At 54.1% G+C, this 139,067-nt stretch overlaps 4 protein-coding genes across 8 annotated transcripts in view; 2 read left to right on the top strand and 2 right to left on the bottom strand.

Moving 5' to 3' along the window:
• The first annotated feature begins 8,885 nt into the window (after positions 1-8,885).
• Positions 8,886-98,409, top strand: HDAC7 (histone deacetylase 7). Of its 5 annotated transcripts, none has more exons than XM_072847384.1 (25): positions 8,886-9,150; positions 82,059-82,255; positions 83,958-84,048; positions 86,090-86,201; positions 86,694-86,809; positions 86,977-87,099; positions 87,611-87,720; positions 88,147-88,263; positions 88,471-88,669; positions 89,557-89,765; positions 90,073-90,282; positions 91,053-91,278; positions 91,765-91,898; positions 92,556-92,676; positions 92,935-92,984; positions 94,087-94,194; positions 94,426-94,481; positions 94,739-94,826; positions 95,143-95,262; positions 95,693-95,790; positions 95,885-96,003; positions 96,201-96,334; positions 96,444-96,528; positions 96,766-96,904; positions 97,526-98,409. In XM_072847384.1, the coding sequence occupies exons 1-25, from the start codon at positions 9,132-9,134 to the stop codon at positions 97,569-97,571; spliced, it is 3,027 nt and encodes a 1,008-aa protein (XP_072703485.1). In that variant the 5' UTR covers positions 8,886-9,131; the 3' UTR covers positions 97,572-98,409. The 5 variants fall into 5 exon arrangements, with proteins under 5 accessions (XP_072703485.1, XP_072703487.1, XP_072703484.1 ...); XM_072847386.1 differs by lacking the exon at positions 8,886-9,150 and adding an exon at positions 42,328-42,516; XM_072847383.1 differs by lacking the exon at positions 8,886-9,150 and adding an exon at positions 50,885-51,291.
• On the top strand, positions 65,504-73,542 carry LOC140644504 (uncharacterized). The gene is made up of 5 exons (XM_072847393.1): positions 65,504-65,777; positions 66,806-66,942; positions 67,688-67,897; positions 68,263-70,703; positions 72,848-73,542. Exons 1-4 carry the CDS (start codon positions 65,504-65,506, stop codon positions 68,551-68,553), a joined length of 912 nt encoding a protein of 303 aa, XP_072703494.1. The 3' UTR covers positions 68,554-70,703; positions 72,848-73,542.
• Positions 98,410-102,012: 3,603 nt separating the features above from the next.
• On the bottom strand, positions 102,013-111,308 carry LOC140644503 (twist-related protein 2-like). Its single transcript, XM_072847392.1, has 3 exons — positions 111,166-111,308; positions 109,466-110,196; positions 102,013-102,993 (listed from the first exon to the last, which is right to left on the bottom strand). The coding sequence occupies exon 2, from the start codon at positions 109,955-109,957 to the stop codon at positions 109,472-109,474; it is 486 nt and encodes a 161-aa protein (XP_072703493.1). The 5' UTR covers positions 109,958-110,196; positions 111,166-111,308; the 3' UTR covers positions 102,013-102,993; positions 109,466-109,471.
• An 18,776-nt stretch (positions 111,309-130,084) lies between these two features.
• SLC48A1 (solute carrier family 48 member 1) overlaps positions 130,085-139,067 on the bottom strand; it is a 16,059-nt gene continuing 7,076 nt past the window's right edge. Inside the window, exons 2-3 of the mRNA XM_072847194.1 lie at positions 135,064-135,231; positions 130,085-133,125 (exon numbers count right to left, since the gene is read on the bottom strand). Of these exons, the coding sequence (XP_072703295.1) occupies positions 132,989-133,125; positions 135,064-135,231 (305 nt within the window). The 3' untranslated portion in view covers positions 130,085-132,988. The remainder of the gene's footprint in view (positions 133,126-135,063; positions 135,232-139,067) is intronic.

Here is a 139,067-nt window from a genome sequence, read left to right on the forward strand (position 1 = left end):
TCTACCTGGACTGCAGCACCCTTTCCCTAGGGCCCATGGGAGAGAGACTGACAGTTCCTCTCATCCTGGAAGAGTGAAAAATGTGGTAAGCCTGAGTTCTAAAGAGAGATACGGGTCTCCCATTTTCATCCCAGACCTTTGCCTGGGTTTTGCTGAAAAGAAGATGAGACCTCTGCATTCGGGTGAGCAGTTCAGTGGCAGCAGGTGCAGAATAAGAGCATCAGGTCGAGTTTGAAGCTCTCCGAACCTCGTCAGGGAGGGGTGAGCTAGCTAGCCACAAGCCTACCACACAGGCAGCACTTCGGTTGGAAGCTCCTTTCTTTGCAGATGAACACCTTGATCTCAGCTCCCCCCTCTTCTCCTTCTCACCAAATCAGCCCTGTGCGGTCGCTCGAGAGCAGCGCACCTGACTGCCGGGTGCCTGGTGCCAGCAGCTGCTGAAACCACAGCTTGAATGAAGCCAGCCTTCCTCCCCCTTGCTCAAGAGAAGGCTGTGCTGCACGAAAACAAAACTGAATCAGGCTGTTCTCACCCTAAACTCTCCTGGCAAACAGGAAGCTACGAGCAAGGGTGGAAGAGCAAGTTTACGGGCTCTTGGGTAACACCAGGAACATACCCCAGGCACCACCTGCAGTGAAGTGAAGGAAATGCTTTCCAGGTAAATACATGCATCTGGGTTTACCTGGCCAGCTGATACACTGACACCTGTATCCAAACCAGGGGATGAGTTGAGCACTTGCATTCCCCTCCCTGAGCTTTGTCTTCAGACGAAACGTTAAACTGATGCACCATCTGCCAGAGCAGCAGTTCAGGTGCAAGCGGCTGTTGCCAGAGCTGCCGTTATAGCCAGGGAGAAAAACTGATGAAGAGCCAAGAGATTAGTGGCCAGCAATGAGCCTCCTCCGTGCCAGTACCACACTAGCTGGTACCAGGTCTTCAGAGTAAGTCGTCCCTCCCTTGGAGAGGGAAGGTCTTTCCTGCCCCACAATGCTCTTTCCACCTCTGAACTGCTCCAGGAACGTGGAATAAGTCCATCTAGGAGGGATGGCCACCTTGTCACCCCTAAGGGGGTTCAGGCTCAAGTCTGCGAAGCTCTTTTATTGCAATTTGTTGTCACAGGAGACAGGGATTGTCTATCTGTACGTCGATGGAAAGAGGACAGGCGCAAGCATGTGCTCAGGGAAATGTGACTGAGTCAGATTAAAGCTGTTTTTTGCAGTGAGATACACTTGACTGTGGAAATATCTGCCCAGGGAAAGTCTAGAGAGGAAAACGATCAGTTTAAATAAATGGATATTAAATAGTACAAATGCCTAAGGAAACACGCACCCAGCAAAAGCCAGGTAGGTTATACTTCCGTAAAAATGTCGGCACTGATTTAAGAGCAGGATCTATCCAAACTAAATGCATCTACAGCTCCAGCAGGTTTCTGCTGCATGTGCATGCTGAGAAGCAACTTTCCTATGCCTGACACCAAAAGTTCAGAGCCCTGCATGCTATTATAAGCATTTCTTTTTAATCATTAGGTGTTTTCCAGGCTGATGCAGAGGCCAAAGGGAAGCTTTTGTGTGCAGACTGCTAATGCAGCATCACCTTGCCTGGTATATACCTCTTTGGCAGCTCCAAAATGAATCACAACGAGGAACAGCAGCACCTTCTGCTGATCTATGCCAAGAGGCCACTGGCTCGCGAGAGTGCAGGAAGAGGACAGTGGCCTCAGCAAGGCACCCCCCCGTTTGCCCACCTCTACTTTTTCATCCCGGTCCTCTCCTTCACTCCCTTAGCACCTAGGTTACATATTGGGCTTGTGTACGTCCCGAGTTTGTCACCACTATTGTTCTAAGCTTTTCGTTACCAGGTATGCACAGAATCAATATTGGAGCTCCCTTGATTCAGCACCTGCCTGTTTTTGATGTATAATCTGTCTGTGGTGATTAGGATCTGTCAGGAAGGCACAGCAAGAGATTGTTGATGGCAATATGAGAGCAAACAGCCATTTTTGTAGGTCTTCCTGCTGAGTCCACCCTGGAGATGCTCCTACCTCTGGCACGCACAGTCTGCCACCGGGGCCAAGGGCCACCATGGGACACGGGTGGGATGATGGATTCGAAAAATGGCTGTGAAATTTCTCATACATTTCCTGCAAGTTTTGAAGTCAGGCCTCCCTGTATGACATCTCATCCCTCCTCTTCACAGCTGCTTCTCATTTCCCAGCCATAGTCTTCCTGTTTTGCTGGAATTTTTTTTTTTTTTTTAATTTTTTTGGAAAGGGGGGGGGCTGTGCTTAACAGCTGCACACAATTCTCCCCTAGCTATGCCTGCTCCCATCACTATATATAGCCTCAGACAGGCCAAACAAATGGAGCAGGGCTGGGGTTAATAATCACAAAATGGAGTTCAGCTGTCTCTGAACTGTGATTTACTGGGACCGAGGCCAGGCAAGTTCCTCCTCACGCCCTTGCTGTGGAGTTGTCCGCAAGGGACCAGCCTTTTCAAAAGGGGAAAAATTATTTGAAATGCCTTTTCACTAGCTGAAACTTGAGAAGATGTGAAATGATTCAAGTAGGTCTGCTGTTGGATGAGGTCTCCAGGGAGATGCTGGTGTGATGTGGAGGGGCATCATGCATGCTGATGTACCACTGTCTCCATCCTTAGAAGCTCGGAGCCAGGAGAATGGGTGAGTTTAACCTGGCCCTTGTTCTTCACTGGGGCTTGTGGTGGCTGAACAGTTGCTTGTGGAAATACCTCTTGAAGAATACAGTTGTTAGAGTTGCTCTCAGCCTATAAGTGCACCCCAGTGGGAAGGTCTGCTCTGGGGTTAGAGGTGTTGAGGGTCTGTCAGTCTGTCCCCTCTACCCTTTTCATGTCAGGTGTCCAAAATGCTCTTGGTGTTGGCTATCTTGCCTGTTTGTCACATGGACAGAGACAGGGTACAGCTGTCCCCTTTCCTGAGGGGTTTTAGCCTCCTTGGTGTCCCCTGTGTTGGGTGCTTCTCTGCTGTGCAGGGGCACCGAGTTCCCCTGGGGTGACCTGCCTGGGGGGCTCCTATCTCCGTTCCCTGCGCAATCACAACATCGATGTGAAGAACCTGCAGAGCGTAGCTGGGGCTCAAATTACTTGGTGTACTAATTATTAACAAAGAAGCTGAGCCAGGCTGCTGTGTTCACTTCAGAGCCTAAAACAAGGGCCAAAGTACGTGGGCAGGATTCAGAGAGCATCCAGTTTTGTGGGTCTCGGACACCCCAATCCTGCCCCTTGGGTAGGCTGAACATCACCCCAGGGACTCCCCTGCAGAGGCTGTAAGGAAGGCTACAGTGCCACACGTGTGGCATTGCCACCTTTCCTCCAGACACGGGGCACCCAGCACCCTGCGGCGTGCTCTCCCACGCAACCTCTCTCGTACACCCTGGTCCTCAACAGCTCGGAGTATTTTTAGCCGGCGTGCCTTGCAGACATAACTCTTCTCCTCCTGAAGAAACAAACCTGCTCACTTCCTGCCTTCTATGGAGAGATGTGGCTCCAGGCAGCTCTCCTCCCCCTGCCTTGCACATCCACTGCCTGCACCCACGCTGCTGCTCCTCCAGCTTTTAAGCCGCTGATGGCCTGCTTAGTGTCTAAGGGTGGTTCTGGCAGTCCCCTTCTCCACTCACCTTTCAGGCAGGGAGGTGGGTCTCGGGTGATGTGAGAGCAGGCTTTTGTGGCTGCTGGAAGCAAAGACCAAGCTCTTGTAAGCATGCTAGGGCAGGTGGGATGCATCTGACTTTGCTCAGGACCCTGGGACCCAGCAGCACAGCTTAGGTCTTTGCGCTTTGACTGGAAGCGACGAGGTCCTGAAGGCATGTTCAACACAGAGATACAGGCATCTAGTAGGACTGTCAGCAAAGCTCATGCTGCTTGTTATCCAAAGGTTTTCCAAAATCCATCTGCCTCTTTATACTCCTAAACACAATTTCAGACCTGCTCCAGCCTCATTAGTTACAGAAATAGCAGCCTGTAGTTTTCCAGCATATGAAGGGAATACTAGTCATCCTTGGAGCAGTTTCTAGCTGACAAGGCTGCTGAAATACCTGGCTATATCTATGCCATTTAAAAAACCCTTCCTCTTCTCCCTACGCTGCCTTAGCTTTCCCAACCCTAAATGAACTGACTGTCCACACTGATGTGACCATGCCACACTTGAGAGGACACAGGGGAGAAGCCAGTGCCGGCAGATATCATGGCATCTGCCAACAAACACTGCCCCTGGAGCTGCTCAGGTCTTCTGCCACGCAACCCCAGAAGGCAACGTGGCGTGGCCGTGCCACCATGCCTATCTGCTGTGCCCCCAAATCTCCCACTGATGGGGACATTGGGACTTCTTTACTGGGCTGCTGTACGAGCATCAGGGGGATGGCAGCGAGGGGAAATCTTGCGCTGAAGGAGAACTGCACAGGTTAGTCCAAGCTGAGCCACTGCATCTGGTGTGCTGGGCCACACAGGGCTCGGGAAGGGGACTGTGGGTGTCAGGTACAGTCTGAGAGGAGGTATTCCAGGCTTAACTGGGACCATCATCTGCAGAAAAGAGGGATAGCACAGAACAAGGCCAAAGTAGCTTCTCCAGAGCTATTTTGTTCCTGGTCCCAAAGCAATCTGCTGTGCAGATTATAAGTTTGCAGAAAGCTTGCAGGCTGCCTGTGCATATGCACAGCATCTTCTGGGAGTGTCCCAGAACATCTTTCCCACATGGTGTGAGCGTTCTTCACGTACGTCTTTACGTTCCTCTATGCTATTCTACAGTTACCCTGAAATTTTGAAATTCCTCCTCTCCATGTGCATCCCTCCATGCAGCAGGGTGTACCCACAAGGCAGCTGTATGAATGGCAAACAAGCGCTTGTGGACTACGTGAAGATTTCTCTTTGAGAGAGCTGTGTACGTAGCTAGGGATTTCAGGAGCCCACTGGAATGCGTAGAGTTTGTTTTTTTCATGATAAAGCCTTGAAGAAGTGCTCTTGGAAAATGCCAGCACAGATTAGAGCTCTGGGGCTTAGCATTTGCACAACTGTGGAAGTTCAAAGGAGCTAGGCACATGCTTTCCTTCAGAAGATGGGTCATGGCACGGTTTCTGAAAGCCCTGCTCCGTGCCTGCTCCATCTCTGGGTCTCTGTGTTCCCACCTTGAAGTCCACTGGGTGCCACTTCCCAACTCCTTCTACAGCATGAACCCACCACCCACATTTGCAGTAAGGGGGTGTCTGTATGTGCTCACAGCCCCCATGCACGCACGCATACCACAGCTAGTCTATCCCAGAAGCTCTCTGGGACCTCTGTTTCCTCCTGCTCTCCTTGACCGGCCCATGCCCTTCTTTCAGGGCAGAACTTCCAGGAGACTCCAACTGCTCCTGTGCCAAAGCAGCCATGTGCACCTCAGGTCCTCAGACAAGGGTCCTTCCAACCAGCAACTGTGGGAAATGCTCCCTCCGACTGCTGGGGTGCAGATGTGCACAAAATCCTTCTTTCTCTTCTCCAGCTGACGTTTGTCTGTCCTGCAGGGTAGGGTTCAGAGTTTGCCTTTGGCTTCAGGTGCCTCCAATAGAGACAGAACTTCTTTGGGGCGGAACTTATTTTGGGTGGCCACCCCGAACCCTTCGGACACACCTCCCATCATGAACACCTTCAGGAAGCTCCTTAGATCTACCATCATACCCGCTTCCAGTGCTGAAGCTGCGCATCTTTTGGGTTCTCCAGTTCTGGTAGAACGTGAGCTTTCCTGGCTGGTGTCCTCCACCTTTGAAACACAAAGATTTTAATCTTTCACCCTCTTTCTTCCTCCTGGGAGACTTTGGTCAGTCTTCTTAATTAGACAGAATTGCCTCACTTCCTTAGATATGGAAATGTCTCTTTGTTAAACAAGGCAGTATCCCTTATCTCTGCCTGGCCTTTAAACAACTCTGCTTTTGGCAATTCATTCTGTGTCCTTACACCTAACATGCAAATGATGCAAATATCCAACTAGGTAAAAGTTTGTAACTCATTATAAAAACTTTGCTCAGACCCGGAGCAGGAGTGACCCTGTTTGGGGGCACTCAATTCTGTGTGGCTGATTGCCAAACTCTCTCCTAAGTACATCTGTGCCGTGGCAATTTCCTTTCCCCTCAGATCTTTCCCTGTGATCTTTATTTTTATTTTTCTGTTTTTCCTCTTTTAGGTTATCAGGTTCTTTTATCTGAGAACAGAAAAAAATCCCAAGAACAGTTTTTTTTACCTGTGGGACTTCTCCAGGACAGGACTGCCTGGGACACCCCAGGATGTGACTTCTCATTTGGGGGAGAAAGCAGCCCTCAATCACAGCTTTCTGCAGGCTGATGGATCCCTCCCAGCCCCCTTCCAGGACTTGCCCTGCTGTTGCCATGCATGTGAATTTTGCTGCTGCCAATTGTGAGGACAAATAAGCAATTTTCTCCCTCATCCTTGTGACAGCAAAACTAAACTTTTGTTTTTGAGAAGACTTCAGCTGTTTTGAGGCTCAGGAATTCACATCTACCTGCTAGAGCAGGACTGGCATAACTTGGTTTTTAGAGGTGAGAGAAGGACCAGCATGCTCCCTCTTTTCTACTGACACTGTTCCAGTTGGCATTAAAGGGTAATTGGAGCTTGGGCTGGAAATAGCCAGGACAGGTTGACTATGATCCTCCAATCCAGGAGCAGGGCAGGGAGCCCAGACTCCGCTCTTGGGAGAAGTTGTGTGCTTTGTGTCCTCTCTGCACAAAGCAGGGCAACTTCAGCGGAAGAGGTGGAGTCCATCCCTTTGCAAGGCTCCTGGGAGGATTCTCCTGGCTGATGCAGATTTTCCTTCCCTCAGAGAGAGGCAAAACCTGAAGCCAGGCCTCCTACGTTAGGCCAACTGCTATTATTGAACGGGACGCTTGGGGTGGCAATGGGTGAGGCAGGAAGAGCGTTACTATCTTCCTCCTGGAGCTGAACCCTGAAGACAGGGTCCTTCAGAAGGGTGAAGGCTACAGGCCTTGGAAATGGTTTGGGGCTGGGAATCCCAGGTGGAAGGAGCCACCTCCTGGAAAGACTAAGGCTTGCAAGCACTGAAGAAGGACAGTCCCTCAGCTTCTCCCCCACTCTCCTGCTTTCCTTCTTGCACTTGTCGTGGTCATGAACTCTTCTTGGATGAGGCTGTGCTCCCACCATGAGCGAGATGTTCAAAAGCTCAGAGCTGCAAAACTATTGTGCTGTGGCCCCAGTTCCCCTACAGATCTATTGGAAGATGCTACATCTGCATCCCTCAGCATGTAGGAGGTCCCACTGGCCTTTTGCACAAATGCCAGTGGCTTCTCCTCAAAGAGGAGGAATGAGGAGTGAAGGGAGGTAACGATGTGGTCAAGATCCTTGAGGATTTGGGGGGACAGCAGTGGGAATGGAGCTAAGAGCAGGCATACAATGGAATCTCACCCTGGAGAGCTTCTCTTGAGTGACCAGAGAGGAAGCCCTCTCTTCAGCTCCCATAACTTTTCTTTGTAAGTGCTGAAAACTTTTTAGTGAAAATCAGATATAGGCATCCAAATGAATTCTGTGCTTTTGAAACTTTTACCCAGCATTATAACAGGGTTTAGCACCTTAGAGAGCAGCTGGCTTAACTTTTCTGAACAAATTCAAAATAAAATCTTCAGATTGGACCTTTTTTCCTGATTGCAGCTGACTTCATGTTTGAAATCTGTATGTTTTTCCCTAGACAAATCCTTGAAAGGAAGGATGGCTTCAGACAGGGCAGAGATCAGCTCGTGGCACAGGAGTGGGAAGGGGAGAGTGTGACTTGCAGTAAGCTGTTGAAGGAACTTAATCTGTTCAGTACATCAAAACCCAACAGCCTCTCAATCCCTTATTCCACTGTGTGTTTAGTGACACTGGAGAATACTGGATTTGACTAGATTTGAAGGTGACAAAATGCATAACAATAATCAATTTCCAGGAGTTAAAGCCAGGCGCAGTCAACAAGAAAAAGACACTGGTTTTGGTGGTGACTTAACATCATTAAAAAAGTGTTCCTTGTTAGGCTGTTAAATTATTGGGGAAAAAATAGAGAAGCTTGATGCGTGCAAATCCAGAGCAGATGCTTCTGGAAAACACTATAGACGTTGGGCCCGGTAACTGTTTGTCTCGGATGAAAGTTCCTATCTTGGACAAAGCTGAGGACTGTCAGATGAGGAAATAGTGCTTTTCTGACCCCCAAATTGCAAAGCCCGTGCCTGGGAAGTCGTGCTTCAGTAGCTGAGGTCTCTCCCTAGCTGTGCCCTAGGATGTCTGTACAGTTTAATTTCTCTCTGGCGCTCCGTTTCCCACCTGCTCTATCAGATTGCCCGTTTCCCTCGGTCTCTCGCTCAACTGTGATTTCCCTTTCCATCTCGGACAGGGAGCGCTGGGTTAATGCCACCCTCGTAGGGTGTCGGCGTTGCACAACCAGTTAACCCTCTCCGGATAAGACACAGATGGGAAAAACAAAAGGAAGAAGAAGAACAGAATTCTCTGCCGGTGACACTTTCTCCCAGCCAACAAACAAAAGTTTTATTAGCTAAACCCTCTCAGATGCTGCATTCCAGCTTGGTAACATTTCGGTAACACATTGCAAACGTTTGACTCATAGAAACTTGGAAGGCTGGAGCTGGGGGAGGGGGAAGAGCGTCACATTCCCATTCCCGGGCAGGGTTTGGTTGTTGGATTCTTTTTTTTTTTTTTAAAAGAACTGAAACTTCTCTCTGTTTAATGAAAAAAAAAAAGTGTTTGAGCCTGACGGCTTTCACCGGCTTGCATTGTGTTTGGGGGAGAGGGGCTGGGGGAGGAGGGCTTGAGCTGCCAAGGGAGGAACCCAGGGCAGCTGAACTCGCTTTTCTTCTGCAAGTTTTTTTTTTTCTCCCTCTGTGTTCCCAGGACAGGGTTGGCTTTCTAGGTTTGATAAAGCATTTCCTTCCATTGTCATTCTATACGGCCTCTGGGCCCTTCTCTCAGTCCCTCCCCTTTTGCCGTCCCCTCTCTTTCTCTCTCTCTCTTCCTGAACTTTAGTGAATCTTGAGATATAAAGAAAGCAGCTGCCTCCCTTAAGCACATCTCGAACAATGAGACCTCATCTCCAAGGGCTTTAATTCCTCTGGATGCAAGGACAAAGCCAGGGTGAGTAGCCTGCTAGTGACTCTGCCGGTCACCGCATCTGCAAACGCGGCCGTTCCCGGTGGGTGCTCGCGTCCGTCCCCGCAGCGCCGGGGTCCTCTTGCCGCTCTCGGGCTGCGGAGGTATCATATAGCACAAGAGCAGATGCTGTAAATGTTAAAACTCTCGAAACCCAACTAGCGCTGCCCAAGAAAGCGTTAACGCTGTCCCCGTCAGGCGCTGTCCCCATCGGACGTGTGCGCTGGAGAAGGCTTTGCCACCCAGCTGTGTGCCTGGATTTGGGGCACCTGCTGGTCCCCCTCCTTGTGAGACTGGGCAAAACCTGGCTCTCAGCAAGGTGGGAGGAATCCTGATCTCAAAGGCAAAGAAAAACAAATATGATGCAATCAAGTGTGACACTGAGCTGGGCTGCCGGAGGGAGATCTTCCCCGCAGGTTTGGGGCTGTGCAATCCAGGGGCAACACTAAAAGAGGAGCTTGGAAAGGCACCGGGTGGGAGACACCTCCGCGATGGAGGGGTGCTTGGTTTCGGAGATGAGGACTGTGTCACGCGGATGCTGCAGACCTTCCTGCCGGTGTCCGTGGCATTTCTGCTCTCTTGCCTTCAACAGCCTCGTAGGAATTTTCCAGTCTGTTTTAAATGGCGAAGTGAGAGATGAGCTGGAGCACAGGGGAATTTCTGCTCAGCGCAGGGGATCCGTGACTTGCAACCACTGCATCCCGGGCAGAGTGTGGCTGGCGGAGCTCACTGCGGTCCGTGCTGGGGACTGCAGAAAGCAGGCGGAGGCACAGCGTGTATTGTTGTTGTAAAGAGTGTTATCTGGAGTCTAGTTTTGCCTGAGTGATCTGTTTAGATTGTTTCACGCACAAAAAGCAGGAGGCAAAATACAGGACATCTCAGCAGCAGTGTGGTGTATGTTAATTAAGGGAATTCAGGACAAGTGATGAAGCTGCTGCCTAACTTGCAACTTCCAATATGGGGTGCCAGTCTTACCCTCCCGGGAAACTGTAACCGATTCACATGGGAGATGGTGACAGACACCAAGGCCTATCCCAGATAAAGCTTTAAGATCTTCCCAAGGGATCATCTTGGGATGTGCAAAAAAGCACAATGTGCAAAAAAGCACATTGTAAACCTGCCAGCTCCTCCTCCGGAGCAGCTTCCCAGGACACTTGCTCTGTTTGATGTGCACCAAAACAGCTCTGTGTTCCTGGCACTTCTCCGCTGCTCTTTCTGGCAGGCCTTTGCGAACAGCTAAAATACGCTCATCTCGTGAAATCTTCCTTTCAAGGTGTTTGCGTTCTCTGAGCTCTAGCATGCACTGATGTACTCCCTGGTGTAGCAGTCCCTTTCTCTGCCTCCACCGTCACGCAAACTTATTTTGCTTGCAGTGGCTAGCTGACAATGGGAACAAAGGAGCAGGGACTGTGACTCTGAATGGTTTCTGAGGTCAAAAAGTCCCCTCTCTCACTTGTATCAGCTCCTCTATTTGCTGAATAACTTGCAACGCATTCCCTACCTCCATGTTACTTAGGGTAATTGAGGGAAAACTGACGTGCAGAATAAATATAGGTGATGCACGTGGGCCGTACAGTGGTGCGGGAACCTGCGGTACAGTATGGGCTAAGGAGAGTGGTGCTAGATGTACTTTGGCAAATGGGAAATAACTGCGTGCTTAAGAGAAATGTTGCTGTGTTATGGCATGTTCCTTAGACTGGTAACCACCGGAGCTTGAAAAAGCAGAGGAGGAAAAATCAGCGAGATGCAGCAGTAGCTGCTTCTGGGAGGGAAAGGTGCTCCAGCAGTTCTGCCACTTTTCCCATCTCTCAGCTGCCCCTTCGCTTCTGCCGTTGAACTTGTGTGATTAAACTGGGCCTTAAGGCTTTATTTGTAACCTCAGTTGCTCGACGTTAGCTCAGTGATCTGGTTAACAATACAACGCCACAAGCGATAGTAGTGCTGCCGCTGAGAGGGGCCGTGAACTGCAACGTGCTGGTGGGATCAAATGGCCTTGGTGGGAAGTCCTTAAGGCTTCACTGCCAAAGACACCGTGAAGTGGAATGACGCCCAGGTTGAGGAGTCGATTGCGTGCAACTAAATACAGCCCAGATGCTGTTATCTAATGACCCCATGTCTCAGTACCCCCGCTTTGAGCTTCTCCTCTTCGTCCCCATCTGTCTCCAGTATCTGCTGTCTGGGCTGAAATATGATTCATAGGAAATAGTATCTTAGTCTAGGAAATGCCACGGGGTATCTGAGGTCCTTGGGATGGGGCATGGAAAAGATTGGTCCCTGAAAGTCCATAGCAAGCCTCCATGCCATAATAACTGATCCTCGGATAAATTATCCTAAAAGCTTTATTACAGGTGAGCTTCCCAAATTTCTGTCCTAGAAGAGGAAAGAAGGTCTGGGATAACCACAATTAGGGAGCTTTCCAATGGCTTTATTGGTCTCCTTCACCCCATGTATAGGCTTGTCAGGTGGAACTCACCCAAGTTAAGGTGGATGAGCCCAGCTGAGCTGCTCAGCCTTGGCTCCCTTTGCAGGCAGAGGGGAGGAGGCGGCGGCTCTTTTGGGGACTGTTCATCTCGGCTAAAAGTAGATATTTGATGTGCACTTCTAATCTGGATAAGTTGAACCCTTCTGGTAGGGGCTTTAGGAGAAGCAGCCAATGACTTACACATGGAAAAGACAGGAAAAACAGGCAGAGGAAAGACAGCTGATAAAGGGCAATTCTGATTAACAGGGTAAACCTGGGCCCATGCAAACATTGTGATTTTGTGTTAGAAAACACTGGAAGACTACAGCTGAGAACAGAGAAAGTAGGTCAGATGCTGACTGCTGGATCTATTCTAGGAAATGGACTCTGGACGGGATTTGGCCACCACCTGGGTAATCGAGAGGACGTGCCCCACTTCTCCCATAAGGCCCAACGTGATGCCTAGGCAGATAAAATGAACAGCTGCGTCCTTACCATGTTTTAACCTGACTGGAGTTGATTCTTTTGGAAAATAGGAATGTTGATGCTGCCCGCTGTAGATGTAGGGCGTATTTGCAATGGGGAGCTGTATTTTAGGAAGCAATGCCTTGAAGAGGCTATAGGAGGCTTTGAAAGAAGAAACCTACTGGTAGTGTTTCTGGTATAATATGGCAGTTGAAAAAACAAGTGTGATCTTGGGCCTTATAAACAGGGAATGATCAAAGAAGGTATAAAAGAACACATTACTCATGAAAGCATTACTGAGACCGTCTGGGGCTCTGCGTTGGCTCAGGTAGCTGTTGGAGCATGGCGTGTTCTTACGCTATAAGCAACCTAAAAGTTGTCCTGTATTCTGCAACACATAAACTGTTCAGAACATGACGGGAAGTTTTCTAGGAGACCTGCAGAACTTGTGGCTTGTGCAAAAATCATCTAGAGAGCCTGTGTAGTCCGTTATGTGGAAAGTCAGAGTAGGCTAGATCTATTTTTGAGCTTTGCTCTCCTTAAAATCACACTTCTAGTCCAACACAACATCAGGTGTTTTCCCTTCATCCCAGTGCAGCTGTGTTTGTGCCATTTGCTTGTAGCCAGAGACCTCTACTAAATCCAGCAACTTTGGGCAGCACTCTGGTATCTCTGAAAATGGACTAGGAGTTGTAGTTAGAGATGGCTCAGGAATGGACACGAGGCTAGATGGACACGAACAGGATTACTCCAGGGAGGATCAGAGCCTATCAACGTGAGGGAAGCAGTCACATTCACCTTAAATCCCATTGACTAAGTTGAAGGAGTTGGATAAGACTGGGCTTTAAAGTAGCAGAATGAGGGAGGTGAAATGAGCATCTCCAGACTTGATATTGAACAGAGCTCAGATCTGCAGCAGGAGGAAACCTCCAAAGCTGTTGTGCTACTGCCTGGGACAGGCACTTTTCCAGCAGGAGCTGACATGTGTTAATATAAATGTAGATGAAACCTTCAGATTTAATGGAGCTTTTCAGAGGCATAACTGTGTTCCCTTGATTTTTTTTCAGGAGGAGATGAGAACTTTACTGCCACTTCTGCCACTGAAAGTCCTCCCCACCTCTGTGCCCATAGTCCCCTCCATAGCAGCCTCCAGGAGCTCGTCTGTGTTCTTGGCACTTACACAATGAGGAAATTGGCCAGCATTTCCATATTAGCAATCAACTTTCCAGGGATGTTGCATGTATTTTCCAGCAAGGGATGGAACAGCATCAGCAACCCTTTTATCCGCCAGGCCAGGACTGCAATTCTGCAGTAGGAAGGACGAGACATTGTTTAAAAAGACTCAGACGAGAGCTTTCAGAGTGCAAATGTCCAGAGAGGCCGTTCCTTCAGCACAGGAGCTCTGTATTCGGAGCGTGTCCTGGCGCTTGGCCCTCGCATATTGTCCCTGCTGGGATTTCTGGCAAGGCACGGTGATTGCCGCCATCACCGGCGCTGCACCCTGCCCCAGCCGTTCCCTCCGACGGCCCCGGTGTCCCGGCAGCAGGCAAGCGGGCAGCCTGGGCAAAGGCAGGAGGGACCAGTGGGATGGCAGTGCTGCTCTGTAGACACTTGTCCCACTTGATGTAGCTTCTTGGCATCTTGATGGACTATCAGAGATTTCGGCATTCATCATCCTGGCTTTATGGCCCCGTTCCCTTGGTGAAGCTGACCTTGGGGGGGGACTGTCACACAGGGAAGGGAAACTGGGACAGAGAGCTTAGAAATGACCACCTGGAACAGTTGGTGAATTGGGATTGAGGTGATACAACGTGTTTGACCACGCTCATGGCACACAGGGATAGGAAGTGACAGGTACCCAGCTGTGACCTTATTTCCAGTGACAATATTTCCTTATTTCCCCTTGGTATCTCTCCTGGACAGACACAGCCATGCATTGTTTGCATCTTCAGGAAGATGCACTTTAAATATGTATTAATTGGGCTTGGTTAATTCATCAGGAAGTTTACTTTAAAAGCAAATAAAACCAGTGAGCAGCTATAATGCCAGGAAACAGGTAAACTTTTTTTTTCCTGAACAAACCAGGCAGGTGAGGCAAAAAAAATCTTGCCTGAGCTGCAAGCATTTAGCAAATTTGTGATGGCTGCACCTGATGGTTATAATATCACCAGACAAACTGCTAAATAATGGGGTTTTGTGTGGTGGCCACACAGGAAGACCCTTGTGGCCACACGCATTCCCCCATCCTTGAAATTTGTTGTCCAAGACCATTGTGGGGCTATTGGTGACTCTGGAATAGTTGTTCCGTCAGCCCATAGCCAGACCTAGTTTGCTGGTGCCTTGGTATCCTTCAAATGCAAAATGTACCAAAGGGGGGGGGGGGAGAAATCATTGTGCTCTGCTTTGTGCTGTGTCTGGCGGACGCGTGTGGGTCTGTAAAACCCATCCTGAGCTTTGCAGCACTGGTGCAAACCTACAGCAGAGCGAGTGTATCGGGACTCAAGGTGCTGCAGCTTGCACCCCTGGAACGGAGGGTGGAATAGGAGGAGATGGAACCTCTCTCTAAGGTCACCGGGTCCCTCTGGCACTGCTGCAACCCTGGGCTGCAGTCCGTGGCTTCTGCTAGTCCCCAGCAGGCTGGGAGACAGGTAACATCGTGGTTCAGCCTGCTTTAGCCTTTTTTTTTTTTTCATGCCAGCCTGCTCCTCCCTGGTAACTGCTCGCCATCCTTTGTTCTTGAACCATATTTCTCACCACGTCGTCAAGCGCGCTCAGCGAGACGGAGAAAAGCGCTCCCTTTCAAACACAAAGTCCCAGGACAACCCCGGCCTTTTTGTTTCTTTTTTTCTGTGCTCGCTTTCATGCTGGGAGAGCAGTTTTTCCAGCCAGTCTGGCTTTGGAAAAGCCCGGAGCGCTGGACACGTGCAGAATGAGCAATGCTGGAGCTTTGGGGCTCAGCCTGGAAGACCCTGGGCCAGATGGACAGACAGCGGGCTGGATGGACGGACACCAGGCTGGAGGACCTGTAAGCAGGCAGATAGTCTCACAGGGGAGGAGAGGGCTCGTTCTGGGTTTTGGGGACAGGGCATGGCTTTGAAGGGGCATATAGGCTTTCCAGAGCTGGATTTTGAGTTGGAGACATGCTGAGGCTTTGGGTCTGAAGCAAAACTATTTCCTCCATCTCTTTGTGCCTGTGCTTTAAACCTGGTAAACGGCACGCGTGCGGTGTTGGTGATTCATTCAGTGAGACCCAGACTCTTTAACTCACTCGATAAATACTGCAGCAGACTCTGCTTCTCCCAGGCACAGCGGCTGATCCGAGTGCTGACAGTACACACCGGGACGGGGAGGACCTGGCCGTTGAATCCTGCTGTCTTTTCAGATCAATCGCTTCGCTGTGATTTGTCGAGACAAAAGGTCTTCAGCAAGCTGGAAAAACACAGCGAGATTCCTGGGTATTGCACAGCCCTCAGCATCCTCTGGGCCCTTTATGGAGGTGAAACCCTGAAATTATGAGAGGCTCAAGATCATATTGCTGTGCGACTCCTAGGAATGATTTATAGTCCAGGGACTATAAATCCTGCTCTGCTCAGATGTAATAAGAAAAGATTACTCTTCCCTTTCCGTGAATTCATGATATTTAAGACAAGTGAATCTGCATTAGAACAACAACAACAAAAATCTCTGTAGCAGATCAGAAAGGAAACATTTCTATACGTGAAACTAAATCTCAAACCAAAACTGAGACAAGCAAAGTAGAGACCAGGCACAAGGACCTGGCTTAAAGCCATACAAAGTCACAGGCAGCTGAGATGGGTCTTGGGCAGGAACAAGGTGCTACCTGCCAGTGTAGTGATTTTTAAACAGCCCCTAAGGCTGCGGGAGATGCGAGGTTGGTTCCCATCTCCTGCGGAGGGTCAGAAGGCACCGAGCTACCGCTGCTGTCCTCGTGCAAATGCTTCTCAAACTTTTCTTCAGAGCCGTAAGGCCTGGAGCAGAAGGTTTTTTTAATGAAGTTGGGATTCCTGCCTCACCTGCAGCGTGGGGCGCTGGGGATGTGTGGGGCTGAGCCCGGGCGCAGCTCTGGCTGTCGGCAGTGGTGCGGCACCAAACCCAAGAGTTGGGGACAGCGCTGGAGGCCGCCGCTCCCTCTTCCCCGGGGTGGCATGGCTGGTTCCTGGGATGGCAGCACCCTCCCGGGGACGCGGCCAGGACGTTGCCCAATCCCTTCTGCTTTCCGCGCATGCAGCGCAAGCAATGTCACCGCAAGGGGAAGAGGATGAGGGCCTTTTTCAAGGTTACAAGCCTCTTATTTTTGGACGCGTTTCCCTACCGCTGGAGCTGACCCAGGCTGCGAGCTGTTGAAGTTTTAGGTCCTTTGTTTGTTTAATTGAAGTGCTGTTTGTTTTTGATCACAGGCATTAGATAGGCACTTCCTCTGCAGGCAGGAAGCAGTGATTTCCTGTTCGTTCGCTGGCCAACTCTCACTGCGCAGGAAACCTCGCTCTGCTGAGTGTTCACTTTTCGTGCAACATTTTTGGAAGGTCTTTCGTGGTGGTGTTTTGTTTTCTCTTCCCCCACCTCCCCACCCCCTGCAAGTGGTGCTGGTGGTGTTGGGTCTCCGTAGGAAGGATGTGTAGAGACAGCCCTGAGTCAACACGTGCCGGGCTGAGCACGCTGGATGATGCTATTTGCTGAAAATGGTTCCGTTTAGGCTGAAATCTTTCGGTGAGGTCCAAAATGCAGGGAAGACAGTCACTGCACTGTCTTTACACCACTGCCAAGCCTCCTGCTACCGAACACCTTTGGTTTTGACGGTTAATCGACAATAGCTATGTGTTACCACAGGCAGCGCGAGGGTATCTTCCTCGTGCTTTTGTGGACCCCACTCAGTGCAGATCTGCATCCACAAGCGCCCAATTTCTTTGCAAGTCTCGCCGGTCTCTGCTGTTTTGTTGATGTGTGCCTCGTAGTGAAACGTTTGGGTCCTTTGTTTTTTACAGAACACTTTCATTTACTGTTGAGGAAGGTGTGTTTGTAACTGGTGATTTAAATGACTTGCCCAGTATCACATAAAGACTCGGCACATGAGCGAGGAGTTAAAACTGAGACCTGGATCAAATCTGCCAGGTTTGCCTGCTTATTTGCTTGCTGTGCTAGAAGGACCTTTAGGCAGATGAATACTCTGAGGATGCAGCAGGTGAAAATTTTATTGCCAATTAAATCTGTGATAGATCGCTGTTCTCAGTCTCTGCCCACCGTGGCTGAAATGGATGGTGTTTCCCAGCTGCTCTGTAAGCGCAGGCAGCTCATTTCTCATCTCGGCGATAACCCGCCGGCCTTGTTCCCTCCTTGGCTACAACTGCATGTCCAGGTCAGTCCCATGAAGCATCAGAGAGGAGGCAGGGACGGGGTTAGACCCGATGCTTCGCACCTGCGTAGGTGTTTCTGGGGTGGCAAAGAGAGGCTTGGGCTTTTCTGTCATATCACAAACAGGCGGAACGGCGGTTCCTTGGCAGCTCCATGCACACGGGGATGTTTTTACTCAGTGTGTTTATCCTGACAGCATCTAGGAGCTAACCCAGATAGGGCTTCACTCCAGCACAATGCCCAGAGGTGAAGCACTGTGGTATCAGATGGCTCCAGCCACAGGAAGCCCGGACAGACAGACGGACACCACTGCATGAGAGCTTTCAAGCTGCCCCACGGCGACAGATGCCAACCGTCAGGGCTGCGCATACTTGTCTGGCCAAGTTTTTAATTATTTTGTTGTCATAAAGGGGCTCCCCTGCAGGGAGGGAATTTGTGATGGGAAGAAGAGCGGCTGTAGGAACAAAGCGGGGAGGGAAATGACAGGGGAAGGGGGAGCAGGGCAGCTCAGAGCCCTGGAGGCGAAGGGCAGGGGGGGATTAATCCTGCAAATGCCTGTGCACGGGAGAGAAGATGGTTGGATGTTTTAGCCGGTGTTGTGCAAGAGCAGCTGGCTGGGGCCGTTCGGCCGCAGGGGGGTGAAACACTGGGGGGGGGGGTGGGATGCACGGAGGGATGGGAGCTGGAGGAGGAAGGAGAGGGCAGGATCGTCTCTGCTACAGCCACTGTGCCGGGCTCCAGCCTCCGGGCACTTCGGCCGTCCAAGGAAAACATTGCCTAAGGCTGCTCTCGCACAGCCCCGGCCCTCGGCGAGCGTGTCCCCTGCCATCTCAGCCTCCTCTTCCGCCTCGTTCCTGGAGAGCTCTCCGTTCCCCAGGCCCCTTCCGATCATTGCATGTCGGTGACATCATTGCCGGTTGCCATGGAAAAGCCAGGTTGTCCAAAACACGACCCCTTGGCCTCATCCCATGTGTGTCAGGAAATGAAGGTTTTATAGTACATCTCTGCAACGGAGCAGAAAGAGCCGGAGCAGGAACCGCAGCCCGGGGACGGGCACACAACCCACCCTCATCGCGGGCTGCCCTGCGTGCGACTCCACGGTGGCCTCTCCCATGGGGAAATGGGGATCTATTTCTTGGGGTTGCAAGGCTGATTTATGTCCCCTGAGTTATTTCTGGGCTGCCGAGCTTTCTGCTTTGGTCTGAAATGCTCCGGAGGAGAGGTGACCTGAAGCATTTAAGCTGGTGCCCGGGGAGAAGGCAGAAAGTCTGCATGAGGCTCCGAGTAGAGGCAGAAAATGAGAGAATAGGGTCCGCAGGGGCTCCTGGCTGGGTGGAGCAGTCGGAGGCCATCAAACGCATCTGCCACCTGAGCTGCGGGCTCCCGCTGCCTTCGGAGGGGCTGTGATGCGCAGGGAGAAGAGCAAAGGCGTTTGGGAGTCTTGGCCACAGAAATTTTCCTAAAACCAGAAAAAACTGTCTCAGAATCGATGATTACCAAAGACCTTGCAGACGGTGGGGGGGCTTTGGAAAGGAAACGTCAGGTGTCGTCCCGTGGCAGGGACAGGACGCTGCTGTTAAAGGCAGCCTTTGTTTAGGTGGGAAAGACAAACGGACACTCTTCTCTCTCGCAATGTTTGGGAGTGAGGTGTTTCCCTGAGGGAGAGCTGGAAGCCTTACCCCTGGGTTCTCCGAAACCAAGCCAGAGAAAGCACGAGGTGTCCTGCCCTGACCACAGAGCCAGGCTGGATCCGCTCCCTCCGTGCAGAAGGAGCATAAAAATCTCCTGTGAACACCTGAAGCAGCCGGTGGCTTTGCCAACCCCGGCTTCGACTTCCCTTCCAAATTCGCGGCAGAGCCAGCCTTCAGTTCGTCACCCGGGCTCGGACGTGCGTCACCTCGGATGCAACAGCTCTGCAGCAGCTTAGGCTTTGACATGGTTTGTCTTGCCCCTGCCCTTCCTGCTCTCATTTTGGCTGGGAAACGAAAATTCTGCTTCTCTTGCTGTTTCCAGACAGAGTGGCTGAGCGTCTCCAGACGGACGAGCTGTAACGTGAGACCCAAAGAGCCTCGAGGTCTCGCCATTTCACGTTGCTGCATCCCGCCGATGCGCCGGGTGGTGCGCGCAGGCATGCGGGCGTCTGCACACACGTGCACCGCTGTGCGTGCTTGCGTTAGTCCTGGTTGCTGTGTGCCCACATACACCACAGCCCTGAGCACGAGGGAAGTAAATATTAAGAAGAAAATGACCCTCAAACAGCGGTGTGGCCTGAATCTGGTTTCCACTCCCTAGTACAAGCTCATCTCGAACCTGGAGGCTTTTTCCCAGCTTGCTTGCCCCTCTGCCACGCCGTCCCCTTGAACCAGTCCCCCAGAAAACAGCGGTGATGAGCTGGTTAAACAGTTAAATATGCTGGAAAATAAAAAGTTGGAGCCTTTTGGTTTTGCATACCCCATCCGGGGGCACGGTGCCGGCACCGAGCATGGAAAGTGCCTGCGTGACTTGTTTTGGTCTCACTTTGCTTGATAACTTGCCAATGCCACAGTCAAATTACCCCAGTAAACAACAGCACGAGCCAGCTCAGACTCAGAAACAGGGCCGGCAGTGACACGGTCCCAACCTGGCGGAGCCGGCCAGCCGCCGCACCGCGCTGCAGGCTCCCCCCGCTTGCAGTGGGTGTTTCGGGGTTAAAAATAGGCTCCAGATTTCGGTTAGTAAATGCGGAGGCAGGGAGCAGAGAGCTGTTTATCAATGCCAGGGTTTCCCCTGAGACACTGAAATGAGTCAGATAAGAGATGGGCACAACTGTGCACATGCCCTACTTCACTGGTGCCGGCAACGCTGCTCCGTGCACGGGCCATTCCAGGGAACTTTTTCTACGTGCCGAGGTGCCTTGGAAGCCACAGTCCCTATGGATGCTCCGTATGACTCATGTTCCTACCAGATTTAGATACTTTACGGCATCCTACCCTCGGCCCCTTTTGAAAACATTGCTCTCTGCCATTAATCCATCGTGCCTCGGCCACGAAGGAGTTGTTTTCTAACCTGGCTCAATTCCTACTCGTATTTTGAGCTCACGCAAAGGGGTAGCAGAGGAGGAGTGAGCGGTGGGGATGGCAGGGGAGCACGGGTGTCCTGAATGGACCCGCATGGCTGCAAGGCACCAGCCTCCGCTGGCATCCCAGCCTCCTGGGATGCAACCGCACCTCGCAGGGCCGGGCAGGCATCACCCCGACTTTTCTACCACGTGCAAAAAAATTGATTCTGATGTGGAGGTCACATAACTTAAGCTCCATAATCCTTGGATTTTAGAGAAGCACGAGTGAGGATTTTGCTGTCCCTGAGGATTTCGCTGTCCCTGAGGATTTCGCTGTCCCTGTTCCCCAGGCAGCTGGGCTCCCGTGCAGGGGGCTTTGCAGGTAGCAAAGTCAGTGGTCTGGAAGTGCTGGAGGAGTCTGAGGTTCTTTTAGCTGAACAAGCACTGGTAAAGTCTGGTTGTATGAACAAAACTACTGTTGCAAGGTTTTCTTGGGCTCCCAAATGCAAGGGGGTGGAAAATAGGGATAAACTGCTGATGGCATAAACAGAAGGCTTGCGACCGCCGTTATATTGCTAACATTTGGGACCTTTATAGCAGCTGTAAAGGGAGGAGAGTGGGAGTGACACAGTGTCAGGACTGCTGTTTTGGACCCGCGTGTCCAACCCGGGTGCTCGGAGCCTGCCGGCACCGTGCAGCGGGGAGGGCTGGCCAGCGCCGCTGCGAACAGAAACGGTACCTTTTCGGTGCCGCTTGTAGGACCTCTGTTGATGTGCATCATCCGGTGATGCCTGAACGTAACGACATGGGATACCGCCTTTATGTGCCTTGCCTTTCCGCCGTCTCTTGACATTCATCAAGGCACCAGCGCGTGCTTTCACAGGTTTACAGGCTCGTCTTGGTCACCCAGACCCCGTCTCGCCCTCTGCCTTATACCAGCTTCTCCAAGGGTGATGGAGACTTAGCTGCAGCCTCTGCCCCGGCATTGAGACACGTGGGAGACGTGTTTGAATAACCCAGGCTGGTGATAGAGCACAAGGGCAGCAGCATGCTGCTGCTTTTAGCAAAACACCGAATCACTTGGTTGCAGGGTTTCTGAGGTCAGGTTGATGGAGTGCCTTGTCTCAGACCCGCGGGGAGGGGGACAGGACTGAAACCACCCCTGGCTCCAGCCTTTCCGCTCCTCTGCCCCGACACCTCCTGAGTCCCATCCCAGGCACCCAGAGACTCCTGGCACCATCCAGACCCCAATGCATTCGTGTCCCTGAAGTGACACATCTGCGCACGAGGAGGTTTCCAGTGCTCTGGAGCCCTTTTCCCACAGTGACAACATTTTCAAAACCAGCAGCTGGGGCCTCAAAATTACCCAAACCTCATCTTTTTGGGGGGTGGGGGTGGCACAGGCAACACCAAGCCTCCAAATAAACCTTGACGTGGAGGAGATGCAGAGCCAAACCCCAGCACGGCAACACCCCACGGGCAGCATCCCGAACGCCCCAGCCTCGCACCGGCTGGGTAAATCGGCTTGGCCAGAGGTGGGCTGCGGGGCCAGGACCCACAAGCTAATCGAGGGCATTTTTTCATGGCTAATAACTCGCTTGCCTGCGCAGCAGCAGCTTCCTGTTTGACTCACACCTGACAGCCCCGCTGCATAAGTCGGGGCCTCTCGCACTTGCAAGCAACTGAATGGGGCTGTTTACAATTAGAGAACATGGGATTCCCAGAAAGAGGCTCAGACCGGACATCCTGAAGCGAAATACCCCAGGCGTCACCAGCTAAAAATAACCGTAGCAGAACAGTCACCAAACAAACAGCGTGTTAACACCAGCCCCGGCGCCAAGCTCTCATGTATCCCATGGCACGGGGGGAGCGGCAGGCAGAGGGGCAACGAAAGCACCGTCTTTCCCTGCCCCTTTGGGGTTCTTCTGGCATAACATGGTGCCACAAAGGCTGATGGCTGCCACTTGCCGTGATTTCTCTTTGTTTCTGGTTTATTTAGTGGGAGGGCGAGTAAGGCAAGGGTTAAAATATAAATAAAACAAGTTTCAGCCAGCAATGGCTGGTGGAAATCAGTGCAGCCCGCTGATGGGCTGGGGGGAGCCGTGGAGGACGGGAAGCAAAGCAGGAACAGCCTCCGTGAGAATGGGGACTTTGCTGGCCGGCTCTGGACCTGGAGCTGGTGTTCAGCAGCCAGGTGGGCATGTGTCATCGCGGCCGGCTCCGGAGGACGCCGAACAGCTTCGGGGAGCGGCGCGAGCTGCTGCTTCTCATTCGGTGTCTGTGCTGGGAACACGTCTCCCACCAGGACCCCCTGCTCGGGCTCACGGGGGTTTTCATAGCAAATGCTCACGACAGCCAGGGGGGACCCAGCCCTGCGGCACCGCTCAGCTCTCCGTGGACGGCGGAGCGGTGGCAGCTGCAGGGTGATCTCAGTAACGCTGCTGTGCATTTCCGAGCGGCGTCCCCCTGCGGTTTCCCACTTGCATCCCCAGGGTAAGCAAGTGCCTGACCTGAGAGCCTTTTTCCAGCCTTTCTCGGGGACAGCACCAATAAAGGGGCCGGCAGGAACAGATTGCACATGAAAAAGAGTCAACAGCGCTCACTAATCCTTTACAAAATTTTCCAGGACCTGAGTCAGAGCTAGGGAAGGGGAAGGTGCTAAAGTGCCTGGTCCTTAGAGTGCGGCTTAGAAAATGGGGACGCGATGGTGGTGGGACCAACCTTAGCTTGAGCTGAGCTGCGCGTTGCGGTAGCCCCAGCACAAAGCAGCGAGCCGCTGCCTCTGCACCTCCTCCCCGATGCTCACCAGCTTGAGGAAGAGAAAATAAGATGGATCAGAGCAAAAGGGCACGGAAAGGATTATGAAGACTCAGCCCAACAGCCCAGTCAACCTCTCTCTAACAGAGATTTCAGAAGCTCCCGTTAAAAGGCACTTACGCAATAGGTTGCTACGAGAGGAAGTTTCTCTTTAACCCCAGGCAGTTAGTGGCTGATTTATGTCCTACAGCTTTAGATTTTATAAGTTGCAGGGGTATTGCATAAGAAGATAATTTGACCCTATATTTCTTATAAACTTTTTCTGTTGAGGAACATCTCCTCTTTTATCTGCCTCTTGCATGCCTGATACCTTGATGATGTAAAGGGAAGGAAAATTCTATGGCTCAGGTTGTCTTGCTCATGAGAGCGAATCCCTGAGTTCTCTTGGAGGCAGTGTTGGATTTGGGTCTTCCTGAGCTTTCCCCAGGGGACTGCCCACTTTTCCTTGCTAGTTGTATGCCCCCTCAAAATAATAGAGGCTACATTACTGTGTGTGCCCTCAATTTCTCCTGCTCTCTTCGTGTACCAAGTTATAGTTGGTGGCTTTTGATCTCGAGCAATAAATACAGCAGTGGGGAATACTCCAGGAGTGGAGACGCAGGGTGTGGACCGCTGTGGACAATTTTGCACCATGTTAGTTAGTTCGTGTAGACGTTGGCCCTGGACTTAATGGCCCTGGGGTCCACTTCCAGGCCCATGGTCCTTCCTAGGTAAGAGCTATCACTCAGTGGGAGTCAATTAATTTCATGGCAGGGGAGACAGACAGAAGCCTTCTGCCTCATGGAAACTTCTCTCGGGCTCTCTCCTGATTTGCCATTTGCCTTTAACCTAAAATAAGAGTTATTTAGACTAAAAGCGCACATTAGCGATTTGTGAACAGAAGGCCAATTACAGGGAGAAAACTAATTTCCACCAGCGTGGGGGGGAAAGACACTGCTACATTGTCTGAGCCACGGTGTCCTTCCCAGCAGAAGAACCGGTCCAGGTTCTCTGCCTCCAGCTATTTCGAATGACGATAGTTTGTGAAGTCTCTTGTTCTTGGCCTCCTTCTTGGAGTCCTGCCACGGGCTGTCTCGCTGCTACGGCAGCAGCAGTACCTCCAGGCCCTCCTGTCGACAGCCGCCCATGTAAAAAGCTTCATTCGCTCAGTGGAGGACCAGGCTCCTCCATCTGCTCTCGACCGCTGCAAAGGCAGAGCCGCAGCCCGGCGGGGATGACTGCGGAAGCAGCCAGCTCAGAGTAAATACTGCACTGGAGGGACAGGCTGCCAAGCACAGGGAGGACGATATTGGTGCTCTGAGATGCTGAACGGAGAGTTGGGGCAATTCCTGCTTTTCTTATAGGCTCCCCTGGTGCGCTTGAGCAAGCCCATTACCCGCCTGGGCATCAGCTCGCCCTGCTTGCAGAATGGGGGGACAGCGTCTCCTTCCTCTTTTCGTCTGCCTTGTTAATTGGGACCGGCCCTTCGTTCGCGTGGGTGTCTGCTGCCATTTGGAAATCTGAGCTTTAGGTTGTAAATTCTCAAAGGGAGGGATTTTTCCCTTCCTGGGTGAGTGTGGGTGGCTCCGAAGCTGCTCCAATTTTAGTCTCCCCAGATATAAAACTGGGCATCTTGTTGCATCTGGTCCTGGGATATTCATTGTCCGGGAATCCCCGGGTGACCAATTATGCCAGTGGGAGCATTCATGGAAACAGGCCATTTTCTGCGACGGCTCAAAGTGTTTGCAAAAGGTTGGTAGAGTCCCAAGAGCTTCTGGCAGCTTCATTTTATTTTGAAACCAGTTGGCCCCCAGCTGGGTGTGAGAGTAAAATGAAAGGATGCGAGATAAACCCACTTGTGCGAGAGAGTGAGCCGCTGCCCGAGGCAGCGCAGAATCAGAGGTCGTCATTCTGAAACCGAGCATGGAAACTGCACTGAGAAGAAAGCTAGAGAGCAGGACTCGGGCTCCTCGCCACACACGGTGCAGACCACACTAAAGAGCTGCTCTGCCTGGGGACTGTCACATGCACTGGGGTAAAAGAGAGACGGAAACCTAAAGGGCAGCAGGCAGCTCTGACCGGGCAGATGAGCACTGACAACAAAGGTACTCTCATCCTCTCCGGGCTACTCTCGTCCAACCCGTCTTTTGTGTTTAAATGTGTCTTTGGGCTTTCTTTCTCCTCTGCTCTTTGCTGAACATCTCTGTCGTGTTGCTGTGATTGCCACCATCGCTGCATGGGTGGTTTTAGGCATTCCCTGGCCTGAGCTGCTCGGGAGGACGAGGAGACGTGGAGGTGGAGGGGAGTGAATGGCGAGGCACAGAGAAGAGGAGGCTCTGATCGGTTGTTAAAGCGTGTGTTTGCATCTTGTTTACTGCCAAGCGAGCTGCCAGCCTGCTCAAGAGCCTGGGTAGCGTTTATCAGGAAATACAGTGGGTGCGTGCTGTGTTCGTAGCTCTGGCGCCTTGTGACCCAGACCCTACCCTGCCCAAGAGCACGCAGGGAGTTAGGGATTTTTAGTCCGGTTGACCCATTTTTGTGGGGTGCGTACTGTGTTCTTCCCGACTGCTTTTGCCTGGATAGCCCCAGGTCAGCATCTCCAGCCCCTCAGCCTCTTGTATTTTAAGTAGCTGAGAGATGCTCTGACGGATGGGCCGTAGTAAAGGGCTTAATACAGAGGATCTCCTGGTGGACATCAGCCAGGAAGGGAACGGCCGACAGGGCAGGTAGTTCTTGCTCATGTTCACCATCGGTTGCTCACCATACAGCACATGAAAATCTTCTAGCAGGTGGGGATAGCTCCCCTCTTTCAGGGAAGAAAGACAGGCATCGTGTTAGGCTTAGCATGGTAAAAAGGCTCTTTTTACCTCGCGGGACACCAGAGCTCTCCAACTTCCAGGCTAGATGCTCAGTTACAGGTTTTTACCTTCAAAGCGTGAAGTTCTCATTGCTGCTCCTCAAGACCCTCCCGTGTGCACTGCACTGTGGACGCCACGTTGCTGTGTGACCCACAGCAGGGATGGCTTTATTGGACATGAGCTAACCTGAGACCCTGGCTCTGGGGTGCTAAACCACGACAACAGACAGTAGCCGCAGCATTTGCTTACATTACGTGAATGACTTCTTCTCCATACACCAGTATTCACCTTGCAGAGCCCTGGCCTGGACCAAGTGACTGGAGCCAGGACATGGGGAGCATCTCTCCACTTTCTTCATCCCAAGGCAGGTATTACGGCTCTTCTCTTCTCTTGCCACCCCCTGGTACTTCCTTGCTCTCTTTCTGTGAATAGGTTGGGAAATTGCATCAAGATAGAAACGTGCAGGTCATGACACCACAGTTAGGAGGAGGGAAGCTGTGATGGAAGAACTGGTTGAGTTTTGTCCTACCTCAAAAGTGCTGAAACTGGTGTAACGCTCCCACACTCCAGCCTGGGAATTTCCAGCTAAAACCAACTGGTTTTGGTTCTCTGGGCTGTAGAGAAAGCTGAGCACATGCTCAGGGTGGCCTAGATGTTTCACAAACCAGGATGCAAATTGCAAGAGCTGTCACTTTGAAGGTATCAGGACCCTTAAAGCTAAATCTCATGATCTGTAGGCATCTGATGTGACTTTTGGACGGTTGACCTTGGCAGCACAGCAAGTGTGTTTCAAGCACCCTGCATCCTGGCTTTGAGGAGGATACTGAGAAAGAAAGGAGAGGGAGAGGACACAGCACTAAGGAAAACTGAGCCCTTCACATGATGGGATGTTGTTGAGAAGTGGGGAAGAACGTAGAGGAACTCTGTAGACCTCGTGCAGCAGGAGGGCTTTCAATCCCAGGCTTCTTACAACCACTTCCAGGCCCAGAAAGCACCTTCAGGGCTCTTCTCTACAGCTGGAGAAGGCACCACCTGATTGTGGTCAACAATTACTGCAAATTAGGGTCAATTAGAGTCAGTTAGCAAGGAGCAGGAGAGAGATGCAGCAGACCCTCTCCTCTTTCACCCACTCTTTCCTCTTGTATTAAAACTTCATCAGTTATGAGCTCTGGTTCGGGGTTGTCTTTGTTCCCCGCCTACGGCAGCGAGGCCGAATGCTTCTTTGGAGGAGAGAGGGAAGGAACTGTGAGAAAAGCAGCTAGAGATGCTTGCAAGGCAGGTGCTGAAGTGCACCAGGCTACTGAGGATGCTCCAGGGTAATTGAAGGCTTCAAGGAAAGCTGCAGGGACAAAATGAGCAAAGATAGCTGCTTAAAAATCCTTTTGTATCAGAGGTCATAAGCTTTTTTCAACAGGCTGCACTTGAGTTATCAGATGCTGGTGCAAACCCTTGGATAACAGCGTAGTCCTAGAAGGACTGAAACCTTTGAAGGATATCAATTTCAGGTAAGAACTCAAAAAAAGAGGCTCTTTTGTGGCATTTGTAACAGTTTTGATTGGGCTGAGTCTGATGGGCAATTCTGGAGGCCTTGTGGACTCTGTAGGTCATGGCCAGACTGTAACGGGGACCAGAGATGAGACCTTGTGGAAAAAAACCTTGGGGGGGGTTTGTCTTGGTTCAAGCAGTAAAACTCTGAGTGGGGATAAGAGAGAACCAGCCAGGTCTCGGGCTTTGGTGGGGAATCGAGGCAATGCCACCAGGCGAGTGGCCAGTAAGTGACAGCCCGAGATGAGAAAAATGAGGAAAAAGTGAAAACTCCAGGGATGGGACTGTGAAAATGCAAACAGGGAGTTGAGGAGAAGTGGCCGGGAAGGCTTCACGCGGCAGGAGAGAGCACGGCACCCACGGCAGAGCTGCTGCCTTCTCAAGGAGGAAAACTGCAAATGCCTTCAACTAATGACTGAAAATACCTAAAAGAAGCAGAATTTACCTATTCTGCATGCTGAAGAGGGTTAATTTGCAGGGCTGCTGAAGGCACAGCCGTGCACGGTGGCGAGGCTGTTGTGCTTAATGACATTTAAACCTCTTTACTTACAGAAGTAAAGTGAGGAAGCCCAGCAGTTAAAGCTTACACCACATGGATGGGATCATTCTTACCATGGGTGTTTGTGAGCTCTGTATTGAAAACCTGAAAGATCCCTACTGGTAGGATAAAAAGGGTAAAAGGCTCTTTTTCTTCATGGGCTGATATCCCATGTGTCAGAGAAAGGCCTTCTAGGGCTGAGCATGAGCTTAGAGCCTTGAGCTGACATTGGGCAAAGAGAAACCTGAAAAAGTGCAGACTTGACAAATAAAAGCTCTTTTGGTGGGGCAATTTCAGAACTTTATGCCCAGCCCACCTTCACCTGGTCTTTCTCTGTGTTTCCTGGGAAATAGGGATATGATGGTTTTGGATAAATTGTTCTCACTGTTCAGAAAATGCCGGTGGACCCGGCTCCTTACCCTGCAATCGCAGGCAGAGCCAAACCCCTGTAGCAATGGCAGAGAATGGGCCACACCTCATTATTAGGAGGTTGAGGGGGGGCTTTCTTTTTTTTTTTTCACCCCAAACAAAATGATTTCCAACTGATTACTTTGAATCTGAAGGATGAGTAATCGCACAGTCATGGGGATGGTGAGGTTACAATTGTTAAAAGGAAGCCTTAAAAATTGTCGAGTGTCGCGTTCAAAGCTCACACGAGGGCAGCACCCATGTAACCGGGACCACAATGTGCTGAAACGTTGCTCAATGAAACCTCAAACTAGACTGCTTATTGTACGAGCATTGGTTTTAAAAATAGCTCTATTGGAATTGTTCATATCCATTGTGGGCAATTGCAGTAGAGACGGTCGGAAGAGAAAATCCGGGCAGCTACGGGGGTGTGTGATGGAAATGGGAGCGTGCATGGGCAGGGTTTTCTGCTCCTTGCTTTTGGGATAGCTCTGTAGGAGAGGAAAAGAAACCCTCAGCTCTCAGCAAGAGGAGGTGGAGAGGAAACGGACCCTGAGTCAAAGCTGAAGACGTTACGAAGGGCTCGGGGCACAGGGAGCGGCGGTGGGAAGGGTGAGTAGGCAGCGCGGGGCTGCAGCCCAGGAGCTGCTCCCAGGGCAAGTAACTCCAAGCTGGGCTGAGACCTCAGTGGTTTGTCCTGTAAGGGAAGGTGGCCCTTGAAGAGGCTGGTGTGAACAATGAGGAGCTTTTTGGTGGGATCCAGCTGATGTCTGGCCCAAGAAAAATTCATAGGCATCTGGCTGTGATGCCTCTCCCAGAGCCTCCTTCCTCCAACTTTTTTTTACCTCCTTTGTAAGATAAAAGCCCATCAGTTATTAGCTCCATTTCAAAGATGCTATCAGCTGCAACCAAAGCCACGGCTTAGCCAGCAAAGTGTTAAAGTCTGTCCCGGAAACTCTCTGAGAGGAAGGGAGCTGGCCAGAGGCAGGCTTGGGTCCCTGCCAGCTGCTGCAGAGCGGCCTCGGCCGTCTCCGGGCCACCCTCCCTGCCAGCCCCCTGGCCGGGGCACACGTGCGTCTTGGGTTGTCCCCTCACATTCTCGGGATTTCTGTGCTCTGTTGTGTGAGCAGTGCTGGGTTGCTATCTAGACATCCCAGCTTGCTCCCCTTTGCTCTGCTGGCATCTTGCTCCATCCTACCCCGTCACAGAGGGGTTTCACTGGCAGCTGCAGAGCACTTTGTGTAGCTGCACCCAGAAATCCTCCCTGCTCCTACCACGGCTGGCCCGTGCCCCGGCTCCAGAGGAAACCCAAGCCATAAGGGATGTCCCCACACTCAGAAGTTTTGTACTTTGCACCCACTGTCTACCACTGCTGGAAGCTGCTTTGAGCAGTGTCACAGTGGAGAAGGCCTCCTTTGGGATGGCAGTGACATGGGCATCTCCTGGGAGAAGCGGGAGCCGAGCCGAGGAGGCAGCCTGGAGCAGTCTGCAAGCCGGCCGGGGAGTCCCCGGCAGACCTGGCCTGTCTGCCGTGGCATCCAGAGGGCTGGGAGGCCATGGAAAGGCTGCCAGCAGCGCTGCCAAGCACAAAATGGAAACATGACCTCAGCCTGAGAGCAAAACTCCCCTTCGCTTGGAGGTCTGGCCACTTCTGCAGCGAGGTGCTGGCAGGGCTGCCACCTCAGCCCCGCTCGTGGTGGCCCCAGGGAGCCCGTGATGCCAGGAGGCTCGCTGGCAGTGCTGTTGGCCAGCCTGAGCTGTTCTTAACAGTCTCCCTCACAAGGAACATCTGGGTGAGTTAAAAGCAGAAGCCACCAGGACTGGCCTGGCTGTGGGTAGGATGTGGTTGCTCAGCAGCCTTTGGGCACATCCTTGCCCAGGTGTTTTAGACATCTCCATCCTCACAACTCATTATATTTTCTCGTTGGTTGTCATCTTTAGCTCTCTGAATGTGCTCGTTCTGCAGTTGTCAGAGGTCAGTTTGGGCTCCTCTGTGGCTTTTGGAGGTGCTGAGGCATTGACAAAAGTTTTGCTGTCAGACCTTGTGGGACTGGGGGGAGAAGAGGAGGAGAGCTGGGGCCCAAACTGACTTCCGAAGGTGGACTGGTTGGGTGAAAGCAACTCCTGGGCTACCCAGGCTGTCAGGAGGTGGTGGGTGTATTTGCCTTGCTGAATTAATCTTGGATCAGGCACTTCTCTTCACGTTCTCTGCCAAGGACCGTGAGCTCTGGATGTTTCCGAGCAAGTTCCAAGGGCGTCTGTACGTGTGTCTGTGTCCACTTGGTGGCACTGTATTTGCCTTGGGTCCTGCAGGCGAGGAGCCTGACCTGCTTTTGGAAGATGCTTTCAGATCCTCAGATTAGGTTATGCTACAGGGACTGACCTGGTGTCAGTCGTAGCGGTGATGCTCTGGGTACCTGTGCGGTGTGGCTGCAGCCAGGCTCTTCACCATGGTAGGAGGAGCAATGAGCATGAATAGAAATAAGAGAGGTTCTGGCTGGATACGAGGAGGAACCTCTTCCCTATGAGGACAGTCAAGCATTGGAATAGGTTGTGCAGGCTCCATCCTTGAGCCTTTGAAGACCAAAGCCCCAAGCAACCTACTCTGATCTCATGGCTGTCCATGTTTCAAGCAGGAGGTTGAACTGGAGACCTCCACAAGTCCCTTCCAACTTGAATTATCCTATGACAACTCTTCTGGCCATAGTAGGGACTTTGCTGCTTATGCTCTCAGTATCTGCTGGCAGCAGCTGGCACGTCCTCCTCCCACCCGCCTCCTTGACCATCAGGGTGTCCAGCTCCTGGCTTTCTCGGTGTGTCTCTCTCAGCAAGCTCCGAGCATGATACAATCTGTTCCACGTCGCCCGTTTGCGCTGCTGACGCGTTTGCTGGTGAATCGGCACCAGCAGGAGCTGAGCGTTGCCTCCAGCCTCTGCAGGCAGGCTGGGAGCTGAGGTCATAGCTTGCTGGGTGGAAAGATTTACTAGCACGGTCATTCCTGATGTGTTTTCTGAGGCTTTTTGAAAGGCAGGAATCCACCTTCCCCTGCAGACCCGCCTAGTCTGGTGGCACGGCTGCTTTGCTAAGTCTGGAAACGGCTCTCTGGCCGTTCGGGTAGACCCTCTCTAGGAAGGGGACAGCGCGGTTGCTGTCATGAAGCTTTAAAACATATTGGTCTTCCCTCTCTAGCCCAATCCAACCTCACAGTGTTTCCTGTCCCAGGACTGGAGCGCTTGGGTGAGCTCCGCATTCTTATTAATAAGAGAGCAGGTATTGATTCAAGCTGTTGAATTGATGGAGAAAGTATCCTGCCCTGGATGGATTACAACATCCCTTAAATGCTCCTTATTTCTCACGGAAATCTGTTTATCTCCATTTGGATCTTGCTCTGCTGTTGGACAAGAAGGATCCTTCTGCACTGAGAAACATTGCCCCTTGCAAATACCTCTGATCGCAGCTCGTTCATCCCATAACCTTCCCCTGGATGCACACAGCGCTCGTCAGCCTCTCATTACATGGCAGGACATAAGGACTCTGAATCTTTACTGACCTGCTGTGATGTTTTACCACCCTTCTTTGAGGGCAGGAGCCGGAGCCGGGGTCCATCCTTGTGCCTTCAGAAGCTTTGGAGGAGCCAAGCCCGCAGATTTGACAGTGGGACTTTCCTGCAGGCGTGAATTCATCTCGCCTACCTTTAGATGTCTTCACCTGAGTATCACTTTGAAGTCAACAGAGGGGAACAGCTTTTCTAGGGCATGAGTCATCTGGGCTATTTTGGAGACGAACCGTACCTGCTCTGCCCAGGGATTTCACGTGTGGTTTTTCACTTGTGTGACTGATACGATGCCCATGGAAAATTGCCCTCCTAGGTCAGTTTGGTTGTGTTTTCTATCAGCCAACCTATGGCAAGCTGCTAGCTTCAGATCAGTATTTCCTTTTTCTAACTGGCTTGATGAGAAAATCACAACCGCCTGGGTCAGGTTAAGAAACTGCCATTTCTCTTTTAGCAGTCGCTGCCAAGTTAAGCAATAAACCTGTGCCCAGGCTGGCTCTGAAGAGCTTTAAGATGAGGTGCAACTGTGTGGTTTGTTTTTTGGGTTTTTTGTGCCCTGATAGTCAAAGCTCTGCTTTATATGCCTGAAAGGTTTGGAGGGGAAAAGGCACCCGCAGACCCCAGCGAGCCACCCAAACCCCCTCTCTGCCGGGGAACCCTCTGGCCCCAGCCTTTTGTAGGGGCCAGGGGAGGTGGGAAGGGCAGGATCCGCAGCGGTGGGACCCCGAAGCCTTCCCAGCTGGCTTTAACCCCTGAGCAAGCCCACGCTTTAACCTTTAGAGCGCAGGATGCTCGAGTGGTCCCCAAACGCACCCTGAGGGTAGAAGAAGAGCCAGTTTTTTGCTGTAGGTGCAGGACAGGCTGGCACCGGGCACCCAGGGTGGACTCTGGACCGGTGGCCGAGGAGGTCGTGCCATAATGGGGGGGTTACAGCCTCCGATGCCAACGTGCCCAGCAGCTCCGAGCAGTGCCTAGAGCATGCCAGAGGCTTTTGTTCATTCTCCTGGTGTTTAGGAAAACACAATTTTGCCGGCTATTATTTCTTTATCTGGATACAAACCCTCTGGGCATTTTAAAGGGAAATAAACAATTTCCAGTCACTCAGGTGGTGACATTTGCAAACTGCTGTAAACTTATATGGCCACTTTTTGTGAAACTGTTTGGCCTGAGCTTCTCTAATGAAAAAGGCAAGGAAGAGCAGGTAGTGGTCGATGGATCCATGTGATGGGCTTTCATGTGATTGCCACACTGGAGTTGCTTTTAAGGATATATTAAAAAGGCAGAGGTCTATAGAAACTCCCGTATAAGCTGGGCTGTGCCTTGCTTCACAGGGAACGTGCAGTGAGGAACCCACCAGGTTGTCTCTGTGCCTGCAAATCCCATCAGAGGTGCTTGAAATTAGAGGTGCGGATTTGGCACCCGGCTATAAGGGCAACGATGAAGCCACCGAGTTATTGCATTTGCTCCCGGAGTCGGGAGAGGGCGTGGGGCCGCGGACAGGGTTTGCTACAGAAACATTTAGTCAACTCGAAGGCTGTTTCGAAAGCTAAATTCAGAGCTGCTCCGGCTCCTTCCCCAGCCCATTGTTGTGGTTTTACAATCACATTTTCCTGTTTTTAAAGCAAATGTTTTTCTCTTCCCTGGGGCTGTACGAAAGCCCCACAACAGCAGCAGGGGAAGGCGGCCGCAGGACTGCGCCGCGCCCGGGGGCTGCAGACCCAGAGCAAACCCACCCACCAGCGTCGCCCCTTCCCTCTAATCGTCGTTCGCTTTGCAAAACGCACGACAGCGCTAACAACAACGGGAGGGTGAAACAGGCAGGCAGAAGTGTGATTACTTTTTATTTTTTAAATTTTTTTAAAGTCGATGGTTCCTCTTTACTGTGCTGTGGTTTCACACTCAGCAGCAGGACAGTGAAGGTATTTTTGTAGGTCTTATTCAAGGAGTGTCTATTTAAAACAAACTTCTGGGCTGCCAAGCAAATGTCATTGTTCAGTTGAAAACACAGGCGGAGGACGAGGCTTGTGGGGAAACGGGGGGGGCTGGTGGCAGCCCCTTGAGGGCTTCTGCCACTTTGGCTGCCTGACGGGTGCTGTGAGGTCTCCGATGGTCCTTGGAGCCTGAGTCCCAGCTGAATCCGTACAGAGGGTAGACCCATCATGGCATATGCAGAAGCAACACAAGGCCTGTGGAGGAGAAAACCTATTTATTATACAAGTTCCTGTATGCAGAGTGTCTGCATGCTCCCAGCGTTTTGCATTTAAATATGAATAGTTTTACGTTTACTGAATGGAAGTCAAGAAGTTTAGATGCTGAGCAGTAGCTCTGCTGAGCTGCTCCAGCTGTGCCCGGTGTTTCCAGGCAGGATGCAACTGGGACCAAAACCGCACTGGGGGTGGGCTAATTCTTGCCCAGCATGGCCAGGACCTGCTCAGCCCCTGGTCTGGCCCCGCTTCCTTCACTTGTACAGCTGAGACCCTGAGATATGAAACACGAACCCTTCAGTGCCCAGGACACATCCCCAAGACGTGATCGATCGCCCACCCACCGCCTATTTACCCGAAGCTCTGCTCGGCACCTCCTTCCCAGCCCGGCCGTGCGTTGCCCAATGCAGGGCGTGAGTTGCTGCTCTCGTCTTGTACATCAGCAAATAAAAAAAGGCATCAAGCGCTCTTGTGCCCAAGTCAGCAACTCACCCACCTGCTTGCTGGGTCAGCCAGTCCCGCTGCCGCTGGCAGGCTCAACAGGTTGGCCTCAAACCCTCCCAAGCATCCCAAATTCAATCCGTGGCAGAGAGAAAAATGGGGGGGGGGGGGGGGGGAATAAAGGAGAAAGTCCTGTGAAAAAAAGGTAGGGGTTGGGAGGAATGCTTTAATCCCTGCTTGTGCCCCAAGCAGGCTCCCCACTGCATTTGCAGCTGGGGGTGGCTTCGGTCAAGCCGCTTGCAGAGGGATGCCAGGTAGTGCCATGCAGGGCTCTCCGGTGTCACTGGCACGAGGCTGGAGTTGAGGCCAGCAGAAGGGAGGTTTTTAGATAGGATCTGAAGAAATGGAGCGGGTTTCCTTTTCAATCACATCTCCAAACCTACCAGTACCGAGCCATGCTGCCTTGGGTGCCGTGTTAGCTGTGGCCCCGCTCTGGCATGACGGGGCTCGTGCGGATGCGGGGAGCAGAGGCAGCTTTATCTCCCTGCCATGCACCCCGGTGGGGTGGGTAATGTCCCTGCCTTGGTTTGTAGGTGGAAGATAAGGACGTGCTTGGAGCAGATGCTGTGTGCTGGAGCATTAGCAGGAGATCAGCAGATACTGAGGGGGAGCAAATGGTGATTTTCAGCATTTTATAATGAGGCTAAAGCATCCTACTGCCAGACTGTGAGTTCCTGCTGCAGCCCAGGGAGGCCAAAATATATCTGAACAAGCACAACACCATTTTCCTCTGGAAAGCAGGAGAAACCTTCATTTTTTCATATTTTGTGAGGCCCACAGGTGATCTGGGAGGTCCAGACCATGCACAGCCCTGGACCAATCCTAATGAGAGCAGAGCTTTGTGGCTGCAGGACAGGCAGATGGAAGGAGCTACGTTTTTGGGATGGAAAGTTTGTGGATGGCGGGAGGAGGACACAGATCAGCCCAAAGCCAGGGGAGAGGATGCTGGGCTGTCCCCGAGGCTGTGGATCCCACCTGCAGCTCTGTGCACTCCCCTCTTATGCTCATTCAGCCCTTGTTTTGCTCAGGTAATTACAGAGCCACGGGGATGCAATCCGTCCCGGGAGGGGAATGCTGGCTGCTGTGTCCCTAATTTTACCAGGTTCTTCCCTGTGATCAGCAGGATCCCCACGCTTGAACACATCCCTCCCGATGCTGGCAACAGCCAGGCGTTCGCCCGGTCACCACTGCACACCACCATGGAGATACCAGGGAGCTTTCTGTTCCCAGAGCTCCAGTTAGGACAGCCCCGTGCCAGGAGAAAGCTGGTTGCAGCCCAGGTTCCCAGCACGGCTCCATAAACCGGGGCAGGCCGGGGAGCTGAGTGCACGTCAGAGGACGCTCTCCTCCGGGGAGCATTGCTCTCGTCTGATCGAAACCGCAGTCACTCCTCACCTGCCGCAGCCACCACCTCCATGGCCTCTTGCTGGTCCGGACGTTCCCGCTTGTAGCGGGCAGAGACACAGCAGGCGTGGGAAGGGGAGCGCAGCGGTCCTGAGCTCGGGTGGGCAGGAGGTGGCGGCTGGGGGTCTCTGGGATGCCCCTGGCTGGAGGACGGAGGCCAGGAGAGCTGCCGAGAATAGGGCTGCCCGTGCCCCCCACGCACAGGTCTTCCCAGGGCGTATGCCCATCCTCATGGCTCCTGCCGTTTTGGGGGGCCAGGAGTGCACCCCCAGCTTGCAGGCTGTCCCCAGCCCAGGGGATGTTCCCAGCCTTATCCTTGCATTTTCCAGCTCTCTGGCTTGCTGCACGACTCAGGTGTGATGGGTAGGAACTAGAAAAGCACATCCAGCTGCTCAGCAAAGGCTTTGCTCGGGAACTGCCACCGTTGCCTACCCTCTTTCCCCCTCCCAGGCAGACCAAAACCTTCTTCTGGCTCTCCTCCACCCCGAGCATCGGGGCCGAGCCTGCGTGGGGATGCTGCGGGAAGCCTCCCTGCTTGCCGTGAGCCGGCTGCCGGGGAGCTCGGACGAGCCCGGGCAGCCTTGAGCGTCTTTGTCTCCTTCGCCAGCAGTCTGAGGGTTGCACAACGTGTGGGGGTGATGCGCATTCATCTCCGCCGATCAAAATAGCACGTTTCTTTCACAACCGGCAGCGGGTTCTGCACACGTCCCCGCCGCCCGGCCGCAGCAGAGCCCCAGCCTTGCTGGCAATGGTCTGCAAGGGAGGAGAGACTCAAGAAAGGGAAGTGGTGCCTTGCTTTCCAGGCTAAAAATACTGCCTTGCGCTTCCAAAATAATCTGGGTTGAATGATCTTGATTGACCCCAGGCTCCAAGGCTGCCGGCTGGTTCAATTCCCCAATAACTTCAGTCTGAGCTTTGGCCATCTGGATGGAGGAAGGTCTGGGTGGGTTCTCTTTGCTGTTGAGGTGGGTTTTATTCTTCGCGTGCAGGTAATTTCTGAATGGGGTTCTAACGGGAGAAGCCAGGCTGCTGCTGCTTTTTCAAAATGCGAACAGGAAAAAATTCACAAATTTCAAAGCTGAATACAAAGACCAGAAAAACTCTGGTTTTCCAGCCCACCCCAAACCTGACCTTTTATTTGAGCTGTTATTTTGCAAGAGAAAAAATACCGGCTTCCTCCAGGATGCCCCGGGGTAGATTCCCATGGGTTACGCCGGAATGGGGAGCAACCTGCAGGAATGAAGGGGCTGGCTGAGCTCAGGAGGACCAGCCCCCCGCTTGTCCTTCCCAGTGTGTTTGAGCCTTTTGGCAGGATGAATTTAGGGGAGTTTAGGGCACTGAACGGGGGAAAGAGCTAGATGCGGAGGATGAAACCCTTTTTCCTGCTGCTGCCCAACATAAACCATAGAGCACAGTCCCCACCAATGGCACCTTTGGTTGGCTCCACTGAGTAATATGCAAATTTATGCAGAGTGGGGCCTGCTGGGACTTACGTCATGAAATTAGTGACTGTTCTCAGAATGAGCTGTTAGTCATAAAAACATTGCCATGGCAATTTGCGTTGTTGGGGCTCTGGGAGCACGTCGACATCCCACCTCATGAGGCTGCCTGAGGTGAGGGCAGGGTGGGCTCAAAGTGCAGACCCCCCAGCCGGGCGGGCGATGCTCAGGCGAGCCCTCGCAGCCCTGGGATGTCTGTGGGTCCGCTTGGTGCTTGCCAGCGGGGTCAAGGCAGCTCACCCACCCCATATTCCTGGTTTCCCATTGCTCGTGCAGCCGGAGAGGCTTTACACCTCATTGTGTCCCTCTTGTCACCGCTTCGCTTTGTGGCGTGGTCCTCCCGTGGTCCCGAAGCACAGCTCAGGCTGGCGCAGACGTGGACCCCCTTCCCGGCGGGGTTCTGAGCCTCCAGCAGCCCCCAGCCGCGTGCTGGCTTCTCCACCAGCCTGGGAAATGGCCAGCGCTTTCGCAGCTCACAAAATCAAGGACATCAACGCTTCTTCCCCCACCGGTTGGCTTCTTCCACTGACACCGATGCTGAGGTTTCCCTATTATCTCCCCCGGCTTCAGTTTGGGATTCATTTGCAACCATCTTAAATGACAAGCACTCCTGTTCCGGTGTTATTTTCCAGATCAGAGAGGCATTAAGTGTAACCTCCGTAATTAAGACTTAGTAAAAAAGCCTTTGTCCCCGCCAGGGGACAAAGCCATGGACAAATCCATGGCTTTGCTATGGATTGAACCTCTATCGGGTGCTGTTTGAGGGTCACGCATCTTCTCAGAGGAGCTTTTGCTAAGGATTTCCAAGATGAAACTGTGGATCAAGGAGGTTTTGAGAGTTTGGAAATGAAAGGGAAGGAAAGGCAGATCCAGAAGAAAACTGGCAGAAATTAAAGGGAAAGAGAAAGCCCCAAAGGTGAGATGCATCGTGAGCGGCTGCAGTTTGAGCCTCCCAGCTTCAGAGAGTGCCGAAAATAACCACTTGGTAACTGGGGCTTACAACTGTGTGCCAGCCTGTGTGCATGCATGCATGCTTGATATGTAACTTCCCATATTCTCTTCTGGTATCGTAAGAGTGAGCAAAATAGCTCAGCAAAAACACAGCCCCTGCCCACCCATGTTTCGGTGTTTATCTCACTGCATCTGCACCAATTGACCTCCGGAGAGGCAGGGCACTCCAGCTGAGCGGCAGCTCCTCCAGCTCTCCTCGCTCTGGGACGAGGCCAGGCTTTGCTCTGCATCTGAAGTGATTTCTTCTTTGGAAAAGAGAAGTGTAATTCAGTGGTCAGAGAATCCCCCGTGCTTTGGATTTCCTGGAAATGCAGCTGTCCTCTTGCAGAGGAGCTGCGGCCAAATAACTGCCGTCACAGGCTGCTCCCCCCGCGGTCAGTAAGGAAATCTCGGGTGATATCGCCCTGCCTTTGAATGGGATTTGAAGCCCCTGAGCATCACCTCCTTTGCTCTGAATCTGACTCATTCTCTTCCTTTGAGGTCCTAGGTCCCCACCGTGCGCTGCATGGGGATGCTCCCGCTCTCCTGCCCTCCGCTCGTCCCCTCCTCATCCCGTTGTGTGCGGCGGCAACGGGAACTGCCCCGTCCCGGCCCTGATCCCCCCTGGGAGGGTCCGTGGGTGAGCTCCCCCAGCGGGGTGATGGGAGAGCCCCGAGAGCGGAGCGAGTCACTGGGAAACATGCAGGAGAAAGGTGTGTCTTAAGCCTGCAATTTTATGTAATTTAGGAGTTTTACTCGGGGCTATGCGGAAGTGCCCATCTCCAATTAGGTTTGCAAAGCTCTCCTCAGGTTAGGGCCTTCTGGCAGTGTGTTTGCTGCCCCTTTACTCAGCAGGTTGGTGGCTTGGACATTCACCCAGGATGGAGGGGACTCAGGGTCAAGTTTGGCTTCTAACGACAAGGATTTGAACCGTATTCCCACTTACCCTGGGTCTTTCTAACCACTCGGCTGAGGGATTGCTGGAACAAGCTGCTCACGGTCCCTCCTGTTGAAGCAGGTCTGCTCTATATAATAACGTATTTATTGGGTATGAGACAACGCGGCGCTCTCCTCCTAGAGATGGGGGTGCTCCCGTGGGTGAGCAACCCGAATTTTGGGTCTTGCTCTAATGGTTACTCCATTTGCAGTACAGCTGCTGAGATGGTCAGGGTTGAGAGTAAGGGTCTGCAAGGAGACGTGAGGGGAGCTGCTCTGTTTTAGGGCGGGGAAGAGGAGCTGAAGGAGAGGTCTAACCACAGCCTACAGCAATCTGAGGGCAAGTACGAGACAGCAGAGTCAGCCTATTCCCAGCAGTGCCATGGGATACAACAAAAGGCAACTGGGACAGTTTGCGGTTGGCCGGTACAGGGTGGACAAGCGGACATGTTTCGCAGCCCAGGGGTGGGCATGCAGAGAGGCAGAAGGTCTCCATCCTTGGAGATGACCCGCCTGAGCGAGGCAAAGCCATGATCACCCTGCTGGGATGGCGGGGAGGGTGATGCTCGGAGGAGAAGGCTGGACTGGAGCCTCCAGAGACCCCTTCCCACCAGCGCTCCCGCTCCTGAGCCATCCGCCTGTGCCAGGGTGGCTGTAAGACTGGCGTTTTAAAAAGAAAACATCACCCAGTCCCAAAAGGACCTAGAGACGGGAGGTAACGAAGCCTGACCGGAGCGTCAAAACCCTGGGATGCTATATGCTGGATGTTTGAAAGACAACCTAAATATTCCTGTGGATTTTAGAGCACCTGAAAATACTGCTCTGAAAAGGAATGTTTGGCTCAACTTCAATTAAAGAGCTGCTATGCTCCTTAAATTTAAGGCAGACTGTGATCCGCTTAATATTCTGGATTAATAGTATTTAATTTTCAAAGAGAATACACTTAAGACTAATATAAATAGCAGTAGAAAAGGCTGGCAAGCTTCATGGCTCCTTCCTGCTTGCACATCCCATATCTTTCTGGAGCCACCCTTATTTTTACCAGCCGGATGCATCAAATCCAAACGATGTGGCCACTTGAAAGGACTTGTTGTTGGTGACCGAGTCCCAAGGAAACGGGCAGGAAACGGCACCAATCTGCCAAAGACAGCCTTGTGTTTTCGGCTTTGCGTCCTCTGCGCTGCCATACAGCTCTCACTGCAGACTTTGCTGGATTTCAGATTTTGTAAGTAAATCCGCAGCGGAGGAGTCTTTTCCAAAACTTAATTAAGTGAGTAAGTCTGGGCTCGGGGTCCAGCTGCAAGAGATTTCAAATGTGCAATTCCTAGTTTTTCCTCTCTAAATGTGCCTGTGAATTGTACCCGACTCTCTCTAGCAAAAAGCAGTGTCCTGCCTGAGCCGGCAGGTTTGGGAAGCGAGATAAAAAGCTGCAGTAACGGCAGAGCTTCTTACCGAAGAGCTCTTGCCGCAATAGGCGAGTTTCTTAAGTTCCTGCATGTAGCCAACCTGACCCTTACGTTTTCTGTATCTGGGATTTATAAGCTGTAGGAAAGCTTCTCTTGCGGCTCACTGATCTCAGCGGGGTCAGTTTGGTAGGATCGAACACAGTATGGTTGGTGGGGAGGAGCCGTTAAACCCGCGGAGGTTAAATTCAGCAAGCACCTTACTGTGTGACTTCTCTGCGATGTTTAAAAAAAAAAAAAAAGATGTTAAGACGGAACTGAAATAGTCTCCATTTGAAGCAAGCGTGTAAACCAAGGATGGCATCACGTGTCCAAGCAAAACACAGCTCCGACAGAGCGACCCTCCCGGGGCAGCAGTTAAAGCCGCCACCTGCAAACGCTTTTAGGCATTTTGGTGGTGGGTTCTGCATCTCCCGAGCTATCGCTGGGGCTCTGCCCTGCTGTTCCTCGCGGCACAGATTATGCTTTTCTCAGCTCGCTGCGCTGTGCGATGCCGCCCGCCCCACGTGTGTGCGTGCATCGGGCACCGCAGGAGGAGCGCTGGGGAAGGTCGTGGGTGCCTGGACGGCCGTGGAACACGCAGGGGCTGGGCACCACAGAGCATCCCACAGCAACGGGAGGAGTGCCCGGATCCGGTGAGGCCAAGGCGGCTGGGATCTCAGTGCACTGCAGGTGCTTTTCCAGCCCGGCGGACAGAGCCGGTACCGGCTGGGGGGGGTTTGCACACCCACGCCACGCTGCAGAGGACAGCTCAAGGAGCCCTGTTGTGGCCTAAGCACCTGAACCCCGGTTCTGCCCAGAACTGCAGGATCCCCAGGCTGGCCCAAGTGCTTGAACCCCCAAGGCCGGTCCGAAGTGTTTGAACCCAGGCTGGTCCTGGCTGCGCGCACCCCCCGTTGCCCCACGCGCCGCACCCCGCTTTCCAGCGGCACCGACCCGTTCCGCTCCCCCGCCGCCCCCGCGGCCGCACCTCAGCGGCCCCGGGGGGGCGATGCCGGCGGCGGGCGCGGCTCGGCCCGGCCCGGGGGAGGCGGCGCCATTGGCCGCGGGGCGGTGCCGCCCGCAGACAACGCGCCGTGGGCCGGGCCGGGCCGGGCCGCTCCTCCCCTCCCCGCCCGGTTCCGGTGCGGCGGCGGCGGCGGCGCAGGTGGAGCCGAGCCGCCAGCGGAGCCCCGCGCCCGCCGCCCAGCCCATGGCGCCCCGCGCCCCGCCGCCCAGCGCGGCCCGGCCGGGGGCCGCCCCGCGCTCCGCCGCCTGAGCCCGCGGACGCACCGGCCTCGCCTTTGTCCCCGCCGCCGGCCTCAGCCCGGCCCCCCGCCCGAGGTAGGCACCGGAGCGGCGGCGGCGGCGGGGACGTTCCCACCGCGGCCTGGGGCGGGCGCGGGTCTCCCTTCCCCGGCGGGGGTCAGAGGCGTCCCCCGGGCCGGGTCCCCCTTCCCCGGCGGGGGTCAGGGGCCTCCCCCGGGCCGGGTCCCCCATCCCCGGCGGGGGTCAGGGGCCTCCCCCGGGCCGGGTCCCCCATCCCCGGCGGGGCTCAGAGGCGTCTCCCGAGCCGAACCCCCCATCCCCATGCTGGAGGGGCCTCCCCTGGGCCAGGCCTGGCCCCGTTTCCCCCACACTCCCAGGGAGGAGATGCCTTCCCCCGGGGCAGCCCCACCTGAAGGGCTCTGCTCGCCCCCCGCCCCAGGCCTTGCTGCTCCCCAAAGCCCCCTGGGGCTGGCAGGCTCCTGAGGAAGGGTGCCCTGAAGCTGGGCCCTGCCTTGCACTGGGATCGATGAGCCCCTTCCGCAGCAGGGAGCCGGCTGGTCTGGATCAGGGGGGTCTCACTCCCGGGGGTGTTGGAGCCCTGCAGCGCCTGCTTCGGGGTGTGCAGCCTCCAGCCAGGGCTGGGCTGGGGGTGGTGGTGCACCCCGTGTCGATGGAGAGTTGCTGACGGTGCTTTCACGCCTGGTATTGGTGTATGTGGCACGAGCTGGCGTGTGGCGTGCCAGGCTCCAGGCGAGGGAGCATCTGATGGCCCAGCACGCAGATGGCCTTGCCCGCAGCGGAGAGCTGGTGCCTGGAGAAGCATCAGGTGATGGTGCCTTCGGGAGCAGCTGATCCACCCCGTGAGGAGACAGTGTCCCATGCGAATGTGTGCGTGTGGCTGTGGGTGTAAGTCCAGACAAGCTGCTGGAACCGAGGAAGATACTTCAGGCTCGTGAGTCCCTGACTCATCGGGTCAAACGAGGTCCGCAGACCTGTGGCTGCCTTCGAGAGTGGGTCTTTAGATATGGTAAACCCAAGCCTGTTGTTTGCTGGAATGTTTTTGTTCTAATCCTGTTGCCTTTCCCTTCTGAAGGCCAGCTGGCACTTGCAAGAAGCAAGGCTTTAAGGGCAGAAGAGCGACAGCACTAACAGCTCTGCTGGGTTGCATCCTCCTTGGGTGTATTTACTGAAACGGCATCTTTCTTTCTTGCTAAATACCTTGTTGAGAAAGGATGTGAGCAGCTGCGCTGGGAAAAGAGCTGTTGATATCCCGAGTAGCCTGGATCTGTCTGGAGACTGAGCATACGAGCCAATGCAGCCCACAGATCTGTGAGTTGTCCAAGATTTGCCCTTTGCTGGCAATCCCTGCACTCCCAAAAAGCAGATCTTCCCACACCTTTTTCCATGGTAAAGGTATTATCTGGGGTTTGGGCATGTTACGAGGCTCTGCTGAGTAATGGGACGTCGGGAGGCTCCTGCAGAGGCGGTGTTGAGATGTGCGCCCGGGCTGGACTTGGCTCAGTGGCGGGTGTGCAGGAGAGGCGAGGTGTTGCTTGTCATGGGAGAGGAAGGGAAGCGAATGGCCCGAGGATTTGGACTGCGCAGTAGTTTTTGCCCAACTGGATGATCTGTAAGTGGTTTCTGCCCTGTGTTTGTTCTAGCAGACGGTCAAAGCAGCACGCTCTGGGAGGATGGGGAGGGTGGGCCCCGCTCTCTGAGGGTCCGGATGCGATACCTCTGACCAGATGTTTGCAGAGCATTTGCAGCCTGGAAATCACAGCCTTTCTCAGGAGATCTCCAGCGCTTCCTGGTTTGCAGCGAGGATCGGAGGATTTCAGCACTTCCTACTAGGCTGCCTGATGTGAGCAGGAAGTGGGAGCATGAAAATGGCAGCAAAAGTGCTTGCAGCGAGGCTGGAAGCTCAGCAGGCGTAAGCCCGTGGGATGGTGATGAGGTTAGACCTGTCCCGAACGGGGTCCTAAGCCTTTCGGACGGGCCATTTGGGAATGGACAAGTCACAATGCTAGGGCAGGTCTTCGCAGGCATGTATCTCGTCCTGGGACGGCAGGAAGACGGAGGTGCTGCATGAGTGCATGCGAGTGTGTCTCTTCCTGTAGTTTATTAAACAGCTTTGTGCATCCTGCTGGGGCTCGGACAGGAACCTCCCCAGGGCAGGGAGAGGCTTGTGCTTTGGGTTTGCGCTGGGTGCTGTCCAGTGCAGTTCTCATCTGCTAGGGGCGTTTCAATGCGGCACAGTCTTATATCTGGACTAGCAAAGGGCTAAACTTCGTGTCCTCCTGAGATTGTGGGTCTGGATTTGTGTTGTGCTGCTGGCAGAGACGGGGAATTCAGGCCTGTGGTGGCTGGAGCGTGCGTGTCATGACTCCGGTCCTGGTTTCTGTGTTCACGCTTAACTGGGCTGTGGATTGGAGTAAAGGCCCAGGTTGTATCTGGTGTTGGGAAGGGAGGCTGGTTGCTTAAAGTCTTTTGAGGCAGGTGGCTCTAGGGATGTGAGTGGCTGCACTGACGGCTTTGGGATACGTGGCTTAAGCCAAACAGTTCTCCCACCATGGGGCACTGGGATAGGAACAACTCTTGGGAAGCTGAAAGCCAGTGCTGCAAAACTCTAACCGTTTAGAAACTGTTGAAGGAAAAGTGAGGTTCGAAAATGTCAGTAGTAAGGAGATGTTGTGTGTTTGGCGTTTGTGGCTCAGATTTTCAGGGTTTTTCCTGTTCAAATAGTGGGACGCAACGGTGTACGTGCTTCTTAAGAGAGTCTGGGAGATCCTGCAATCATGTATTTAACAGCTGGGACCTTGCGGAGGGGAAAAACCAAGCAAGTGTGTTGGCAATGCTCCGAAACAAGGCAGCTCCTTCTGCCCCGTTGCCTGACTCTCAGAGGGGAGGTGTGCGAATCTCCTCTTCGATCTCTGGTTCAAACGTCAAGACCTTAGTTTTTCTGATCTGATTTATTGCCTTTTGATCTCCATCCAGCCCTGTAGCTGCTCTCTGCTACAGAGGGACGGGACAGCACAGGATGGGTAGGTGAGTCAGTCCTGCGAGCTGCTGAGTCCTTCCCGATGTCTGTGTCTCATTACCTTGCTATGCTCCCCGAAGGCAGGAATGCATCCTTCCCCAGTTCAGGCTTTGCCGGCTTCCTATTAGCAGCTTCTTTGCTGACTTTTGTGTTGTTGGTAAAATGGGGGAGATGACAGACGGCCAGAGAAGCGTGTCCTGGCCTTGCTGAGTTTGAACAGTCTGGTTGCAGCTGGGTGGGCTTTTGTCAGACTTGAGCAGCCCTCTGTGACCGAGGCTTTGAGAGCCCCGCGCGGTTCAGCCCCTGGCTGGCACGGCTGGTCTCTCGTCTGCCGCTCTGACTGCCCTAAAAATACTGCAGAAACCCCTGCTGCTTGCAGCCTACCAGCCTCGCTGAATGGCTGTAATGTGTTCCTTTGGTGCCTTAACGTACGTGGTTTGTTTCTGGTCACCCCGCTCCCACCTCTTTGGACATATACAGGCTGCTCTGCTGAATTGCCTTCCCCAAAGAGCAGGGCTGGGCCTGGAGTATGTTAGGGACAATTTTGTCACTCAAAGAAGGTCTGAGTTGGTACACTCGCTGTATGATGTGATGGTGTCGTGAAGCTTTCAAGGGGGTGCACAAAGTTCAGGAGGCGTGCAGGGGCTGGTGGGGCGCGGTGTGACTTGCTAATGCTGTTAACATTAACTTTTTAGCAGAAAAACTTGTGTCTTGTTAAGCCGAGCCAAGGAAGTTTAGGAGAGCAGTGCTGTCCTGCAGAATGTAAGCAAAGGATTTGTTTTCTTTCTCTGCCTTGGAGAGCTCCGTCTTCCCTTGAAACTGTCTTCCAGATATAGCAGCAGTTACTAACACTGAATGAATGCGTGCTGAATTTAGGCAGCTCTGAGGCTGCTGAATGTTGTGCAGGATTCAGTTGTTTGGGTTTGAGTTTAGCCAGAGCAAGCGAAGCTGGTATGCTTGGGTGGCATTGTCCCAGTTGCCAAACTATAAATAGCAAACAGAGGCCAAGCGCTTGTTGAACTGACTTTGGAAATTTCCCAGACTCACCTTAGAGGAGGAATTCATGCCAAGGCACATCAGCCCGTGGCAGAGTGGGGCTGAAGGCAGTCAATGCTCAGCATGAGGCAGAAGTACCCGTAAGCGAATCGATGAGGTGGCAGAGTCGGTATGAGTGCCATATGTCCGTGTCACTGTGGTCCCTGTTGGGCAATATCTGAGGATGCTGAGGAAAGAGCCTTGAGTCAGTACTAGGCTGTCACCCAGAGACATCTTCAGCAGGGAGGGAGTGTCGTAAAGTGAGGATCTCCATGGAGGTCCTGACCCCACAGAGGGGCTGGAGCAAGATAGCAGCTATCTGTTAAGCTTCAGCGCCTTAGCACATCCATCACGTGTATCTGTTCATCTTCCCTCATCCTAAAAGTTTAGTCCGTCCACGTTCAAGGCTAAACGTGGTGGACGGTGCTCTCAGTCTGTTGGTGCTATTGTCAACACAAGAATTACGATGGTGTCTCTGAGGCTGGGTGGCTGGCTGGCTTTTTGCACCTCAGCACAGTAACAAACCACACTGCTCACTCACAGGCGGGTATGTTGGGCTTCATCCCGTGAGGTGTTTGTATCCAGGAGTAGGAACGCATGCCAGCAGGAGAATTAGCTCTTCCCCAGGGTTGCATTGCAACAGTTGGATCAAAATACTGCTCACATCAGTGCAAAACAAACACTGCCGCTGGTCTGGCACGTGGTCACGCTCACCCCGCGGCCTCTCTGTGCTGCAGTAAATGACGACGTGTGCTTCAGGGGGATGGAGGCTGCGTGCCAGGAAGGTGGGTGCTAAAGGTAGGGAACAGGAGGACAGAGATACGGTACTTGCGGGAAGAGCTGGAAACTGAGAGTATCTTGTGCTGGCCTCCAGGAGAGACTCATTTCTCTTGATGGAGAAATTTTTTACATGTGCAGGGTGTTCCCGTCAGCGGTGCCTGCCTGGAGCATCCTCCCAGCGTTTACCCGGCGAGTGGGACAGGAGCGGGAGTCGCTGCTGGCCGTATGTGGCTCCCGGCTTTTGGCCCTGTTAGCCAATTGCTCTTCTGGGCTACTTGTGCATCACAGTGTGTAACTTAAGATCAAAAAAGCTCTACTGGTTTACTGTAGCTATCCTAAAGTAATGCCTCAAAACCAAGACCCAAACCTTTGCTTATTTTAGAAATGACTCAATTGATGTTATAAGGCATGAAATAAGCAGGTAGGGTTTCCCGGTGCATTTGGGCTTCTTGACAAGATTGCTCTCACCTGTACCGATTCATTGGGTCACGTTAGGTGATCCTGGACTTTTCGTCCGTCTGCTCTTTCACCTTCCTCTCCTACTTTGCCTCTTCCATTCCCTTTCTCCACCTTCCCTTTTACTCAACTACACCCAATTCTCCTGCAACTCCCCCTCTGCAAGGAGTGTGGTAGGCATTTATAGAAATAAAATACGAAGCCGCCCTGATCCGGTTTGTGTTCCAGTTGTAGCTGGAGGGATATCAGCCTATCACTTGAGTCATCTGCTTCTCTGAAAGAGCAGAATGTCCAAGGAGCCTCTGGAGCATCCTGCGGTCCTGCAAGGACCTTGGAGTTCAGCTCCACGGAGGGTGGAAGCAGGAGTGGACTCCCTGATGCTGCAGAAAGGAGCTGGGATGTAGTGCTGGGAGCGGTTCATCGGGGGGGACGTTCTTCAGCCTTCACGGAAGGAGAATCTCTTACGCAAGGGAGGGGAAAACAGCGTTGATGCTGAGGCTGCTTTTTCAAAAGCCGCTGTTGCATAAGAGCGAAGCCTTGGGCAGCACAGAAAATGTGGAGAACGTCACTTCCTAGCGATCACTGAAGACAAAGTGAGGATTGCTCTCGGAATTTCTTCCTTTATGCATATCCTAAACTTCAAGGCTTGTGTAAATTCTCCAGGTTTGCTCACGGCTTGATGCACTTACGTTGCAGACGATATGTTTCCATACATAGCCTGGGGGTGCAACTAGCAAGTGAAAATAGTCTCTTCTGTTCCTGCCATAGGCTTTTTTCTTCATCTAGCTGCCTTCAGCAACACTTAAGAGGCCAGTGAAAGTGCCTGCTTTCCAGTATTATCTTCTAGTGGCTGTAGGGTGGGAATATTCACAGCAGAGAGGCTGTCTCTGAGGTGGGAGCGTGTCCCTGCTCCCTCCCTCCCCTTGACAGCCCAGAGCGGAGGAGAAGCACTGTTCTCCCATTTCCCTTGCCTTGCTCAGTCACAGGTTTTGCTGTGTCTTTTCTGCCATCCGTGTGGGCTCACCCTCAGTCCTCTGGCCTCTCTCTCCTTGTCCCAGGGCTGAGGCAGGGACCGGCACACGGCTCCTTGCTGTCCCAGGGATGTTGAGGATGGAGGGTTGACTATTTCTGGAGACACTACAGAGCACTTGGATGCAGGAGCCTCTGCTTCTCTCGGGGCTCATCTGGCTTCTGCTGAGCTCAGGGTCATGCCTGCCTCCTTCTTTTCCTTCTTCCAAGACTGCACCAACACCTCGCTGCAGCAGTAGAGGGGTCCCCATGTGAGGGTGTGGAGGTGCTGCTGTGCAGACTTGCAGTATGGTCCATTTGCCTTGAAAATTGCTTCCTCAGAGACCAAGCCTGAGAGCGGACGCAGTTCTCCGTGGCTCAGGGATGCGTCGAAGTCTGATGAAACTACCGGGCACTCCTCGTGTGCCTGTGCTCTGCTCTCCTTTGTGGCCTTGCTGCTCCCTTCTGCGTTGGGGCTGAGACAGGCTGGATCCTCCCTGCCCTTGTTGGTGGCACTTCTGTCCCCACAGCACAGTTGCAGAACAGAGCTGCCGCCAGCCAGACGTGGCAGTGTCCCAGAAGAGGGGTTCCCCACGCTGAGGGACAGTCCCTGCCGCAGTGCCAGCGGGGTTGGATTTTATCTGGGTCCCTGCAGCCACGTGGCTGTCACCTGCTGGCATGGGGTGGGCAGAGAGGACAGCAGCGCTGGCTCATGCCGCTGTAATAATTGAACTGCAGCGTTAAGCAAATCTGCGGCTGGCGATCTTTATTCAGAGTGCTCAGCCTCTTTGAAACCGTGGTTTAATACAGGCGGTTTGACAGAGGCCTTAATAAGCAGTTGCTGTCTGGATGATGACTGGAACTGGAGGTGCTGTGTTCCCTTGGATGCCCTGTGTAAGTTTTGGAGGATGTTTTTATAACAGACTAAGCTGGTGGGTTTGGGCAATTCAATTATTTAGCACTGCAGACTCTGTCAGTCCCTGCTTATGACTTACTCCTGTCCAAAAACCAGTAGAAAACACATTTCTCGGTTTTGAGTAAGCTGGCAGAATATACTGGCATCACGAGCATTCAAATGCACATGCTGACGAGGTGGACACGCTATGAACTAGCAGAGAGCTGCTGCAGGGACCGGTTTCAGGTGGTCAGTTTGATTTCCAGAAACCCTAGCTTGTATGTTTGTTTTCCCAGTATCTAAGGGTTGAAATCAAATATGCTCTGAGTATTGCCATTTAAATTTCCCTACATTAATCTTAATGTTGGTTGCTAACTGGGACCAGATCTTTCCTAAACACATCTGGTGACTGGGCACGCTCGCAACCCTTTCTTCTAAGGGTGTGCTGCGCTGAAGAGCTGCAAGGGTCTGCTTGAGGTTAGAAAGCAAAGACAAGGTTTGGGGTTTGTGGGTGCTCTCTCTGGTTGCTTTGGTCACGTCAGCTCCCTTTGAGGCTCGGCTCGGCTGCGTGTGAGCGCTTGGTCGCAGCAGGATCTCCAGCAGCCCTGCTCCACAAAGGTGCCTGGGCAGGCTGAACCTGTGGCAACATGCTCTGCTCGACGTGGGCTGTGCGGCGGAGGTGTGGACAGCACAGGAGGCGGTTTGCTGGGGTTTTGCCAGATCCCAGGTGGGGAGCAGCAATAGCCGCGCTGGGCTGGTGCCCGTTGGGGTCCAGCCGTGCAGTTCTTGGTGGGCTCAGCTGGTTCTGGGGATGCTCAGGGCACCGCGGGGCTGGTGCTGTGCCAGGGGAGGACCCACTTGGTATCACGCTGCTGCAAACGCGACGCTGTGTCTTGGGTTTTGAGGAATGAGCTGGCAAAGCGGTGTGGAGATGGCCTTGGGGATTCCTCACAGCGTCTGCTTTGCCTCAAAAGCACGCGCGGTGGCTCTACCTTCTGTTACCCAAATCTTTCTTGGTGAGGTGAGAGTTGTTGTGCAGTTTCCTCTTTATATCCTCTTATGTCACGCTGCCCTGCCGGCTCAGTGCACTCAAAATAGCTGCCAATCCCAGTAGGTTTCACTTCAAGGTCTCTATTCTTAGCTTGCTGGTTAGCTGAGCAAGCCGCGTTACTCAGTAGTCATGAGTTCAAGGACCGTAGGGTAACGACTAGCAAACTTATGCCATGCAGGAGTTTTGTTTGCATTTCATGGCAGCTTTGAAGGGACGGCTTGGGCAGAGCCCTACTCAGCAGCCTCAGACTTGCCTACTCAAAAAGAGGGTCACACGTATGTGAGTACGAAATAAGAGTTGCCGGAGCCGGTACATACTCCGGAGGAGGCAGACGGCTCAGGAGACGAGATGACTCAGTATATGAGAGTCTGTTAAGTGGCTTATTGCATCGGACCCATCTACGAGCAGCCTTATCAGATGTGTCGTACTGCTGCACTGATGACCAGATACGTGCGTGGCAGGAGTGAAGCAGAAGTGAATGTGGGATGCAGAGCGGTGGCTTCCCAGGAGTGGAACTAGCTGGATGTTCTCAGAGTGTCGCACTGAGGCTGAAGATATCTGCTGCAGTGGTGATGTTCAGCCCGTCCTGTAAGTGCCTTTCCCATCCCTGGGGGATTTTTTCCTTCCTTGCACGGCTGTGAATCCTGGCTAGTCGGGTGGGCTGGCGCAGGGTGTACACAGGAGCAACCTTCTGTACAGCACACGGAGAATGGTTCACACGTGGGCCTGAACTGAAGCTCTAATCTGCATCTGGTGGACGCAGCCACCACTGGGGCAGGTTAAGGGCTTTGAGGTTTTGATCGCCCGTGCACAGGGTCCCAGCTCGGTGACTACGTGGAAGCTTTCCACAGCCTCGTAGCCACAGGAGAGGAGCAGACAGCATCAGCCCCAGTTGCACCAACAAACACAGGACAGGCTCATCTGTCATCTGCTCTGCCTTTTCTCGCTGTTTCATTGGGAACTCACCATTTACCCGCGAGCTCTCTCTCAGATCTGATGAAGGTGCTGCCTAGAGGGATGCAGAGGCAGAGGAACCCCTCGCTAGCCCTTCAGCAGGACTTAGCTATTTTTGAGAGTGCATTTTGGGAGAGATCTTGTTTTCCAGACTTCATTTAAATTCCTTTAACTTTTTCAAACTGGTGTTGAAGCTGTCTGATGCCAGCTCTGCTGGGTTTAGATGGATTTCCACTCAGGATTGGATCAGGCCCAGTGTGTTGGGGTTAGGGCACGGGCAGGAGCAGCATCCTGCACCTGAGGGATTTATGGCACAGGAGAAATGAGCCCGTCCTGGGGGCAAAAGGTGCTGGCCGTGGCTTTTGCTGTGTGCTGCGAGGTGGTTGAGGCTCTGTACGTGGGGTTGCTGGGGAGTGAGTGTTGTGTACTGAGTTCGCATCCTGCCTACGCTGCGGGTAACGGTCACGTGCAAACGAGGCCTTTGTCCTGTGCCTGACTGCTTTTTTTAAAATTTATTTTTAGGTGCTCTCTGGCTTCCTCTTCCTTCTGCGCTGCGCTGCACTCCCTCTTTCTAACTGCCTCTTCTAGGATTGCTTTTTGAGCAATCAGTTCCTCCTTAAACCCATTTTTGCAGGCCTTTGTCTGCGCTTGGGAGCTGGCCCAGTTTAGCATTAGCAGCTGCTGGCTCCTTCTGGGTAGGCAAGAGCAAATAAAGGTTTACACTGAATGAATCATTTGAGCCTTATCTGTCTTTCAAATTCGGGACAGCTGTACAACTGCTGTGGGGAGTCTGCCTGGAGGGCACAGAGGCTCCTCTGCGAAGAACTTCTCCTGCCAGTGGCCGGGGCTTAATGGGTTTGTGCCGCTGATCCGTGCGCTGCCTCGGTGAATTCTGCGTGCCTCTGCGAGCTTTATCCCACACTTGGTTACGAAGCACAACTCTGGAATAACTCCCTTTCCTTGAAGACTTGCTCCACGCTGGCTTTGCTATAGGCTCCTGTGGAAATTCAGCCTTCGGGATGCTTTGAGTGGTTTGATCACCGTGTGAAAATGCAGATGCTGGCTGCAGAGCATCGTGGTGGGAATCGCATCGTGGTGGGACCCGCGTGGTGGATGAGCTTTGAAGGCAGGCAGTGCATGGTTTGTGGGGAGCAAGCTGTTGGCACCTCCTTGGGCTCGCCACTTAAGCAAAGGGACATGGCAGAGTGTCAACACTGCAGGAACCGTGGCGTGGCTTTGCTGGTTTAAGAGGCAGGATTTGTAGATAAGTAGCGTTAGTTGGTTTAATAACAGAAATGTGGGAGAAGGGAGGGGAGCAGCAGATAAACCTTGGGCTTGTGCCTGAGAAGTTTTAATCTGACACTAAGGTGGGGAGTTGCACCAGAGCTAATATTTTGCTGAGATGAACGGGACAGTTTTTTCTCCCCTTCCCTCCTCCTCCTGCTGTCCCTGTCTTCTGGCACTCTAGATTAGACTTGGTTTATCCTCTTTCTATGCAGAGAGGCACCCTGTCTAACCGTAACGGAGGTCTCGCCAACTGGCATTGTTTAGTGGTTCGGAGGAAGTGCTGGCGCACAGCGAGCCTTGCCTGCCCTCCTGCAGCCTAGTCCTTCTCCCAGCAGTGGCGGCAAACTCCTTGTAGCTTCTTGCAATTTCCCTTTTTTTTTTCTTTTTTTTTTTCTTTTTTTATTTTATTTTTTTTTAATTCTTCAGTGAATACGTGCTGCAGAGCCTGCCCATCTCTCTGCACCCTCCACGGATGCTGCAGGGAGGTTTGGCTCTGCGGCTGGATAAACCATTTGCCTGTTGCAATGCTGGGAGCCACTGCGCTCTTTGCAAACTGGAGGCGTTGGTGAAGCTTCCTTCGTGCATTCGTAACCTGCCTTCCCAGTTTGTCTCATCCCACACCCAAGGCCATGTGTTGACACTGAGAGAGGGACATGGTGGCTTGGTGGCTTCAGTCCTGCAAGGCATTGAGGACACGTTTGCGAGACAGAAGTCCATCCTTTCCAGTGGGCCAGGCCTTGGAAGGTGAAGATGGCTCTGCCCTTTGCATGGTAGCAGTTGTAAACTTTACTGTTGACTCGATAAGAAGAATTAGGGGATTAAAGCAGACCTTGGCTCCTGAGTGCAAGGGCTCTAGGCAGTTTGACTCCTCTATAGAAGATCTGCAGGCTATCCTGGCTGCTCAGAGCTGGGCTTGTAGCCCCAGCGGAGTGTATTGAGGTGTACAGAGGATCGTGGGTTGTCAGCAAGGTCTTCTTCTGCCTTGGCGGTGACTTCTCTAGGGCTCCCTAGAGCTGGGCTTGCTCTGAAGCAGTGATGGCCAAGGCTCTTGGGGTGCTTGGAAGGTGATTTTAGGACTAAGTTGAGCTCCTGGGTGAGGAATCAAACAGCTGCTCATAACAGTGGTGGCAGAATAAGGTTGCGTTGTGGCAGAAGCTGTTTCCTTAGTTCCATGTGAGCTCTTTCCTGCAAACCCTGATGGATAAACTGCATCCCTTTCTTCTCCAGAGCTTGGAGGCACCTGGCTGTGCTTGTGACGTGGCCTGGGAGCTCGAGTAGAGTGGGGAGATGCAGGGCTGTGTATCCTGGGTTGGGAAGAATAACCCAGAGATCCTTTCCACCTTAAATACGGAATTTTGAAGGGGATCTGCAGGACGCTGAGATGGGACAGCCCCACTATGCATGGTGAGCTTGGCTATTACCTGTATCTTTGCCTGGCGTGGAGGTGGCACATCAAGCTCGGGTCATCAGCAGGAGGCTCTTCTTCCATGCTTTGGTTTCCAGCATGGGATGGGTGGACCCAGGGACTTGATGGAGAAGGGGTCTTGAAAGGGGCGTAGGGAGGCAAACCTCGCCATTGCGAACGCAAAGACTGGCTCCTGAGATGCAGGGAGGTCTTGCTCTGAGCCCGAGGAGCCATGGTGCGGAGGAGAGCACAAAGGTGGCACCAAGCACGTGATGCCGGAGAAGGGAAAGCCAGGGCAGGGGGACACAGCAGTGCAGGCTCCTCAGCCAACGCAGTTTCTTTTTAAAACTGAATTTTTCAGCCTTTTCAAAAGCTTCCTATGCATTAGGCTGGCTCCGTAACCCACCCATCGGGCCCTCGCTGGGGCAGTTTGGGACCAAACCCGTGGATCCTTTGCGTGGAGGATTTCTGAAGGATACCCCCAGCTAGCTGCCATGACCTGTATCGATTACCGCTTAACTTCTGGTCTCCCTGCCTGTGTGGGGCAGACTCTGAGTGCCCCAGTGCAGGGGTAAGCAAACAGGGCTTGTACAACCCTTACAAAGCCAGGCCTGGAACCTGCTTTTCTAGTATGACAGACCAGGTCTCAGCCACTCTGCCTCTTTAAAGCAAGTGTACTCAGAGAGGGTTTGGCTTTTCTGCCTATAACTAATTTTTTAGCCATTAGGTAGACGGGGCAAAAGTCCCTGGTGGATTTGTCCAAGTGGCTCATTGCGGAGCTGTTGGAGGTTGTTTGTGTTGCAACGCCTTGTCTCGTGCGGCGGGTCCGTCCCTGGCTGTGCACCAGATGCAACGGGCGTGCACGGATGCTGAATCCCCCCTTCCTCGTCGGCTGGATGTTCCGTAAAGGGAGCAGGAATAATTCACCTGGATTAAATCACAAGTCACCTCTTTCCTTCCATCTTCAAGGCTCTGCCGTTGTAAACAGCTGCTTACTGGAGTAGGTAAGTGGAGGCAGCGCAGTCCTGCCAAGCCCTCGTGTCCACAAATGACTAAATCCTGCCTGAAAAGTCAAAGTATGAAAACATTATTTTTTGGTTTTGGCTGAGCCTCGTGGATTGCTGGGATCGAGCCATCTTGGCTGCCTGGTGGGATAGCAGAGCCGCTCCTCTGGATGCTGGCTGGGGCTCTGCCCACCTTGCAGCTGGTGGAGGAGGGTGGAGGAAGGCTGGTGCGGACGTGTCGGGGGGCAGGCGGGGGCCTGGGGTGCGGGGAGGTGCCTGGGGGGCCCCAGCAGCGCTCGGACCAGCCTTACAGCCCGGGATCTGCTAGCAGCACTCTTGCAAAAATTGTTGTGCCCATTGGCAAAACGTGTTGGCAGGAGGGCTGGAGGGCGGTGCTGTGGCTGCAAGCCCTCGCAGTTCATAAATAACTGGGGGGGCTGGAGAGCCGGGCCGGTGACTCGTAGAGAAGCTGTTGTGCCAGCCTCTGTGCAAATGCAGCACCTTGCCTGTGTTTTTTGGCTTTTAAGCTAGTTTTTCTCTTGTGTGCACTTCCATGGTGGGGGCCTGCGTACAGCTGGGGTTTCTGTGTGCTGCCCTCATTTGCGTGCTGCTCCGACATCCCGTGTTGGGACAGTGGCCGGTCATCGCCTGCTTGCAGGCAGCCCTGCCTGCCTGGAGCTGGGTCAGGAGCCTTGTTGCACACTGTGGTGGGTCCGTCATCCTGTCACAGCCTGGCTGATCGACGCTGCTATCAGTTCATAGGGAATTGGTGGATATGAGACGGGAGATGCTGGTGTTTAACGGGGCACTGGTCTGGGAAAGGAGAGCTCTGAGCAGCTCCGTGCTAAAGACTCTTTGTGCATTTTGATGCCTGTTTAATATATGCTGGAGCAGGAGCCTAAGAGGGTGGAGAGCAGCCTAGTAGTAGCCCAGTCTAAGTAGGTGTCTTGGCGTCCTCCCGGGAGTGCAGATCTTGCTTCCCAAAACATCCGACGTGTCTCACCTCTGTGGTATAGGCTGCTATGAGAGCAGGTGCCTACAAGCTCAGTGGTGCTGCATGTTGCGTTGCTGAAAGACCCCTGGCTCTGGGCCCTGGCCCAGCGGAGACCACTTCCTTCTCTAAACAGCACAGCAGCTTGTGGCCTGCTTGATCTAATTGCATCTGTGCTGTGCTTTGAATGCAAACAGTGATGGACCAGGCAGCGCAGAAGCCACTGCGCATCCCTGCCCTTGCTCTTCTTCCTGTGTTCCCGTCTCCAGCTCCCCAGACTTTCCTAAGTGTACCCCTCTTGTCCTCCACCCAGAACAGCCCTTGCCAAACTTGGTTTCCCAGTTAGCCAGCAGAGATAACATAAAATGGATATCTGCTCTCCTCCTCCATAAGCTCCAGCCCTTAGAGATGGTGCATGGGTCTGGCTGCCTCGGCAAGTTAGACTTGCGAGCCACAGGAGCTCAGCACGAGCCTGGACCCCTGCTGTCTGGCTAGGGCTGTAGGGACAGAGCTGAGGAGCCTATGGTGTGGGAGGTGGGAAATTGTGATGGGGAGAGGAGGCAGGGTGCTAGGGAGGTGGCGGTAGCAAGGGGATGTCCGACCCCCATCTCCCAGTGAAGAGGTAGGTGATGTGTTGTTTGCCCTAACACAACTGACTTGCTCGTAGCATGATCTGATGTGGTGCACAACTGGGGGACACTCGTGGTTTTTCAAACCTCTTTAACTTGGCCAAATTTATAATGAAACTTTGCTTCAAAAGAGGTTGGGAGCCATGCTCTGGGTTGTCCATTTGCAGCTGGAGAGGACAAGCATGCCTGTGCGTCAAAAGGGCAAGCTCAAAGCTGGACTATGCCAGCTGATCAGAGATGGTGGTGGGAATGGACCGTCCCTTCGTGTCTCATCTTCCTTGCTTGCTCCACAGGAGTGGCTTGCAGGGGCTCAGGCAGCAGACTGTGGCAGTCTGGGATTGCTGCTGGTGGAGGGACATAGAGGTAGAACTTGGCTTCAAGGGCTGTATGTGCTCAGTCTGGGTCAAGCAGAGCAGCAGCAGGCCTGTGATGCTACACTGGACGCTTGTCCGTTCCCAGCGGCTCTTGGTGTCCGTTCCCTGCCTCCACAAAAGAAGCCCCCCTCCAAAGCGCAACGCTCTTCCTCTATCACCGCTTGCAGGACCTGACACTTCTGAAAGACTCTGCAGTGTCTGGATGGAGATAAGGGTAGGGTTTAAGGCCAAAAATTAGGAGAATTTCCTGTTGCTAGAGATGGAGCCTGGATAATGCTGATTTAGGGCTTCGACTCCCATCTGCAGCCTCCCCAGGCTCCCAGGGGAAGCTGACCCGATTCCCAGCTCGCTGGGATTTCCCAGCTCGTGCCGACTGGCAGGGTCAGTGCCTCACTGGATCTATAGGTGGTTTGTGCATATGGATCCCTGGTTCTCGGTCTGTCTTACGCATTCATGGCAGCACGATTCCCAGGTACGCGGAGCCGCCGACATGCCGCATCCTCCTGTGGTAGGACAGAGCCTGGCAGCTGAGACACCCCTTCTGCGTGGCCAGGCTCAGTGGTGAGACGCTGGTATGCAAGATGTAAACTCAATACCAAAGTTTAGATTACAGCCCTGTGAAAAACATCAGCTCCCCTAAATGGAGCCCAGATGGTGGCGGAAGCTGTGCAACACATCGAAGCCGAGGGCCAGGAATTGCAGGAACCGTGTGAGCAAAGGGACTGGGGCTGTGGGGGAGGGAGAGGAAGGGAGGTAGGGTTACAGCTCACGGAGGCTGCAACGCGGGCCGTTGGCCACTGCCGTCTGCATCAAGGGTCAATTCCTAAACCAGGCTGGTTAATCCACCTCGCCCCCTTAAAACCAACTTTGGACGACGAATGTCTCCAAAGTTGCATCACTGTAAATGCAGCATTTCCAAAGCTGAGGTTTCCCACAGCCCCTGACAGCTGAACTTGCCGGCATAAGAGGCCAAGGGCTCTTAGGCAAGTTAGAGGAGACCGGGTAGATCTGAAGCAACAAATACACGAGCTGTGTTCACTTGGGAGCTCTGCCAGAAGAGGAGTTTCCCAGCTTCCCCATTTCGGCAGGTTCAGAGCCGCTGAGCCCGGGGAGAGGGTCGAGTGTGCACGGGGGGAGCCTGGAGACGGAGCTGTGTTTTGGGTAAGATGAGCGCTGATGTGCTGCCCAGCAGCCAGGCGATTGCACGGGTGAGCGCAGGCTGCAGGGAAGCTGAGCGTGACTCAATATCCTGGTGTTGTGAAAAAAGCAAACGTCCTGGGGCACCACCGAGAGCCCTGTCTGGGAGGCTCGGAGCCATCCTTCCCCCTGCTGTGCTGTGGGAGCCTCTGCCACAGCTCGTTCTGGGTGTTTTGGGAAGTTGTGCAGCGATTGAGAAGTGCCAGAGGGACCACAGAGCACGTATGGTAGGGCTGGACCCCGTGAAGCCAAGCAGTGCACTGGAGACCGAGCCTCCAGATGATGCTGCGGTGATGCGAGAGCAAGTTATTCCCTTCCCGGGACAAGTGATGGCCTTGGACTGCAGCAGGCAGACCTCTCTGGGCCCGGACAGGTCCGGTGGTGAGGATGCACTGGGAGGTTTCTCTGGGGGGTTTGGCCATGTTAGATGAATGTTAGAAATGGCTCAGTTAATTGTCCCCTCTGTGAACGAGAGGGCTGGGGTGAGGTGATGAAAAGATGAGGCATTTACATAGAAATGGGGCTCTTCCTGAGGTTGTTCTGTCAAGAGAAGTTGCGGGGAGACCCCAAACACATCCAGATGGGATCAGCGCTCCTCCATTAGGACCCCACTATCCCTCCTTCCTCCCTGCTCTGCCCTTCCCACGTCTCCCTCCCTTCCCCTCCTTGTAAGAGCTGCTGCATTTTCTAGTGTCACCTGCCTGGGTGGTAAAAAGGGGGCTGGGGCCGAGCTAGGGAGAGGGCAGGAGGGATGGAGAGGAGCAGGAGCGCTCCTGCGGGCCCAGCACCGCTGCTGGCAGCCAGGAAGCCGAGGTTGGGGCGGGTACCAAGCCACGGGGCCGCAGGTAAGCTCACCCGTGGAGTTCGCCTTGGAGGAAGGCCCATATCCCTTTAGATAACAGTGTGTGCAGGAGCAACACGCCCCTCCCCTCGGAGATAAGTTTGTGTGCAGACACAGCCCGGAGATAAACACCCAGGAAGGCAAACATCCAAGTTGTACACCTGTATGGACCCGGAGAACCTGTAAACACCCGCCGTGCGGCTGTGCCCGTCCTCCCCGCATGGCACGGCTGAGCCAGGTGGGTGTTCGGCGCTTGCCGGACCGGCACTGGACCTGGTTTTGTGCTAGAAAATCACGTGTAGGGCTGTGCGGTGCCCCAAAATCTGGGGATGCTCAGGGAGAGAGAACAGGCGGAGTTTGGTGTCGTCTGCGGGTTGAGTTGGCTGCAGCTTTCAAAGATGCTCAGAGCATCTTTCTGCTCAGACCCCAGGGTTTTGCATGCCTGGAGAATGCTGTCATCTTTAGGCTATGAATTCAGTTTTCCAGTAGCTCTCAGGTAGCCTCCATGCACAACGCGGAGCCTTAAAATGTTCCTTTACATTGCAGGAAGGGTTTTTGTTAAACTCCTCGTGTCTCAGAGAAGTTGTGAAATTGGCACAAATGAAACCGTCACTGGCACGGCCCTGCCGCAGTGGGAATGCTTCACAGGGGATTTCTACATGCTTTTCGGGGACCCTGCTTTCTGGCTCCTGTAAAGGGAGCTGAACTGGTCGTCTGGGCTTCACTTAGATTCAGGGGAGAGCGGATCTGCGCAGCTGACAGAGCTGCCGCTCGCTTCTTGGAAGCAGCGTGTGGGATGGGTTTAACTCCCTGAGTTTTAGGTGTCTGCAGTGATGGCATTTACATCTGAGCCTGAACCACATGTTGCCGCACTCTGGGCAGGCAGAAGAGCTGCCGGGGCAGACAAAGCGCACCGTTTTAGGATGTCCATGACGGGATTATTGCTGGTGTCTCTGCAGCCAGCTCAGACATCTGCACTGAAATGTCGACTCTGGCAGATGAATCACAGCTGTAGCTGGTGGATTTGTATCTTACCCTGAAGTCAGACTCCAGAGTTTTATTTTTCAGGGCTGACTGGGAAACAGTTAGGGCACCGTCACGTATATCCCAGATGAGATAAGGGGGGCTGGGGAGTTCTGGGGATGGTCAGCCCTGCACGTGCCGTCTGCGGATACCTCCCAGCATATCCTGCAGAGGCCGTTTCTGCCCCCCCCCCCCCCCCCCGCTTGCCATGCTAATTGTAGGGGCTCTTGAGACATGCTTTGGCACTTCGGTCGCACCATGTGGTTACTCTGATTAAAATAAATACCAATAGTGGGTTGTAAGCAAGCGGGGGGGGGGTGGTTCTGTGTCTCATTAGTCACTGGGGGAGCTTGCTGCAATGTACCCCCAATTCTGGGGCGAGCAGCAACCTGAGGAACCCTGTACTGACAGGTAGGAGCCTTGCAGAGCATCGGGGAGCTAGACATTAGCTCTGTGCTTCTTGTTATCTTTGTTTGTAAATACTGCACGTGAACATTAACCTTCTTCCTTGGGACGATAAACTAGGCTTTAGACTTTGAAGACTAGGAGCACTGTATTGTGGTCCGTAGCTGCAAAGTGCTCCTGATGTGGATGCAACCGAGCAGTAAAGATGTGCCTGCAGCTTGTCTCTGCTGGGCATCCTTTGCCCTCCGTCTCCCTACACGTGCGGGACCGTGTGTACTTCTTGCTGGTTTTGCTAGTAGAGGTTTATTTGTCATGGATCAACAGCATCCGTATCCATGAGCAGGAACTGAGCTGTCAGGAGAGAGATGATGTTGGTCCCGCTCAGGCAATGCCATGGTGGCTGTGCTCCAAGTCCTCAGAAATAACAGGGTTGAGGGCTCCACCAAGTCTGTGTTTCTTGAGTGATGCCAAGAAGCATCAAGTAGGAGCAAGGAGATGTCATTGCCTCTGTAGCTCATGACTCTTGAGTGGTATTAGTGCTGTGGCCAGCACTGTACTATCTACTTCAGAAAGGGCAGTGACTCAATGGAAAAGACTCAAAACTACAAAAATGTAGGATCTGCCTCGCAGGGAGAGATGATGATGAAGCTCAGGCTGGTTGTTGCGGCAAAGGAGACTCAAGGCATCGGCTCCTTTGACAGATGGACCAAAACAATGATGTGTTGGAGGCAGAGGTTAGCTTGCGGTTTCTGTGTTGGCCCTGTCCATCTTATGTGAACAATCCTAGCAGTGCCACATATGATCTCTTCTCGTGTCAAATCACAGCAGAAGGGAGTCCCTGGGGAAACATCTGGAGTCTGCTCCTTCCCTGGCCCAAGATCTACAAGTCTTGTTTGCGGTTCCTGTCAGTTTTATTGGCTGCCTTTTTTGTTTGTGTTTTGAGGTGTGGGTTTGTAACAGTGATGATGATGAACCCTTGGAAGATCTGTCAGGATCAAGGAACTGGGAGGATTTTTGTGGGTTGTTTTTTTTTTTTCCTTGGTGGGACCTTGCTGTCGGGGTTGGATGTCTTGTTGGGTCTAGCTTACTCATGAGTAACTGTGCTGGTTGGGTGGAGGTTCACTCTCTCTTCTGCAGGAGCCCAGACTGGATGATAGCCTGTGACGGCGATGGGAACAAGTGATAGCGCTTGGCTGCTTCCCTGCTGGAGAGGTTGGGATGCTGGCATGGAGAGGCCGTTTCACGCCGCGCGGACGTGTCTGGGACAATGTGCCAAGCGAGCGAAGAAGGTGGAGGGTGTGTCTGAGGAGAAGCCTGGGAGGGGCGCAGGGTGTAGGATGGGGTGCTGGCACATCTGGAGGTGGGACAGAGAAACTTGCAGAAGGATTTGTGGGCTAGGCCTGGTTTGAGCTTGGGTGTGTGCTGTATCTGCACAAATCTGCATGGCCTCCCTTCTGGTGTCTTGTCTTCTGGCTCGGTGGGGGAGGCCTCCCAACAGGGCTGCCTGCCGGAGGAGTTCCTTGCAAAACCCCACGGCTTTCCCCTCTGTCCATGTGGCTTCCATGTTCATCTTGTCGCAGCAGCTCTTGCGCATTCCTGATCCTGGAATGAGAGATGAGACTTTGCCAGAGCTCACCCACCTACCGACTAGTCCGATACCGATAGCCCAATTCAGAAGAGAGGTTCCCAGTTACTGGTTGCTTTTCTGATGTCCTTAGCGTTGGCATACAGATCTCCCAGTCGGAGAGACAGGGATACCCCAAACAGAGATCTCACAGCAGGCTCTGAGATGAGCAAAGCTGCATAAATGGCATCTCATTACAAAACCTGGTGGTTTTATTTTGTCAGAATATCTAAATTAATGGCAGAAAGGCTATGACTTACGTGACTTTGAGGAGGCGAGGGTTTGGTCATGGGTGAATAGTTTCCAGCAGATTTGTGTTTTAGGAAGCCATTTGACACGTTGTCTTCAAGAGTCTCAGTTGAAGAGTGCGCTGAAATTGCCGTGGCTGGAAGGTGGCTGATGTGGGAAACGGGAGACCTGGGTGAGAGCAGCGAGGGGCACTGCACAGTGCGTACGGTCACAAGCAGGGGACAGTGGTGTCTTAGTGAGAGGTGGTGTTTGCCGTTCCGCCGTGCCTAGAAATTCTTATTTCACCAAATCAGAAAGGGGTTAGGAACTTTATGGCAGGGAAGAGAAATCACAACCCAAAAGTCTGGCTGGGAATTGTGGCTTTCATGCAGAAAAAAAGAGCTCTACGAGGCACAGACTAAGAAGGGAATTGGATTTGGGGCTGGGGTCAGTGGATTTAAGCCTGGGGTCAGTGGATTTAAGCCTGGGGTCAGTGGATTTAAGCCTGGGGTCAGTGGATTTAAGCCTGGGGTCAGTGGATTTAAGCCTGGAGCGGGGCAGGGGGGTTGCAGGAAGGGTTTGTGTGGCTCAGGGCTGTCTGTGCCGCTGGATGCACCCGCTCCTGGGTCAGGCTTCAGCTCTGGCAGGGCTTTGCTGAAAGGGGAGGCCAAACAGCTGGGAGAGGAGGTGAAGCTGGCAGAAATGAGGCCTGCAGCAGCCGATTTATCTGGGAAGATTAAAATACTTTTTATCTAGCTGAAATCATGGCCTCCATCTAGGCTGTGCAAGGCAGGGACTGTGCTTGCTCGCTGTTAGCTCCAGATCCCTGCCGCTCGCTGTAGGAGAGTCTCCTGCCACAGCTCTGCCAAGTCAGGAATTTACCCAGGCATTGCTCCATGTCTGTCTGCAGCAGAGATGGGGATCGGTAGAAGCAGCCGCAGCACCTCCGGAGCCGGTCCCTCCTTCCCTTTTGGGTGCTTGCTGACCCACATGTGCGGGCTCACTGGAGCCAAGTGAGCTGGCTGCTCCCTGAGCTGGGCTCCCAGCTTGCCGTTTGTTTTTTTTCTCCAGCACCAGCCACATGCCCTTTCCACAGCCCACACAGTTTTTCTTGGGTTGCGGGAGCCCTGGCAGCAGGATATCAGAGCAGACTTCCCTGCCAGGGCTCTGAGGGTGGATAGACCAGCTTTTCTCCTTCCCTTATCACCTTAAGCTTTGGGAGCGGGGAAGCCGCTGCACAGCTGCCGAGCCGCGGAAGAGCTTTTGGGTTTTGGCAGCAACGGGAGAACATCGAGAGTTGTGATGGCTGCAGAGGGACCACCTAAGAGAGCATGGGAGGTTGGCAGCAAACATGACTGAGCAAAGAAATGGCACTTGATGTTGAAACTCCTGGAAAGGGGAGAGTTGTTGCTATGGGGTGGGGGGGAAGTAATATGGAAGCATGGGAATGGCTTGCCACTAGATGGAGTGAATGGTCTTACGGGGGATTTATCTTCAGCCTCTGGCAAGTTCAGTCCAGGACCTTCACTGTGGGAATAGGTCCCTTCTTCCTCAAACTGCTGGACCTGACTTTGGGGAGCTGAGTTGAGCTGGCCATCAGCGTCTCCTCCAGCACTGCTGAGGTGTGTGTGGCACAGTGGTCCAGGCTGTCGCCACCCATTGGATGTAGAGCGGAAGAGTCACCTCCAGATGTTGTGGGCACAGAAATCGAATCCTTGAGCTCTCAAAGCCCAAGTCCTTCAGCAGAAGCAAAGTTTGGGACTCTTCAGGGTGAAAATTTCCACGTGTGAGTACGGAAGGTGCAAGAGCCATGCAGTGAAAGGACATCTTTTCTAGCCTTGATAGAGGGAGCAGTGGAGCTGGTCTTCCTGGGGCTTTGGGTAGGGACAGTAGCCTTTTAGGAAACCAGCTGTGCCAGAGCTGGAAACGTTGCTGTCGTGATGTGTGCGGAGTTGCAGCGGGACCTCGCAGAAGAGCTAGTCACTGATCTCTAGAGCTGCGGTGCTGTCTCCACTGGCCCCACGGCCATCCCTGGGGAGCTGATGACTTGCAGCAGGGGACCCCCACGTCCTCTCCTGTTCTCCCACCTCTTGCTGTTGGCAGAGGAGGCTGCAGACCCCGTCAGGAATGACGCAGTGCTGCAAAAGTAGATCGACGTAGGAAGACTTTGGGCTGTCCCTCTCCGGTGCCGGCTGGGAGCGTAAGGAATCCCTGCAGCAGCAGCTCCCCGGTGACGCAAGTGCCGGCGCAGCGGCCCCGTCGGGGTGAGATGCAACGCTCTTCCCCCCGCCCGCACACCAGGGGAGGGGTGAGCTACAGCAACAAAAATGCGCCCTTCCACTTGGGTGACTGCTCCCAGTTAGAGATGAAAACATTTGTTCCTGAAATTGGAGTCAGTCCTGGGATTGCAACACCCAGGCTGTGTTTCCAATTAATCTGCTGAAGTCGTCATGCATTTCCAAGTGCATTGGCTCAGCAGAGAGAAATCTGGCATTGCCTTCGCACTGAAATGCCAGCTGAGATGTGCACAGTGTTAAATGAGGAGAGAACGGCCCCGGCAGGCTGGCCCACCGGCACCTGGCATGGGATCGCGAAGGGGCACCGGGCAGCTCTGGTACGGCAGGGGGGATGTGGCAGAGGGCAGAGCAGCCTCCTCCTGGGAATGAAAATGCTTGAAATAGTTGTTGAATTACTGTCGGGTTTTTCCTGACTGGTTTCCTTCTGTTTCTGGGTGTGTGTTTTGTTTTGGGGAGAAGGGGAGGGGGGTGAAGTGAGTTATGCTTGGTCTATTCACTGCGTCTGCAGGAGTGTATTTACAGTCTCGCTGCCTTAGCGGTGATGAGTGGGAGATGTTTGCTGTGCATTGGGGATGATGGTGTGACCGCTCAACCCCAGCCTCCTCCCAGGCCCTCCTGCGGGGTGCTCCTGCCCCCGGCGAGGCGGGTGAAGGCTGGAAGCCGGAGGCTGTTTTGTTTGGGAGTTGAGCGATCCCTTCAGCAATGCCTGCGGTGCTGCGCATGGGTCAGCGTCTGGGCACCTGCAGTGCCGGCTGTGGCTCCTGCCTGCCGAGTCCGGAGCGTGGTGGCCTGCAGAGCCGGCTTGGTGTTGGATGGTGGGTCCTGGTGGTGCGTCTCCACGTTAGGCACCTCTCCAGGGAGCCGCTGGAAGGACAGACATGCCCTTGCCGATGGGGTTTTTTTTTCTCTCCTAGGGCTGCTTTTGCAGAAGCCAGGGTTCCTGCCTGGAGCTGGAAGTGACCAGACACATTCCTCTCATCTCCCGTGTGATTTCCTGAGAAATGAAATTGGATCTAGAGCCCAGTCCCAGCTGGGTGGGAGCGGTCCAGTGTGTTAGCACAAACGCTCATGGAAAGGCCGAGCTTGCATAGAAATCTTCCCTTTCCAAGAATGAGGTTCAGGCTGAGGCCCCCCTCCCTCCGGAGTCAGCAGGGATGACGGATGGGGACGGGGAAGCTCAGCAGGTCTCCGGCACTGAGGTCACCGGTGGCTTTTCCCTTTAGGGGGAAGCATGCAAACTGCTTTTGCAAAAGGAGCATGCAAACTGCTTTTACCTGTTGGGAACCGGCGCTGGGATGGAGAATCCGGCTGCCTCTGGCTCCCTGCTCTGCGGACCCCCTCTCCCCGTGCCGTAGGGACGGCGTTCCCCGCTTTCCGGCAGCAATGCTTCATCTAGAGCTGGAAAGTGTTAAGTGAGGATGGTGACAAGACCACTCCCAAATTGGATCATGCTTGCTTTCCCATCTGCGAGGGCAGCACCGGAGCAGTATGTTCTTCTATGGGAGTGTCGTGCAAGCCTGTGCACCCTTCTCGGAGGCCAGCGCAGGCAGGCGGCCTGCGGCAGATGCATAAAAGCCTGAAAAAAAAAACCCAGGGAAGCGAGGAGAGGAGGGGGAAGGCAAGTTTACCACTGGTGTTTAATGCCGCAGTGCGTCAATATAACGAATACTCTTAAGGATGTTGTGCTAACTTCCCAAGTTATTTGCTCCAGAAATAGAGCTTTCCTATGTGTCTGTATTAGAGTAAGTCTCTGTTGCATAGATTTTTTAACAGTGAGCATGTAATCTTGCTATATTTGCTTGCAGGACAATAATGCTGATGCTTTCTATTTTTAACACATCAGCAGGGCAAAAATGCACTTGGGAACTTTCAGGGAGCAGAGCAGCTCTGCTCGTAGCGCACGGCCAGGCTTCAGGAGCGACGCCAGCAGCTCAGCGAGCAGCCTGGGCTTTAGGAGTGCCTGGCCCCGCGTTTTGGCAGGTAAAGAGAAGCCAGCCTGCACAGGGCTTGTCTCCCTGCTCCGGTGGGCTCAGCAGAGCCCGTGCTTCAGGGTCACAGGGCCAGGCAGTGGTGGGGAGGAGCAGGGGCGTGTGGCATCATCCATCCTTCTCTTCCTCCTGTTTCTCTCCCTGCTGTGGCCCTTTGAGGCTGCGGAGGCGGTGGGGAACGCTGAAGGGTTTGTGGGTCTGGCTCTGTTGCTGACGCCGTGACGCTTGTTTGGGTGGTGCCAGTCCCGAAATCCCAGCTCAGGTCCTAAAAGCATCTCAAGGCTTTTATATGTATAGATATATAATTTTTTTTCTTTTAAGAAAAACAGTTTCTGTCACCACCTTGATCGTGAAAAATGGCTGCAAGCAATAACCTGCAAAGCCCTCCAAAATGGGAGGTGAATAACAAAACTGGCACCGACTTGAGTCGCAATCCCAGTTTGGGGACCGATTCATAACTTTGAGTGGTTCTGCCCTGGCCAGGTCCTTCTTGCCACCCTCATCTGCTCAAGCTGCCGTCAGCAGTCATCATCCGGCAGGACGGGCTTGCGTTGGTCCTTGCAGGCTTTTCCGGCTGCTGCTGTGTGTGCTAGAGGAGCCTGAACACGTGCACCTCCCATTTGGAGAAGAAAATAGGAATTTAGGGTGGAACTTGCTCCCTGGGGGCTTTGTTTCACCCTCTGGGCTGGGTCCGGAGAAAGTGTCTTCTGCTGTCTTGTTTTTTTTTTCCCCTGCAGTGGAAAATCCCCAAAATCCCACCGGTCTCGGGAGTGGATTTTATCGCGGTGCTTGCGCCTGTTGCAAAGACTCTGGTTTCCAGCCCCTCTGCAGGACTGCGCACAGCGATTGATTTTTGGATTAAATCCGAGACCTGGCTGTTGTGCCTGGGGGTCCTGGGTGAAGGTGGAGTCTGTGCCTGTCGCCACCCCTCCTGGATGGGGCAGCAGGTTTGCATTTTGGAACTGGTCCTTTGGGGCAAAGAGGCAGTTTTGGTTTTGCTGTACCGGGCATGGGGCTGCGTGGGGCTCGGCCCTGGCTGGGACAATGGCAGGAAGCCGGGAGCTGCACGCAGCTCCTTGCCGCTGGCCAGGCACCGCATCCTCGTGGAGCCGAGGCTGCCTCCGCCGCTGCTCCTCCCTTGCTATTTCCATCGCATTGTCCGGAGGAGAGGAAGGATGTTTCCAGCCTTCTTCCTTTTTGCCTCAAAGGGATGTGGGGTGGGCGGGGAGGGGAGGGGAGAGGATTTTTCTTGCTGGCAGTTGTGCAATAGGCACAATTACTGCTATTCGAAGCACCGTCCCCCTCCACCCAGGTCAAGGGGGTGATGCATCTTGGCCTGAGACGTCTCCGAGGTCTCCCCTCCTCTGCACAGTCTTGGCAGCAGAGATGCATCTCGTCCCGTGTCCCCGCTGGCAGCCAGTGGGCTCAGGCACGTCCTCCTGCGCAAGGCGGGGGCTCGGAGCTCCATCGGAGGAGATGCTTCTGCAACGTGGCTTTTAGCGGACACGCAGACATGGCCGGACTCGTGGTGCTCAGCAATGCCGGGGGAGATGCTGCTGCCTCCACGTCCTTTATTCCCAGCAGTGGGGTGAGGCTGTTGTGAGGTTGCTGGCGCTCAACGTAAGGTATTTTGGGAAGGCAAAGTGGGATCCTAATGTTATAAACGCCCTGAGCGCCATGTCGTGATGGGGACATGTGCGTGGAGGTGTCATGGTGGGGCTGCAGGGGATGGGAGGATAATCCCTGGCCCCTCGGCGGGGATGGTTTCAGGTGCCTCTGAAAGCATTAGAAGAAGTGTGTGGTGGGGAAATGGAATGGGGAAGGTCACCTCATGCTTTGTGATGGAGAAATGTGGCCATGAAAAGGGGGTTCTGGCTTTTTTTGGGATGTTTTTAGTTCTGCATCTTGTGGACAGGGCTCTGATGATGACAAAGAAACGCTGCAAAGTCCTTCCTGCATTTTTGCACAGCTTTGACTGCTGTGGCCATGCAAAGTCGAGGCTCCTTGCTGCGCCGGAGGAGGCCGGGCTCCCACGTGCCAGGAAGTGAAAGCAGAATTAATTAAGATGGGAAATGATCTTAATTTGCTCTGGCTAAATCCCTTTAGCACCGGTAAACCCCAAACATTTGAAGCAAAGATCTTGGTCAGAGTGTGGCCACACCTCTCCCGTTGTTCGGGGGTGGAGAAATTGCCCGTGACACATCTCTGAGGGTTTGACTGTATGGGAGAGTTTTACCAGTTTTACTGGGGTGATTGTTGCTTCCTGGTAGCAGCCAAACTGGGAAAAGCCCATCTCTTACTGAACTGGATCCCAGCTCAGCTGGGATCACCCCAGAACAGCTAGAAGAGTCCAAATCCAAATCTCACGTGTTCTGGTGTTAGGTCTGTCCAGGGACGGCCCCAGGACTTAGCAGCACTGCTGATTTTTGCATAGGGGAGCAGAAAGCTTTAAGGATCCCTTTTGGCTTTTTTTTCTTTGCTCGTCCCAAAGTGGATCGGGACGCAGCACGGCTGTTTTGTCCTCCTCGAACAGCATCTGCTGTGCGTGGTACCCGTCATGGTCCATTCTCAGGGATGCCCTCCGTACCCCACTTTGGAACCGCCGAACATTTCTTGACAAAGCCCAGGGTCAGGGCCAGCCCGCATAACCTGCCAGGAATACCGGGAGCTCCCAGATTTCGCTGCTGACAGGAGGTGTCCGGCAGTGCCAGGGCGATGGAGCAATTCCTTGGCAGCTGTCGGAGCCAGCTCTTTGCATTAGTGAAAAATGTGAACGATCTGCAGGCTTGTGAAAGTAGTGTTTGTTCCTGGGGGGTCAGGGTAACAACCTCGCCTGCGTGTCCTCGGTAATTTAAGCCTTCCTGACGTTTTGGCCACGCATGTCCCGTTGCGTGTGTTGGCGTTGCCGCCCTGCGGTGGGGTACACGAGGGAGGAGAGGTTGCGTGGAAGGAGGAGGAGATGCACAGTTCAGTTATCTCCTTCCTCCTCCGTGGTTTTGTGGTTGTAGGGAGGCTGTGAGCATGGACAACAGAGCAGAATAGCAATTCTTCCGTAAACCAGCTTAGAAATGATGCTGGAGGAGCTGTTGCGATAAAATATCACGTTAGGCTGAGGCAGAAGTTTTTCCCCATTTTTTAAAAATAGGAGCAAGCTGGGCTGTAAGCCTCATTATGGTCTATCTTATTGCGTGTTCCCATTTGCAAAGCAGAGAGGGTCTTGTGTTCGTCTCCAGCAGCTGCCACAGTGAAGGGAGTTGGGGTGGGCACGTGTGGGAGCAGGAGCAGCGCTGGCATCGTGGACCATCCTCTCCGCTCCACTGTGGCTTTTGCTTCCCCGCCAAAGACCTCTGCGTTTCCACCTGCTGCTGCGCGGGGCCTGGGTGCCAGCCACCTGCCCGAGCCCACGCAAAGCCTCCCTGTTTATTTTGTCTAAAAGCAATATCCCCCAAAGCGGGGTGGGGGGGGAATACCCACTCTGGCGTAATTGCATTTAATGAGTCTGATGGGGCTGGCTGCCAGCGAGCCGAGGGCTTTGCCAAGGTTCGTACTTGCCCGTGAGAACTGCAAGGGTGTGGTGCGCGGCCGCGCCTGGCTTTGCAATCGCCGAGAGAAAAGATCTGAGAGCTCCCGTCGCCCTTCGCCGCGGTCGTTGTGCTACTCGCCCGATGCCGTCAGCCCAGCCCGCGTTGCAGGGCTCAGCTCCACGGGCACGTTGACCCCCAAGGACTCGGAGGAACACGATGACATCTATAGGTGAGTGTGCCAAATGGGTGGGAAATATCCCTTGCAGATGTTACAGGGGTCTTATAAAGATGGGTTTGTATTAGATGCACCTCGAACATCCTTCCATCTGGAGCTGGGTCCAGTTCAGCTCTGCAGTGTGCACCCAGCCAGGCGCCGTTGCTTGTTTTGATTCTCTCAGTTTTAGGGTCCTGGATGGATATGTGATTTTGCTGAGTTGACACCAGGTCTGATCTTGAGAGGTGCCGAGGGCTCAAATCCCAACATGTGCACTGATTCTTCAGTGTCTGAGGTTAATGCTGCTGCACCGGGCTTACCGGGGCTTGGTTTGTTTATTTATTTTCCTTTTTTCCCCCCATGCTTGAGTGGCTCCGTGGCAGGATTAACCTTGCTTTCTGGGTTAAACACCCTGGGCAGTGTTGCTACATGAGTGCGGAGCGCACACACCCCACCACACCCTCCGTCCTCACCAGGCGCTTTGGCTGCCTCGGGGCACCCACGTTCTGCAGCCGTCAGCGGGGAGCCCGCCTGCGTCCTCCTCCGAGGTTTCTCCCTGCTGCCTGCTGTTTGCTCCTGCGTTTCCCTGGGCAGGCTCCAGCTGTGTGTAGGACACGGGGTCCTCCTTGCATTTCTTCACCCCCAGCTCTTGCAGAGACCCAGAAATTCTGCCTGATGACTTGGCCATGCCGTTTCTTGTAGCTTTTCCAGCCCGGGTGGCATTCCCCGGCTTCAGCATCGCAGATCTCTTCCCAGCATCTCCCCTCAGCTGCTTGCATGCACCAGCGCTAACCTAGATTTACCCTCCAGGGTGGCTGTCACTGGTGTCCCCGTGGTGTGGCAGTAGGGCTTGTTGGATCCAGGCATGTTTCAGCCTCCTCTGCATTAAGGATTTGACGCCTGTGCCTTGCCCAGCTGCACGGATGCCAACTTTGAACCAAAGGCCGTGCTTTCCTAGCTGCTTCATGAGCACCTAACTATGGGAGGCAGTGCCAGACAGCCCCACAGCGAAGGGTACCAGAAGTGTATTTGTGCAGGAAACTGAAAATGTTGTGGCTTCCTTCCTCTGACATAAATAGCTCTCGCCCTAAAACCCGAGTCTCCGCTCTGCGTGCTGGTAATGTCTGGCACTGGCTCGAGGGGATGCTGAGATGGGGTGGGCAGTGGTCGGGGACCGCCACGTGCTGTCCCCTGGCCTCGCAGGGCAAAGCTGGGTCTCCCCAGCTTTGTGTGGAAGTCTCCTTGCTCAAACACCTGATGGTCGGCACTGGAGCAAGGCTTGGGGTGAACTCCACTTGCGCCCTTGCTGATGGCGGTTGAGCAGTCTGTAGATCTGCACGGGGAATTTCATTTGTGCCTCTTTCCCTGGGATGCATCTTATTCCCATAGAGCTGAGGCTACCGGTGTTTCTCCCAGCTCCTTGTTTTCCTGCTCTCTGCATTGTATTGGGCCTGAGGTTTGGGTTTGGGTTTTTTTTTTTTCTTTAAATTTTCTTTTCATGACTGAATCTGCCTTCCAGCCCAGCCTTGGACCTCGGCCAGCGTTTGCCAAAGGGATTTCCTTCTCTGCAGCACGCAGAGAGGCTCCAATTAATGGGCAGGTCCCCTTGAGTAGTCACTTGCTGAGAGTGGGTATTGTGGGAGTCCAAGCTTTTTGTCTCAGGACTTCCAGATCAAGCAAGACACTGCTCCAGAGCCCTGAGCTCTTCCCTGGGGGCTTATGAGTGAAGCTGGGCTCCTGCTGCGTTGCACACAGCAATTTAAAAAATAAATACGTAGGCTGAGCTGTAACGCTGGTGACAGCAGCCCCTGTGCAGTGCCGACCCTTCGCAGGTGGTGCGAGGCGAAGCAGGTTGTAGGTTTGAGCCAAGTGGATGGAGGCATTGCTCCGTGCCGTGCCCGTGGGGCACTCTGTGCCGCGGTGGGATGCTCCCAACAGCGGCTTCATGCATACAGGGGGTGACAGCAGCAAGGACCCCCCTGCAGCGGCCCCCGGATGAGCTGCGGGCAGCAGCGTGGTGCTGGGCAGAGATGCTGACAAGCCCATCGGTGTGCTGTCTAAACCGGTTGGGAAGACTTTCCTCTGCTTATGCAAATGGCTGGTAATTGAGGAGAGGTTCGTATAATCGTTTGATCTCTCTTCTGCTTCCCTTGGCACAGAGGCTGCATCCTCTCGTGCTGATGTAATCAAACCCGGCGCGGGAAGACGAGGCATCCTGCGCCGAGAGGGTGCTCGCTCGCTTCCCGGGAGCGCTTGGCTGCGTCCGCGGGGCTGCTGCATGGCTCTGCCTCTGTTGGCATCTACCTGCTTGGAGAACACAGACCTGGAGGAGCTTATCTTGCCAAGACCGGTGCCAAAGTCTCTCTCCAGAGAAGATCTGTGTTGGCTGTAGGCAGGGAGATGATGCGGAGGCTCTAGACTGGACTATTGCCTCTTGCCAGAAGCCTGGTTGAGGGAGAAGATGGGGCTGTTAGAAGACACTGGGCTGCTCCACTGCAGGCAGAGCCGGGGGACTTGCTTGCCTGGAGATGCTGCCTATCATCCGCATTTGTCTTTGCCTGTGGGCCTTGGCAGTATTTAAGCTTTCAGAAGCACACTGCAAACCCTCGCCCCTTCTCCGGCTGCTCCTGTAGCTGTGTCCGCAAGGAGAGGACATGGGTGGTGGAGATGCGTAGCAGCCCTCTGCAGGGTGTGTTTGCAGGGCTGGCGGGGCAGGAGGAGCAGTGGAGCTCAGCATCAGCCCAGCGGAGAAAGGCTTCGGAGGAGGACCAGGAGGAACGGCACTGCCTCTCCATTGCGTGGCTCGGGATAGCACGATGTGCAGGGCTATGCCAACCCGCCGCTGCTGGCTCTTGAGCAGGGAGTAGCCGGCAGACCCCGTCCGGGCTGTGCGACCAGGTGAGGGCAGTCAGAGGAATCCACTGGGGTGGGCTGTGCTGTGGGGGATGTTTCCCTTCTGGGAGGGGAGGGCTTTTCCTGAATCCTGGGAGTTTCCATGAGCAGAAGCTGCCTACACTGTTCTGGGGAGCATGAGGCGCCGCCAGGCAACCTTGGCTTTCCTTCAACAGAGCCTTTTGGTCATGAATTTCCCTCTGTTTCGGAGGAAATGGCGGTTGTTGCAAGGTTTCCTGGGGATACCTTGCACTCCTCCGCACAGCATCCTCCCCCAGGGGCCTTGTGCTGCTATTTGGGATGGGGTTTACGACCGGTGGGGGTGGGAGGATGCAACTGCTGGCAGGAAATGACTGCCAGAGGTTTCCAGCTGTGCCAGAGCCTTGGCGGGGATGGAGCCCACTTGCTGTCCCTCCGGTCCCATGTCCCAGCTGCGGTTGCAGGAGATGAGCTCTTCAGTCGCACCTTGTGCTGCCCACGCTCAAACTGTGTGGTGTGGGGACCTGATCCTTCTGCAGAGAAACTGGTAAAAACACTATTTATTTTCTTACTTGCTTTAGACGCGCACAAGCACACATACCTGCCCACGCAGGCATGGCTGATGGTGCCATATATCAGGGCACAACTGAGGAACAGCCGGCAGGGATGGGAATGCCTTATGCTGGGATTGTAAGCTGCTGTTTATGAAACCACAGCCGCTGTGTTGCCCGCCTGTGGCGTGATTTAATCCTGCCTGTGCCCAGCTCTTTCTGTGGCTTAGTACCTGTGCGTCCCTGTGACCGAACGATCTCAAATTTAGACTCGAAAGCTATTGCCAGGTTTTGCTGTGCAGGTTTTGCCTCTGCACTTTCATGGTTGGGTGCCTTGAAGGCTTTAAAAACTCATCCCTGGGAGAGGGGCAGCATCCAGGGAGCTCAGCCCCTGCCACCTTTGTGAGTTGCTCCAGCTCCTCTGGGAGCTGTACGTGAGCACGAAGGAAGTTGTTTGGTGGTTTAAGTACCGCCTGTGGTGAAGTTTGGGTCCGGTATTAAGGTTCGAGGCTTTGGGGTAATTTAGCATGATGCAGGGTTACCTTGGGATTCTCTTCACCAGCTTTGCCCTGCAGGCAAAACGCTTTCAAGGCCATCCTGAACATGCGGATTTGAGAGCAGTGGAAAACCTGCCTTGAAACAGGCACCTAAACACACCTGTGTGGATCTGCTCGCCCCACCGACCGCATCCGCAGGGCAGCCCAGGGCCCGCACGCGGGCCTGGGCCAGCGAGGAGGGGGCTCGCTGTTCAGGGAGAGCACAAGCACCCGTGTTTCCACTGCAGATGCAGCTGGACCACGTCCGTGGATGTTTTATTTAGTCCTGAAGGGTTCACTATACCTCTTTCTTTGGCAGTGGAGTCCTGCCTTCTGCTCCTTATGGATGCTGTGGGAACGTATAGTGTGGTCCCCTGTCTCTGATGAGCCTGGATGGGAACACCGATACTGGGGTGTGGGTTGAAACACAGAGCACTAAAAATAGCAGCAGATCCAGGTACAAAGCTTATTGCTCCGTGTCCCTGTAGCGCAGGCTGGCCTCGGTGCACCGTGAGATTTTTGGGTCCCGGAGTCATGAGTTTCAAAATGTAACTACGCACATTTGTGGGGAGAAAATTCCAGGGAGGGCTATTAAATGTCTGACTCAAAGGTCACGAGCCGCAAATAACCAGTGAGAGTAATCAGGGGAAGTATCTCACCCTGATCCGCTTCCTGAGGCCTGATGTGGATCTCGTTTACAGGCTCAAACAGAGTATTTTCTGATTTATGTGCCTGAAATACCTAAGTAATGTGTTTCGCTCACAGGTGTATGTGCGTAGTCTGGGTGGTTTCAGGTGTGTTGCTTTTAATCCTGGTTCATGACTTTGGTTGCGGAAAGGGTTTTGTGATACACATGCGACTTTGCCAAACTTTAATCGTCTGTCTCAAATTTTTTCTGGAAACTTTCTGCAGAAGAAAGTTTGCAGGCATCAGAGTAGAAAAATATGGTTTTGCCCTTGTGGAAAAACTCTCGGGGGCTTTTCATAGAGAAGCATCAGCCTCTTCTTGTTTTGGAGCAGGAATTTAATGTCTGGTAGGGAGGAGAGGGATCCACCCACATCTGGCCAATTCATAAAGCCCTTGAAACTCCCAGTTAACATGCTCCATAAAGAGTTATCAGAACTTGGCAACCGACCGCTCCAAACATTACATCTTCCCTGAGCATCATCTGTTCTCTTATGGCTCATGCGGGACGCTGCGTACGGCCTCTCCGCTCGGGGACAGCTGCGGCGGCGCAGGGCTTTCCCTGGAGCTGCCTTCCCCGGAGCTGCGTGGCGGCTCCCCTGCGCTCCCCCGGCAGCCGCCCGGCAAGGCAAGGAAGGATGAAAATGCCCCAAAGGCTCAGATTTCGCGGGGTCCTGCGAGGAAGCCCCCCGGGGACGTGCAAGCAGATGGAGGTAGGAGGAGCAGCGGGGCGCGTGGAGCACCGGCTTGGGGTTCCCACTATCCCCCCGAGAGCTGCAGGAGCCAGCGGCAGTGCCTGTGCCCCAGCTCCTGGTGTAGCTGGGCAGAGATACCGGGGTGATGCTGGTTTTGTCATTTTTTTGCTTGTCTTTGAGGGGAGCATAGTGTTTGGTCCCATAATTAAACCCAGCATCTTGGTGCATACACCCCAGGGGCCAGGGTGAGGGTTACGCAAGGTACCCCGACTCCGGGATTTCCTATTTCTCGAGTTCTGGCTTTGTGATCTTAATGTTATTTCAACATAGTCTTTTTTGTGTGGTTTCTTATTTAAGTGTTTTTAATTTGAACAAATTCCCTCCAGCTAATTTTTGTTGCTTGTGCGTGGCTCTGGAGAAGACCTTTTCCTTTTATTAGAGAGGAATGTTTTTAATCACAGGCATTCTTCAACCCGGCTGAACTCTGAACCTTTCACAGCTAATCAACATAAGATGGGAACCAGTTTTAAAAAAAAACTGCCTTTAACTGCTGCTCAGCCTCAGACAAAGCTCTTCGCCGTGTGCGATCGCCTTGTGGGCAGCGCCGGCGCACGGCACGGCTGCACCGCACCGCAAAGCCCGGCAGCCTGCCTTCATGGCAGGCAGGGCTGAAGGCAGGGATGCACGGAAAGGCGTAGCTCAGATGCGACTGGTTTGCTCCTTAATAATCTGCCTGCCCTGGTTTGTTTGCTTCAAACTTTATTTCCCCTCTTATATAAGTGCAGCTCTTTGCTGACCGCTGATCTTGCCTCTTTAAAAAAAATCAGGAAATGCCAAAGCAAAGATTTTTGGGGGGGGGGATGGCTGTCTGTCTGAGAGCAGCAGCATGACCAGTGATTTCCCCTTTGGGGAGTGAGCGACACAAGCACCGGATTACCACCACCAGCCTGGGAAATTCACTGCCACCAGATTTCACCCTGGCCAAAAGCTTAGCAGGAGTCTGGGAGGTGCTTGACTGTTTGCAAAGGGGGAAGCCTGTCGCCGTCTGCACGCTTGCTCCGTGTCTCTCCCCACCTCACCGGCGAGCATGCGGGCCCTTGGAGCGCTTCGGCTGTTTTCCCTGCGCTGTGCCATGCCGGCAGCCTGGAAAATGCTGGTAACCCGTGCCGGGTTGTCGAGCACAGAGGTTGCATTCATGCTCGTACTGCCGAAGGCTTTCCCAGGGCACGCCGGGGAGAGACTCTGTGCCGAAGCTCCTCTCGCTGTGTTGCAATCTCCCCTTCCCGTGGAGGAAGGGTGGAGCTGCAGCGGCTGCTACCTGCCCAGGTGCGGAGCGGTTTGTGCAATGGGCTCGGCAGCCCTAGGCAGTTGCCTCCGCACGCCGGGACCGTGGCGCGGTTTGCCTCTGCTTCCTCCCGGCGCGCTGGCGTAGCGGTGTGTTTTCCTCCCGGTGACATGGCTGCACAAGGTGACCTAGAAAAACAACCACTTGGAGCCACAGTGACGTGACGGCCCGGGTGCTTCTGCTTTACTGCTGGGCGATGTGGTGCAAGCAGGGACAAGGCAGCAAGTGATCCCCACGGCCACCTTCACCCCCTGTCCAGGATAGGGCTGATGCTGCCTTGCTTCACACCCCAAATACATCCCCAGTTGTTTGAGCGGAGCAGATAAGCTTTGCAATTAATGATTTATTTGGCAGAAGCAGGGAGGAGAGGGATGTCTTCGCAAAGAGGCTGAGTTCTGCTGTGTTTTAATGGCAGGGTCGTTTACAAAGCCATTTGCCCTGCGAGTACTGCCCTGGTCCCACCACGCTGCTGCTGGTGACATGGTGGCTGCTGAGCCCCTGCCAGCCCTAGCACTCGTGTGAAGACGAGCTTGCCACCAGCGCCGGCCTTCCCATGCGAATATTCTTGTGAACTAAAAATAATTTGCAAAAATCTTGGCAGCCGGACATCCAGCCGGGAGAGGAGCCTGTCCCAGAAACCTTCCGCCTCTTCCCGGGGTGGGTGCTCCCAGCTTGCTTCTCCCTGTCCCGGCACTCGGCCCCGCTCCTGGCCATGCGGGTGAGGAGGGAAGGATGATGGATTCGGCCCCCTGAGGCTGTATGGGGCCAGCAGAGCATCCTGGTCTCAGCCCGTGCATCCCGGTCCCAGCCCTTCTGTGGCCACATGTCATGGTGCTGGTGGCTTATAAGGGTCCACAAGGAACTGGGCTGGGTTGGGGAAAGGGCAGACCCCCCCAGGAGCCATCATGGGGCCGTGCTTTTGGCCTTCTTCGGGTGAGGGGAAGAGGAGGAGCTGCTCGCCTGGCTGCCTGCCCCCTGAATCATGTGTGAGCATCGGAGGCTGCCGGGGAGGGGAGTTGTTTACTGTAACTCTTGGCGGAGGTCCCAGCATGAAACCCCAAATGAATTCAAGCTGCAGCGGGAGGTCACGGCTGAAACAAACAGCTCCCAGGGCAGGATGGGCTTTGCGAAGGGGTCCAGAGCTGTTGGAGCTGGGGCTGGAGCAGGAGGGATGCGGGGCATCCCTAGGGAGCTGCCGCATGCAGGTGCCACACGCTGGAGGGGTCCCAGCATGGGGACAGTGGCTGAGGCTCCTGCCCAGGGGCTGGGTTGTGCTCCCAGCACCGCTGCCCCTGGCCGGTCCTCGTCCCTCGCCTCCCTGGCACTCGGCATGTAAAGCATCGTGTTTCTAAGCTCTGGAAAACCACCCTGAGTTTTGTGGCTTTAGCCTGCGCTGGCCGGGTGCGAAGCTGTAAGTCAGGGCTTCGCGCAGACCGGGACGCCCGCGTTGCCCTGGGGCACTTCAGGCCAGTCCATGCTCCCATGGTACTTTTTTTCATCCCATCTTCCCTCTTTCCCACCTCCTGAACAGCCCTGTTTTGCCAAAACGTCCCCAGCTGAGCAGGGCCTGGCATAGCGGGGTGCTCCAGGCACCGTCGATGTACAGAGCTGGGGGGCCGTGGCGGGAGGAGGGTCTGCGCAGCCTCTGCCAGCGGCTGCTCTCCCTGGCTCTGCTGCCTTTTGGCCGTGGGGATGCTCGACAGCCTTTTTCCTGGCTCTGGGCAAGCGGTGAGGAGTTGTTTTTCTGGCTGCTGGCCGCTGGCCTGCCCGTCCTCCCTCTCCCCCAGCACACGCATTCCCTCCCACTTCTCCTCTTCCGCTGCTTCAGAGTTGGTTTCTAAAGAGACTAAAACAAATGAGGTAGACTCCCAGAGACCCTGCCGGTGCTTTCCCCCTTGGCTCTGTGCCACCGTCATGTCTCTCCCTCCATCCCTGGAGGTGCCTGTAATACCCCCTCCTGCGCCTGCGGTTGCCCCCGAGACCTTCTCGCCCCTTTTTGCCCCTGGAAGGTGCTGGAAGGTTAGCGTTGGGCCTGAGGATGCTGCCGATGGGGAGGTGAGAACGACACCGCTGCTCCTGAGCATTGGCCAGTGAGAGCTCCCCGTGGGCATTTTTAGCATCGCAAGCAGAGGAAGACTGTGACAACTCTTCTCTGGATGCCATCAGCTCCGAGGATGGAGGCTGTGGCTTGGTGGGCTGGTCCCTTCCTCCTTGTATCCCCACTTTCCCCTCTGAACGATGCTTCTGTGTGTAAGCAGCCCGTCTCAGTGTCTCAAAGCTGAGCCCAATGACTCTGGTCCCCCGCCAGCCCCACTGCATTTCCCAGCTCCTGCCCCTTTGTGGTATACAGCAGGACGGTGACGTTTGGCTGGAGGGGACCAAGGGACGGCTGAGCTTCAGCAAGTTCCTGCAGATAGACAGCGTCACGTGGAGGGGATTTGGCTCGGCTGGGAGCTGTCAGAAGTCCCCGTTTCCCATCCTGAGATTTGCTTGTTACAGTCTGTCCTTGTCTGGCTGCCAGCAGCCCGGCACATTGGGTAGCACTACGCACACCGTGCCACTGCCTCCCTCCAGCCTTCCTCCCGCTCAGCATCCCCAAGGGGCTTGGCCAGCGCCTGTCCCTCTGGCATCCTCCTCCTCCTCCTCACTGGGAGGTGGGAACACACATGAGCTGAGAAGCAGGAGGCAACAGCCCAGCTTATCGCTTGCATCCTTCAAAATCATAGATGTTTAGCAAGATTTGAGGCCCTTTGGGAATTGCTGAAGCTGGGAGGTTTCTGGAGCAGCAGGCAGGTACAGCCTCCCAGGGCGCTGGTGCTGGCACCGTGCTGCAAGGAGACGGGACCAAGTGCTGCAGCCTCTCGGGAAGTGCTGGGATGAATTGTCAGCCCCGTGGAGGATGTCAGGCTTTTTGGGACCCCTGGCTTCTTGCAGGTGTTGAAGGGCACATAAAGAGAAGACTTGGGGTCTTCTTGCTTAGGGTAACTTCACTTGGACGCTTGGTCGCTCACAAAAATGCAGCTGAAACGTGCTCATCTGCTCTTGCCGTGCCTGACCCTCAAAGGGGGCTGTGGGGCTCATCCTGCCCATCTCGTGGCATTGCACCGTGTCCAGCCCCGAGACCTCCGTGATAACGGGCCAGAGGAGCTCAGCGGCTTTCAGACTGCGGCTGTTAATCTTCCTCAATCTCTGTATCACGCTGGTTATGGTGGGGCAGGCTGGGTGTAGCAAGTAGAGCAAATTAGCCAGAGACAGATTAAATCCCAGGCAGTTATCAGCGAGACGGGGAGAGAACGGGATAAACCCTGCAATGGGGTTTCCTGGGAGCATCAGATCCTTTTGCGACATGGGCTGGGGTTGGGGACATTTCTGTCCTGGAGAATTGAGGTGGGGCCGAGAAGTGTTTGCCCTCAACGAGAGGGAATTTTTCCTGCCTGGGCCACGCAGGAAAGCCAGAGCTGGCCCCATTTCAGCGGGGCCGTGCACCCCATCGTCTGCACAGATGTGCCCCTGCGGTTGTTAATAGTCCCTGTGCCCTCCTTGGGTGAACACGCTCGTGCTCCTTTGCCTTGCAGGGAGGTGCGGGCCGGGGTGGGAGTTTGCCGGGTTTCCCCCTGGAAGAGCTGCGTAAATGCTGCAGTATGGGGCAGGAGCCTGCAGAGATTTCTCCTGCAACGTTGCACTCATCATCACAAGTTCCCTGATGCCGTTGAGGCTGAGGTTTGAACAGCGCAGGGTGTGGTTCTCTGTCTATAAAATCACATTTGCATTTGTTTTTTTTTTAATTGAAACTGCTCTTGGAAAACAATTAGCTCTGCAGTGGCCTTGGCCCTGCGTCCTACAAGAGCATGCCCTTTCAAATTCAGCATCTTTTCGTGCTGAATTTCCTGCCCACCTGCCGGTTTCCAGCTTCCCCTGTGCTGCAGTGCCCGTGGCGAAAGCGCGAAGCTGCAGTGGCCACGGCTGCCTCACAACCGGCTGCGTTTGGTTTGTGGGACACCACGGGGCTTGTCCGTGCGTCCTTCAGTTGCTGTCCTTTTCTGCCTGCGCCTGGCTGGCTCGCTGCCTTCTTGCTGTGTTCTTTGGAGCATCCCGCTGCAGAGATGCAGGAGGAGCACTGCGGCTGCAGGCATCCCTCGGCTGGGTGGCTCTTCTGCAGGTTTGTCTTCTGTTCGTTGCAGCTGGGGGTGACCAGCTCTGCTTTGCACTGGCCCGTGGCACGTGCAGGATAAATTAAGCAAGGCTTTAGGAGCTGGTTGGTGAAAATCCCCTGCTGCAGTGGGTACTCCAGCGCTTTGTGTAATTGGGACTATTTTAGGTATTCCCATGAGGATGGGGGGTTCACCGCGCGGTGAGGCTGTGCATCCAGGCAGGGCGGGAGTGTCTTAACTTTGCAAAGCAATTCTCAGCTGTGGTGTCAGGGACAGATGCCTTGCAACCCTTGGAGACTCTCCAAGGGTGTATGATTTACAGGATTTTTTGCCCAGATGATGGAGAAGGCTTTTTCAGGCAGTAGATGGTGCGTGGCAAGCCCTTCGCAATGGCAGGGTGTGTTCCTCGCAGTGCCCACCCGTGCATTGGGGTATACCTGGGCCCCATCCTGATGCTTTCCCTACCTACCTACCTACCTAGCAGGGTGGTCTAAGCCGGACAGGGACTGAGCTGTGCCCCACTTTGTGTCTCGACAGCTGCTGTAAACCCGTGCACCTCCCCACGGGTGCCCCAGACCGTCCCCATGGACCTGCGTATCGGGCAGCGCGTCGTCAAGCCCGGCTCTGACACCACCTTGCTGGCCCTGAAGCACACGCAGCAGCTGCAGCACCAGCTCTTCCTCGCCAGCCTGCACCAGCAGCAAGTGGAGCAGCTCGCCCACCAGCACGTGAGGGTACGGGCACCCCGGGGTACAGGGAGGGACCGGCACCCGCTTTCGGTAGCAGCTGGGTGAGGACCGCGCACTTCGAAGAATTAATTTTGCCCCCAAAGCACGTAGCTCATGGCACCATGTGTGTCTGCCAGCGGTGCCCTGTGTTGGGGCTGGCTTTGTCTGAGCTCCCGTCTCTGGCAGGGATTAGGAGGAAGAGGCTGGAAATCCCAACCCCAAAATAACCTTCCCAGGTGAATTCCTTCTTTCCCCTGAGCTGGAGAGTCTGTAGTGCTTTTTAGCCAGCCCAGAGACCTCTTTGACACAAGGAGGCCGGTTAGGGAGTCAGGTGGGGGGGTTTCATGTCTTACTTTCAGGCCAAATCTCTGTCCTGCCAAGGCCAGCAGGAGAGCTGGGGCCTCCTGGGATGTGCGAAGCAGGGAAATGTTTTCAGCTGCATACCATGTGTGCTGAGCGAGGAGCCAGAGTGACTGGACAGGATGCCTGGTGTCTGTGATCTGCCACTCCGCTTGGCCACCACTGTTTCTCTGCCCTAAAGGCACGGCTTACTCACTTTACAAGCTAATTTGCTTTTCTGGGAAGTCTTCACTGAAATTCTCTAGTGTCACCCGGAATAGCACCCCTGCCCTGCACAGCCTCTGCTGCCAGACTCTGCATTGTCACAAAATTACAGCAAGATTTAGCTTGGATGGTTCCTCTGGAGGTCCCTGCTGAGAGCAGGGCCAACGTCAGAGGGAGGGCAGGTTGCGGAGGACCACGTCCAGGCAAGTTGTGACCACCTCTAAGTACAGAGATCACCCCCCGCATGTCCCAGTCGCAGGGCGGCCCTGTGCTCATGGCAGGAATCAGTTCCATATACCCAGATGGGATTTCCCTCCGTCTGTCTCATTGCTGCTCGTCCTTTTGCTGCGTTCCTCGGAGGACCCTGGCTCCATCTGCTCCGTAACCCCCTTTGGGTGGCGGAAGATGCAGTTGTACCCCCTCTCCTCTGGACTAAGCAGGCCCAGCCTCATCCGCTTCTCTCACGTCCCATGTGGTCTGCTCCTGAGCACCAGCCCCGGTCTTGGTGGCTGGCACGGGCTCACTGGTCCCAGTAACCTTGACTGGAAGCCCTGGGGGAATCACACTGAGGCTTTCTGGGAGAGGCTGAGCATCAGCTTGGTCCACACAAGGAGAGTTTGAGATGCTGCTGCTGCCATGACTGATGGCTGCTTAGAGGCATTTGTGCAGACGTGATGCTTTCTGACCTCCCTGTGAAATGGGATCATCTCTGAAAACCTCAGCTCTGGAAAACACCAAGATCCAAACTTTTAAGACCAGTATAATAGTTGTTTTTCTTTTTTCCCCTTTTTAGTCAACTATGATTTTTATTTTTTGTTGTATTACAACATGCCCTAGCTACAGATATGTCAAAACACCATGAAAGGCAGCAAGCTGAAACAGACTGGTTTGAGTTTTACAATGTCCCTGGGGAGAGCGTCTCTGGAGACAAAGATGCGTCCGGTTTGCTGTGATGAAACAACTTAACATGTTCTTGTCGGCCAGGGCTGCCCATCAGGTTTCCAAAAATGACATAACGGACCGTTTCAGACATGCTCCATCACCGTGTAGTCATGCCTTGGGCTTGAGGAGGGGGTAGGAGGGCTTTCATCTGCGTTGGGCAAGGCTGGGATCTCCTGGTGCTGATGTCCCTCTCCTGTTGCAGGTGACCATGGAGTCCCCGCACCGCGAAGCCGAGCCTGGGCAGCAAGAGCAGGAGCTGCGGCAGATCCTCAATAAGGACAAGAGCAAGCGAAGTAAGAGCCTCCACATGTCTGCTGGCACGCAGCACCGGGCACTGCATCTCGGCCCGAGGAGCCATGCCCCCAAAACCAGGGGACTCGGCTCACAGAGGGAGTGAGATCAGAGTGGCTTTTAGAAGGAGGCTCAGCAGGTGGTTCTGCCCTTATCCAGACCAAGCTCTGCCTTCTCTTAGTCTAAAGGCGTGATAGCATCCACGCCACAGCATCTCTGTCCTGTGCGTCAAACTGAGCCGTGCTCTGTGCCTGCCTGGGGCCAAGAGAACAACTTAGTGTCCACGGGGAAGTCCAGTCCTTCTGAGCAGCAAGCAGCGATGCCAGCAAATTGCACTTAGCAGCTGGCAAGAGGTTTTTTTGGCCCTGGCCTGGCTGGTGTTTGTCCTTCATGTCCTTCCTAGCGATGCCAACAGATCTCCATGCTAACGTTGCGTCGTTCCCTGCGGCCACTGCAGCGGTGCTACCCAAGCTGACGGTGCTTGTGACTGCACTGGGCAGGGCATGAATTTGCCTCTTGAACTTGTAAGCCCCAGGCTGGAGCACCCGTGGCAGTGGGGAGGTTAGTGGGTCCCCCCGTGCCGGGCAGAAAGGCTTGCAAACCCTGTCTGGCTGCGATCTCCCTGCGCCATCTAGTGCCAGTCGCTGCAGGGAGCTCGCAGGGAGCTTGCTCTGAGCTTTTGGACGCGCAGAGCTCGGCATCACAAGCCAAAGATGCAGCTGCAGCATGCATCGGATGCACTGCGTCCGTCCCAGTGTCCGTGAGGCCACTGTCCACCTGCCCATCCAGTCTGAGCTCTGTCGGGATGCTGATGTTTTCCCTTAGCTCACACGTGGCTGCGGAGCACAGGCTTCTCTGCCGCGGTTCAAAGGGTTGATGGGGCTGATTGCAACACTGAAAACACAGCGCCTGCCCTTTCCGTGCCATTCCTGAGCAAACAGCTCCTGCGAACGCGGTCAGCTCGGCATGGCTGAGTCTACACACAGCCCCTTATGCAATCTGGGAGTTAATCATGCAGATTAATTAATTAACTTGTGCTCGGAGGTGCCGAACGCTGGCGCAGAAGCGTGGAGCATCCCCGTTGTAACCACAGAGCGTTCCTGCTGGCATGGGTAGGAGCATGGGAACGGGCCCTAGTCTGAGGTGGGAAACCACATGGGAGGCTCACGGCAGCCGGGGGCTGGCGATTGCAACACCCTGCAGCAGTCAGGCCTCTGCGTGGGGGTGTTTCCCCACTGCGGTGGAGCCAGGTGTTGAACGTTTGTTTGCCGGTAGGTTGTGGTAAGTCTCATGCTCTTCTGGAAGAGCACAGCTCCATCAAGAGATTCAGGAGCCTCAAAGCTATCCCCTGAACTCTTTGGAGGTGCTTTTTTTTTCTTGCTGCCTCTCATGCAAGCTGTCCCCGTTTTGGGGGGCAGAGTACGGCAGCGGGGGGGGACTGAGGTACAGGACAGGCTGAGCAGTATGCCATCAACTGGAAATTAGCCGCGTGTAACACAGGCTCAAAGAGCCCCAGGGCACAGTGTCTCTGGAGAGGCTTCAGAAGGATCCCATGCAGCCGTGGGAGTTTTGTCGCTGCTGCGTGAGCCACATTGTGCTTTCATGCCCTCTTTATTCTGTGGGTGTCAGCTTATACCTGCTCTCTGGCTCGGATGAAGCAGGCAGATCCGCAGCTGAGACTCGCCTCTGGCAATGCTCTACCTCTCACCAGCCACGCTCCCAATGCTCAACGAGCTGCACGCAAAAAGATCTGCCTCCTGAGGTGATGTGGGAGAGCTGAGGGTGGGACAGGGATGCTTCCCTGACAGTCTGGGAAACTCCAGTTCCCCCAGCTGGCCTTTCTTTCCCTGAGCCAACCTTGACCTGAGAACTGCACCAAGCATCTCCACAGGGTTTTCTCAGCGTCCGTGTGCTTGTAGGGAGTCTCCAGCCATCCTGGCATTACTTGTGGAGCCGTGGGGCCACGCTCATGTCTGCAGGGATCCTTTAAAGTGCTCTGTGTTGGCTCTCAGCCCTGTGTGGTCACTGCTGGTCTTTCTGCAGGTGCTGTGGCCAGCACAGTGGTGAAGCAGAAGCTGGCTGAGGTCATCCTGAAGAAGCAGCAGGCAGCTTTGGAGAGGACCAGCAACCCCAACCCTTCAGCCATGCCGTACAGGTAAAACAAGGGCATCCTCTGGCCTGTCCCAAGCAGGACATCTGCTCAGGACCCAGAAAAGGTGGCTGTTTATCTTGGGCAAGATCTTGCCATTATCTTCTGCTTTGTGGTCTTTAGAGTTATTGTTTAGCTAACGTCTGTTGGGGTGAGGAGCTTGGTTCTGTGTTAAGTGCTTACAAGAGGTGGATGAAGCTCCCACATTGTTTTCCCTGACCTTGTTGGACTTTAATGGCTTTTCCCGCTCCTGACACAAAAAGTACTGTCAGGCTTCTTGTCTTTTGTCCCAAAACAAGGCAAATCCAGCCTTGGATCCCTTCTGTGGGTGCTTGTGGTAGTGGACAAGACAAGCCCTTCTGGCCACTGGCAAAAGAGCTGGCACACGCCCAGGAAAGGCAGTGCCCCATGGGTCACCCTTGTGTTGGAGGGTGTAGCGTGGGTGGCATGTGGCTGCCAACTAGGAAAGGTCTCTAACAAGGTGGCTTCTCCCCGTAGGTCTCTGGAGCCTCTGGATCCCGAGGGCCCTTCCCCTCCTGTGCTCAGCACCTTCCTGCCCCCTGTCCCCAGCACTTCTCTTGACCCCCCAGAGCATTTTCCGCTGCGGAAGACTGGTAAGGCCTTGGGGATAATGCCATCTCCCTCCCGCTGTGATACCCTCGCAGCCCGCTCACAGGGGATGGCTGGAGCTGAGAAGCGCGGTGGCCTGGCCCCACAAAGCCAGTCCAGCCTCGCCCCTATCAGCAGCGGGGCCGGGACTAACCACCTTGTCTTCTCGCAGCGTCTGAGCCCAACCTGAAGGTGCGTTGCAAGCCCAGGAAGTGCCTTGACCGACGCAAGAATCCCCTGACGCGGAAGGAGAGCGCTCCCCCCTCGCTGAAGAGGCGGCCGCCTGAGGCGATTGGTGAGGGCTTTGCCTGGACGGTGATACCTTGGGGGTTTGGAGAGACCTTGGGGCCAGGCTGGAGCAGCTACGGTTTGCCCAGGATCCTGCACCACATCTGCTTTGGGGGTCGTGTCTCCGGGGCTCGGCACGTTATCGGTGTCCTCCTCGGGGCACAGCCCATGGATGGAGCTCTCTGCCATGGTGGTGCAGGGATAGATGAGCTAGGAAAGGATGTTGCTGCAGCTGTATACTGTTGCTTTTCGGGCCCAGGATGGACCTACAAGGCTGAAAAGGTCCAAGGCGCTGAGCAAATGTAGCTGGTCAGGCTTCCTCGCTGTGGTGTGGTGCCTGCCATGCTGGCAGGGCGGCTCCATCTCCACTGTGCCGTGCCGTCAAAGGGAGGTTTGGCCCTCGGAGGGCGGTGGGCAGCTGTTGGAGGGAGGGAGGGCTATGAAGGGCCGGGGCAGGGGCTGTGCAGCCCTTCTCTAGGTGCTTGTGCCCATCACCCCCATTTCTATTCCTTGTGCAGACTCTTCCCCGAGCAGTAGCAGCACCCCCGTGTCCGGCTGCAGCTCTCCCAACGACAGCCTCCCCGCCGAGCATGGAGCCCTCCCCGCTGCCTCCGGCATGGCCCACGAGGTGAGCTCTGACGGCCTCACAGCCAGAGGTCTCACGGGTTGGGGCTTCCTGACCCCAGGGCTGGGTGCCCTGATCTCCCACTCCCATCCTAGGCTCAGGCAAAGGTAGCACCCACCCCCGGGGACCCCAGCCCTGAACCCCGCTGCCCAGGAACTGCCCTTAGCCCTGCTCTCCCTGCACAGTGGGATCTTCTGTAAGCCCAGCGCTGCTCCTGACACACTGCCGTCCTTCGCAGTGTGTATTTCTTGTCTCCTAGTGTATGTGCTCTCCCCGCTGGGCCCCAATGCCCCTTGCCCTGGCCCAAGGCGTTCCTCCAGGCAGCTGGGGCTCAGCCACCCTCTTCTGCTGCCCGTGCCCAAGCTGCTTGTCCCACGTTGAGCTCTGCCACTGCCAGAGCAGGAGACTAATGAATTGTGTTTGGTGCAGACGCCCCTCGCCCAGCGCCTGATGATGCAGGAGAGCTCACTGGCCCAGTTTGCCCTGCAGAGTGCAGCCTCCCTTCCGGCCATCACGCTGGGATTGCCGGCTACCACTAGTGCCAGGGTAGGTAGCCAGGTTGTAGGTAGCCCCAGAACTGGGCAGAGGGTCCCCGCGGGGCAGGGCAAGCCCTTTCCTTTGGGCCTGGGGTTCCTGGCATGCACTGGCTGTGAGTATTCACAGGCGCTGCCCGTGGGCACGGTGAGGATATGCCGTCCCCTCCCCTTGCTGTGTCCTGGCGGGTTGCTAACCCAGTCCTCCTCCTTTCTGCAGGGAGAGGCAGATCGCCGCCCCCTCTCCAGCCTGGCACACCGGGTGCCCGTGGTGAACGGACCTGTCCTCACGGGCACGCACTCGCCCATGTTCATACCAGCTGGCTTGGAGCAGCACGAGGCTGGGAGCCCCTTATCCCCTCGCCTCCAGCCTGTCATCATCCTCGAGCCCTCAGTCACCCACACTCCGCTGGTGGCGGGTAAGTGTCGAGCCTGGTGACAGGCACTGAGGCTGTGTCAGCGCTGCCAGGGCTCAGTGTGGAGCTTCGCTTGGGGCAGGCAGTTTTTTTGGGTGCCGGGAAAGCCCAGTGGCCGTGATTTTTCCATTACTCCTCCGTGAGCTGGGGTCAAGGGAATGGAAGATGTTGACCCTGGTTCTGGCTAGCCAGCAAGCATGTCCTTGCCATGGATGAAACCAGAGTTTTGCATGCACCGTGGCCTCAACAATGCAGAGCGCGCCATAGCTTTGGCTCTTCCCTCCAGCTGCCCCTTGCCTGGCCTGAGCTGGGCTGGTGTGGAGCCGTTCACCTTTCCTGCAGCCCAGAAGCCCCCCTCCAGGCGTCTTTCCTGCCTCTTCCTAGGCCAGCAGATTTCACTACAGACCCTGCGTTTAGCAGGGCAGCTCAGACCTCTTGGCTGTGCCTCTAGCTGCCTTATTCCCCCCAGCTCCCCTAGGTAATCCACTCTAATTGTAGCAGAAGGAGAACTGGCTCCTTTGTGCTGGTTCGTGGCTCCATCTGTCCCTGCCCTGTGATACCTGTAGTGAAGGAAGCTTCTCCCATTGAGGATGAAGCTGAGTGGGGGCCTGAGATGATTGAGGTCAGCCAGATCCTGTCCCCAGACCCCTGTGAGCTGTGTGATGCCAAAGCAATGGGGACAGAAGGAGGGGAGCCATAAAGACACAGCCCATCCATCCTAGCCTACCAGATACAGCTCCAGGGCTGGATCAGTGTAATTTTTAGGGCTGTCTGGAGATAGTCTGCATGGGTACAGACAGCACTGCTGCTTGCCCTGCCCAGCTCTGCAGGGTCTCGTGTCTGCCCAGCAGACAATGCCACCCCTCACTTCTCCTTCGTCTCCCCTGCAGTGCCAGGTCTGGGAACGGTCCCCTTCTCCTTCGCCCCCTCACTCATCTCGGCAGAGCGCCTGTCACTCCCAGGCCACCATAAACCGCTGGGCAGGACCCGCTCGGAGCCCCTGCCCCAGAACCCCAAGGCCATCCAGCAGCAACTGGTGTACCAGCAGCATCACACCCAGTTCCTGGAGAGACTCAAGCAGCAGACGCATCTGGGCAAGGTAAGTTATGGAGGCCCACCCCAGGCGTGTAGGAGGCAATGGGAGACAGATGCTAGAAGGGTGCAAGATGGCAACCCTCCCTGCTGGGCAGTGAGTACCAGATGTCCAGGGCCAAGCTAGAGGCAGGCATGGAGATGCTGCCTTGCCCATACTCGTAGCAGCAAGCTGAGGGTACCTGCTCAGCTTCCTTGACTCTCACATCCATTGTGCTCCTGCCCCGAGATGCCCTGCCACCCCCCATGGCCTCCCCGGCCTGGCCTGTCCCCTGCCACCTCTCTGTGCTCATTCATGACCCTTCTGGCTGCAGCGCATGGCTAAATCCAGCGAGAAGCCCCGTCTGCGGCAGATCCCCTCCTCAGAGGACATGGAGGCCGAGGGGACGCTCCCAGAGGCCGGGGCTGAGAGCAGTGACCCGGCGAGGGCACGCGTGGAGCCCACACGACCGGGGAGCAGCGTGAAGGAGCCCGAGAGGACGCAGAAGATGATGCAGCCTCAAGAGGAGCTTGTCCTACACCAGGTACCCAAGGACTGGCAGGGATGGGAGAGCCCTGGGGAGGGCTGCGGGCTGCCAGCCTGAAGCAGCCCTCTCCCTTCTGGGCACAAGGAGTCCATGGGGAAAAGGGACGATGGCTTCTCTGGCTGTCTGAAGCTGCATGGAGCCCTTGGGGTGGTTTAAAGCCTTCATACAGGCTCAGGAGTGGGCTGTAAGTGGTGAAGTTCCCAGCCTTGTCCCTGTCTCCAGTCATGGCTTAATTGCTTTGAGCATTAGTCCTCTGCAGGCAGCGTGCAGAGATCCCTGCCCTGTGATTCGGAGCAATTTTTAATTCATCCCTTGGTGTCTCCTATTTGAGGCTTTGCACAAACCCAGCAAAGCTGGTAGCATCCTGAGCCTGGGAAGGCTCAGATCGGACCCTGAGAGCCACCTCCATAAAGGGGTGCGGTGTGGGTAAGGACACAGGCACCATGTCTGTACCTTCCTTGAGCCTGGGGCAGTTTGCTAGGACAGGGACGAGAGCTGCAGCCACCCCTGGTGTCCGCAAGGCTGGGCATCGTCCCCAGATTGCTGGGTATTGTCACCAAATTGCTGCGCCCTGCAGCAAGGCTGCCCAGCGCTGCGGGGCTGAGCCAGCAGAGAGCAGCAGATGCTGCGTGACGTGTCCCAGCTCCTGCAAACCAGCTCCGAGCCCCCAGCATGGAGGGTGCACAGTGCAGGGCTGGGTGATGCTGCTCTCACCGCCCTGGTGCCTCGCTCCGGAGGCCATGCTCATCGCCACCTCTCTCCATCAGGCCTATCTCTGGGATTCCTACCAGCGCGTGCAGCAGCAGCTCCTCAAGCGGCAGCCTTTGGCCGACTCCCCCATGGCCCCCACCATCCATGCAGGGCACAGGCCCCTCTCCAGGGCCCAGTCATCTCCTGCCACCGCGACCATCTCCCTTCCTGCCCAGGACACGGCCTCCAAGACGCTCTCCCTGCCTGTGCAGGAGCAGCCAGCCAAGCCACACTTCACAACAGGTACAGCCTGGCCCCTGCACGGAGCTGTCACAGCTGGAGCAGCAGCAGGGGCTGGGGACAGGAGCTGGAAGGGAGGTGGGGATGCCCAGGGGCAGCTTAGCATCAGTCCCAGTCACTCCCAGACTCATAAACGCTTGGGAGTGCTCTGGCTGGCTGCAAAAAGAGCAAAGCAAGCCATGAGGGGTCCTTTCTCCTTATCTAAGGTGGCTTTTCCAAGGAGGACTTGCCCATCTGGCTCCTTGACTGCCATCCTGGTCCAGTGACGCTGGCAAGGTTCAGCTCTCATATATCCAAGGCAGGATTTGCTTCACGCATGTTGGGACAGAGGCTCCCATGGTTTGATGGAGGTGTTTCAATCAAAGCAAATAGTTACGGGCATTTAGGGTCTCAGCCAGCCCCTGAAAAGGAGCTGAAGTAGGGTCAGCACCATCGAGGCCTGGGTGTCCAGTCCAGTCTTGGGACAGCAGCTCTCCCTGTGCGTTGCAGGGCTGGTTTATGACTCAGTGATGCTCAAACACCAGTGCTCCTGCGGCGACAACAGCAACCACCCGGAGCACGCGGGCAGGATCCAGAGCATCTGGTCCCGTCTGCAGGAGAGAGGACTGCGCAGCCAGTGCGAGGTGAGCCGGACGCAGGGTGGGAGCCGGACGCCTCTCTGGGAGGGGGATGCTGGTATGAGCAGGTCTCATGCTAACAGTGTGATAGGGTATCCTGCTCCCACCTCCATCCCTTTTGCTCCCCGATCTTCTCAGCCTGTTGCCACCATTATCCAGGCAACAAAGACCTTGGGAGAGGGCTTGAACTTGTCCGTTGCTGGCAGTGCCAAGTCAGAGCTTGCTGGTCTGACCATCTCCAGGTTGGGATGGCAGCAGCAGTCTGCTCTGCTAGAAGATGGGCGTAGGGAGAGGCATGGTCCCTACTGGAACGGGGCGTTTTGCCAACTCGGAGAACATCAGTGTCAGCTCCAGTCTGTTAGAAACCTTGTCCTGGTCTAGCTGGGCTGACTGGTCCACACAGGGCTCCACGATGGTAGGAAGGTGGTGCTGGCATTTCCTGCCTGATCTCTGCCTGCAAATGAGGGGTGCTCAAGTTCCAATCCAATGCAAGAAGCACGGCACTCAGCCTTGCAGCTGCCTCCCCAGCTGTGGTGCCGCAAGGTGTGGCTGTGCTCGTACATCAGGACATGCCACCTCCGCCCTCGGAGGCTGGTGTGCGTGGGTGGGAGAGCCCACGTCTCCCACTTGGAGCAGCTTGGTCACAGCCCCTGTCTGCCACAGTGTCTGCGGGGACGCAAGGCCACCCTGGAAGAGCTGCAGTGCGTCCATACCGAGCGCCACGTCTTCCTCTACGGCACCAATCCCCTCAACCGCCTGAAACTGGACAACGGGAAGCTGGCAGGTGAGTCCACATCCACACCGCTCCCTAGGCAGCAGTGCCCTCGCCTTCTGCCTGTCACTGCCCACACGTCCATACCAGGTCTCGGAGCACCCTCAGCCATGGAGACCGCACCAAGCAGCCTCCCTGGAGGCTGGTCCTAATGCTGGCCGAGCAGCCAGGCCAAACCTCCCTCCTCGGTACCCCTGTGCCATGCGCCCTGTCCCCCACCGTTCCGCAGTTTCTCAGCTCTGAAGTCCTCGCTGTCCCCTCTCTCTGCAGGGATCCTGTCGCAGCGGATGTTCGTCATGCTGCCCTGCGGAGGGGTGGGGGTAAGTGCTCGATCTCTGCTCTGGCCAGTTTTGGACAGGGTTGTTCCTTTCTTCTGTCCCCACTGAGGGCCTCCTCCTGGGCTTGAGTAGAGAGGGAGCTCCCGAAGCCTTTGGGCTGCCAAGGTTGGGTAGCCTCAGGTGGGAGCACTCCATCTGTGGGCAAGATGTCGTTGTATCGGAGCTTCCCCCTGTCCTTGGGATGGTCCTAAGCATTCCACCCTTGAAAGGGGATCCTTTATGTCCCCTTACTCTAAGGGGCCCAGGAACCAAAAGCCCCTCACAGCCATTTCTAAGAGCCCGGGGCGTTAGAAGGGAGCGAGCTGGTGGGACAGCTGGGGGAAGCCACAAGCCGTGGTCTCCACTGAGGGAGGGGAGCGGTGTTGTGGGGACAGCAGCTCGCCAGTCACCCTCCAGACACTTCTGTGGCCTCTCCTTTCACAGCTTGCCGCCCTGGTTTCTCTCCATTCAATGCGTTCTCCTCTCTTCCTCTCTCCCCCCGTCTCTGTCCTTCTCTCTCTCTTTCAGGAAGGGTCTCACTCCATGCCTTCCTGCTGCCTCTTCTGGTTCTTCTCCTCCTCCTTGCCCCCGCTGCTGGGCACCAGCTCTTCTCAGCCCCGTTTGCATCTACTTTCCCTGCTCTGCCTCCCCCTCCCTGCCCTCCTCTCGCCCATGCCCCGAAGGCGGGGGGGCTGGAGCTGCCCCTCTCCGTGGGCAGAGGGGAGCCTTTGAGTTGCACACATGGCGTTGATCAGAAGAGACTTGAGTTTTCCGGCTCTGGCTCGGCCCTTGACGTGATCCTGATCAAACCAAGATGTTTGGTTAAACAATAAAATAAGATAAAGAAGGTAACGAGCGTTTTCTCAGTCACTCCTTCCAGCCCCTGGGTGCAGGGTGAGATGCTCCGTGCAGAGCTCAGCTGGGGGCTGGGGAGCTTGCCCCATTGCGTGCGAGGTGGTCCGGCTCCACGGTGCCTGGCCCTTCAGCCTGTGCAGGACTTCAACCCCTGGCCCCGAGCAGGGCGGCTGGCAGAGAGCGTGGGTCCCATGACTGAGATTCCTCCACCGGTGCCTTGTCCTTGTCTGACCGATCCCCTTGCTTCCAGGTGGACAGTGATACCATCTGGAACGAGCTGCATTCCTCCAATGCTGCCCGCTGGGCCGCGGGCAGCGTCACCGAGCTGGCCTTCAAGGTGGCCACCAGGGAGCTGAAGGTAGGCTGGCTTCGTGTGGAGGTCGCAGAGCTGCACATCGCCCCATGGCCGGGCAAGAGCGGGGCCGCGGGGCCTCGCCAGCTGGCACCGGGTGCACTCAGCCCTGCGCTGCTGCGGGCTCCGTCCCTGGCTGTCCCTGTGCGGCAGGACCGGCCAGCTGGGGTGTGGAGATGCTGGGTGCGTGATGCTGGGGCAGCAGCTCTGATCACCTCGCCTTTGTTTTGTCCCCAGAACGGCTTTGCTGTGGTGCGGCCACCCGGACATCACGCGGATCCTTCCACCGCCATGTAAGGGCCCCTTCTCAAGCCACAGGGCTTTGGGCTGGCACGTGGGAAGCCCCAAAAAACATCTCCTTGGCTCAAAATCAGATGGATCCAGACTAACCTCCCCCGGGACCCGTCTGTATCCAGGCTGGAGGGAGAGGGGAGGGAGAGCCCACCCTTTGGGGAGCACATGAACCCCAAAGGTTGGCGTTCTCAGGTGAAAAGGAAAGGGTGCTCAGGAAGGGCCCGAGCTTTAACCAGCTCCAACTCCCTCTTTGCAGGGGATTCTGCTTCTTTAACTCGGTGGCCATTGCCGCCAGGCAGCTGCAGCAGAAAGGGAAACTCAGCAAGATCCTCATTGTGGACTGGGTAAGTCCCCTCTGTCCCCCAGCGTGTCCCTGCTCCTCCCCAGGACGTCCCCAGGAGTGGGTGTCTGCACCTCCTCCCAGCTCTGGTTTGGAGATAGACCAGAGAGCAGCGCAACCTCCTCCTTCGGGGACTGCTGCAGGAGCATGGCTGGGAACCCCCCGGCATGTCAGGGTGGGGGAGCAGGAGCAGATCCCAGGGCTGGGGGACCAAGCCCTGGAGCAGGGTAGCGATCCAGTTGCTTTTAGCTCTGTTAGGCTATTGGGCCACCCTCAAGGCTGAAAAAAAGAACGCTCTCCCAATCTCTCTCTCTCTTTAGGATGTCCACCACGGCAATGGGACCCAGCAGATCTTCTACAGAGACCCTGACGTTCTCTACATCTCTTTGCATCGTCACGATGATGGCAACTTTTTCCCTGGTAGCGGGGCTGCTGACGAGGTAAAAAGCACCACCAGGCTTCGAGGTCTATGCGGCTCTGCCCGGCGGCGGCAGCGCTGGTGGTGAAGGTGACGGCCAGCAGAACAGGGCAGTGCCAGGTTTGAGCAGAGGGGTAGTTTTGTGTCGGTGCCTTGCCCGTTGATGCCTGATCCTGCCTGGTTCACCCAGCTGGCTGCAGAGCCGAGGCTTTGTCCCAGCCTGCAGCCAGCGGCACGTCAGGAAACGTCAGGAAAACGCCGTAGCTTCTGCTGCTCTTCAGCAAGCTTTGCAAAGCCAGCCGGCTCCTCTGGCCCTGACACAGGGCAGGGGGTCCGGGACACCCAGCCCTGCCTCCCCGGAGCCTGGCAGCAACGGAGCCTGCTCAGGGCACTGCCCCAGCATCCTTGCAGGCCACATCCAGGCCTTCACTGCTGTTCTTGCTCTCTCACAGGTTGGTGCTGGCCCCGGCGAGGGATTTAATGTCAATGTAGCCTGGACTGGAGGGCTCGACCCCCCCATGGGTGACCCTGAGTATCTGGCTGCTTTCAGGTACTGTTCCTTGTGTTTCTGCTCATCTCCTCTTTCCCTCTGTGTCAGGCTGAGCCAACGCTTAACACCTCTTACTTGTTTTTTGCCCACGCAGGACAGTGGTGATGCCAATTGCACACGAATTCTCCCCCGATGTGGTGCTGGTGTCGGCTGGCTTCGATGCGGCTGATGGCCACCCGCCACCCCTGGGCGGCTACAAAGTCTCTGCTAAATGTAAGGAGGTGGAAGCCGTGCCGCTGGCTCAGGGCAGGTTGTTCCCATTGCCCACCCAGGCTGGGACCGTGGCGTAGGGGTGGCAGCTCTCCAGGGAGCCGGGGAAGATCTTTGGGGTTGTACCAGCCCATCAAGGGCCAGGGCCCCAGCGTTTCGGCCAGGGAGGCTGGCAACCACCCCTTGGGCTTCTCCTCCAGGCTTTGGCTACATGACGAAGCAGCTGATGAGCCTGGCTGGCGGAGCCATCGTCCTTGCGCTAGAAGGTGGCCATGACCTTACGGCCATCTGCGATGCATCCGAGGCCTGCGTGTCAGCCTTGCTGGGCAACGAGGTGAGAGCTGGGGGTCAGCGGGTCGTGGCTGTGGGGCTGTACTGATGGCAGCGAGCCGAGCCGGGGGCACAGCTCCCTCCTGTTGACCCCCTGTGTCTTTTTTCTGCAGCTGGACCCTCTCCCAGAAGAAAGCATGAGGCAGAAACCAAACCCCAACGCTGTGCGCTCCTTGGAAACGGTGATCCAGGTCCAGAGTGAGTGTCCCAGGGCCGGGGGCTCAGTTAGTTAACATGGAAAGGCCACGTGTTAGCGTTTCCTCCCCTCTCCAGTAAACCCCATGACCTCCTTGGCATAAAAGACCCCAGTGGAGCCCTCCATCATCATCCTCCTCATGGGAGGGTGATGCCCCATGTGTGCACTCACTGCAAGGGAAGCCTGGAGACCTGGGGCACCCCTATCCTGGCACCTCCTGATTTTTGCTTCTCCTGCAGGCAAATACTGGGTGGCCGTGCAGCGCTTTGCCTCCAAGCTGGGCTGCTCCTTCCTGGAGGCGCAGCACCATGAGGCAGAAGAGGTGGAGACGGTCACAGCCTTGGCCTCCCTCTCGGTGGCCGTGATGGTGGAGAAGAGGTAATGCTCTTAGTTGATCCTGGGAGATGTGGGTGCCCCTTACTCCCTGTGTGCCTGGGTCCAAGCCTTGCTGTCACGGGGGTGACAGCAGAGAAAGGCCATGTCCCACAGCCAGGCGAGCTTCAGGGAGGTCAGGACAGTGCTGGCTTTAAGCAGGTCTCGGGCTGTGGGAGATAGAAATTACAACCGTCCTCCCCGCCGAGAGCTCTGATCCTGCAATCCTCACATCCCGGCAGATTTGGCCCCAGCGTTCAGCATCGGTGGGTGGTGGGGTGAGGTCCTGCATCCACATGGCCAGGACCTGGATTGGCTTCTGGGGGATTCAGTACTAGGCGCTTCCCAAACAAGATGAAACTGAGACCAAATCCTCTTTCCTTCCTTGGAGGCTGGAGGTGTGGGGCTTCATCACCTCCTTTCAGCAGGGTCCCCGCCTGCCCACCGCCTTTTCTCATCCTCACCAGGACTCAGCCAGAGTCTACGTAGGTCTTGGTGGAGCAGGAAGCACTGTGAGGCTCGTTGTGTAGATGCTGGACTTGCCAGAAAGCCCCTTGACACTGAGAGGGGTGTGTTGTGTCACACAGGTTTCCTCCTCACCTCATGTGTCGTATTTCTCCGTTTCAGGCCACAAGACGAGCCGATGGAGGAAGAGGAGCCCATGAACCAGTGATGAGCGGTGACATTCTCTGCTCCCCTGCTTCCAGGATGTGGCTGGACTCTCCTGAGCCCAGCGCTCGCTCTTCACTCCTGGCTTCCCGTTTGCCACGTCATCCTCACTCCCCGAGTCATGGTCCTGAAATGGCCTGGACCTTTGGCTGCTGCCTCTGCAGGTCTCCCAGAAAGGATGCTCCTGCAGCCACCTTGGAAGATGTCCTCCTGCTCGGGACCGATGGAAAACCACAAACTCCCTCTGCACGGCGTGGCCTTTGCAAACCTAGACCGTGCCTGCAATCAGTCCCCAACCTTCGGGACCTGAAACCCCTCTGAGGACATGCGTGACAGGCCTCCACCCCTCTGGCTGCGGTGGCAGCCAGATGCAGACCTGCCCTTCTCCTGGGATCTTCCTCACCCTTGGGGAAGGGGGTGGGTGTTGGGATGGATGTTGTGGCCGTGCTGTGGGTGGTTAGAGCCGCCTTTGGGACTGCACCCAGAGCTCCTCTCTGGCCAGGCAGCGATGCCTTTGAGAAGCAGCCCTGTGTTTTGCTCGGGAGGGACAGGCTCTCTGTGTCTTCTCATGAAGGCTTCCTGGCTCCCCTTCCTCTGGTAGGGCACGAGGAGGGAGTGAGCGTGACAGTGAGACGGGGTATGACCTCCTTCTGCACGAGAAGGGTTTGGACGGCTGTGCATGATGCGCCGATCACCTTGCAGCTGGGGAAGAGCAAGGGCTGGAGTGTCTGCAGTGCCCAGGATTGCACCCGTGGGACATCCTAACCACTAACCAGAGCGTGAACCCTCTGGTGCTGGGGCTCTGATTTGCACTATATACAATTGACGTGTGCTAATGTGAACCTTACGTACTCTTCTTTCCATGGGAATTTTGGGAACAAACACCGCTTCGTGTGGATGTTACCAAGGTGCCTTGAACCCTTTTCAGCAACCTGCTGACCTGAGGATCTGTATCCATGTAGACCCCTGGAATCCCTAAAGCAGGGGCAGCCCAGCTGTCTTCCAGTCACCCCCCTGAGCCCGCCCTGCAGCTGCACCCCAGCCCACCCCCAGCACCCCGGTGGGCTCCTCTTCTCCAGCTGAGATGGAATCAAGTCCTGTCGCCCTCTGCTTGGTGCTCAGCCCCCCCAGGGATGCCCAGAGCCCCAGCAATGCAGTGCCTGTCTCTGTCCAGGCCACCTTGGGGTGACAGAGGCAGGGTCAGGCCCCCCAAAATGAGGTGTCCATCTACATTTGCCTTTTTCCCATGTCATACTGCAACAGGACATCGTGTGGCTCCTCACCCCGAGAGCCTTCCCCATGTCTTTCCTGTGTCCCATGGGTTGCCCCACAAGGACAGGTCCCTGCTCGGGCATCACGGTGCTGGGCTGCAGCGGGGTTTGGGGACAGCTGGGCTGGGGCGGAGGGGATGGACGGGACACTGAGACCTGGCTGAGCTCGGGAGGTGGCCAGGTCCGTCTGCAGGCACAGGGAGGAGATTTTGTAAAAAAAAAAAAAAAAAAAAAAAAAAAAGAGTAACAAAGGAGAAAGGGAAAAAAAAAGGACCTTGGAAGAATAAAACATTTCTGTGTCTCCGATTGCCCAGAGCTGGGGTCCAGCAGCGCCGGCCAGTGGCACAGAGACGGGGGAGGGCGTGAGTTCCCTTACAGCCGGGTGACACGCAGAGAAGTCCTCGTGGGCACACTGCAGCACTGCCCGCACCCCACCGACGGCTGCTTCCTTGCTGCCGGGGCTCGAGTACCCGCGCTCACCCTGCAAGGTGGTACTGGGATGGGCACCCTGCAAGGTGGTACTGGGATGGGCACCCTCCACGGCAGCCTCTTGCTGGACGGGAGAGAGAGCAACACATTGCAGCGGGACAGCTTGGGCAGGAAGGGGTTAAAAGGCACCCCAAAACCTCTCTCTGTCTTCTCCAGAGCCTGGCATTTGTAGATGCTGTCCCTCCATCCTGTGGGTCTCCCCCCAGGGTGGGCTGTGGGGTGGTGGGAAGGACCTGCTGCTTCTCCAGCCTTGAGTGGGGCACTTGAGTGTTTCGGGGGTCCCCAAGCCGAGGCTGGTGCTGCCACCCCTTCCCCCAGTGCCAGCCACTGCAGCCCCTTCCCTCTGCTCCATCCCCTCGGCTGAGCTGGGCACCCCACAGCCCCCACGCCGTGGCTCCCCCGGTGCCACCACCTCTCCCTCCGCCAGCCTCAGTTTCCCTTCCCTGCTCTGTCCCAACCTCGCTCCCATTTCTCCCAGTGGGTCCACGCAGGAGCAGTCCTGATGCGACGTGGCCCACGGCTGCTCCTCGCCTCCGAGGAAGCCCAAAGCTCAACATGGAAGGAGAGTTTGTGCCCCAGTTTCCTCCAGGAGAAAGCTGTGGTTGCAACTGGGTGAGCTCAGCTGTGGAAGCTGTTACAGAGAGACGTGCCCCAAGCAAACGGCCTCTTTCCTCACTTCTTAACTTCTTTAGAATTTAACATTTTCAGGTTTCCTCTGGGTCTATCAGGGCAAGACACCAAAGGAAAAAAGAAGCTGTGACTAATTAAGCTCATGAATTCAAGGCCTGGCCCTTCCCCGCCTCCAGCCTGGCAGGTCTGGCTAGGAGCACCCAGCAAGACCACCATGAGCATCACCCAGCCTGGGCTGGGGTGGGTGGCCAAGAAGCCACTCATCCTTTGCACCCCGTGTGGTAGGTCACCCCGAACCGGAGCCGAAACCCTGAGCAGCCCCTCTGCCTTCGCTCCCCTGTTGCGTCAGCCCGGCCGATGTGCCGAACGGCTCACGGGAAGCACCGGCCCCATCTGCCAACCGGTCGCTTGTGGTTTCAACCCTGAAGACTGGGCCAAACGACGCATCGGCGAGGCGTGGGTGTTCGTGCGAGCATGTTTTTTTTCTAGCAGAGTTACGTGCTTCCTTGGAAGGGTTCCCCCTCCCTGTGGGGTAGCACCTCCTCATCCCCAGGTCCCCCCAAACACCCCTTTCAGTGGTGTCTGCTGAGCGCGGAGGCTGGAGGAGGTGGTGGGGTCCCATGGGTGGAGGTCCTGCCATGGTGATGCTGAAGCCCAGGTCTGGGTGGGTGCATCGCTGCATGGGTGCTCCCACCACTTCTCGGTTAGGATGGAGGGAGGGACCTCACCGAGCTCCCATCTGCCCGATTTTAACAGCTGAACGTCAGGCAGAGGAGTCCCACCGTGAAGCCGATGGTGGACATCTCCTCTAGCTCCAGGGAGGAGCTCCCCTCTGCAGCCATCCCCGTTGCCATGCCCGTGCATCCTGGACGAGCACGCTCCACGCCATTATAAATGAATGGGACCTCCAAAACGGGCAGCGGGTCCCACAAAAGTCACTCGCACTTCCCAGCCGACAGGAAGGTTTGTTGGTGCGGCAAGAAAAGCCAAGCGGCGGCGTGGGCACCCACGCCAAGGGTGCTGTGGGCCGCCCAACGTCGTGCTGGGGTGGCCATCCCTCGGGGACGGGGTTTATTGGGGGTTTTCCCCCACGACTCATGAAGATGTTAAGGGCCAGAACATCTCCAGATCCATCCCTCCTTGCCCCAGGCATCTTTTCTCCCCCCCCGGCTTTCTGTGTCTTTGGTAACAACTACCATGATCGTGACTGTGAGCACTGAAAAAAACCCAAGACCTTGGTTCAAATTGTTCCTTCCTTAGGGCTGACGTTTCGCTCATTTTAAAATCAGTCAATATAGCGATTTTTTTTTTTTTAAAAAAAGACTCAACAAAACGTTACTTAAAAAATAATTTTTAAAAGGATACTTTACCCTTTTTTTTAAAGTCAGGGTTGGAAGCCTGAGTCTCCACTTCGCAAAGAGGCGTTTCCCCTTTATTTTTAAAGCACATTTTATTTTTTCAAAAGAAAATTTATATTTCTAAAGGTGGTTTCATTTTTCATGTGTAAAATACTTCCTCTGATGCGGTTAACGAAGCCATCCACAACCCTATTTTTAATGGAATTTTTATTTTTTTAAGCACATTCAGATCTTTTTAAAGGCTGCAGTCAGCTCCCCAGAGCAGGGAATCCACTCACGGTGTACATAAAAATTGAGGATTATATAGAAAAAGGTAGTCTGAGCCTTGCTGTCGCTTCTCGTTGGATTCTCTGGTGTGTAATAAAGCGTGATCACTAATTGAAGCTCTGCTGTTGAGTCATTCGTAACACTTCTCTCCCACGTGGATTATTTTGGGTTGCGCGCTTCTTGCAGCCTCACTTACAGGGGCTTTTTTTTCCCCCCCTTTTTCTGCTATAACGAGCAAAAATACCCGATTCTTTTGCCCAATTTAAATAAAACTGGCTGAGCACCAGCGCTGATGGAGGGTGCAGGGGTGGGCGCACGGCCACGCCGCCTCGTGCTTACAACAGCACCATTTCCTTAGGAAACAAAAGGATTGAACCCTGGAAAATTCCCCCCTGGACTTTATTGGGATCATCCGGAAACCCCGACGCCCCTCCGTCATCCCCCCGGCATTTCTGCATCTCCCCAAAAGAGCCTGAACCCCCCCAGAGCTCCCGAGACGTCCCTGAACTCTCCCCCTCTTGCGGGGAAGAGGGAAGGGGCTGTGTGCAACGTCTCCAGCCTTATTTTCCAAGAATTTCAAAGAGATTGGGTTGTTCCAACATATTTTGAGACACGTCCACAGGATACAAGTGAGCGGAGGGTGTCGTGAGCCTCGGGGTTTGTTGAGGGGTTCAGCAGCCCCCCCAAATCCGCTCTGCATGCCAGGCAGCGATACAAACCGTGGTGTCATTACAGTGCAGACCTGAGCAGGATAAAAGTGGACATAACCCACGAGCCGTGCTGGGCTCCGTGCTCGGTCCTTGGCCAAACCCTTGCTTGCTGCATTTTCGCATCCCCGGGGGGGTCGGGAGGGGGTCTAGGAAGCAGCGAGGAGCAGACCAGCGAGGGACGGCTCGAGCCCTTCCCATCATCCCGGGAGGAGTTGTCCTGCCTGGTCCTGGCAGAAGGCAGCTGCCTGCACGTCCTGGCTGCGGGGCTTCCCGGGCTGGCTGCAGGCGGCGGGGGGATGCGGGGAGGACCGAGCCCGCTGAGCCGGGGGACATTGGCTTCCCTGCAGGCTCGGGAAGGAGGTGGCTAGTAGCGGAGTAGATAACTCGCCTATTTCTTACCTGCGAGTGAAAAATAAATTACTCCCTAAAGAGTTCCATAGACAGCATCCAACCAAGCTCGTTCCAAGCAAAACCACCTGGGTCCTGGTTCGGGTCCCTCTGCCCCAGCCCCAGGGTTTGGAGGGGGTCAGAGCAGCCCCGGGCGAGGGGGCTGGTGGGGTGGGATGGGGCTCGTGCTCTCCTGCTCGCCGAGGAGGCTTGCTGTCGTTTTTCGGGTGCTGGAGGAGAGCGGGGTGGCTGGGTCTGGGTGCCCGGGCGCTGGCGAGCTGCTGCTTGTTTCCATTGAGGCGGAGGCGTAAGACCTAAGGGGAGACAGGCAGGGTCAGCCTGGCTGCCAAGGCACCGAGGTTTTGGTTCAGCACAGCCAGCCCAGGCTTCCCAAAAATCATGCAAAAGCTGGCGCTCAGCTGGGAAGCCAACGGGGGGAAGAGCCACGTTCGGTTGCTGGCTCCTGAGCCTTCGTGCTTTGCATTCGCAGACTTCCCCGTAGCCGCAAGAGTTTGCATGCGACGCGCTGGGAAATGCCCCCGCACCTGAGCCCGGGACTGTGAGCGACCAAAAAAAAATCACAGCTTTTACCCCAAATATGCTTCTCTGGGAGGATGGAGAAGGAAAGCAGCCAAACCGCTCATCTCTCCTTCCTTCCCCTCCATGGGGAGGGCCGGCGTTAGCCCGTGATGGACTGTTCCCTCTCCAGCCCGGAGGATGACAGGCTGTCCCCAGGGTGGGTGACGCTGGAGGGGACCCCGCAGAGCTGCCAGGCGCCTCCAGCCGACGCCAGACACCAGCCTGGAGCCAGGGGCCGTGGTGCGGGTGAACCGAGCACAAGAGCAGAGCAAGCCGAGCCGGCAGCCTGAGCCGGACCTTGGGCGGGGGGAAACGTCTCCTGCAGGGGCTGGAGGAGTTTAGAAAGGGCTCCAGCAGGTCTTGAGGGACCGGGCATGGGGGGCCGAGGGAAATCAAGCCCGGTGGGGTAATGGCTTCATTTTGCTGGCCCTGGTGCTCTCTGGGCTTCCTCCCCATCACCCCCAGGTCTCTGGTTTTATTTCATCCCCCTCCCCGCTTTGCCTCCTGCTTTTCTAGTCCCTCCTTGCACAATAGCGGAGACCTTCAACTCTCTGGAGAGGAGCCTAGCGAGGAATAAATCAAACCCTCCGGTAATTCACCCCTGGACACTGGCTGAGGTAATGCAGACGGGGCCAGCAGGCTGCTGGGGGCAGCCCCTGCCCACCCTCTCTGCAGGCAGGGCTGCCCTTGGGGCTTGCAGGCAGGACAGAGCCTGCCCGAGCCAGGTGGCAGAGAGAGAAAAAAATCCCCGAAGCCCGATGTGTCCCATCGCCGTCCCTTTGGGACCGTGGTCCAAAAGGTTTGTCACGGGCCCTGTGCACATCCACGGTGCTCAAGGGCAACAGTGCCTGGCACAACGGGCAACCAAAAAGGCTGGCATCCAACTGGCATGGCACAGGGATGTCCTGGGTTGTGGGAGGCACAGGCAGGAGCATCTCAACCCAGCCCATATAACAGTTAATGTTCTCCCCTTGCCTCACGGCACAGCCATGTCTCAAGCCAACAGGTCCAATGCCAAATAACGCACTCACGGCGTGATTTTGAAGGCAGCCGAAGGGCTACGGGAGCCTCCAGAGGAGGCCAGCCCCGCTCCCAGTGTGCAGGGCTTGGGGACGGACATTCGCGGGGCTGGCGTGGAGCAGACCCCGGAGCCGGGGAGACACAGCGCTCTGCGAGCCTGTCCTCGATGTCCCGGCTGACAACTGCCCTTCCCGCCCTCCGCTGCATTAACACCCTCGTCCCTGTTCAGGTACAGCCCTATAAAAGGAAATGAAATGCAAAGCCCGTCTCGTTAACGCATCTCCTTCGTTCCCCCTCAGATCCCAGGTGCATTCCCATGACATTCGGCGATGAAATACGGGCTCATTTCAAAGGCATTCCTCTGGGCTAAGCGAACGCAGTTGAGATCTAGCGAGCCCGTCTCCTCGCGGGGATCGTAAACCGGCAGACATTTTAATGCTCGTGAGGGCTGGCTCTGTAATTTTATCTCTGTTTTAATTTTAACTAATCCTGAGTAGTGCTGAGAACCTGCCTTCCTGCGATGGAGAGGAGCCCGGTCCCCCCGGGCAGGTTCGGTGTTGAGTTCTTCCATCTTTAATAGAAAAGTGGAAGCTTTTGCTAGAAAAAGGTTTTTCTGACGGTGAAATTAATGGCTGCCCCAGTCTCCTCTTTGACATGTTCTTGTGCTGGATGCTCTCATGCCAAGGGCCCTGGAGAGGGAGCACTGGGCAGCCTGTGGCTCTCCCCGCTTCAGGCTGGACTCTGGGAACTGCGGCACAGCAGCTCCGGGACATCAAGGTTATGCCACCCCTTGCTCCGACACAGCAGTCGGGGCATCCCCCGACAGCCCCGGCACGGGGTGGGCTGGTCATGGCCGGGCTGAGCATCCTGTCTGCTCCTGCATCCTTACCCGGAGCCAGTGCATGAGATCAGCCCTGGGATTCTGGGGGATGTTCCGCATCCCTCATCTAGGGCAGCTCCTCCTGCCTTGGAGCACTAAAGCTGGAGCCTTCAAGGCACCAAACAGCTCTTCTTCTACCTGTCCACCCTACAGACGCCGTGGCAAATGCTACGCTGGCTCTGCATGTGGAGGGGGGAGACAGCAGCCTTCGGAGGAAACTTTTGGTCTCTAAACCTGCTCCACGCCAGAGCAAGGAGCGAATCCCAGAAGCATCCTGCCAGAGCCCGTGGATGGGAGCACGGAGCATGGCTGGTACTTAACATAGCCCTTGATCCAAATGGAAAAAAGAAAAACCACCCAGGCACAGATTTCCCAGGATCTGGGCATCCCTGGTGGGAGCTCAAACCAAAAGTGAAAGCAAGGTGGTTCCTGCCAGCCCAACTCCTCACCCTCTGGACCTGGCTACGGAGGAGCCCAGCGCCTGGGCTTGCTCTAACCCGGCCCGGGGGTCCTGGGCCACCTTGGCCAATTTAACCAGCAGCGAGCGAATGGACCCACTTCTCGCTGCTTTTAAAGGCCTGATCTGGAGTGGCAAGACAGCTCAGCCAGACGGGATTGTGCTTTCTTGCCAGTCTGCGGAGGGATCTCAGCTTTTTGAAGCAGATGCTGCTTTAAGTGCATTTTCTGAGCAGATCTGAAGAGGGGAGGGAGCTCTCCCCAAGCTCCTTTAATACCCTGGTGCTTTAATACTGTGCAATGAGACGTATTTATAAATAAAAGAAAATGAAACATCCACCCGACAAAGCAGACTCCAAGCAAGAGCAACAGTCCCCAAAGGGAAGATTTATCCAAGGTCTTTCAGGATAGACAATTAAGTGAGGGCAACGCGAGAAAGACAATAAATCCAGGGAGACACATGAAGGGCAAGGAATATCACCCCTTACAACTCCACCAGTCTTTCCCCCCCAGCAGTTTCAGCTTCCAGCCTCATTTTCTCCTCCAGCAGGAAAAGAAACCATTTTAATGTGCTCAAGACTGTGCTGAAAAACCGTGAGCTTGGGGGACTTCAAACATTATTTTTCTTGCCTGAGGGCTCAATCCCTCTTTCCCCGGATGATGTCTCCTGGTTAACAAGGGCATATCCACATCCAGCTATTCCAGCGCCCTTTGATATTTAATAGGCTGAGTTCCAGTGGAGACCAGTATGCCAGCGCTCGCAGCAGCCATTAGCTGCTTTACATTATAAAATTACAGTCCCATTGCAAGCGTTGGGTTAATTCACTTATGGGAGAGCGAGACGCAGCCTTTCCAACTCCAGCATCGCTTCCCCTGTGGCTGTTCCCTCTTTTTGGTCTTTGCTTAGCAAATCCTCCTCCCATTACTTCCCTGCCCAACTGGGAGTTGCTAATTGGTACCCGAATACCGCTGCAGGTTGGCACAAAGCAGATTATTATCTGTTCAGCTGAAGGATGCTTTGCCTCAAGGCAAGCACTGGAGCCGCTTGGGATTAATGTTAACCAGCAATGATAAGCACGCTGAGAGTACCACGCTCACAGGACATGAGGGATTTTTACATGGAGGCTTTTTCATTTAGCAGCGATGTCTTTAAGATCACTAAGGGTCTTTAATTCCTCTGTTTATCATGGGAACACAATTCCTGCCAAGCACTCAGCTTAAATAAACAGGTCTACAAGTCAATGACCGGACGCAGAGCGGCACGTCAGCCCACACACGCAACCGGGAGCAGACACGCGTGCGCCGAGAGCAACGGCCCCGAGTCTGGGGGCGACGCGGAGGGGACTCAAAAACCCCACACCTCCCCGGGGCGAAAACGCCTTTAGCTGGGCTTTAACGAAGTGCATGGCTCGTCAGCACGGACTCCGTCAGCACAGTGCTGAAGCTCTTAAAAACCATCCACCAAAGAAACCCACACTCTCGCTGGGCTGATTCCACCTCTCTTGTGAACCCGGGAGCAGGGCAGAGCCGTGCCGAGCAGCCCCCGTCTTTCGGGAGCACGCGCGGAGCCACCCCGCATCCCCCAAAACAGGATAACCCGGCTGAAAACTGCAAACCTCACAGGGCTGCAAAAATATGATGCCCAGAAGAGGGTGAAGGAGGCTCTGGGGGGGTTACGGGCTTGCTCTGCTCAGGGGGCTCAGCATCCCGCCTGTCCCTGGCAGCTTTTTGGCTTCTTGAAGTGAGAACATGCTCCTGGCTGTCCCGAAGGGGAAGGTGGCCCCAGCGGCACCCAGCCATGGCTAAGGGGCAGCAATCCTGCTTCCAGCAAGGACAGTCTTTCTCATCAGCTTTTAAACAACGGGGTCTGCCCCAAATAATTGAAATCTATACATGGATTTAGAAAACAGGCAGTTTTTCTGTTGGTTAGAAGAGATCTTAGCAAGGTTTGCAGGAAAATGAGAGTTTAAATGTGGCACATCCTTAAATGAAATCCCCCTGCAAGCGGGTCAACATCTTTAGCCAGCAGCTGCACCTATATCTGCAGATTTGGCCTGAAATTCAGGGCTGTTAAGTGGCAAAACCCAAAGGCAGGAGGCTCAGCGGCGCTCATGGCAGGGACACAAGCCACGGCAGAGGGTTCCTGACTGCCCGGGCATCACTTGGGCCACTTTACAGGAATTTGCTCTGATTTATTTTGTCTCAGAAAGGCCACTTTCCTCCCTTTCCCACTCCCTCTGGCCTTTCGAAACGTAAGACCAGGGTAGAGAGCAGATTTTTTTTCTTGCACTGTGGCTTCCCCCAGACGTACCCCGAAGGCGAAGGCACCGGGAGCCCATCGTCCTCGCCAGGCTGCGCCCACGATGAGGCAGGGACCCGCAGCCTCGCATGGGGCTGCAGCATCGCACCAGCTCCCGGCCCCGGCTGGGGGTCAGCATGGCTTTAAGTAGGGTCGTGCACCCGCTCAGCACTTCTCATCGCAGGGTCTGGACTGTCCCCTGTTATAAATATGCTGCTTCTGTTTTAAATATGCTGCTTCTGTTATAAATATGCTGCTTCTGCCTGCAAGGAGACCACGGCTGGGCATGGGGACGGGACTCCCTGCACTGAACTGGGACTTCAGGAAAAGAAATGGCACGTGAAGAGAGTGCACAAGGCTGGCCCAATAGCTGGCAGAAAATAAGAAGAAAAGGGGTTTCCACGTTGCAGCCCTTAGTGGTGGGCGCAAGAAAAATAAGAGTTCTTTTGGAGTTGGCTTCCCCAGAGGACCTGGCGGTCTCTAACCCCCGGCGCCGGGGCCAACACAAGGCAGGGGTTAATGAGGCAGTGCCCGAGGAAAGCCAGAAGCCCTGATCCTGTTTAGGGGACAACGGGGATTCTTGGGAGCTGAGCTGGGCTCCCATGAAGTGTCCCCGAATTCCACGGCTCGGGAATGTTCTCCGGAGCTTTCTGCTCCTGCTCATGGGCTGCAGGAAACGTTAGCACGTAGCTGAGCCTTCTCCCTCTCTTCCCCCTTTCTCCCAGCCCAACGAGACCTAAAGCACTGAAAACAGGATTATTCCCCTCTCCTCTCAGCAGCTTTGCCGGTGATTGAAAGGATGCTCAGGTGGTGGCTGGATGGTGCTGAGTGCCTCAAACAAGGGGTGCAGTGCCACGAGTGGGCAAACCTCGCTGCCCCGGCATCCTCACGCCATCTTTTATTCCCTGCAGCGTAGCATGCCTACGGATCCGAAGGGATTACAGATCCCATCTCATCTGCAATGCTTTAGGAGAGGGATAGGAGAAACCCCGGCAGGCTGGAGGCCCCAGGGCCACCCAACGGCTGCAGGGAATGGCTGCCAAGTTTCGCCCAGGCAGCGAGGACAAGGCTGGGCTCTTCGTACAGTGGGAGCAATAGCGGCCGTCGGCCGATGGCCGCGGGGCTGCCGCTGGTCTTGCTCGTGCGGTTTTGACACCTTGGTAACCCAAGCACGTTCAGAAGGGTGTCTGCTGATTTACGCGCCCTCCCGGGTTACCATGGGAGGATAAATCAGATTTTTAAGCCCTCATTTAAACCTTTCACTAGCCTGCCCCGGACCAGACCTTGCTAAATGAGATCAGTTGCTTTAGGGCTCCGCTGCTGGGTCCCCTGCAACGTCCTACCGGCCCCAGCGAGGTTGGGAATCGCCACCTCCTCCGACTGCCGGCCTTGGCAGCGTCTGGGGTTCGTTAAAGCAAATCGCTTGCACGTGGAGCGTGAGGAGGGGGTGGCTGCTGTGCGTTTCCCCCGCAGGACCGAGCTGGGGAGATGCATGGAGGATGCAGGAGCGAGGGATGTGCGGAGGTGTCGGCGGGGAGGTGGCGATACATACCCCGGCTCAGTGGGATGCGGACATGGACCAAGCCCCTTCCATCCTCCAGACGGAGAAGGCATAGCTGAGCCTCTCGTGGGCCAGGTAGTTGCAGCTGGTGATCTTGTGGTCCAGCTCATCGCTCTGCAGGACCTGGTACAAGAAGTCTATGTAGCGGGCGGCCAGCTTGAGGGTTTGGATCTTGCTCAGCTTGTCGGAGGGCAGTGTCGGGATGATCTTCCGCAGCTCCGCAAAGGCATCGTTGAGCGACTGGGTCCGCTGGCGTTCCCGCACATTGGCGATCACGCGCTGCGTGTGCACGTCCTCGAAGGACTGCGGGACGGGGCTGCGCTTGCTCCGCTTGCCCTGCGGCGAGAGGGCACCGCAGTCCTCCGCCGGCTTGCCCCCCTGGCCACGCTTGCGGAGGCATTTCTTGTGCAGCCGCTCGCCTTCCTCCTCGCTGGTGACCAGGCTGCCTTCGGGGGAGTCTGGGCACATGCTTTCCTCTTTCATCTTCTCGGCACCTTGCAGGTGAAGGGCTCTGGGGTCTCACGAGATGCGACGGCCACAGCACATCGGCAAGGCGGCCTGGAGAGCAGCCAGCGCCCACTCAAGAGGTGCAGCCTGGAGCATCCACCCTTCAGCCTCCCCAAACTTCCCAAGCCTTGCAGAGCCCTCCAAGGAGCTCGGTTGGTTTTTCCTTTGGGCTACGGAGAGGAGGGCGTTCGAATAACTTTGGGGAATGGCTCTTGCTGATAGGGCGAGGAGGACCGTGGGCGGACCAGACACAGACCAATGCAGCCGTGCAAGGTAATGCAAACATCAGTGGAGCTTATGGGTTCCAGATTTCCTCCCTCCCTCCTCCACCGACACCCCCAAGCCCTCCGGCACAGATGCTCCTGCCTGCTGCCCGGATGTCAGGGGACATTGCCTATGCTAATGTGAGCACCAGCCATGGACTTCAGGGGAGGCTTTTTTGGTTTTTAGTCCTTTTTTTCTTTTTTAAGCCCAGTTGACCCTGCAAAAGCCAGCCAGAAATAGTCACTTGTCCAGTTTGGAATAGGAGACTTTTATCTATGAGACATTCAAGTGGAAATGTGGAGCAATGGATGTTTCAATGAGCAATACGGGGTATTCTCTGAGTCCAAAGGAAGAAGCACAGTGATAGGCATCCATACTGCTCTTGAAAACTTGAGTTTGCATCCACCCCGTCATCCACCCATCCATCCATCCATCTCTCTTCCCCTGTCTACGTTCCTGGCAGTCTACAGTAGCCCTTATTATACAGATGGAAGCCAATACTCATCCACCATCAAATTCCTCTCAAATAGATAGGGAGGGTGGAACAGGTCCAGACCCTGTTCCTGGCTGGATCCACAGCCAGTTCTGCCCCTGATTTCCCCAGGAAACCAAGCGCTATAGGCAGCATTGCTTCCTTACACCACTCCTGAGCAAATAAACCCACTTTCTCCTCCCTGCAGAAATGCTGGGAGAGCTGCAGCCTCTTTTGCCAGGGTTGGAGGTCCAGATTCAGACTATCAAGGCATAAAATATTCTGCCCAGGTCCCTCCTTATATTGGATAGTTTTCCACCCTCCGTTATCACACCAGTAGAATCAACACATGAAACTGGATTCCACTGGTGACCCACCATCCTCCCATGCCCAGCCACCCACTCCCAAAAAAGTCCTACACTTTTGGGAACCCTTATAACCTTCCCACCTCCTGCCTGTGCCCTCTCTGCCTCTCCAAGGTGTTTCTTCTCCGGTGTCTGTTGACCCCGTCCAAGCTGTCTCTGCTCATCACGCTCTCCTGGCATTGCTCCCCCTGCTCCTGGTCATCGGCAGCTGAGTCTCTTTGGACTGAAGTCCTTGGGGATATTGGGGTCCCTCCCCAGCAGAGCTCCTTAACCCTTGCTAAAATCTTGTTTTGTTGCTCTGTCTTGTAATGAGAGCACAAAGGCGTATTATGGGAACAATATAGTTTAAAACAGTGTCAGGAATTCATCAAAAGAATTAAAACAATATCCATTAAACATAAATTGTTGAGTTGAAATATGCCTGTATCTGTATTGATATTTTTTTTAATTAGCTCCTTTTTATAACACGTAACAAGTTTCCGTATATAATATATTTTACTAACAGAAATATATAACGTATTCCTGAGTTCTCCTACAGTGATGAGCCTGCATCGTGCTGCAGTGGGATCCCCACCTACCCCCAGGCTGGCAGTGGCAGGGATGTGGCAACTCAGGCTGAGCATCACCAGGAGGCTGCAGGAGAAAGTCCTTTAAAAAGCAACGACCTTTAATTTTTTGTCTTGCTGCATATAACAAATTAATATTCTCATCTTGTCAGTATTACCTGCATCCTGAATAACCTATACTGTTGTACTGCAGTCTTCTCTTGAAGCTCTGGTCAAGAACCTCCGACCCGCTCCCTACAGCCTGAAGAGGAGGAGGATGTCCTCTCTGCTCTTCGAGGTGGGGCTGAAGAAAAGCAAGCGACTTGGCCAACTTTGCTCAAGCAAGCTACACCCGTTTCCAGTAGAAAAACCTCAATTCAAGCTCAGCTACAAGGTATTTCTTAAAAACACGCTCCATAGACCTGCCAAGCAGCCGTAGCCTTGCTGACCAGACACGCATCCCGTTGACCATCAGCGCTCACAGCAAAACCCTTTCCAACCCCTTTGCCTTCCTAATTGCACCCACCCGGCTGCGGCTTTTTCACTCAGGATGCAGGCACCGTACAGATGCTTTTCTCTATTTTGAGGAAATGTGTGTTTTCACATTCTTCCACGGGTTTCTCTCAAAAATCCTTCATGCTGGGTGGGGGCCCAAGTGAAATGGCAACCTCAAAGAGCCACCTCGGCCCCTGTCCCGGGGAGACCTGAGCAATGCAGGACGATGATTTTGGATATGAGAGGGCTTTGGCTCAGCCCCATCCTCCCTGCTCTCGTGTCAACTTGTCAGGGATGGCAGTAGCCACGGATGGGAGCTAGCGGAGAGCCAACGTTTGAAAAATGCCCAGTATAGCTTAAAGAAGTCAAAGATGCTCAGAAACAGGTTGATACTCAGACCTGCTGGGATGGAGGCCGGGGACTTTGCTCCTTCCTCCTCACCGAAGCCCGCGGTGCCGGCAGGGCATCGGCTCAACGCATTACTCACACGTGAGCGTTGTCAAGACAGCGACTAATATCAGATGTTCATAATGCGGAAAGACAATAGATCACAGGGGCCTGGGAAAGCGAGAGAAAACAAAGGGCGAGGAAAAAATACCCCAGGGAGGGCAGGATTTAGGCAGGATCCAGGGTCCTCTGATCCTGCGCTTGGAGGAGCTGGCTCAGCTCTGCCGAGGGCTGGGGAGCTGCCAATTAACACCAGCTGGGGCATGGGCTCGTGCTTGCGTTTTGTTTTTTTTTATTTTTTTTTTTCTAAATTGTTTTCCTTTTAAAAAAAAAAAAGTTTAATTTAATTTCGCTGGCAAATGGTTTTGGACGAAGGAAGTGAAGTTTGGTATTGTTGCTGATATCCTTGAGCGAAAGGAGAAATACAATGAGCTTCGATCTGCGGGAAGGATCAGCTCAGCACCCTGAACTGCTCGAGCAGGCTTTTTTTACCCAGATTTGGATGTTTTGTGGCAGGAGTATTTTTCTCTTAAACATTTCAATTTGTTCTTTTAGTGAGGGTTTTTTGGAGGAATATTAATATAAACTTTTCATGGAAAGGTCATGAGTCACCAAACTGGTTTCAATAACTTTGCTTTTCCAGCTAGCTGGGGGTTTTATAGCGCTCGTTTTGACAGATCAGTGAAAATTTCAGACCTTAAATATGCGGAGGAAAAAAAAAAAAGCCTAGCTCGCTTGATTCAGTGAGAAGCCACCAGATGGAAGATTTGAATTCCCACCATGTCCCAGCCCCTCTGCCCACCTCCCCTCCTGGTCCTCACTACTCACATCCATCTTTCCCGAGCAGCTTTTCTTTGGTTGAGGTAGGAAATGTCCCCAGCGCTGGGGTGTCCTCAGCAGATCTCAGCCTGGAAGATGGTTTGCAGGGCTCCTGCAGGGCCAGTTAGCACTTTGGAAAGAAAGGAAAGGTGAAAAAAAAAGAAAGCAAGGACACTACCAAACCACACATGGGCAGAGTGCAAGGGAGCAGGGAGTCCATCGCCTGGAAAAACAGGGCTGAGGCACACCAGTAACTTCAGAGAGGCTGTAGGACCTCAAATGGGAGCTCTTTTGTGCGGTCGAGGTGGGAGCCAAGGTTTCTTTAGAAAGGGGTTGAGGTCTCCCCTCAAATCACGTCCTTTGGTGGGCTGAAAGCACATCTTGGTCAACCTGAGCCTATTTCTGTCTCTGAGCCTCACATGACCTCTAGATGCTCTTCACCAGCCTTCAGTCCTGGATGTGTCTGACCCCTCTCTGCCATCTGCTTGGTTGCAAAACAAGCGAAGCCCTTTCAGTCTCTTCCCCATAAGCAGGTCTCCAAAACCCCTGGTGACCCATGCTGTCCCCGTGGGGGACCAGGCTTCCCTCTCAGTCCCAGGAGAGCTGAGCTTTGGCACAAATGCTCACTCACCTCCTTTCAGTACAACTCACCAGCTCACACAAACGTCAGACTGTTGTCCTGGGACGTCCTGGGCTCTCTCCGCCTGCCACAGGTCTGCAGAGGTGGTCCACCAGAGCATGGTCTGAAGGACAGTGTGGCACTGCCGTGCCTCCAGGTCCAGCTCTGTCCCACTCAGGACACGCCGTAGGAGCGCAGAGGAACCGCTTAATATCTCAAATAGAAAACATTTATTTTAGCAATCTGCTGCTTATTCGCTGGTGATGTCACATCTTCTGGCTTTTCTGAGTTGGATCTAGAGCACGAGGATCTGCCCTGACCTTGTCACACACACCGAGCTGGGTGGCTGTGATGGGAGAAGGTCTCGCGGGGTAGATGGGGTCTTTGGGTTAATGGATGCTGGAGAAGAGCTCGGTATGGAGCTGATGCTCCACCACCACAGGTGTAAGGAAGGCGGACAGGCGGTTTCTGCAGGGTTTGGGGGGGTTGAAGCCATGATTTTTCCTGTGTTGTGTGGCATCAACCAGGGCTGCATCTGCTATAACAGCGTGAAGAGGAGAGACTGCGAGAGCTGGGTTCAACCCAAACAACCTCCAAAGATGCAACGACTTGTCCTTGGTGGGCAGAGTGGGGCTGGGACAGGACACACATCATGGTCTGGGTGCAAATGCCATTTTGGGCCGGGGAAGCTGAGGCAGTGCCACCCCCAGCTCCACCCTCGGTTTGCAGGCTGGTAAAACGGGGCAGCAAACCTGCCCACCGCTGCAAAGAGCTGGGGCTGCGCAGGGCTAACACGGTCCATGTGTGAGCCCGGTGCTGTCGAGAGCATCGCTTTGATGGCCGAGGACCTGATTATGCCTGCAAATAATTCTGGGCACAAAATCAGAGGCTGAGCCTTGACACAGAGGGTTTGGGTTGTTTTTGGTTTTTTTTTTTGCAAGCTCCTTTTCTTTGTTAGAGAGGACAAAAATAATCTCTATTTTATCCTGCGTGAAAAAAAGGAGGATAACGCTAATAAATTGAGAACATTAAAGGGAACCAGGAATAGCCGCTGCCCCTGGAGGCTGGGGAAGCAGCTTTGGTTTCGCAGGTTTTTCTAGTTATTGCAGTGTTAGAGTGGAAACATGTGTGGTGCGAATAAAAATGCGAAGCATCCGCTGTAGCGTGCTGTTGCTGCAGCAACCGCAGGGAATATGGGTGAGGGGGATCGTGCAGGGCTCTGGCTGTAAAAGGGAACTCGAGCGCTGCGGGGTCCTTTGATCTGCGCGCCTGCAGCTTTGATTGATGGCCTCGCAATTCATTTCCTTGTCAAAGTGACATAATGTTCCTGGAACTTGCTGAACTTTTTAAGAACTAAAAGATGTTCCCCACCAAAACGCACCCCCTCCACCTCTCCCCGAGCAGGGTGCAGAAGGGACTCAGGGTGGTGGCTGGGATCTGGCCAGTGGCGTTGCTGGTGAGCCCGGGTGTGAGCTGTGGTGCTTTTCTGCCTCGCTTTGCCCCTTCCCCGGGTGCGGAGCCGCGGGATGGGGCAGTGGGATGAGCTGCGGCACCGTGGCCGAGCCACGGAGGGGTGCCCCGTGTGCCGCCCGCAGATGCCAACCACCACCCCGCGCTGACAACCATCCTGTTCCAGTTAACCTTTACATGTGAAAGTTTGGGGCGCTTTTTTTTCCCTCTTCTTCCCCATCTGTTTCCATCTGGCCATCAAAGGAGCAAAACGCCATGTTCTGGGTCTCACTGCCAAGAGCCTCCCCGCTCTCCCCGTGAGCCAAATAATTCCCACCGAAGCCGCCTCCAGCCCAGCCCTGGCGCCGCACGAGCCGAGGTTCGTGGGGAAGCCGAGCGCGATGGATGGCCGAGGGTAGCCCTTCTCCGGCCACTGCTGCTAACGGAGACGGTCGTGCAGCCTCGGCTGGGAGACCCAGCGCTGCCTGTGATTGCAACCTTGCTCTGCCCTTGAATTTGCATCAGTCCCAGGCAGCGCTGAAGTGAATCAACCCCCTTAGGATCTGCTTTCCTGATAGCAATAAAAGATCATCACAAGCAGTTGCTTTTCCTATTTACTCAGCTTTCTCCTCCAAAGGACCCAGCTGCTTTGCAAATCCCATGCAATGCCTCGCAGACACGAAGCCATACAGAGGGCACCCCAGATGATGGGGCAGGTGGGGGGCACGCGTGCGGTGGTCAGTAGATAACCGAACAAGCATTGCTCCAGGAGATGGGATGAAGAGGACAAATGCAGTCTTTGCAGGCAAAGAAACTGTTTGGGAGGAGCGAGCAAGAGCCTTATAGCTCAGGTACTCCTGTGAGCAGCCAACCCATTCCTGCCTGGTGAGCCGCCTAACCCTGACTCTACTTCATCCCTTCAGCAAATGTTTCTTGGACCAGTTCCTCTGCCCAGCTACAAGGCGTTTTGTTCACCCCTGGCTATATCACCCAGCGCTACCAAGAACAGGTTGGCTCCATTGTCTTTGTAGCTTGCGAGTAGTTGTGCTACAGTTACCTGTTGTTGTCTTTCTTGCCTTTATTTTCTTGCCTTGGATTTAAATGTCAAGCAGAGAGAAACCTTGTGAGGTGCCCATCCCTGCTTACTGCAGCTCCCTGGCTCTGCAGACCCGGCTGCAGGACCTGACCCTGGCTCCAGATGTGCAGTTCCTTCTCCTGGTGCAAAGCAAACCCCACCTCTGCCCTCTGCCTTGCTGCCTCCACACACTTTGCCCTGCACCACTGCTCACATCTGGCAAAGGACAACCTTCTCCCAGCTCCCTCCAGCTGGAGGCACCGAGATTTGTGCCTCGTGAGCAGGTTTGGGTGATGAACGGGGGGCCTTGATGCCACAGATCTGCTTGATGCATTTGAGGAGAAGGAAACAAGACGTGCTGTGGGCACGTTGCAGGAAAGGGCTGGACGAGGAGCTCTGCACTTCATCCCAGTGCTTCCCAGTACCCAACTGGACCTGCGCTAGCACCAGTAACCCAAGGATGAGAGGTCAGTGACTCACTGTCAGATGGCGCAAGGATCCTGATGGCTGTGGCTGGGTTAGCAGGAAGCGTCTTTCCATCACGCTGTGCATCAGCTCAGCTACTCCTGCCGTGAGTCACTTCCAGCCAGGAGATCCTACAGCCTCCAGTCCGGTCTGTGGGAAGGGAAACCAAAGGGTTGTCTTCTGCTCCTAGGGAGTTTCATGGTTTAATCCTCTCTGAATGTGTAAATGCTGCCTAATCCCCCTGCTCCAGGCCTGCTTCCCTCCTGCAAAGGCATCCAAGCCTCCCCTTGCAGGTATTAACCCCCAAAAAGCAGAGTTTCTGAAATGTGGGAGCTCACGAGAGGAAATACAGTCATTCTTATTTTTGCACGCTGCACCCCTGGGCTCCATACCAGTCCATTTCTGCCTTTTCCTGACCCTTAGGATGGCTCATCTGTGGGTCACCCTATGCCCATCCCTCTGTTTCAGGCTCAGATCTTCCAGCGTTCAACTTCTGGACACCTCTTGCAGCTGTAACTCCGTCTCCATACATACGTAGCTGTCTACTCATCCATCCTTCACACACCTTTTCCTTCTAGCTACCATATGCCTGGCCATGCACTTTGCCATCCCGCTACCAAATTGTCCCTCCCCTCTCCCCTGTTCACGATCCTGAAATCCCAATAAAGCCAGCAAAGTTGACTCTTTTCTCCCCTAGTGCAGGGAACCCGGTCTCTTGTTTTAAAAGGAATTTGTTTGAAGCAAATATGTATTTTCGTGTGCAGTTACCTCTCTCTGCACAGAACTGGAGAGGATCCAGTAAGTCAAAGCCATCCTGACCTCCATCTGCCCCGTGCAGAGCACCACACAATCCTCCAACATCAGCTCAAGTATTTGTGGGACAGCGAAGTTCAAAACTGCTGTTAGCAACAAGACAAACATTTATGGTAGGTTTTGTTTAATCTGTGAGCAAAAACAGCCTCTGGAAAAATCTATGCTAGAAGGTGTTAGAAGGGCAGAGGTTGAATTTGCCCCAGGGGGTCCCTGTCCGAGAGCATCTTCCCCAGATGGGAGGAGACATTTCACTTGGTGTTACTCCTAAGCAGCGACCAAACTGTCTTGGTCCCTCGTGCTCCTGCTCACAGCAAATCAACCAGAGATTAAGGTTCAGGAACTGGGAGGGAGTGAAAAACGGGAAAAAAAAGATGTTTTTCTCCAGAGAAGCAAAAAAGGAAGACAACAACAGCAAGCACACTCATTTTGTAGCAGTTTTCCTTGGGCTGTTATCTAAATGCCACAAAGCCTACCAGCAGGATAAGGCCACAAAAGTACAGAACAGACAGACAGACGGATGATACCGATGATGCACATCCCAAAGAACGTTGCGTTATTTTGATGTGAGCAACTTTGTAAGCACTCAAAGCTGACTCAGTTTTCTGCCTCTCCTCCCTTCGAGCTGTGAGCCAAACTGGAGCCATGCCAGCCCAAGGGATGGAGGAAAAAGGGGTCTCAGAAAAGCCAACGTGCCGGGTCTTCTTCACACAGCTCTGCGTGAGAGTCCACGCTCACACAAACCACTAGCATCTTGGAGCAAATTAGTAGCTCGCATTCAGAGCCTGGTGGCTTCCCACGGCTCCCAGCTGGCCCGTGCTTGGCAGGACGGAGTTATGAGCAACATCTTAGGACAGATTTGGGTGGGATGGGAGAGGACATGCTGGGCCCTCTCCCACCCCCAGCCTCTAGGCACATTAGCATCACCCTCCATCACCATCACCCTGTGCCCTGGTCTGTTATCAACAAAGTCACAGAGGGCCAGAAAGAGGAGGAAGGACTTTGGAGAAGGGGGATTGAGTGTGTGCTGGAGTAGAGGGTGGTAGGGAGCTTGGACCCTTCCCCACAGCACTGATAATTTGCTGCTAGTGAGAACCAGACTCCATCTCTGCAATCTGTATAAAACACTTTTGTTCTCCCCACAGCACAGTCCTGGGCAGAAAGCAGACCCTCCAAGCCCAAAGACCCTCCAAAAGCCTGGTAAGGCAGGGGGTAGCATCTCTGCCTAAATCCTGAAGAGCTCCAGAACGTCTTTTAAGCTGCCTGGGGAAGACACTTTGCAGAAGTTCAAAAGCACCAGGAGACATGGTCCCACAGTGCTCCAGCCCGTGGATGTCCCCAGCCCATGGATGTTCCCTGCTCTTTTTGACCATCCGGGGTGAAGATGGTTTGCAGGAGCCCCTCCAGTTGCCCCATTTGGGCATCTCCCAAAGGGAAGAACACTTTTCTCCCATGCTGCTTTCCACCCTCTCCTCCCTCCCGGTCCCAGGGCTGACACCACTCCCAGCCCCAGCAGCACATGTGGGAGGACCCTGCAAGCCTTCAAAGCCCTGTCTGGGGAGAGACGAAAGGCCGGTTAAACTCCTGGCTGGAGATGAAAGGAAACTCTCCCCTCCGCGGCTGGAACGAGTTGCTGGTGCTTTGGAGTCGGGTTTGAGGCCCATTTCCTGAGCGCCATGGCAAGGAGCTTTCATTTGCAGAGGGACTTCGCTAACTAGCCACGGGGCTGTTGTGAGAGCAGATGTCCGAATCATCCGCGGCACTTTGGCGCGTCCCTGTCCCCGAGCACGCCGGGAGGATGCCAGGCTCTGCAGGAGGGGCAGCCTGGATGCTCCAGCAGCTGAGGCTGGTGCTCACATCCTCCCTATCTCCGCAGGGAAGGGCTCCCGGCGCAGCTCAGCAGGACCCCACTGCCCCTCGGGGTGACAAAGCCACAAAGTGAGGATAAGCTGTCCAGCCGGAGCTGGCAGCAGGACGGGGGTGAGCAGAAAGGGGAGATTTCAGCTCCTGCACCAAGCACAGATACACAGCCCAGGGCTGAGGAGCGGCTGGCTGGGCGGATGCGAGCGACAGATTTTACTCATTTTGTCAAAGGAAATTCTATTCCGATTAAAACCCGTTTGATCTCGATGGAGAAGGGGGGTAGGGTGGGGGTAGGATTGGGTTTCTCTCCAGTTGTTGGGCTTTATTGGGCTAATGTATCGGCTAAAAGCTTCCAAGTAAGATTTAAAAGAGGGAAAGGCAAGGGCATGAGCTGCACAATCTGGAGATGACTTCAAGGAGTTTATTAAAAAAAGGGATGCGCTGCGCAGCAGAGAGCAGGAAAGGATCAAGCCGCTTGTCCAGGGCCATGTGTACAGGCAGGCTGCAGAGCCAGGTACCCTGGTAGCCACACTTGTTGCCACAAACACCCCAGGGCTCTCCCCTGCCCTCCCACCGTGTGCCTGTATCTCACCGCCGTGTTGGGACGGGGTCACTCGGCGTCAAAGCTGAGCTGAGCAGAGCCCAGGATGTAGAGACGGTCAGTATCAAATGGGTTTATGAGTGTGTATTAAGCTGTGTGGCTGCCTGAGGGACAGAGCTAAAGCGAGGGAAGGTGTTGGGTAATGTTTGGAGAACTAATGGCAGAGTTGAGGAAACACAGGCAGACCTGAACGCACGGTCCTGGCCAGAAGAGCCTGAGGCAGTGGAAAAATCAGGGATGCTACGGAGCTGATTCGAGCATCAACAGGCAGAAAGGCACTGGCTGGGGAGCAGGGCTGGCCACGCCAACCCCATGTCTCCGGCAAGCAGTTCCTACGCCGATGCATCCCGCTTCATCCACTCCCAAACCAGTCATGAGTTCAAATTCAGCAATTTTGGCTAGGATAAAAGGTGAAGTCATGGAAAATTGCAGCTGAGAGGACTTGGAGAGGTCAACCCGTGCATCCTTCTGTCCCCAGGATGGATCGGTCACTCCTTTGCCACATCTGCAAATGCCCGTCCAGTTTGTCCTGCCAGCAAAGCGGACCAGGCAGCCCACACCAGCAACCCGCTCCCCTCACTAATCCTACCCAAGACGTAACCGACATCGGTGCTGCAGTTTAAGCCTATTACTTCTTTTCCCATCTGGACAAGAAGAGCAGATCATTCCTCTCCTCTGTAAACCAGCCCCCGAAGACCATGGCCAGGTCTTCTCTCAATGGTTCCTCCTCCAGACCAAGCAACAAAGACACCGTCAGGCTCGCTGTAGGTCGTGCCTTGCTAGAAAAGCCATACCTGCTGCTCAGCCATACCTGTTGTTCTCTGCAGGTCTCTTTGCACTGCTGCCGGCTGCCACTAAGCATTACCTGGTGAGCGCAGGCACGTAGAGTTGAGCAGGGATGGATGAAAGCTGGACAAGGCAAGAAGATCATCTTGGTGGAAAAAATCCTAAAGGAGGAGATGCCACATCAACGCCTCATTGTGGGTTGGGTTGCTTGTAGGGCTGGGCTGGGCTGCCTGCCTCCTGCCTGGGCAGCTGAATGCCCAGGGTCATCTTCCAAAGGGTTGGTTCCTCCCCATCGAGGAACAAGAGTCCTCCAGCTCCTTACCTTCTCCTCTGTCACCTGAAATAAAAGGTTTTGTCCAGGTGGCTGTAATATAAAAGGGAATGTGGCCTGTGATGCGAAGCACTGCAGGGTTGGGTGTTTTCAGGGGAATGAGGAAGGTCCCATGGAAGTATTGGTTTTTCTGAGGACTGGAGAGCACGTTGTGAGTTGGGGGACCTGGGCAACGGACCCTCTTCCAAGGAATGCCGTGACAAAGTGTAATCTGAAATGAGTGATCATGAGCTGGCATGGGTTAAATTGAACGGGTAGCTAAAGTTTAAGTGTTTTGCTAGGGAACCACTTTTTTGAGATGGAGAGAGGGAAAACCCCACTGCAAAGTTCCGTTTACAAGTAGAAAGAAAAAGAATCAAAGAAAACATCTCTTTCTTGGCAAGCTCTGCAGGGATAAAGTCAGAATTGTCCCAAGCCAGGTTGAATGAGCCCTGGCTAAAGACGTTCAGCTAGAAAGCCCTTTCGCTATATACATAAAAAGAGAGCAAAAAAGATTACATCTGTGCAGTGCAGATAGGATTGAGCTTAAAGATAATTTAGATATCTCCCCAGATGACTCCATGATCCCGTGAGGAGGATGAGGGCGCAGCGGTTTATGGAGCGAGCACCTTGGAGGTGAAGGCAAACCTCCATGAGTATTGAGTGCTGGAGCACTGAAACCTCGATCTGTAATAAATACAAATACCAAGATTTGGTGGAAAATAAAACCAACTGAGTAAAGACAGTAAATATGGAGCTTTTATTGTCAGAAGGGCAAGAGAGACAACTGAGTGTGACCCCAGCAGTGTGCAAGGGCCTGGAGGAAATCTGGAAGGCAAAAACTATCAAAGATAGGGAGATAATTGGATAAAAGTGGCACAGAACGAGCTCACCTTGGGCTAACTCAATAATTGTCTTTGATCAAAAATTATATTCTGAACAAAGGCCATGCAGTAGATCTCTGTCTGGACTTTAACACACTGGGGAAATTGCTCCGTAGGTACTTGTAGGTAAACTGGAGAAAAGGGAGGTTGAACTGGGGAAGGAATGGGCTAAAAGGGGAGGCGTGGGGCTGTCATGGAAGAGGGACTGCCACCGGCTTGGGTCCCCTCAGGGACTGGCTGGGGACAGGCTTCCTTAATGTCTTCATTTGCCTAAAAGCCAGGAGGAAGGTAAAAGCAATTTGCTCGTGATGCAAAGTCACTGCAACGCGAAGGCGTTGGCAGCGGAGAGGAGGATCTGAGTAGCGGAGTGCAACACCTGGATGTATTAAAAGATTAGAGCAACAAAAAGATGGAACAAGATCAAACATAAATTCAGCATTTGGATATAAAAAACCCTTGACAAAGTCTTCTTGCCACTGCTGGCACTTGCAATGTGGACATCCCATTTTTCCCAATCTCCTTCCTGGGTGAAGCTGCCTCCAAAGTAGAATTTGGCTGATCCCAAGCAGCAAATCTTCCCCAGGGTGGGAAAACAAAAAAACTAAATCCAATTTGGAAAGGAGGAGGAGCGTGGATTGGCCTGGTGGGCTTTGGGGTGCCCATCCCACACCCTGCGCATCCCATACTCTGTGCATCCCAAACCAACTCCACCTTCCAGGCACTGGGCAGACAGGGGAGAAATTTTTATTGTTTGAGGGTTGATTTTTAGCTTTGGAGCCCTCAGCTTCGGGACCTAGCTACCAACCCGCAAGATTTTTAATATAATTATTCCCAGAATAAATTCTCCCCCACAAGGCCTTTAAACCACTGAACTGTGTCAAGGAGCTGTGGGCCAAGAGACATGTCCTGGCACGGCGCTGGCTCAGCAAGATGTTTCCAGCCACATCAGGCGTGGAGTAAACAGGATCTGGTGGAGGATCTCACAGCCCAAGCGCTCGCAGGAGGAGGGGAAGGGCACCCGTTTCATCGCTTGCCTCTTTCTTTGCAGTCGTGTTTTAATCTGCAATGATTATCCCAGTTCATTCTTGGCTTTTTAGCCTTTTCTTTATTTCTTTGCTCTTTCATTCCTGGTTTAGGAGGAAGATAAGCAACGACCCTTCCATGAAAAGTTGCTGCCAGCCCAGCTCAGCTCCAAGCCTGCGGCGTGGGCTGTCCCAGGAGAGGACCAGAGCCCTCCAGCCAGCTCCAAAGTGCAGAGTAACCTCCGTGGAGGTGCCAGGACCACCCGATAACCTCTTTGCAAAGCTGTGGTTTGGCTCCTTTTGGCTGCACATCACTGCTCTCCATAAATATTGTCTCAAAGGCTCTTCCTAGATACTCCACTTCAACCCGGCAATTTTCAGCCTCCTTGTTAAATATTGGAACCATATTGAATCATTTTACGCACTTGGTTGTTCTCCAAACTGAAAGATGTCCTAAAAATAACTAATCCCAGTTCTGTGTGTGATGCTCAACTCCCCTCTCAGACCATGGCTGCCTCCCAGCTCCGTCTGCGCTTCAGTTAGCTTATCCCAACACCAAATCAGCTCAGTTGGGGACTTTTAATCCCACTGATAATTTTTACCAAAACCCACCTCTGCCTGTTGGCTTGTGAGAAGCCCAAGGCAGGACCACAAATTCCCTTGGGAAGAGCATCAGCCTGGCAGGACTTAGCGCTGAAGATGATGACCAGGAGGACTGGTCTGGGCTCATCTCCGCGAGTCCAGCTTGAGGTATGGCATTTGGGAGCAAGGAGACACCTCTGGGGTTGCTTGCTCCAGCAAAGAGGTCTTCTGCAGGGACTCTTCCTTGCCGTGCTTCCCTTGGGCAGGTTGTCCTGTCCTCTCCACCCTGTCCAGACCCAGAACCACACTCAGGATTGGGGCTGGGTGCAGTGAGACCTTGCAGTTGTCCCTGCCGTGAGGAGGGTGCCAGACCAAAGACTACCAAAAGGTCCCTTCTAGCCTTATTTTATTTTTTTAACCCATACTGGCCATGCCAAACACTATCCCCGCCTGCCACGTCCCAAGTCACCCCACCTTACCACATCCACCGCTACCCTCTACCCCTCGTGTTCAGCACTGTCCCGTGCCCAGGGCTACCCCATGCCTGCGGCCTCCAGCTCATTGCTGTGTTGGCCTCATCCAGCAGTGCCTCTGAAGTAGCGCTATCCCAGCCTCTCGTTCGTGTCCAAAAACACCCCATGCCTGCTACATCTCACTCCAGCCAGCACACGATGGCATACGGCTCCCTCCTGCTCCAATCAGGACGTTGCGTGCAAGGGCTGCAGTTATTAAAATGGTATTTGGGGGATTTTCTTTTTTTTTTTTTTTTTTACAAGCAACAGCCAGTAAACAAAGAGCAAATATGTGCTGAGTTGGCTCCCTCCTTGCAGGGCGGGCCAGCTCCGCTGCAAGGCTGGGGACTGCGCTTGCAGCAAACCATGCATGCAGGCGGATCTGCATGGCAGAGCTGCTCTGCAGTGCAGTGCCACCAAGCATGGCTGAGGTCCCCCTTTCCTGCGAGGCTTGTAAAAGGGTCCCCTCTCCCTTGCTCTGCTCTGTGTTGCAGATGGATTCCCCTTCTCAGCACCCGCACTGCCAGGCAATGGGTTCTGCAAGCACAGCTTTGGCCAAGTGGCAACATGAGACCCGATGTGTCACTGTCAAGCTGGATGGGTGGACATCCCCGAGGGAGCAGGGACCTAGCGTCTGGGCAGACATTTGACCCTCTTGCCTACATGGCTGGTCCCTCCCAGCACCACACTCCCAGCCTGGCCATGCTTAGGACCATCCATGACCACCTCAAGGATGGCTGAAGACCTCTTTTCCACGGCTGCATGAAGCCCCAGGCTCTGCCCCATGCCTTAGAGCTGTTGGACACCCCTAAGCACAGCCCCAGAGCCCACTCAGAGGTCACACAGCCAAGCTTTATGGACCCAACACACCAAGGATGGCGTCATCCTGGCCAGCAGGCACCGAGCATCCTTCTCCACCCAAACCCACCTTTGAAGGCCCACGTTCAGCAGCTCCAGCAAGGCTCATCTGCGGAGGCCTCCACGTCTGGCAGGGCTGCAGTGCTCGAAGCCTTTGAAACACCGCTTCCGTCCTCCCCACATCTTGAAAGCAGATTGCTAAAATGCAAAAAATCTGTTGTTTTTGTTAATGTTGCTTTGAATATCTTCAAGCACTGCTCAGGCAGGAAGGTGGGATCAGGGCCACCAACGCGGGCAAGCAACGAACCCTCTGGGAGGGTGCCGAGACCCCGACAGTGGGTCTCAGCAAGCTGTTGGAGACCTGCACCGGTGGTGTGACAGCGGGCTGCAGGCAGAGCTGTGCTTCACGGCAGGCCCCTTCCAACACCAAAGGTCCTCTGTAAGCCCCAACACATGTGCCAAATGCAGCAGATGCTGCCCGATTTCTGAAGACTTCCTTATGCTGCCAAGTGCCAGGTGATACAAACACCGCTGCTCCTCCAAGTGAAAACTGGGCAATTGCATGAAAAAGGTCCTGTTGGATGGTAAAGCCTGGTCTACCCTAAAAGTGGGGCTGGGATCGCCAAGACTTTGGGGAGCCTGCAGGTAGAGAAGGGCTCTCATGGCAAGATGATGGACTCGAGTCTGCCCGGGGAGTTGCTCTGGCCCTTTAGAGCCACACGAGACCTCTGCTCCCCTCGTATCCTAACACCAGAGGGACGAGCAGGTAACGTGGGCTGGGTGCTGCCCTGCCTGATTTAGAGCAAGGACTGGAAACCTTTCCCCAGGAAAGGAGAAGGCTTTTCCCCTCCTGACCAGGGCAGTCAAGGGCTGCTCTGCCCTTCCTTTGGAGGCTGTCTGGATCCACCGAGATGCAAAACCCATCCCATAGCACAGGGTGGGGGGAGACCGTCACTCAGGGGACTCGGATTCCCCACTGCAAACCAAGAAGAGAAGGGAGATCCCTCCCCTTTGTGCCGGCTCTGCTTTGGCCCTCGCAGCCTCCCTGAGAGGCAGTTTTGCAGCTGTGAACCCACCAAGAGAGCGTCGTGTGACACCCAGCACTGCTGTGCTAGCGTCCAGGAGCAGCGCTGGTGATGCCCACTGGGTACCCACATCCCTGAGCATCCCACGATGGGAGAGCCAGCAAGAGGCACTGCAGGACCATGCCGAGCTCCTCAGTGGCCTCCACGCAGCCCCCAGCCCAGGGGACACCCTGGAGACACAGTGCTGGACCTGCTGTGGCTCCGAACTCAGCCCCTGGACCTGACACAGGGGACAGGGTTGGTGGGAGAAATCCCCCCGGCGCTCGCCCTGGGAAGGGCTCACATGGTGTCCCGGGATGCGTGTGCCACAGCACTGTCAGCCCTCATCACCTCCCTGTGGACGGCAGAGACTCGGTGGCTCCTCAGCAGAACAAAACCAGCTGGGATTTCGGCATGAACGAGCCGGGAACGGCGCCAGGAGCGACCTCCCGGTGCAGGAGCGGCTCCTAGAACCATCTGCGAGACCCCAGCAAGGGACGAAGAGCCCCAAAATGTCCCGCAGTGGCTGCCGGCCACAGCTCACCGTCCTGCCAGACCCTTCCGCCACCCTGGGACAGGGCACGGGTGTGAAACAAGGACTCCTGCAGACCTCAGTCTACAAGGAAACAGGGGTTTTGGCCAGGATGGTGGGGTCACCACGGTGGGAGCTGGCGGTCCCCAAAGGGGTCCAGCCTCATCTCCCCCCCGCAGCTCCAAGGAAACCCTTAGCTGGGCGCACATCCCTGTGATCTGGGTGTCATGGGGATGAAGATCTTGCTCCTGGGGGGACCCCAGCTTCCTCCCAGCCATGGCCGGGCCACTGCTGCCCTCCACCGGCCACTGCCCACCCTGCACCCATGGGTGCTCCCAGCCAGGCTGGGGGCTTAGCCGCATCTCCCACATCCCTCCCTCCCATGCTGCCGCCAAAAGCTGCTGGCACCGGGGTGGGGGGACCCCACCTGCCCCCTTCCCTTCCCCAGAGGAGATCTCTCACCTCTTGCCCCCGAAGCACCCAGCGAAGCCGCTCCGTGTCCCTTTTGAGAAGAAGGCCAGTTGCGCCGCCGAGGATGCGGCTGAGCCCGGCAAACTCGTTTCATTTGTAATCGGAGTCGGAGCAGAGCTCGCCGCGCAGCAACGCCGGCTGGCTCTCCCAACCACAGGGCTGCAGAGCCTTGGACTGTTCCCTCCTGCAGGAAAAGCATCAAAGGGGAGACGCCGTCCCAGCGCTTCCCAAATTTATTCCAAATGTTCTAATTACCGCGGCCTCTCACCAGCCGCTGCACTCGCTGGCAGGGCTACAGAAAACCGATGATCAGGAAGCAAGATGCAGGGGCCTCCCCCTGTGCCAAACCTCGCTGACCCAGGGGACTCGGTCACGGGTGGGGGCACAGGCTCCTGGTCCCAGCATCAGCGACGGGACTCGTGCCACCAGGCAGGACCGGGAGGGGAAGAGCCGCTCAAGAGCTCGCTCAGCGCGATGCCCAGCCTGCAGCGAGGTTTGGAGAGCAGGGATCTCCACCAGCATCAGCCCACGGCGGGGGCACACAGCCACCTCCGTGTCAGGTGCTTGGTTGGAAGAGCAGAGCAGTGGTTCGCACCAAACCTCCAGCCAACCTTCAGCACTGAATTGAAGACATTGAAGACGTTTCCCCTCCCTGCTCAGCTTCCGAAAACTGCCTTCTCTTTCCCAAAATCCTCAGAGGAAAAAGAGGTGCAGGATTCCCGTCTCCCCCTGGTCTGCGCAGGCGCTGGACGAGCCTGCTCGGAGCACGCTTACCAGCTGAGACCACACAGGGGAGAGAGGCAGCTTGCTCTGAGACGGCAGCTGGCGTTCAGGCAAGAGCTAATTGCTCATCCAACCCCGGCAATTTTTAGACAGGCCTAACACCAGAAGCACAAGCACAGAGGGAAACTTCTGTGCACCCAGAGCTAGAGGGGATTTGGGAATCTCACCTGCGGGTGCAGGGATTTACACTTCCCATGTGAATCCAGGCAAGGTTGCTCAGCCGTTGGTAGCGGGTGACGACAGCGCTGGTGCTGCAAGACGGATGTCTCCACGCAGGACGGGCGTCTCCACGCAGGACGGGCGTCTCCACGCAGGACGGGCGTCTCCCAGCCCCCTGCTGCCTGGAGCAAGGGTGGATTTCTCTGCTGAGAGCTGTGCAGGAGGTACGGGAGATGTTCACGGTGCAGCAGGAGACCGGGCAGTGCTTACTCGTGCTTGGAGATGGCAAGAGCAAATGCATCCTCCCCACCGGTTTGAGCCCGGTTAGATACCACCAAAGCATTAACCCTCGCCCCGTCCGTGGCATCAAATCCGGTGCTAGGCAGAAGCAGCAGGCAGTTTATCCTCTGTCCAGCCCAGGCACATACGCGCACCTATTACCAGGACTCGTTTGCAGAGGAATGACCCTACACATCCCGCTCGGCCCATTCCTAGATGGGCACCGCGCTCTCACCGCAGCCAAGGACACCTGAAAACCCACGAGGAGGGCCTTCACAGGCTACGGCGTCCTTTTTCCTCCACCCTTTAGGAAACCGATGGCTTAATCCAAACTATTCCACACTTAGATGGACGCAGCCTGGAGGAAACGTGTCCGATCCACCTACGAGATCAGGTAAGCGAGTGCCTGCCCCGTCTCTCCTCAGGCCGCAGACAAGGCAAGAGAAATCAGAGGCCAGCAGGGGAAAATAAAACAAAGAGCTGCCTCAGATAGCTGGGATCACCACCGGGCTAATTAGCCCATGCTGACAGCAAGTTCTGGCCAAGCTGCTGCGAGGGTAAGAGGGACTGTGAGAAGGCTAAAAGAGACCGGGACTGTCTCATTCCAACAGCAAAAATAAAATCTGGAAGTCCCAAAGAGGAAAAAAACGTCAGCACCCTGTCCCCGCGCAGCCAGCATATGGTTTTTCACAGGAAGATGAAACATTCCCTCCCGCCCGACTATTTTACACCCTCCACTGTTACACCACCGAAGTCTGCAACTTTCCAACTCTTTTTTAAGTTACCAGATGGCCTCGTTTGCAAAGAGAAGGGCAGCACTGCTTGTAACCCACTGGGCTTCACAGTCCCCGTCCTACATCTAATTCCGTGACTGGCAACACGACACATACACGAGCGATGCTCTTACCTCCGCGGCTGTGCTCCGTCTGCTGTAAGAAATCAAAAGCCTTGTACACAAACCACCCTTCACGGGATCTCTTAAAAGAAAAGATTTGCAGCTCAAACACGATACCGCACATCAGAGTTACATTTTGGGGATGGGAGGGAAGACTGGGCTTGACCTTGCAGCCAGGTTTGCTAAAAAGGTGGCCGAGTTTTGGCTTCCGCAGACAGCAGCGGTGGCATGCCCGAGACAGGGATGACAACGGCACGGAAATCAGGAGTGCTCCCATCACGGCAGATGATCCAGCCGCCCCCACCCATAGGCATCTCTTCCCCTCGCCCGGCTGCTGCGGGTGCAGACGACACGCACGTTGTAGTTCAAATACAAAGGGGCTGGAAACAACATCACTTGCTCAAAAATTCCTTTGTGCTTAAGTGCCAAAACACAAAGGGATTTGTGGAGGGAAAAAAACCCAACACTTCAGGCATCACTACCTGTGGATCCAGATGTTGAGGGTGCCGATAAAGATGCAAGGGACAGAGTTAAATGCTGGGGCTCCACACCACCCCAAAAAGCAAAATGTTTTGTACAATTCACCACAAAGAGTGACGCTCCTGCAGGTTGTCATCAAGGGAGGAAGACAGACAGAATTTAACAACTCGATAGGGAAAAATCACTCCAGACACTGGTTTGGTGAGAAAGACGGCTGTATTTCTGCTCTTACTGTGGTGTCACGTACAAGTTATAGTGTGGTTTAGTACAAGGAGACACTGGGATACACACAAATGAACCCCACTGTGAATTACATCATCCCACCGCAGGAACCAAATCTTACACCAAGCGTGCAAACGAAGCATAAACAATGTAAAAATATATTATATATTTACATACACAATCTTTTAAAAAGCTGAGATGCAAGTATAAATTCCAGAGCTAAAACATGTCAGGGAGAAAACAGGGGTTAGATTCAGTGAGCTGTTTGTAGGCAAATTTACAGTCACAAAAATAAACTTTAAAAAACCCCGGGGTAAGCTGATAGGACTTTTGGACACGTGCCCAGGAAAGAAGCCCCTGATGTGCCGCTACGAGATGCCAGCGGCACGCAGACAGGAGGGCTCTGTAATTCAGTGACAGACAGGGACAATGTTTTGCTGTAAGGCAGTAGCAGAGCTCCATCGGTCTGACCGGCATCGGGATTTCTGCATCCCAAGCACACCACAACCCGGTTATCAGAGCTGGGGCTTGCACCGGCACAGCAAACGCGTGGGCGGTGTGGTGTTGGGGAAACTAAGACGAGAGATGGCTTATTGAAACGACTGATGCTAAAACCACTTGCACACACCACAGTGGGTGCCACGGCTTTGGGCAGAGAAGCGAGATGAGCTATTCCATCCCCTGCCAGGCATGCTGGCAGCCTGACGTCAGCAGTAAGGGAGATTTTAGTATTTAAAAGCCTGAGTATTAATCTCATAAGTAAGCACATTTCACATTTGCAGCCTTTGTCTGGGTTTAGTGACTCCAGCACATCCCCTGGCAAAAGCTGGCTATAACCTTGGTTTACACACTGACCCAAAGATGTTCCTTAATCCAGTTAAGTCACTTGAGGATCTTCCTACCCAAGAAACTGGGGAACGCTATCAACAGGTGGTGTCAAACACTTCCAAAATCCCCTCAACAGCTCAAATGAATTAGTGTGTGCTTGAACCACTCATCTGCCAAAGCAAAACACAGACCAGTGAAGGTGTGGATGGAGCCTTTGAGTGTGGAGAGGGATTTAATCACAGCTAAGTCAGAGCATGCCGCTAGCATAAGGTAATGGAAAGGACAGTCCAAGATACTCCCTGGCAGATAGCTGCACAAAACCAGACTGGGAGTTTTGTGTGGCATGAGAGAAAGCTGGGCTGACAAGGGAGCACGCAGGACCTTCCACTCACACCTCACTCGGTCACAAAACCCTGAGCAGGTCCCGTCACCCACCCTCTGCCACAGATTGCCAAAAAGGCACTTCAGGGAAGGCTCCAGCAGCACCTAGAGAAGTGGCAGGACAACTGTGTCTGGAGACTCCTTCAAACACCTGCCTTGGTCATCTTCCATCGGTCTGCAAGGGAAGGGGGCTTCTCCTGCCTCTCTTCTCACCCACCTGTAGAATTATTCATGGAAGTTGTCATTTCCAGTTTGTAGTAGCCAGCACCATCTGCCCGACATGGCAAAACACCAGCCCGGAGTCTGCCAGTGCAGCAGCCCAAGACCTTTAGCTGGTCTGAAGTACATAGAGTTAACAAGGAAAGATGTAAACGCTTGAAGGTTTCAAGCTTCTCAGGGTAGCTGCTGGCAGGGAGCAAAACACAGGGATTACAGAGGTCGCTAAATCCACTCAGGTTTTACGTTTGTCAGAGCAGTGCCACGCATGGCTGAAATGCAGATGGAAGGCTTCACAGCCATCAGGCAAGAGATATGCTGGTCAAACCCAGCTGTTTTCCAGCACACCAGCCCACAAGCGTAGACCTGTCACCTCTTAACTCACTGCGCGAGAGCCCAGCGATTTATCTACGGTTGCATTACGCCGGTGGCGCTCGTTACAGAGGCTTGCTGGAAGCTGACTCTGGATACCTTTCTTATTTTTAAGTACCATGTCTCCTCCCCTCTCTCATCCTGCTGACTGTTTACAGGGAAGCTGAGCAAAGAAAAAGAAACAGTACTGCCTACAAAAAGTTGTTTGGTTGGTTTTTTTTTTTTTTTTAGAAGAATCATATTCATGTTTCTCCAGAGGTTCAGGTAGGTAAGCCTTTGCAAAGCGCATCTGTCACCCAAACACCTGATTCTACATGCTACAAATTTGAGCGTTAAATATGGTATTAAGTTCCTTTTTAAAATGATCCTGGATAGCAGCCGGAATCAGCATTCCTCACCTCTGACAGAGACTTGAGATGACTAGTGCTTCTCTGCCGCTGGCCCGTCCCTTGGGCCTCATCCAGACCACAGGAGAGAGCGGACTTTGTGTACCATGTGTAAAAAGAAAATACTGGCAGATGCAGGTACAGGCTGGAAGGTACGTAGGGACTTCTGCCACAAAGAAAGGCTCGTTTCTCCCTTCCTCTTTGAGGAGCAGAGCAGTGCAAAAGGAGCTGACTTTCACACAGCAGGGTTCTTTGCTACCTACATCTGGGGCTCCCACCTGAAGCAAGCTGGTGATGCACTCACAAGGACAAGATGTCGGGGTGCTGCATCCATGAGGTATGAACCCACAGCTCCTGGAGGGCCCAGGACTTCCTCCCCACTTGAAAGCTCCCCTGGACTTTGGGGCAACGCAAAGAGTGGATCTAGGCCTGCTGTGTGTAAGCACACGGGGTCTTTACCTCACTACCAGACACAGGGACTCCCAAGGAAGTTACAGAAAGACTAGATTGACATCATTAGCCAAACTTTAAATGGTTGAGTAAAAGCAATTAGGAAAAACCCCTACTGCAGACAGACAAACCAAGCAGCACTGGGTGGGTTCTTTCTCCGCCTCTCGTACGTCTCTTGCATGTACCATGCCTTTGGGCGGGCAATTCAAACATCCAGCACCTTCAGACAGGATTGAAGTCCAAGCATTAGAAGTCACTGAGGATACTGATGTCTGCAAACTCATTCCTGTACCGGTAAGCGTACAAACTGAGCAGGAAGGCCCATTTCAAGGAAATGAAACTCCAGACACACGACAGGTAGTAGCTTCTGGGATCAGTCAGGGCTAGGAGAGAAAAGGATACAGATACATTTAAAAATCCCATTTATCCCTCATGCAGTCTGGCCAGGAAGAAACCAACTCAGCCCCCCAGTTCCTGGGAGCTTCTCAGCCTGCATCTAAAGATCTTGTTCTGCGAGCAAGGCTTAATCAGTGCTTTATTCCCAGCTCTCGACTCAGATTGTGAAACTTCCTCATCTCTGCCACAGGAGAGTATTCTGGTCACAGTCTGAAGAAGGTCATTATCATCTCTTGAGAGGCAGATCCCAAGAGCTGTAAGGTCACCCCAAACCCTCCTTGCTTAGGGCCCGAAGGATGGAGTTTGTGTGAATTCCTGGATGGCAGAAACATGTGGCTCAAGAAAACAACCTCAACCTGCAGTTCTTAGTTTCTCTCACCCTGCCTTACGGCTACTCCCTTCTCCCCCACCATGGCAGGGAGAGAGGAAATCTGCACATCTCAGGGGAAAACAGGAAATAAAATATATCCTCCTTCTAAAAATGCTTTTACCAATCGTTGTGACCGACATTTAATATATAATACTGGTGCACTTCAACCTGTACTGCAGGTCTTCAATACAGTGCTGTGATAATCGGACATTAGTGAATGACACGAACAGCCTCTTTTTAGAGATTCTTTGCAAATGAACACATTCCTTCTTTATCTATTATAAAACTGCCTCTACTTAGGGATTACTTTGAAGTCAAGCGGGTACAGTTCTGCTTTTTGAGTGCGTGTCAGCGGTCTTCATATTTATTTTCAACATTTAGGTTTTTTTGTTCTACAGATGTCAACAATTTTGAAATACACTTACATAACCTAATGCCTAAAACAATTCCACCTCTAAGTACAAGCTGCTTGGTCATTATTAAAAAATAAAGGTGTTTTTTTTTTAAGAATACACAAAACGATACTTTCTCAGTAAATCCCACTCATTGAATGTACCAGTCCTAAACTTTCCATACATAAATAACCTACGCAGATGTTCTACTTTCCCCCTAAATTAGGTCCTTCCCTAAAAAACCTCTATTTCCCTAAAAACCACCAAGTTTTCCCAAAACCAGTTTTTCCCCATGTCTCCAAGAAAGGAGGTGATGAAAAATATTTGGTTTTCTTTTGACATTTGTATTTCTAGCGATTACGTACGAGTATTTTCATACCCTTCCACTAGGCTGAAGCACTTGAATCTCCACAGGGAGTGTATTTAGGCTAAGCCAGGGGCTTTTGGTGGGTTATGACCCCAACACAGCTTGCCCACCACTATGAGTACAACAACAACAGGGCTCTTAGTGGCTATCAGCCCAAATGCAGCAAGCAACAAACACAGACAACTTCTAAAAAAAACAAAACTCAAACTTTCTCTCTTTGGTCTATTGCCAAGCAAACACTGGGAATAATTACATGAACCCTCCTTAGACAATGTTAAATATTTTATAGCAACACAGCTTTATATGCTGACTCAATGTACAAGGCATTTTCACCCTGCTGACTCGTGTTGGGATTTCAATATCCTCACCCACCTGCTTTATGACTGCTGAAGAGACAACGTTTAAGAGCGCTCTCTTTATTTGTCATAGAAATAAGTAAATTCCAGTTCCTATAGGAAACAATGCTGGAAAACGTGGACTGCCTGCCAGCAGTCCTACAGACCAGGTCTATCAAGGCAGCTATCAAATATTAGAAGATGTCCTAAAGGAGTGGCACTCATCGGGCAGCAGAATTACTCGTGTCCTCAAGATATCACCAGAAAAATGAAATGCAATGGCATTCTTGCAGCCCCTCCCCACAAGTCTCTCCACACCTCTCAGAAGAGATGGCAGGAGCACCCCCAGATTCACACCCCAGCTCTGCTTTGCAGGCTCTTCTGTTCCTTCAAATCCAATCCCAGTAATCCCAGCATCGCTACTCATTTCTCCCAGTTGCCTACTGCAACAAAGTACTTACACTGGTGCTTGGTGATGGCCAGAACAAGGAATGTGCAGAATCCCACCACTGAGAGAGCTGAGAAGAGGATTCCGATGAAGAGGAAGAACCTCAGCCCTTTTAACCAGGTCCTCCAGTAATCCTGCACATACATCACATGCGTGATTAGGGCCCAGAGCGCCAGAACACCTGCTCAATTAGACAGCAAGGGGAATCAGTACCATGCATCACACTGCAACACAGAAAGGTGTCTAACAAATACACATCTCATCAAAACCCCACACGAAACGCCAAGGAACACTAACGCTTCACGGCCACGTCCCCCACAAAGAGGGGAGAAATATCAGAATAAATGGCTGCCTGTGCAAGCATCACTCTCCACGACCACCCCAGACCCCCTGCTTCTGCACAGGCTTTAGGAGACAGGTCTGGATTATGGGCTGGCACAGAAAGGACTTCATTCATTGAATGGATTCCCCCAAAAAACTCGTTCGTTTTCCTGTTTCAGATAGACCCATTTAATGCATACTCAGTGCAGTTTTATTTCATTTTCCATACAGCTTTCAGAACATTACACATAGCAAGGCAAGCACTTGGCAAGAATTAGTGCACCTTTTCACAAAGGCCAGGCAGCCCCTTTTACATATGGAGACGATGATGAAGAGCACCGCTACGTAACCACTGCCTTTTAGACACCTAAATCAAGATATACAGGAGCTGTTCAGTACTCAGCGTTTCACATCATGTCTTTTAACTCCAACGTATCTCTAGTTAACTTCATAAAGAGTCCATTTATATAAATCCCCTTCCAAACACTTCAAATGTTTCAAGTAAAGGGGTGTAGCAGTTCAGCTCCCAGATGATTTGTACGTACAATTCCCACTTATGACAAAGCACGCTCACTAAGTGTTTAAGGTAGCCTAAATCTAACTCTGTACTTGTGGGTCCTGCCCAAAACGTCTGGATTACATAACCAGACAAATATCTGAGCACATACAGTTTATATATATTTTTTTTTAAGAACAGCCAAATTCACTATGGCTTTAATAGGAACAGCAAAAGGCATTTCCCTAAGCTTAGGTGACTAGTCCGTAACCAAGTTTCAACAGCCTTGTCAAAAGGGAGGAAACAGGAGGGGAAAAAAAAGGGATGAAAGCATCCAAGTAACAGCTGTAAACAGTTTCTGATATAGGGAAAAACAATGCACCCTTCCCTAATCTTGTTCGAAAGACTGCTACCTTTTCACCACACTTCTGAAAAAAATTAGAAGAGACACTCAATGTAAGAGCTGTCCGTTCACATGCTTAAAGCCTGTCAAAAGTTTTTATAACCCACCAGAACAAGGCTGCCTCTCATTCCCCATTATACAATCCCAACTACAAGCAACATCACCAACTCCAATTATAGCAAGCTGTTCCTCTGTTTAAGTCGCAGCGCTGAAGACTATGACTAAATCTCCCTAAGCTGCTAACTCAACCTATAGTTAGCGCCACTTTACAGACTTAAAATATTTGTCTCATCTTGGCAAAGACCTCTGCGGCACTTCTGAAATTTGAACCTCCAGTGGTGCAACTAACTGGCTTGTATTTCTCCTTCACTGCCACCTCCTTTCCAGATTTTATTTTAAGGGCAGCAGGGGGAAGAAAAAAAATAATTAAAAAAAAGACACCACTGCTAAAATACCAGGCTGCTTTATACGGCATCCTGCAGTAACACAGACCTCCCTCTGCGGCTACTTCTCAACATCAAAGGAAGCGAAAACCAGCCTTGCCCACTACAAGATAAACATTTTAATACTAAGGACAGCCACAAGTCTTTCCAGAGCTCATTTGTTACTGGATACGGTCATTATACACAAAGCTTCCTAAGGCTTAAAAGAGCATATTATAGCACAGAGGAAAACAACTGCGTCAAAACCGACAGATGAGCACAGCCGAGAGTCACCCTACAAACCCGCTGGACTTGCTTTTCAGCTCCCAAGCAGCTTTCAGCTCATTTCTAGCAGGTTTTCTGACCTCGCCGGACACATAGACAATGGATGCACTGCAGGTGCACGTCAAATGAAGCTGAATATACACAGTCAGTTCCAGGATAGACAGGAGAACCCTGACAATGCTTTTTGCCTCTTCACTGTCTTGGGATGGGGCAAAGCAAGTTAAAACACCCTCCACAGTGGCCCACAAAAGAGGTGGGTGGAAAAAGGACAACCTTCGAAAGAAAAAGCCAATAAAAGTGAAAGCAAAAGCACTCAGGGTGAACTAAAAACCCAAGGGTAAAGTGCTGATATCCAGGACAGATGGAGCTCACGGACTTTTTATCACAGCGAACAGGAAAGGCAGAATCAGTCCATTACTTCATCTGGTCGGACCCGCTGTACCTAAGCGGTATCTAGGCATGTTTTCTGGCTCCAAGCAGTCAGGATTTTAATTCTGAAACTCTCATCAAGTCAGCTACAGATACTGCTTTTCCATGACTGATTCCACACAGGCTACCACTACGCACGCATGCTAGAGATCACAAAGCTGGTGGAAGATATTTTGGAGTTCTGCAGATGCAGAAGACGGTAATTGCGTTGGCAATGCTTTTCAAAGAGCATGCCACGGGATTTGGTGGAAAAACCTATCACACAGCTTGCTAAATCACCACTTCCTCGACTTCGTATTACCTTTAAGCTTGTGCTCTAGCAAGTTCAACCCACATTTTTTAAAAAAAATGGGGAACTCAGGTTTTTCAGTCAGCAAAACAAGCTGCTTCCCCCCAGGCGCTTTCAGATGACTTGGCACAATTTATTTGAACTGCTGAGTCAAGTTGCTGGTGTTTCCACGCCAAAACTGCTGCTGATGCTCTGAAAGGTCTCCGTGGGGAGAGCAGAGGCAGCATGTGAGCTGTCACTTGATCTTCCCCCCACTGCCGTGCCTGTCCCTGCACCTTCCCCTGACCCTAAAGCCTGACACAGCACTTGAAAGGAAGCTATGTGGCAAACTGTTGTGTTCGGTTAATTCTTAACATCTAAAGTAACTGCCTCATACATGACTAAGCAAAAAAAGCCTCATGACAACTTCACCACTTGCTAAAGGACTGAGTTTGGCCACATGGTCATTAAGAGAGGCTATCCTCTTACAGGCAGCTCAGCCAACATCATGTTCGTTACCACGTGAAATAGAGGGGAAAGGAGTCTCCTCCAGCTCCAGCCATACGTTTGCCTCCTTTCCCTTACACCCCCACAGCACTCAGATCCTTTGGTGAGGCTATCCAGCTTGCAGAGCAGGTGATTTTTCTTTTTCCTTTTTTTTTTCCTCCTCTAAAATGGCAGAAAATAATTCCAACAAATTAAATCAGCTCACAACACTTCTGAAAAACATCAATGCTGGCATAAAAAACATTGGCAGTATGCATTCAGGGACAGGTAGGAGAAAGGAGAACAGGACTTGCTTTTTCAATTGCTTAATTTGCTCATCCTGAGCTTGTGAGATCGTACTTGGGTGGGCATCTGAACCCCACCAGCGCTGCTCAAAACTAGGGAACAGCCACAAAAGAAAGAAAAACCACCATCCAGATGTCGACAAACGCATGTGAATAGAAGGGGCATCCCAAGTGGGATGAAGCTACGTAATAGTAGGGCATGGCAAATCAAACTCAGAGTCTGAATACACGAGGAAAACGAACAATTATTGCAGGGAATCTCATTTAAGCACAGTATATTGCTAAATATAGTTATCACTAACCAAATGCTTTAATACATGAAAACATGGACCTTTGCTAAAGAGCCTTCTTTAAGCTAACTGCTTATCTACATACGGCATTCAGCAGGAAAAACACCCATGCTAGTTCTAACTAACTCCAGGGGAAAAGTATCCATGAATGCTGGAATGGACCATTTGATTCATGTTTAATTCAACTGAAATTGGGTTCAGGAAAAGAAAAATCACCTCCTATTCACCAATATACATAAGCTAAGTGGTGAGAAGAACAAATTAGTTGTACTGATTTACAGAAAAGACTTTCATTATCACACAGAGAAACTA

This window comes from Ciconia boyciana, chromosome 27 (genome assembly GCF_034638445.1).
Source record: "Ciconia boyciana chromosome 27, ASM3463844v1, whole genome shotgun sequence".
Taxonomy (NCBI): domain Eukaryota; kingdom Metazoa; phylum Chordata; class Aves; order Ciconiiformes; family Ciconiidae; genus Ciconia; species Ciconia boyciana.

Coding starts and splice junctions, on each gene's coding strand:
- HDAC7 (XM_072847383.1), top strand. CDS start 51,189: ATGCAGAGCGGTGGCTTCCCAGGAGTGGAACTAGCTGGATGTTCTCAG. Junction 86,202..86,693: donor CCTTCAGCCATGCCGTACAG/GTAAAACAAGGG, acceptor TTCTCCCCGTAG/GTCTCTGGAGCCTCTGGATC. Junction 91,899..92,555: donor GACTGCGCAGCCAGTGCGAG/GTGAGCCGGACG, acceptor TGTCTGCCACAG/TGTCTGCGGGGACGCAAGGC.
- LOC140644504 (XM_072847393.1), top strand. CDS start 65,504: ATGAGTGGGAGATGTTTGCTGTGCATTGGGGATGATGGTGTGACCGCT. Junction 65,778..66,805: donor AGCCGGCTTGGTGTTGGATG/GTGGGTCCTGGT, acceptor TTAACACATCAG/CAGGGCAAAAATGCACTTGG. Junction 67,898..68,262: donor CCTCCTGGATGGGGCAGCAG/GTTTGCATTTTG, acceptor CCCTCCACCCAG/GTCAAGGGGGTGATGCATCT.
- LOC140644503 (XM_072847392.1), bottom strand. CDS start 109,957: ATGAAAGAGGAAAGCATGTGCCCAGACTCCCCCGAAGGCAGCCTGGTC.